The sequence below is a fragment of the Lacerta agilis genome, chromosome Z (assembly GCF_009819535.1).
Source record: "Lacerta agilis isolate rLacAgi1 chromosome Z, rLacAgi1.pri, whole genome shotgun sequence".
NCBI lineage: Eukaryota > Metazoa > Chordata > Lepidosauria > Squamata > Lacertidae > Lacerta > Lacerta agilis.
Window position 1 is genome coordinate 36,853,020 of NC_046331.1, and position 143,076 is coordinate 36,996,095.

General features: G+C 43.5%; 6 protein-coding genes across 10 annotated transcripts in view; 4 read left to right on the forward strand and 2 right to left on the reverse strand.

Annotated features, from left to right (window-relative positions):
• Positions 1-14,932: 14,932 nt before the first annotated feature.
• On the forward strand, positions 14,933-18,894 carry C1GALT1C1 (C1GALT1 specific chaperone 1). The gene is made up of 2 exons (XM_033137649.1): positions 14,933-14,995; positions 17,412-18,894. Exon 2 carries the CDS (start codon positions 17,428-17,430, stop codon positions 18,376-18,378), a length of 951 nt encoding a protein of 316 aa, XP_032993540.1. The 5' UTR covers positions 14,933-14,995; positions 17,412-17,427; the 3' UTR covers positions 18,379-18,894.
• Positions 18,895-20,323: 1,429 nt separating this feature from the next.
• MCTS1 (MCTS1 re-initiation and release factor) lies at positions 20,324-27,211 on the reverse strand. 2 transcript variants are annotated; one of them, XM_033137785.1, is made up of 6 exons: positions 27,108-27,211; positions 26,571-26,723; positions 26,225-26,322; positions 24,071-24,204; positions 23,389-23,456; positions 20,324-20,527 (listed from the first exon to the last, which is right to left on the reverse strand). In XM_033137785.1, exons 1-6 carry the CDS (start codon positions 27,116-27,118, stop codon positions 20,446-20,448), a joined length of 546 nt encoding a protein of 181 aa, XP_032993676.1. In that variant the 5' UTR covers positions 27,119-27,211; the 3' UTR covers positions 20,324-20,445. The 2 variants fall into 2 exon arrangements, with proteins under 2 accessions (XP_032993676.1, XP_032993677.1); XM_033137786.1 differs by having other exon boundaries at positions 20,512-20,527; positions 23,389-23,469.
• A 9,504-nt stretch (positions 27,212-36,715) lies between these two features.
• Positions 36,716-67,771, forward strand: CUL4B (cullin 4B). 2 transcript variants are annotated; one of them, XM_033137053.1, is made up of 20 exons: positions 36,717-37,570; positions 42,962-43,077; positions 48,742-48,845; positions 49,459-49,528; positions 50,393-50,466; positions 52,035-52,197; positions 52,434-52,523; positions 52,772-52,854; positions 53,412-53,479; positions 58,422-58,540; positions 59,017-59,209; positions 60,299-60,403; positions 60,929-61,039; positions 61,468-61,553; positions 62,161-62,268; positions 63,251-63,364; positions 64,206-64,311; positions 64,386-64,558; positions 66,109-66,261; positions 66,699-67,771. In XM_033137053.1, the coding sequence occupies exons 1-20, from the start codon at positions 36,916-36,918 to the stop codon at positions 66,792-66,794; spliced, it is 2,787 nt and encodes a 928-aa protein (XP_032992944.1). In that variant the 5' UTR covers positions 36,717-36,915; the 3' UTR covers positions 66,795-67,771. The 2 variants fall into 2 exon arrangements, with proteins under 2 accessions (XP_032992945.1, XP_032992944.1); XM_033137054.1 differs by lacking the exons at positions 60,299-60,403; positions 60,929-61,039 and having other exon boundaries at positions 36,716-37,570.
• A 7,611-nt stretch (positions 67,772-75,382) lies between these two features.
• On the forward strand, positions 75,383-91,459 carry LAMP2 (lysosomal associated membrane protein 2). Of its 2 annotated transcripts, none has more exons than XM_033137316.1 (9): positions 75,383-75,486; positions 75,988-76,106; positions 78,337-78,547; positions 79,822-79,983; positions 80,751-81,019; positions 81,767-81,880; positions 82,653-82,719; positions 83,338-83,505; positions 91,131-91,459. In XM_033137316.1, exons 1-9 carry the CDS (start codon positions 75,405-75,407, stop codon positions 91,271-91,273), a joined length of 1,335 nt encoding a protein of 444 aa, XP_032993207.1. In that variant the 5' UTR covers positions 75,383-75,404; the 3' UTR covers positions 91,274-91,459. The 2 variants fall into 2 exon arrangements, with proteins under 2 accessions (XP_032993207.1, XP_032993208.1); XM_033137317.1 differs by lacking the exon at positions 91,131-91,459 and adding an exon at positions 85,969-87,969.
• Positions 91,460-104,276: 12,817 nt separating this feature from the next.
• Positions 104,277-143,076, reverse strand: part of ATP1B4 (ATPase Na+/K+ transporting family member beta 4) — a 40,064-nt gene continuing 1,264 nt past the window's right edge. The window contains exons 2-9 of one of the 2 annotated variants that reach the window (XM_033137965.1): positions 122,249-122,304; positions 117,242-117,401; positions 111,644-111,772; positions 110,400-110,507; positions 108,747-108,943; positions 107,197-107,253; positions 106,999-107,091; positions 104,277-105,602 (exon numbers count right to left, since the gene is read on the reverse strand). In XM_033137965.1, the coding sequence (XP_032993856.1) occupies positions 105,441-105,602; positions 106,999-107,091; positions 107,197-107,253; positions 108,747-108,943; positions 110,400-110,507; positions 111,644-111,772; positions 117,242-117,401; positions 122,249-122,254 (912 nt within the window). In that variant the 5' untranslated portion in view covers positions 122,255-122,304 and the 3' untranslated portion in view covers positions 104,277-105,440. Of the gene's footprint in view, positions 105,603-106,998; positions 107,092-107,196; positions 107,254-108,746; positions 108,944-110,399; positions 110,508-111,643; positions 111,773-117,241; positions 117,402-122,248; positions 122,736-143,076 lie in introns of those variants that run through there. The other variant, XM_033137964.1, reaches the window with a different exon arrangement.
• TMEM255A (transmembrane protein 255A) overlaps positions 127,413-143,076 on the forward strand; it is a 29,987-nt gene continuing 14,323 nt past the window's right edge. The window contains exons 1-3 of the mRNA XM_033137966.1: positions 127,413-127,606; positions 136,481-136,623; positions 142,317-142,379. Coding sequence (XP_032993857.1) covers positions 127,549-127,606; positions 136,481-136,623; positions 142,317-142,379 — 264 coding nt within the window. The 5' untranslated portion in view covers positions 127,413-127,548. The remainder of the gene's footprint in view (positions 127,607-136,480; positions 136,624-142,316; positions 142,380-143,076) is intronic.

Here is a 143,076-nt window from a genome sequence, read left to right on the forward strand (position 1 = left end):
ATGAAGGCTGAAATTTCAGTTCAGAGAACACTTACTGTTCCCAACCCTAACCCTGTGGAAAGCCATCTAATTAGACTTTAATTTGATTTTGAGATTTTTTTTAGGAGGTAATTTAATTATTGCTTGATTTTATACCAATGTTATGTATCTGTTGTTAGCCACCCTGAGCCTGACTTTGGCCGGGGAGGGTGGGATATAAATAAAAGTTCATTATTATTATTATTATTATTATTATTACTTGTTATTATTCCTTTGTAAGAAAATATGAAATAACGTAAAACCATTTTTGCAGGGGGGGAATCAATGGGGGGGGGTTGACAAGAAATTTTCCACAATGGGTACCACCTGACCTTCCCATGCCGGGGGGGGGGGAACAAAAAAAAATTGCCCCCAGGTACCAATTTACCTTGCTACGCCCCTGCTTTAATGTTGCCAGCCTTCATGTTACGTTTGCAGACATTTTTTGTAACATAGAGTTGGTCTGCCAAAGGCCTGGTGCCTGAAGCCAGCTCCCCATAGAGCATGTCCTTGATGATACTTCCATCTTCCATTCTGTGGGCATGACCAAGCCAGCGTAGACATCACTGAAACAGGAGTGTGAACATGCTGGGAATGTGGGCTTGGGAGAGCATATATTTGTTTGAGACTCTGTTTTGCTGTGTGATGCCCAAAATCTTCTTGATGCAATGCATGTGGAAGGCTTTGAGGCGGCACTCCTGGTCAGTGTAAGTTGCCTATGGCTCATTTCCGTTAAGCAGCATGCTCAGCACACAAGCCTGGTAGACCTTCATTTTGGTATTGTTTGCAAGTGTTACATTTTCTGAAACCCTTTTGGAGAGGCAAGTCATTGCCAATTCACTTGTCCCACTCTGCATTGATGGAAAAGTTGCTGGTTTAGATGGAGTCCAAGCAGACAAAATTTTCTACCACTTCAAATGTGTGGTCACCAATGCTGATGCGTAGAGTGCTGTCGACGTCCTGACCCAGGATGTTGGCTTTTGTCAGGATGATGGCGAGTCCAACCTTCACGCAGGCTTGGGCAAAATGGTTGATGAGTCTCTGTAGACCTTTCTTGGAGTGCACAGTCAAGGGTGTGTCATCTAAAAACAACATCTCTTGGATAAGAAGCCCCTGCACTTTTATCTTGGTGTGGAGACGTGACAGGTTAAACAAACCCCCGTTGCTCCTTGAATGGAGTTTATGAAAATGTGTGCATTAGTGAAATTAGCATACAACAACAACAACAACAACAACAACAACAACAACAACAACAACAACACATTAAGTGATATTGTTTGCAAAAGTGTGTGTTTCAGGCAAAATTTCATCCAAAACTGTGCTTATTAGGAAAAAACAAGCATGTTTGCATTTTTGTGTGAATTGCTTCCTTGAAAAAAAAAATCACAAATTGTGTGGAAATGTGGAGAGCTGAAGTTGGAAAAATAAGAGAAATCAGAATTGGCAGATTCGTCCATCTCTGCCTCTCACTCTGTAAGTGTCATACCTAGCTCGTTCCTGTATCAAACAATATTGTCAGTCCAGTTACAGGCCTTAAAGAGCCACATCAGGTTAAGAGCTTTTCCTTGCTAATCTTCTTTCCAGTAAAAGGGGGACAGAAAGGTCAAAAATGTATTGGGGTGACACTTGAAATCTGCTGCTGCATTTGTCATGCTGTCAAGAGCATGGAGAGAACCTGCCTTAAACAGCAGCAGGAAAGCAATTTGTTGAAGCAGTAAGTTACAACTCATTGAAAAACATCCTCGGCATCCTGTTACATGATCAACAGCAGCTGAAGTAGGGCTTGATGATGCAGAACAGAAGATATATAATGCACACTTCAGAATGACCTCCAGTCTGCAGGATTTGATCACCACCATCTGCATCTCATGCTGGGAAATGGTCCAAAACACGGATTGCCCGGGCCGTGTGCGTTCAAAGCTATGACTTGAAAGTCAGTGCTCAGAATGCAAAAAGTGAATATACAAATGAAACCTATATCCTCAACTCCTAACCAGAGAGATCTTTTTCATGGTTTCAGACCACCAGCCAGACAGTGAGGTCCTCTCCAAGTATACTATAAATTGTAAGGTGTTCATCAGCTTTACTGGGGGAGGAGGGTTCTCCCCCAGCTGATACTCAATATTCTGTGGCTTCTGAGCATGTTAGGTCACCATTGGACTGGTGGTTCTCTCCCCTCTCCCTCTATTTTTTTATTATTATTATTGTGTGTGTGTGTTTGTTTGATTTGGATTCTGCAAACCTTGGGTTTTCTCTCTGGGCATGTCAATACCCGTTTGGGCTTGAATCCTGCTGGCACTCATTACCTGAATTCACCATTAAAAGGAGGGACAGCTCATCTAAGTTACCATTATTAAAATAATAACAAGTAATTGTCACACCGTACTCACTATGTCAATTCCTGGATAATCAGAACTCTAGGTTGAGCTGAACCCTTTACTCTCACAATTCTGGGCGCTCTTCCCATCATCGTTCCTGTCCGTTTGCATGTTTCACTTCCTTCTGTAAGTATACTGTAATGCTTGCTACATTCCCACAGCCTTTGTTTAAGCGTAAGTTCCCTGACTTCCAGAAGGTTCCCTTCTCAACTCCAGTAAGCTCCACTGGATGTTTCCTGGCCCTTCCCTCTAGACCAGAGCTTGTTCCAAACTGTGTGTAGCGACATGTTACTGTGTCAGCTGCAGTGTGCAGGTGGTCACACAAATGCGCCCTGCGCTCCTCCTGGGGTTGGAAAGGGGTTAGTTTAACCTCAGTAAAATGAACTACAGTACTGTGTCATGAAATGGTGCATGTCTAAAAAGTGTGTCACCAACATGAAAAGTTTGGAAAGCTCCTTACCAACTCCTCCTCCCTCTCTCCCTCTCTGCCGCTGCTTTCAGATTTCTGCTACAATTTCTCCCAGTCTACCCTTCAGAGTCAGTTTTCTGGGCTCCCCTATCCCCAAAGCTACCCACATTGCTTGCTTTCTCACTCTGGGTTTGGGGCTCTCACCTCAGGGGGGATGCTGTGGGTTGGGAAAGGTCCAGAAAAGGGCAAACAAAATGATCAAGGGGATGGAGCAACTATGAGAAAACTATGTGAGTTCAGCTACGAGGAACAGTTGCATCATTTGGGGTTTCTGGTTTGAAGAAAAGGAGGAAGACAGGAGACATGATAGATGTATATGGAATTATGTGTGGTGTGGAGAATGTGGGTAGAGAGAAGATCTATTGCTTGCAAAACAGGAATGCAAGAATGCCAGGGAAACCAACCAGACAAAAAATAAAGGTTTAAAGTTTTGTATGATGAGCAAATGTTACAGCAAGGATGTTCTCTCCCTCATGAAGAGTAAACCTTGAAATGGAGAATAGAAATTGTAGTAACTGATTTATCCTACCTAGGCAGACTAACCCTTAATCCATACACACAAAGCGTTGGGTATACTCTTTCTCACACATGACCCTAAGGATCCAGGCAAGAGATCCTGTTAACAAGCAAAAATAGGGGAACAGTTGAATGTTGCAGACACGTGCCTCATTGGATTTTGCTGTTTAAGTCTTCTCCGAATTATAATCCCCTTTTTACTTGTCTTCCTTCCTCCCAATTGATTCTTGGTCTTTTCAGTTACCTTAATTGGCTTTTCTGTACCAAACTGCCTTCTCCGTCTTGGCTTCTCCACCTATTGCCTTCTCCAAATTAGCACTGAGACAAAACTGTCCTTATATCCATATGGGATGGTGAAGCTCCGTGCTATCTCACAGGATCCAGAATGCCATTGAGCTGCTAAAGTAGCATAGGCAAAATCCAGGTTTGTTTCAATACGGTCCTCTTCACGTGCATGGGAACATCTCACATTTCGCATAGGCACAAAGCTCAAAGTAGCGAAAGTCCAGATTGTCTGCTTGCTCATCTGCTTTTTTGCTTCTTAGCCCTCTTTGTAAGCAAAATCCATTCCCATACAAATACACACACACACACACACACACACACACAAATGTCCAAGGCTAAATTGCTCTGCAAAATTAGTGGTCCATGTAACTGGGTTAAAAACACAACATAACTTGTAAAAGGATGTAATAGAACAGGCTTCCTCAAACTTGGCCCTCCAGATGTTTTTGGCCTACAACTCTCATGATCCCTAGCTAGCAGGACCAGTGGTCAGGGATGATGGGAATTGTAGTTTCAAAACATCTGGAGGGCCGAGTTTGAGGAAACCTGTAATAGAATAAAGAGGTTTAAAATTATATATGAATATATCATAAGCATAAATGTTTCTAACAGTAACTTATTATGTTGCCAAATACACAAGTCGGCCCTGGTGTGTCTGCCTATTTTTATTAAGCTTAACAATTCATTTTGCTTGTACTGTACTGTATCAAAGAAAGATTCAGTTCAGAAAATTCTGGGACGTTCTTTTCTTCGCCACAAGATGGCAAGCTTTTCCTTCTTATTTCTCTTTAATTCTTGTTCTCAAATTCTACAGGACCTTGCAAGGGAAGTCCCCGGCAAAGCTTGAATGACTTCAGTCTTGCAGGGTGGGCTAAATTTAGCTGAAGCCCCTTTCCCTACAGCCCACCAATGTGTTTTAAACAAATAAAGCAAGAGCACGAAGTCACTATAACTGCATAAAATTAATCTGCAATCTTACTGATCCCTGACTCTTTCCTGCTTATGAAGTTCCTGGAATGGATCAGAGGAACCAGGTGCCAGAACTCACCATGAACATCTCCCCTTGTTCTCTTCTAATGGCAATGGTGCCCACCTGAGAGGTGCTGGAACTGAGTTTTGGTGAGTCCCGGCTGGGGGGGGGGGAGCCCAGATTGAGATAAACGCTTCTGTTCTCTCTGAGGTCAGCAAGCTGCTTTCCTTCTGCCCATGGGAATAATTTCAGGATTTAATTTCACCCAAGGATCACTAGATTTCACCCCTGATTTCAGTACTAAAGTTCAGCTCTGGAATAAAGTCAAAGGCTTTATTAGTTAGCCAAGAGCCATCAACTGCACACACACATGAGAGAGAGAATCCTTAGGGTTTTTTCAGTAATATTTTCTGTTATGGAGTTTCGTTCTGGCTTCTTAGACAGGATGAGCTGCTCTTCTTGCCCGACCCTTGTTCAAAAATAGAAATGGGGATATAAAGTTTGGCATTTATATTTAGCCTCATTATTATTGTTGTTGTTGTAATTTGGAATGTCTTAATGTGGTTTGTATTGGATTATGTATTAAAGTGGAAATTTTAATAAATATTGTATTTTTTTAAAAAATAGAAATGTGATAATGAGAGAGCAATAGTCTTGTGACCCTCCAGCTGTTAGTGAATCATGACTCCCATTGCCCTTGACCATTGACCATGCCACTCCCTGGGCTTGATTAGTGTTGGGCCTTTTCGGTTGTGGCTCGACATCTGTAGAATTCTCTCCCCAGTGAGGGCCACCCAGGACCGTTGCTGACATCTTTTCAGGACTAGGTAGGCTTGCCTTTCCCCCCAGGCTTTTGCTGAACTGAGCTGATTTTGTTCTACTTAGCTCAGTTGGTAGAGCAGAAGACTCTCAGGGTTGTGGGTTCAAGCTTCATGCTGGGCAAAAAGATGCCTACAATATGGGGGGTTGGACTAGATAACACTTGGGGTCCCTTCCAACTCTACAGTTCTATGATTCTACAGTTAGTGTGCTACCAAGGCTTCCTGTGGCTTTTTATGGAGGGTGTGTATGTGCTGTCTATATAGATATGCATTTGTGGATAGATATGGACATGTGTATGCATATGTGGATGTATGTGTATTAATGAGTTATAGGCATATGAAAATATTGGCTTTTTTACAGGAACTTTTAAATGGTATGGTGCATTTATGTTTTTAAATTTAATTCACTTGGGGAATGTTTAGGCAATAAGCAATCAATTGGTCTCGCAGCAACAACAGTGGATGGGCATGGGCCATATATTCTCTGTTCCAAACTTTGACTTTCCTGAGCCATTATGGACTCCTTCGGGCCCTTAAACAAGTTCCTTTTTGCAGTTTTTGTAGGCCCTTTTCTGTCCACCTCATAAAAGGGAATTCGTTGTTCAGTCCTTCAGTCATGCCTGACTCTTCGTGACCCCATGGACCAGAGCACGTCAGGCATACGGGAGGTCAAATGCCAACCAGCAGTCACAGACATTTGCTGGAGAGAGATTTGCCTGGACTGCTGTGCCTGGACCGGTGTGTTGCCAAAGCCGTGAGCAATCCCTTCCTCTCACCACCACAAGGAGGCTTGAAAGAAAAAAGCGTTGAAAGCATTTTGCAGACTGAAAGGTTCTACCGAAAGGATTAACAAAGAGAAAGTTCCACAGAAATGATTACTGCTTGGAACATTCAGCGAATGCACCTTAACGCCATCTTGGTAGTCAAAATAACCCCAAACTAATTGGTAGTTGTTGTGAGAATGAGCTCATATATGTTTATATTCCCTTGTTTTGATCTATGCTGATTTTCTTGCTTTGATGCTGTGTTTATCTCGGGATGCTGGGCTCTAGGCCCTGCGACAGGAGAAGCTTTGGACAGTTGCTACCTCTGACCCCACTGGTCAGGTGTGATGGAAATTCCTGGCCAAAGTGATATATGTTGCTTTTTAAATGAAGGATGTATGCATGTTTGCTTGGGTGCAGGCAAGGAGTAAAGTTCTCTGTTCCATGTATGACTATGTACTTTATACCATGAGTATAAATAATTAAATGGTTATCGGCAGCCTAAAAGGAAAAAAAAAAAGCTCTCCTAAAAAAAGCTCAACTACTGGTCTTTCTTCCCCTCCCAAAATCTCAATAACAATTGAGCTCTTGGCCGACACTGTGTGTGTGTGTGTGTGTGTGTGTGTGTGTGTGTGTGTGTTGCGACGGCTGATCGTTGCAAGGGAGGTTTGGAAACTGAGTTCCCTTGCATGGTGAGTAGTTCCTTTGTGAGGGCTGAGGATCTTGGGAAACTGAGTTTTTCAGCCATTTGGGGCTTCCTGTTTGGGGGGGGGAGTTTTTCTGTTTTTTGAAGCTGTTTTTGTTTGCTGTTTACATAATGTGGTCAGTAATCTAAAAATGAACCGAACGCCTAAAAAACGGGGCATTCCTCACCCCCCAAAAAGGTCAACAACTTTGAGCTGAACCCCAAAAAATGGGGGTAGATCACTGCTGAAAGTAGATCACAGTCTCTTGGGAGTTGGCCACCCCTGGTATAAGACATGTAACTAGAATAAAAAATTTTTAAAAAATTCAAGCAAATAATTGTAATAACTACCATAATAAAGCACTGCTATAATTATATATAATTTTCCTAAAAATTTGGTTTCATTCACCTTTCCGTGCTGAAATGTCACAACCTGAACGACCATGGCTTGCCCCCCCCCCCAGTTTTGATCCTGGGTACGCCCCTGCTTTATACCCTTAGTCTTGTTCCCCTAGACATATCTTAGAATTGTCAGGTTGGAAGGGACCTTAAGGGTTGTCTAGTCCAACTCCCTGTTGATTTAGATGTATGCCTACTATTCCTCCAGCCACCATCCCACTTCTTGACTAAGATACAAAATTTTGTTCATGTAAACACAAATATGCCTATTTGTTATATGCTTAAAGGTAAAGATAAAGGGACCCCTGACCATTAGGTCCAGTCGCGGACGACTCTGGGGTTGCGGCGCTCATCTCGCTTTACTGGCTGAGGGAGCCGGAATACAGCTTCCGGGTCATGTGGCCAGCATGACTAAGCCACTTCTGGCAAACCAGGGCAGCGCACGGAAACACCATTTACCTTCCCGCCGGAGCGGTACCTATTTAGCTACTTGCACTTTTACGTGCTTTCGAACTACTAGGTTGGCAGGAGCTGGGACCGAGCAACGGGAGCTCACCCCATCACAGGGATTCGAACCGCCGACCTTCTGATCAGCAAGTCCTAGGCTCAGTGGTTTAGACTATGTAGCGCCACCTGCGTCCCTATGTTTATATGCTTAGATACACCCTAAAAAGAAAGAGCTAAGAACCACAAGAAACAAAAACCAGCACCCTCAACAGCTGAGCTATTCCGCCCATTTCTTTCTTACCCAAAGTCTGGCACAGCAAACTAACTTTGGTCTTTCCACACACCCGAAGGTCAGGAATGAGGTCCATAGATGAACTTGATATATCTTGGAGCTGTAACAAAAAGCCTTGAGTTTTCTCCTTGAGGGTGTTCTAACCTTCTGTTGTTGTTGTTATTATTATTATTATTTATTTAAATGCAGAGCCCTGTATCAAGGTTTTAACAATTGGTGGATCACAGGATCTGCCCTATACCAAGTCAGATTATTCTATTATAGTAAACACATTTCTATGGTGCTTTCAAGTGTTTAATGCATTTTGTGTGCATTATGCTCCTTGCAGCAGCCCTGAAAGGCAAATCCGGAATGTTATGTCCAAATATTACAGATGTGGGGGATGATCAAGGCAAGTAGTATCTCATCTGACTGGCAGCAGCTATCCAGCATCTCAAACAAAGGACTTTCCCGCCATCACGACCTGATCTTTCTAAACTTGACTGCGCTCAGTGCAATCTCTGAAGCCCCTTCAAAATCTCCTGCACCACTCCCTCCTTACTGTTGAAGGGTGTTAAGGTGTGGCACATAATAAGAAACACTATTTTGATATTCCTCAGACTTAATACCTGAATTCTAAACGCATTTCCATCCATCTCCTCAACACACTTAGAAACATACACCTATTTAATTTTTCTGCCTGGCAAAAGAAAGAAAGAAAAAGCTCCATATTACTGTTCATATTCAAAGATTTACAAAATTATATCCTGCTTTAGAACTAGAGCACATTATTGCCTTAGAAATGTAATAATTACTGTTATGGATGGTTTTCTCGAGCGGCAAGAAAGGAAAACAGAAGCTTTTCAAGTTAGATTTGGATGCTTTCACTGTTTAACATTTTACGCTTCTATGATTCTATGACTTCTCTGTAATTTACCAGATTAGATATGGCCCATGGCAGTAGCCAGTCATTCCTCTGTTGCTTCAAAGTTATCAGTGAACCTCCTCCTTCAGTTCTTCTGTGAACTGGGAGGGCATCATAGACTCCTAATGCTCTTCATCAGTTAGAAAGCTCACTCAGATGCACTCTTAAACAAATACCGGTAGACTGGAAAGAGAAGTTGCTGAATTTCAACTAATTACCAAATTACCAAATTGTTCAGACCTGGTCTGAACAAAGACATTGGATTCTTATCTCATTATACATGACAAAGCTATCTTTAGCCATCTCACCCCTTGCCTTTTCCTGTAAGACCAATTGCAGTTGTTAACAGTCATCAACAGGTTTTCCACACCCATCAGCCGATCACCCATTCCCACCACCCTTCTGAGTAATACCCCTCCCCACTCCCCCACTATATATAAGGGTCTGGTGACTTCTGTTTCAGTGTATCTGAAGAAGTGTGCATGCACACGAAAGCTCATACCAAGAACAAACTTAGTTGGTCTCTAAGGTGCTACGGCAAGGAATTTTTTTATTTTTTTATTTTGTCCTAAATAAATATTTAGCTTCAGCTGTTTCCTGTAATCTCCTCCACATTACATGAAAGAGAACTCCAGGAGAGTTGAGACTACAACAGTCTTCTGTTTTCTTGACTTTTGCCCAGATATAAAATGTTAGTGAAACCAGTATGGATAGAAGAGATGAAGATGAGCTTGAATGTTATATGTGTGCCTTCAGCTTCAGCCCTCCTGACGTTTCTAAACTACCTCTCCCAACATCCCTGGTCATTGGCTATGCTTGCTGAGGCTGATGGGCTTTGTGACTCAGCAACATCTGGAGAACCAAAAGTTCCCTACAGGTGTAGTCTGTGGAGCCATTTATGACATCTGTTTCCTTTGTTATATTTGCCATTGAGACACATTAAGGCAAATAGCTTAATTTGGGCAAGATACTGATATTTAAAGAAAGTCACAGTGGCACTTTGTCACACCCTTCCAACAAACTGGTGTCATTGGATGCCTGCTCCTTGGTGCCTAGATCACTCGGGCAGGGAGGGGAATGGCTATCCTTACCTTGGATTAAATGACAATGGACAATTGTCTCCCTCTGCTCCCTCAATGCACCATTCTGACACTCTCTCACACACACACATAAAGGTGATGAAGCCTGGAAGCCTGTTACACTAGCAGAGGTCTTTGTGTGGGCATCTGCTGGGACCACTTAGCTGAATCCAGCTCACAAGGCTTGCATGACTTGTGACCCACCAGGTACTTGGCAGCAGCCAGCAAAATTTAAGATCTATTCTTTGTCTAGTCCTGCTTGCTTCTAGTGACAGAAGTCAACCAATGTCTTCAGGAAGCCCACAAGCAGGGCATAAGCACAATAGTCTACCTCTGCTGTTGTTCCCAGGCAATTTGTATTCAGTGGCATATTGTGTCTGAAGCTGGAGGTCCCATATAGCCATCACGGTACGGTATTTTATATACAGTATTTGTATAATATTGCTGTAACACCACCTTGGTGTGTTTTATAGTGGGTGGTTGATGCATATGTTTATATATAAGTAACAGCACTAGGTGATCCAGCTGGAATTGGGCAGTGGCCCATCAATAGATCGGAATCTACCTGCAACCCCTAATATATGGGGCAGGGAATGGAGATGCCTGGGGCAGGTGACCACATTTGTATTAGGAGCATTATCATGGCCATCACCTGGCATTTCAAGCAGGCTGCTAGCCAGGCAGAGCAATATCTGAGAGAGGAGTTGACTTCTATGCTATCCATTGCAGGGAGGCAAACTGGCTAGCGGAGAATGAGGTACAGGGGCAACAGATTTCACAGTAGACTCAATCTCTGAGCAAGCAAAGGAACAGTTCCTTTTCAAAGGTATGCAGGCTTGGGTGAATTTCTACATGGCTGGTAGGGAACTCTTCACATGCTCAAAGATGCTCTGACTTAGGTGAATCTGTACTTGGTTGAACTGAACTCTGCACGTGCCCAGACATATGCAGCCCTGTGCGAGACAGTTTTATTTAAATGCAGCATGTTTATTTCCCCTCCCTTCTGTCGAGTCGATTTAAAGACGCCATGCCTGCCAGGATTATATACTGTTTCCGTGGCAACACCGGTGGTGGATGAGGGAGAGGCGGCTGAAGAGTCACAGCCTGGAAAAAAGAAGACGCATGCGCAAATGAACTGGCACGCAGGAAGGAAGACTCGCGGAGTTAGACCGTTCCCAAAGAGGTCATAGGTTTAATGCCACTGTAGCCACACTTCCGGTTTCCCACGGAATGTGCGCGCAAGCAGTGCAAATAAATAGAGGAGATAATACTGCTTCCCAGCCTGCAATTTAATAACACCCCGTGTGAAGCAGTGGAGAGTTTCTTAAGATTTGGACCTGGATTCATATTATCCCTCACTAGGCGACCCTGAATCAGCCACTTTCTCAGCCAAAACGCGGGAGGGGAAAGCTCTACCCATCTGGAAACTGGAATGAGAATGTCCAAGATGAAATAAGACTTATTTCATATTTTTATTAAATAATAATATTATTAGATTATTATTTTAATATTATTTTTAAAAAGCGCTCGAATGAATACCGGAAACGATAAGCGTGCACAGAGAGCTCTTTTCTTTCTACCTCTAAGAGGCTAGTTGCGTCATCCTTTCTCCTCCCAAGCCCTCCCTGCAGAAACGCGTCCGCGGAGGGGGCGCGGCCAAGGGAGAGCTGCGGGTTCCACCATAGAGTGAAAGCGGAAGCGGATCCGGTTTTTCTTCCTAGAGCGGGAGGGGGGGAAAGTGGAGGTCGGTGGTGGCTTCTCTTGGCCCGGCACCTGCTGTTGCCAACCTACCTTGGTGAGTCTTACGAGGTCAGTGGTGGGGGGGGGGCTCCCCTTCCCTGATGCAGGGACACTTTTAAGCGTTTGTTAATTATCATGGCATTCGCATCCCATCCTTCTCCCTCCCTCCCTCCCCTCTCTGTTTTATCTCCACAACAGCACTGCGAGGTAGGTTAGGTTAGGTTAGGTTGAGGGATATGGTTGGCAGGCCTAGTAGGCCTCGTGGCTGAATGGGTAGATCTTCATATTCTTTCTGTCCCTGCTTTCCTGCAAGGAGCTTGGGGGGGGGTGTAATATAGCCATTTCGTTCTCTTTCCCCCCAACCTCCATTTTATGCTCACAACCACCCTTTGAGGTAGGTTTAGGCTGAGAGAGACCATGGGTTTCATGACGTGAGTGGGAGATGGCTGGGGGTTTTTTTATTTAAAAAAAAACAAAACCAAAACCCTAAACTGCTTTTCATCCTGACAAATTGCAGAGGGCTGTATACAATAATTGGCAGGGTGGAGAATAGTAATAATACAGTAATAAGAATGCAATGTCACATCCTGTGAAAAAAACGAGAGACTACAAATTATTATAGAAGTATAAAGCAGGCAACAGTCAGTTTGAAATGCCTAAGCAAACAATAACCATGTGACCAGGTGGCAAACAGATTGTGGTGGTTATTCAAGTTGAACTTCCTTATAAAGGCAGGGCACCACCGCAAAAAAGTCTAAAACACAAGTATTCTGCCTCCCCGTCCCGTCCCGTCCCAGCCACCACCACCACCATTCCTCGTTTTGACTCTCTGTCTGCTGTACCACATTGGCTTTTCCTCACCCCAACCCTCATTTCAGTGGCCTCCTTGAATGCTTTGTGCATTTGTGCATCTGTTTAATGAGCTGAACAAAGGAAACCGTCTTATACAAAGTCACACCGTTGGTCCATCTGGGTAAGTATTGTCTACACTGGCAGGCAGCTTCTGTCCAGAGTTCAAGACAAGGAGTCTCCCAGCCCTACCTAGAGATGCTATTGGAGATTGAACTTGGGACCTTATGCATGCAAAGCAGATGCTCTCCCACTGAGTCACAGCCTTCCTAGGACTATACAACACACATTCAAACTTATTATTGAGGCACAGATGCTGCACTAAGACCAGATACCAGCACAGGGTTGGATGATGCAAACTGCCTAAGTAGGAGAGAGGGAGCAGGGAAGGGGGCGAATCGTCTCTATCTTTGTGGCCCTGATTTTACCAAAAAAGGAGTACCGGTATATTCACACACATCTGCTTTTGAAACTTTTAAGGCTGCCTTAGGACACTTACAACAAGGGAGTGGCCTGTGAAATGAATGCCAAAATCAGCCTCTAAAGCAGCCTTCCCCCAAACTGATGCAGTCCGGATATTGCTGGACTCCAGCTCCCATCAGTCCCAGGCGCCATGGACTGTGGTCAGGGAAAAATGAAGTTGTAGTTCAAAACATCTGGATGGCACCAGGCTGAGGAAGGCTGTTCTAAGGCATCAAACCTCCTATTTGTCTTGCTGCTGCGTACCATGTGTCATGTTTTCCAAGGGCTTCAGTCATCCTTACGACAACTGGGCAAGAGAGGTTAGTATAGGTATCCCCATATTACAGGGTGGCAAAGGGGGGAACCAAGAGAATAGTTGCTTGCCTAAGATCACCTTGTGAATCCACAGCAGTTCAACCAACCAAGATTTGAACCAGCTAAGGGCTTCCTACTCACTCTCTCATCCACTAGACTACAGTAGCCTTCTAATGCAGTGATAGGCACTGTGGACCTCTGGGTCTTGTTGGACTCCAATTCCCATCAGCTTCAGCTAGCATGGCCAGTGATCAATGATGATGTGAGTTGTAGTTCAGCAACATCTAGAAGACCACAGGTTCTACCCGCCTAACTGCAGTGTATTTAGATTTTAAATACAAGGGTGAATTAAAAAAAATTAAGTAAAAGGGGTGGGCTAAAAAAATGAATTATTAGTTACATATAACTAAATATGAAAGGGACACAGGTGGCACTGTGGTCTAAACCACTGAGCCTACGGCTTGCCGATCAGAAGGTCGGCAGTTCGAATCCCCGCAATGGGATGAGCTCCTGTTCTTCAGTCCCAGCTCCTGCCTGCCTAGCAGTTCAAAAGCACATCAAAGTGCAAGTAGATAAATAGGTACCACTCCGGCAGGAAGGTAAACAGCATTTCCGTGCGCTGCTCCGGTTCGTCATTCTGGCCACATGACACAGAAGCTCTCTGCAGACAAACGCTGGCTCCCTTGGCCTATAGAGCGAGATGTGCGCTGCAACCCCAGAGTCGTCCGCAACTGGACCTAACGGTCAGGGGTACCTTTACCTCTTTAGGTGATATTAAAACAAAAGGTGTGGGCATCTGCTATTGATCTGTTAGCTTCACAGCAGCTATGCTCTGCATTTTTTTTTGCCCCTCAGCATGTACAGTGCCAAGGTGAAAATTATTTAAAAGACTTTCATGACCAGATAAACCTAGAAATTATGTTGATTTATTTGGAGCTGGAGTATCTTGTCACATAGATCATTGAATTGTAGAGCTGGACGCAAAAATGCCTTTGTCTTGCAAGGTAGTAATACTGTTCAGAACATTATATAGTTCTGCCTATATATGTTGGCCAAAGAAAAGAATGTTGACCTCTGTTCCATGTTCAACTGTTTCTAGATTGGGCATGTTGGAACTACACCTTGGTTCCTGCTTTGCTTTTCTCCACTCTGCTGGTGGAATTTTCTGCTGGCGTGTCAATTAAGTTCTATCAGTGAATATGTCATATCAGCACTGTTGCTCCAGATCTACCAGATTCTGCCACTTCCTAAAGCCCCTCAGGCAGGGTAACTGCAGTATAGGGTTGTGCCCCTCGTTTGCTAACAGTTTTCTGTCACTATGTTTCTCTCCTGTAAACTCCTAAACAGTAGGTGAGAGAAATGTATCCAAGAGAATGATCATTGTCTTAAAACATTGACAAGTATAAATCTCAAATGAAAACAGAATATATGCTTTGGGCTGCCTGGCTTTTTTGTGGTGCGAGCTTTCAGATTTTTATATAGCACATAAAATTAACATGCCACACTTCTTCTTCTTTTAGTGCTATTGATTCCCCCCCCCCCTTTTGGAAGACCCACCTACTGACCAGAGCACTGTGTGACATCAGAACAAAGATACTTCAGGTTTGTGGAAATAAGTTTCAGTGGGTGTGGTCTGAGTATGATTGACATTGAATAACATCCCATACTTCCCACTTGCAGGGGCATACCTAGGGGTTAGCCAGGTGAGGCTCTGCCAAGGGGGGAGCCAAAATCATGCCTTTCAACTCTGGTTCTGAGTGGCTAAGAGGCTGCCCACCCATCTGTGCACTCCTTCACTGCTCTGGATAGCCAGGCAAGGCATGCTGCTCTGGGCACCGCCACAGAGGAACCTGGTTGCTGGTGTGGGCCACCACAGCGGGGGACCCTTCCCAGTCAGCCAGCTATTAGAAGTGTGAGTGGAGCGCCCAGCAGAGCTTGGGGAGGGGGAAGAAAGACAGGAAGAGCAGGCAAGAGTTGCAGGAGGTAGAAAAAGGAAGGAAGGAGGCAGAAGGGAAAGCTGTGTATGGAGAGAGACAGACAGGCAGATGGTCAGATGGAGGAGACACAGGAGGGGGAGCAGAGTAGGCCGAACCATGATGGCCACAGAGGAAGTCATTGGCAGAGAGTGAAAGACAACAAAAAGCAAAGGCACTGATACACCTCCTTCCCTAGGGTGCCAGGTGGTCGGCGATACAGCTGCTTGCCAAGGGCACAAAGGAGCCTAGGTATGCCTCTGCCCACTTGATACAAGTCCTCTTTCCCCACCACCACCAACATTGGTAGAGTCTGTGGAATTTGTTGGAGTGGTGGCTGCTTAGAAGCTTATAAGGGTTGCTCACTGAGAAGACTAGTAATGGAAAGCAGGCATTCCCTGAATGACACATTACCTACCATAATCAATATTTCCCCTGCTGCATAGCTGCAGGAGAGTGTTTGGTATGTTCAGTTCCATGCTTGCAGATGACAGGTCTGCAGGATCTACCTTGCATTTTACTAGAACTTTGGAAACCACTAACCAGAACCACACCCCACCCCCGGAGGCGTGTGGAGCCAGATCCAACATAGTGGCTCAGGAGGCAAGGCCAGTTATCTGCTGCACCCTATGTGCAGCACATATATATGGTGACCTAATCTCCCCAAGGTGAAGAAGGGTATTTAAATATAATCAAAGAACAGTTCAAGGATATAATTATGAGATAAAAGTTACTACAGCTGCAATAGTGCAGCTGGTTCTTATAGTAAGCCCCACTGAACTGTTTGAAACTTAATTCCAATTAAACATAGGATTGTAATGCAAGTAGCTGTTAGACTATTGCTGGTATAATGACCACTTTTCCAATTAAGAAGTTGTTATCTTTTATCACAGTTTAGCCGGTCCCAGAATGTCTTTGTCAACAAACCAGCATGACATGCTCTCTCTTTCCTCATCCTCCTTTTCACAGGGATGTTATGATTTTATGCAACTATGTCATTCTCAGAGTAAACCAATTTAAATCAATCAACTTGACTTATTTTAGTCCATTGATTTTGGTGGCTCTGCCCTGAACTTTAGTTGCATACAACCACTAGACTGCTGCATAGGAAATATCATCCTACTTTATGCTATGTTATGAGTGTTTGTTCCTTATCACCAGTGGGGAAAAAATATGCTAAACCTCCTCTTCATTTAAGCACTTGAAAGTAACAGCTGCCTTCCTAAGATATGACACTGAAGCTAGAACATTTACAAGATTCTATTAGATTCCCTCAAGTCTTTTTCAGGTAGACCAGGGGTATTCAACCTTTTTATACCTACCACCCACTAATGCATCTTTCTTGATGGTAAAATTTCCTTACCACCCACCAGTGCTCGATGGAAGGAGGATACAGCTTGTGCCATAGAACCCCCTACCACCCACCTAGAATCCTGAAACACCCACTAGTGAGCAGTAGGGACCAGGTTGGCAACCCCTGAGGTAGACAGTTTGCCTGTTGAGCCTAGTGTTGTCTCCTCTGACTGGCAACAGCTCTTCATCATCTCAGGAGGCCACTGTCCCACCACCTGCTACCTAACTGGAGATGCTTGCTAGTATCCAGTTTAACACTAAGTAACCATCCCATCAGCACAAGGATTTACACTTGCATAATGATACTTCAACACCCACCAATCCCCACATGCTCTGGGTGCGTTCTACTAACACTCCAGAATAGATTTGGGGAGGATGCAGGGGAGAAAAAGGGGGCGGAGTCCTGTTGCAAGTGTTAAATCCTTGCACTGATGGGGATAGTCACTTAATGCTGCATTGGATACAAGCCACTGGAACTTGAACTCAAGCCATTGTACACACATGGAAAGCATGTGCTGTGCTCATTGAGCTATGGGTTCCTTGGGAGAAAGTCCTGCCATACTCAATGCAATTTACTCCTTAGTGTGTTGAGGATTGCAGCCGTAGTTGGTTACAAATTCAGATAGGGTATTTGTTTGTATATTTGTTTGACAAAAACCATGTGTTTCTTCCCCACCTGCCCACCCACCCAGATCTCTCCTAGGAAACATGATTTCCGAAAGCGGCTCATTTGTGAAGGGCATGATGCTTGGAGGGATTTGCTGTGTCTTGGTCACTCTTCTAGGACACATTAAGATGGGCCACAGCACTACGTCTCACGAACACCGCCATCTCCAGGCTCCCAAAAAGGAGGACGTTTTAAACCTCTCTGAAGACGAGCGCCTGGAATTGAGCCAGAGCATCCGTGTCTATTGCATCATCCTTGTCAAACCAAAGGATCTTGGGCACTGGGCAGCTGTTAAAGATACATGGAGCAAACACTGTGACAAGGCAGAATTCTACAGTTCCGAGAAGGTCAAAGTCTTTGACTCCATCGTGCTAAACACAGATGACATGTGGTCAATGATGAGAAAAGCATACAAATTTGCATATGAAAACTACAAAGATGACTTTAACTGGTTCTTCCTTGCCCACCCTACCACATTCGCTGTTATTGAAAACCTAAAATATTTCTTGCTGAAACAAGACTCGTCCCAGCCGTTCTACACAGGCAGAACAGAGACATCTGGAGACTTGCAGTATGTGAACGGGGATGGGGGGATCGTCTTAAGCATAGAGTCACTAAGGCGGCTTTACAAAGTTTTTGAGGATCCAGACAAGTGTCCCGAACAAGGGGGCATGATTTGGAAGCTCTCTGAGGATAAGCAGCTAGCTGTCTGCTTGAAGTACACCGGGGTACATGCTGAGAATGCAGAAGACTCTGAAAAGAAGGACATCTTCAACACCAAGTCAGTTGGCTCTCTCATTAAAGAGGCCATGTCGATTCACCCAGACGAGGTGGTGGAAGGCTGCTGTTCAGATATGGCTATCACCTTCAGCGGATTAGCTCCTAATCACATGCACGTTATGATGTATGGAGTTTACAGGCTCAGAGCATATGGGCATAATTTTAACGATGCCTTGGTTTTCTTGCCTCCCCTGGGCTCTGATAATGATTAAGACTTGTTCCTCAGGAGATGGTATGTAAAGGGTGTAAAATGTGTAGTCTTAATGTATAGTATCCTTCAGCAAACAGCATGTACAAAAGCTGATCCAAATTTTGTATTTGAAGGTAATGATGTAACTACGTGTTTTGCACAACCTGGTTTTATAATCTTTACAAGTGGGGAAAGGGGTGGGGGCTTAAAAACAACAACACTCTTCTAGAAATTAGAGTTGTTGTCTTCTGAAAAATTGTTCGAGGTTTCCTTGTCAACAAAAATCTGTAGCGGGTATATAAATATTTAAAATGAAAAATCATCCTCAGTCTACTGTAAATTAAATCTATTTTTGCAGTTTTGGGGTTTGTGTGTGTTCCATCCTTTCATAGTGGCAGCTTTTCATGCTCAAAGGGGATGGAAAAATACAAATAATGCCTTTAAAACAGCCTTCAGTTATTTCCTTTTGACTTGGTGGGATGGGAGGTGGGCTCAACCTTATTGTTCGTTTTTAAATAAAACTTTTCTGTTCTTGTCATTCATGTAAAAATGTGGTTAAGTACGTACTCCATTTGGTACCCTGAGGCTACTACTCCCCATCCATATGCCAGTTCTTACTGCTAGACCCCCTTCAGAGTATATGTGGCAATGCAGATAGATGCACTGAGGGGGAAGCGGGTAATGAACACTTTCGGTTAGGAGTATGGGAAACCTCAAGTGTAGGAGTCAAATTTGGTCCTCTAGCCTAAAGACTCTTCCCTGGCCACAACTCACTTGATCCATCCTTTGAGTATTCTTCTGTGAATGGGACGCATCCTTGGAACTGTAACAACTTATTTGCCTGGAAGGAGGTGGACAGGGTCAACATCTCTGGCTTATGTGTGGCTGGAATGTAACCTACTAAATAGCCATGCTGATATAAGGAATGAAGCTCATGGGCTTTAAAAGTTTATCCACTGCAGTTTCATGTTTCCAAGGACTGCTGCATGCCTAGTAGACTATTCTTTTTCCTTTTAAGCAACAGCTCCAGTTCCACTAGTGCAAGAGACTTCTTGTGGATAGGAATTTCCCCCTCCTTTCCTCCCCACTGCAAGGCTGGGGAACCCTCTGGAGCAGATTTTTGGGGCACATAGGGAAAAGAGAGACAAAAGGCCCATTGCATGAACAGAGTTCTGCTCATGGAGCACTGGATGCAACTTGCAGTTACTATCATTGCTTCTGAAGCTTTTCAGTTTCCAAATAAATTAGACCTCTGGAGTAACTGCTGCCTCAGAAGTCACTCTGAAGTTGTAGATGTATGTTTTGTTGTGGTTCGCAGCTTGTTTGCTTTTTTTAAAATTTTATTTTCATTTTTTATAAGCTGCTTTAGCCCTAAATGGTCACAATAATAAATAAAAATACTGATTTGTGTTTTTAAAAGAACTAATAAGGCAAATTCAAGTTCAATAAGCAGGTGTAGTACAACTTAATTAGAATGCCTGCTGAAATAGAAAGGATTCTGGCAAGCAGCTGAAATTCAACAGGGAGGGAACCTGTCTGATCTCACGACAGGAGGGAGTTGGGCAGAATCAGAATCACACCGCTGAATGTATGGATCCTGGTGGATAAGCCACTAACAGAGGCCCCCTCAAATATCTGAATGACAGGGCAGGGGTATAAGGAATCAGCCAGTACTTCAGGTAACCAGGCTTTGTAAATTAATAGAAGAACCTTGAACTTGCCTCAACAAAATATGGGCAAGCAGGGCAAGCTTTTAAGCACCAGGGTTATATTCAGGCATTGTGGGCTGCACACTCCCATATCATTTTGTACATGCTCTGGTTATTTGCAGTAGTCATTTATTACACTAGCTATTACTGAAGCACATAAAAACTTGGTTTGACAATTTCATGGATGTAGGCACCACAGTTCATGAGAGTTAAAACGCCAAAGGACAGGTGTAAAGAAAACCATCTCACCTGATGTTATTTCAGCATTCACTTGATTTATTTAGCATCACCATTAAACAAAGTTTACATTTAGCCACATATTTGAAAAAGAAGAATTAAAAACAGGCCAAGCTGACAGGGAATGGATTCTTCCTGCTGCTTCACTTATACGTCTTCATATGCCAGAGACCATCATTTAAATAGTGGATATTCTCAATGCCAATTCCTTTGTTGACCTTCTCACTGCAGAGGAAAGGAGGGGGAAAGAACAGCAAACACTGATTTCCAGATCTCCAGGATAGGTATTTAGAATGTAGACCAACAGGACTAGCCTCCACACCAACTTGTTAAATTAAGACAAATACTTTTTCCATTGATCCTTAATAACCAACTCAAAACTATGAGCATTTTATTTTGGGGGGAAATGGATGCACTGAGAACTTTTTATAAACACATACACAACTTGGGTGTCTTTTACACTTTTAAAGCATCAGAACTTAATCGTCCTCCCTCCTTCCAGCATATTAATTCTGTCTCAGCAGAAATCTTGCTCTTTTTGTTGTTTATAATTTTGAGTGCATTTTTTCTTGTTCAAACATTCATAATAGTTTATAGGGAAGGATAGTTGATGAGAGGGAAACAGGGGAGTTAATTTGATCACCATCATACATCTGATTACATACTGTATGTAAATCTAATGCGCCATTGAATCTAATGCGCACCCTAATTTTTGTGGTGTGATTTGGCCAAAAAAGATGTGCATTACATTTGGGTAAATACAGTAAGTTAAAACTGTCCTATACTAAAACAGATTACTTGGTCCATCTTGCCCCATCTTGTCAACACTGTGTTATACCAAACTACATCATACTTGGGAGTAGACACTCCAAAATTTGTGGACATGACTAAACTAAGTTCAATAGGTATACTATAACTTAGCTAGCTAAAGCAGTGACTGACATGGCTCTTAGGCAAAGATTTTCTTCCAGCACTATTTCAGATCCTTTCAACAAGATCCTGGGCCCTTCTGCATAAGAAGCTTAACCACTAAGCTTCAGTCCCTCTGATTAAATAATATGGAGTACTGCCACCGCTTATTAACAGATGCAATTGGAAGACCACTTGGTGGAACATCTACTGCTGGTCTGGAAGGCTGGTTACTGCCAATATTAGGTCCTGGGAGGCCCAGGTTCAAAGCCCCACCAGCCATAAAGTACACCAGGTGACACTGCCATCTCTCAGCCCAACACACTTCATCAGGTTGCTGAGAGGGGTGGGGAATGGAGGGGTGGGGAAGGGAACTATGTACATCACCTTGAGTTCATTGGAGGGGATATGAATGACATAATCTCTTGGAATAATAAAAGATTCCCTGAACTCTATAGCCAGCCACAACAGATCTATCCATCATCATATTTGTTCAAGGGCTCAGAATGCTAGCAGTAAAAGTGCAATAGAATGTTATTAAGGCATATACTTTAAAATCCTGGCTGAGGAAATTTATAGCTGAGGAAATTTCATTTTTGTGGGAAATCTCAAAACTCATAGTTAAGCCTACATTCCATGTCTGGATCTTAGTTTTGAATATATGCATCTTTTAGGAAACAGATTGCAAATATACATTTGATCTAAGAACTTCATTTCGCTATTTAGTTGCCACTTAAAGAAAAAAAGGGGAGAGGAAGTACAGTTACAACTAATGAAATGTGAATACTGTAGTTTATGGGTTTTCCAAACTATTATGTAGATGGAGAAAAACCTAAAGTCTTCCTTTGGGAGGGGGGAAGCTTTCAACCTAGAGCAGAAAATTAATTTACAGTACTCTTATTACTGATATGCAGTTGAATTACACCCATAAGGAACTACTGCTGTTTTAGATGCAGCAATATATACTAAAAGGTTCCAATGAAACCTATTCTGCTAGACTTGGAAATCCATGCAATAACTGAATACAGGCAGGCCCCATTTGCATGAGGGTTACATTCTGTGGCACCACGCACATCAGTGAAATCACGTATAACAAACCCATTGAAAAAGCCAGCAAATTCCCTGTTCTGCCCTGCCCTTTTAATGATGTTTCAGTGACAGCTTTATGATGTTTCTGGGTCACTTCCAGGTTCAGCGTGATATGCGTAAAACAGTCGCGCATATAGAACACGCATAAACAGAGGGTTGCCTGTATGCTTCAGTTTTGGTTATGTTTGGTTTGGTTTTAAGTTGCTTTGTGTTGCCTTGGGCAAGATAATGTGACATCATCATCATCATCAGTTAGTAATTTTTCTTTAATAAAATCCAATATCCTATCAGATGAGACTTGTCTGAAATATGACACTAATGCATGCTTCTTTCCAATACTTTTGGAAATAGAAAAACAAATCTAAAATGAAACACTGGAGGTGGTGGGAAGAGCCTTGTCATTCAGTAATGGAACAGGACAATGCAAGTTTGTATTTAAGCACTCACCTGGTAGTCATATGTGACATGGAATTGCATGCAAGCAAGTAGGCTGGCAGAAAGAGAGAGAGTGAAAGAGAAAGCTTTCTAACACTCTTCTGCACCCAGAAGAGAGACCAAATAGGCTGCCCTTGGAGAGACATCTCTTCCTCTGCACCCAAATGCAGAAATGGGAGTGGGCATACAAGAACTCTTGGTGCCAGCTGTACCAAATTAGTGCAAAAGGTAACTTCACAGCTTAGCAACTTTTGTAGGCTTATTTACATGGCTGGGCCAACACCATCAAAGATCATCAGACAATATTAGATATTCAGAGATGTGAAAGACCTATTTGAAGGTAGATGCAAAGAAGCCCAAGCTGTGGATCACACAGCATCAGCTGCTCAAGGGATCATCAACAGCGTGAGAAAATTTCATTCTACATTTTGGACCATTTGCTTTAGTATTTGAGAACTATAAGCCATCTTGGGTATCTTGGCAGAAAGTATATTTATTGTATTACCTACTGCTACTCAGCTGAATGAGTTAGTGGGTCTGAGTTCAAATAAGTCTGAAGTTTTCGAGCCCTTCGTGTTGGCCTGAGCTACCCCACTCTAAAACAAGCAATGACAGTAAAAAGGTACATTATTTTTCTTAGAAAATTAACTCACATATCCTCTGCCGACATCTTCATGACTCCAACACACAGGGCATGTTGCTTTCCTTCGGCCATTATTGCCTATAATCATCAGCTAAGGAAAACATCTGATATGTAGTATTGAAAAAGACAACAAGAACAGCAGCAGAAAGACTAACAAGGGAAACACTATTTCAAAATGGTCACAAGAATAGCGTGCTGAAGCAACTAACCTTTCCCTGTAACTATGGAACATTTAGGTTTATAGTGTATCTAGAGGCACTGAAAAATACAAGACTCTCAATCCCTAAAACCTCAACACTTTCACATCCAAGAGACCAATTATGTCCACCCAGTTTACTTGTTTTATTTTTAATCACACTTTTCAAATATAAATATTGTCTCACAAAGCAGCTCACATCAAACTAAGTAGCCAGCTAACAAACTAAGAAGACAAAGCATGCAAGGGAAAGGAAGAAGAAGGAGATCACCCAATCCAGCCCATGGACCCTCTACAATCATCCAATGGTTTGCTGTCCCCCCAAGTTGTGTCAACATTTATGTGGAAAGATCACCACACTGAACTATAAAACCTAAACATTTAATGCAACTTTTAAAAAAAAACCTAACCCTTTATGTTCAGTACAGCTTGCCCTGGCAGATGCTACAGTGAAGAAAGAAATATTGAGCAACACAGGGCAGCTATCCAAGGATACCACGATTGTATCAGCAGCAGCAGGATAAAGTTTAGCTCCTGGAGACGTCAGACCAGGGCACATGATATTTGCTCCACTAAGTACAAATTTAATTGCTCCTTTATCAACTTGTTGATGTGGTAGAATGAATGGATCTGAGAAGGGGCAGGGGAAAATTAGAACAGATACAACACTGACTGTTATATGAACATTTAATACATTCATCATTTAGATTATACAAACAAATGTGTACTTTAAAGATACATGAAGTTGTATTGGAAGAAAAATGGTGTCACCAGCAAAATATTCCACTACTTCCATTTATTCTCTAACAAAGTGATCTTACACTGGGTAGGTTTTAGGTATCTATAATCTTAATACATATTGATGAAATTTAAATCCATTTATTCAAACATTTATTTCAATTAGTAACAATAATAATAATTTTTTATTTGTACCCAACCACTCTGGGCGGCTTCCAACAAATATTAAAATAGGTATTTTCAAAGCAGCTTGCATGATCGTTCATGTTAATTCTGTAAACAAATTACGAAATAAACTATGACACTGAGAAAAAGAAGCCGTGAAACTGAAAAAAGCAGTCATAAAAAACCTTCAGCAGAAAAGGAACAATTCATGCACAACTCTGCTGGCTACCAGTTAGTTTCTGTGCCCAATTCAAAGTGCTGGTTTTGACCTATAAAGCAACATCTCAGGACCACAATACTTCAAGGACTGCCTCCTTCCATATGAAGCAACCCAGACCCAGCAATCATAATCTGAGGACATCCACAAGATGTCAGGAGGGTGGTAACCTGAGAATGGGCCTTTTTGTAATGGCTCCCTGCTTGTGGAATGCTCTTCCCAGAGAGGATTGCCTGGTGCCTTTGTTACATAGCTTTAGGCTCCAGGCAACAACATTCCTCTTCAACCAGGCCTTTGGCTAATTAAACAACCTATGGCCTTTTAAACTGGGGGGGGGGGGTGTATTATATTTGTTTGTTACTAAGTTATGTATTTTTGTGTTTCTATATTGTAAACCACCTGGTGATCCTCAGATGACGGCTGGTATAGAAATGTAATCTATATATATAAAACGCAAGTGTCTCTGCGTCCAGTCCCTGTGTCTCTGGGTTTGCGCTAGTAGGCGGAGGGTAGGATCGGGGAGGAAACACATGCTAATTCTATTGGTTTACGAGAACGGAACGAAGGGAAAGTGTAGCGCTCTTCCGCAGCCGCTGCAAGACTCAACTTGGAAGCCCCATTCATTCGCGGCTTCGTTCACTTATACCCTGGACAATGCTGCTCTAGCAATCAGGTGGCACATGATGCCGAATAGTCTCCTCTGTGTGCCCCCCCCCCGCCTTGGCCACTTTCCGCGTGCTTGACCACACAAGAAGCTGCTTTATATATATATACAGGACCAGGTTGGTGGATTTTCTAAACCCCCCCCCCCAAAAAAAAGAAGAAATATTTTTTTAAAGTGAGTTTTTTAAAAAAATTCACCACATATGTTCTAGCGCCCGTTATTTTAACGGGCTGAAACCACTAGTAAATAATATAATAATAGTAAGTACTGCAGACCCACAAATGTCAGTGGAGTGAGCATAAGCCCTCTCCGCCCCCACCCTCTTTTCTGGACACTTCCTGGTTGTGGCAACTGCACACATACTGAACAGGTCATTGCCTGTAGTATTCCTCTTTTTATGCACCTCCATGTTCCTTTACACTCTCTAATTGTAGTAGCTAACCTTCTATTCCCCTCAACTTAGTGGATGCACTGGAGAAAGATAACTGAACCAAAAAGGCAATCCTCATAAACGGCAAAGTATAAGTTGGAGGCAAGCAAAAGGGAAGAATAAATATGGAATGGAATGGGCAGGCAGCTGTTGCACACTAAGAAAAATAAAGGACATAATCAGAAGAGCACATTTTCTTTAAAAGAAACATCATTGGTATATGAAAATACCCATAATGCACAATACAGCAACTGAAAACACTGGAGAATGTACAACTTAATACAGATACAAAGCAGTGAGCCAGTAGGCTTTTAACTTCACTTGCTGTTATGAAGCCACCTATTTACACATATCAGATTGCAGAAAATAATTGCATGTATTATGACAACCCCACTCTTTCAACTGCAACCCAACATGTCTTCTCCAACACACTTACATTTATGAAGTAATCTGAGTGTGGGATAAAATGGTCCTTCCCTTTGCCTGAAGAACAACAATTCTCCATTTACTGTGAGGATTTCTATATGTTCATGACTGGAAGATACAAAGTTTATGAGAAATTTCAGTTCTGAGCAATAAGGAAGTGAATATTTCAGACTGTGCACGCCTACAATATTTCATGTATTCCTCAAAACCAAATGGTTTAACTCTTTCAATATTTACATCCACTCATCTAAATAAAAACCATGACAGAGCAATATTCCAGGATTACTGGATATTATTACCAGCAAACATGAATAGACCAATATTACTCAGAAAACAGTATGAAAGGAAATACTGACCAACGTACTATCTTCACAGGGTCTTTCTTTGGCATAATTTGGTTTAGCCATGGTTCGATTCCAGGAAACTGGTCTATCAGCTGGTTCTTAATGCCTTTAATAACAGACGTTTTCAGTTGGATGCAGTTGGACACATTTTCCTTTTCATCAAATCTGCCAAAGGGGACAAGATTTTCAGAGGAGACTTCCCAATGCACACAGATATCACTCCAGGCAATTAAAAAACACAGTACATAAAACATTAAGTCACACCCGAAGGTGCGAATGCAGTCTCGGTGGTTTTAAGCAACTTGAGTCCATTTTATTCTGGCAGGTAGTACTCCTGAGTATGCCTTATTTAAGGTTATCAGCAGTAAAAATAAAAATAAAAAAGACATGAAATCCTAGGCACATTTTCTTTGAGGAGAACGGTGAGGGAGGCCGTCAATTCTGAACAAACATGCCCAGGATCCCACTGCCAACAACCAGAAAGCCCCAGGCTGTGAGGGCTTCGGGGATCAGAATCCTGCCCACGTTGCCTGCCCTCCCCTTACTCACTTTTTGAACATCTTGGCGGGGTTCCCGCGGGAGCACTAAGAACCGAGGGCCTGGAAGGTCAGCGACTGACAACAGCAGCAGCAGCAGCAGCAGCTCCCACGCAAGCCCTGCTCCCACACTCTCGAACCCACGCAAGCACGAGGCCTCTCGCGGCTCTTCCTTTATCTCCAGCGCCAGCCGCAAAGGAAACCCGCGCAGTTTTACGGCCCCCTCGCGTTGCGGATGACAGCTTTTTTCGAGAGAACGCAGCAGCAACCGGAAAGCAAAATAAAATGTAGAACTACAACTCCCAGAAGGCCATGCGGCAGCTTGCTTTTTTTGCCCTTCCGGACTTTGGCGCTGCCGTTGCTATGGAGACCAGTCACCTACAGTTTAGCGTGCCCTTTTGTTTTTGGTGGCTGGAGATGAAAGCTGCAGGTCTAACCCTACTTACCTGGGGAGTGCAGCCCCACTGAATTCAAGCAATGCCTTCTGAGTAGGCATTGTTCAGATTGCAACCTAAGCACCTCTCAAGCACACCTATGCAGATATATGTGTGTGTGTATACATTCATATATATAATTCACTGTATGTATAATTAAGTGCTTTTGAAAGGTCGTTTTTAAAATAATAATAATAATAATAATAGAATCACACCCTTGCCTCCTTGCTTCATGGTCATACCTTTATGGTCCTCCTGTGGCAGTGGCCCAAATTGATCAGAACTGTTGCTTCAACCAAATTATTATACATATGATAGTATTTTTGTCACTTGGTATTTCAAGTTACTTCGAAATGCTGATTTGCATTACCAAGCTGATGCAGGCTAGAGTTTCAAACTGAATTGCCACCAAAATCAAAAGGGCCTCCCATATGAATGCTTCTTATTCCGTGAACTGCCCTGAGACTCCAGGTACAGTATAGGGTTTTACCCGGTATTTCAATTCTGGACTTTTTGCAGTAAACAAACAAACTCCCGCTTTTTAAAGGCTACGTTTGCCAAATCAGATATGCGAAAGTATGGAGCATCCCAAAGCACATGTGCTGATAGGAAGGTTCATACCCTAGTAGTGTCTGAGATAAGAAACAACCATTACTTTATTTGAAGTTGTGGGCTGCTGACCCTTTTAAAAAGAAGGTTTGTGAACCTTTGGCGTTGTGAGGCCCATTCATACAACGGAATTAGAGAATTCAGTGTTTGGTGTACCTCCACAGTGTTTGGTATGTTGAGAAGTAATCTTGGGATAAAATCGCTCACCTGCTGCTCAGGCCATATGCCATGAAAGTGAAGGAAGCGTAGTTGGATTGTGTCAGTTAGTCACAAGGAAGTAAGTAGCCTACATGAGAACATTTCGCACCATGCTGAAGCCTACTGAAGTCATGTACTGCAGTGTTTTTCAACCACTGTTCCGCGGCACACTAGTGTGCCGCGAGATGTTGCCTGGTGTGCCGTGGGAAAAATAGAAAAATTCAAGAGAATTACTTTATATATAGTCAATATAGGCACAGAGTTAATTTTTTTAACATTTTCTAATGGTGGTGTGCCTCGTGATTTTTTTCATGAAACAAGTGTGCCTTTGCCCAAAAAAGGTTGAAAAACACTGATGTACTGTAGCCTGATTGTAGACATGGTAAACTCAGTCGCTCACTCGAAGGTAAGTGCGCAGTTCTATTTACTTAGTTGATTATATCCATGTGACATCCTAAGTTTTATTATACCTGTAAGTGCTCTTAGTAGGAAGTAATTTCCTTTTAAATTTGGTGTGGGTGTGAGTGTGTCAGGTGTGGACTCAAGTGCAAGAGCAGAAGAAATGCCAGAAACTGATTTGGCTGCTTGAATCTAAGAATCTCTTCTTCAGAAAGTGAGTAGTGAAGGAGTATGGCCAATACTTGAGACCACAAGCCCCAAGACTTGGTGACTTGTTATGGCTTGAAACCCAAAATCCACCGCCACTACCATAACTTCTCTGGTTCCGTCTTGAATTCCTGCCTTGCATCACTTTCTATCTAACCCTGTAAATGAGGCTTCCATCAACATGGCACCCTCCATGCTTCAAATCCCATCCATGGGAGACATAGTGTGCATGGCTAAGCTTACACATAAAGGCTGGATTTAGACACATAAAAAAGGTTTAAGGAAAACACGTTGTAAACCTCAAAGTGGGAAATCATGTTGGCAAAAGATGGAACACACAGTGCCATCTGGTGTCACAGTTTTCTGTACTAATGTAGCTCAGTCCAGTGACAAGAAGTGTAGGAAGACAGTGAGGTAATATCTTTATGGGGAAAATCATAGGCCTGTAGAGTTGGAAGGAATCCTGAGAGTCATCTAGTCCAACCCCTACAATACAGGAATCTCAGCTAAAATATCCATTGGTCGTTTTATAATGTACTAGAGCAATAAGGAATAAGATAACATAAACCCATTTTGAGTTACTTGCAATAATAATCTATTATACTTGATCTTAGCATGGACATTTTCTTCCTCGGTGTTCAGTTCTAGAGTGCCCCTTTCATTTTTTATTGTGGCATCTGTTGTTATACTTCGTTAGCGTTTTATTGAAAATAAATATATGGGGAGTGGGGGGCACCAAGTGATAGAATACAAGCCCCCGCTGCAGTTTTTTTGGGGGGGATTAAGCAGGGCCAATCTTCCTACTTGGTACACTAAAATGTGGTATAGCCCTGCTAGAAAAACTAAATGATAAGCTGCAAGTCCTCGGGGGCCAAAGGAAAAAGGACAGTTTCTTACCTGCTTGGTCTGATTTTATTTCACTTGTGAGGAGGAACATAGCTGAGCTCCCCCCCTCGGCCCAAATATGGCTGATGCAGTGACTCAGGGCATTTGAGTACTTTAATTCCTTACATTTGGTATAATGGGGTCCAAGTTTTGTGACCCTGTCTTGCTTAAGCATGGACTCGACTAGATTGGTAAAGAAAAAGCATCTTATGTATTGTATACCTGTACAGTACAGTATATGATATAATACTGTGGCACCAGATGGCGATGTGGAGTCCCATATTTCCCTACCAAATTTCCCTGTATGAGTTTACAACACGCTTAACAGATCCAGCCCATTATGTCTGTGCCGTAAAAGAAAACTGGGTAGTGCCAACATTCCCAAGGGAGGCTTGCCTGGCACCTTTATTACATATATTTAGGCACCAGGTGAAAATATTCCTTTTCAACCAGGCTTTGGGCTGATTAACATATTATACCTCTTTTTAATGTTTGTGTGAGGGAGTTTTTGTTTTGTTTTGTTTTTGTTTTAATTATGTATTTTGTATTTTTATCTTGTATTTTTATGTTGTGAACTGCTCTGCGATCTACGGGTGAAGGGTGGGATACAAAACAAACAAACAAACAAACAAACAAAAAATATTATTACAGTAGTATTGTACTGTTCCTACATGGAATTCAGGGTTCTATACATATGAGTGATGTGCCATGCACAGGGACTGATCAGATTCAGATCTGGGCTATGTACACATTACCAGCCTAAAATGCAGCAAAGTTGTTTTCTCAATTTGGATTGAAGCTGTTTTAGGGGAAAATGCATCAAAACACAGTTTATAATAATAAACGTCAGAATTGATTCAGGATAGGTTTCTGGAAAATAAATTGCTAGCAGGGTAGGAGTTTTGGTCCTCTAACCCGGGCATATTTCTTCCAATACCTGTGTTTGGGCCAATACAATGAATATTACCTTCTCCAGTGGAGCATATCTGTTATTATTAGGACAGGTGACAAAGGCAGGAGTCTTATGGCTCAAAAACTTCCTGCCCCTTCCTTTCAGGTTGCCTTTTCCAGACTGCAGTTCCCTTTCTCTAGAAAGTACAGGGAATGGATATCTAACTTTTCATCGGAGGGTGATTATTTTGACAACCTTCTAATTCAAATAAGAGCACTCTGTCAGCAAACATGTGTTAGAGACCAAAATTTATCTCATACATCAGGATCCTGAAAGCTTCATTTGATACTGCCTCTCTGGTTACAATTAGGCAGGCATTTATGATGTAAACAATTTCCTAAATCCAAGGAAGTCCCAAAATGGCTTGAATTCCTGCTTGAAGTTCATATTTTGTTTTCATTATTCTGCTGGATTTCTTCATTGGCCGATTATGAAGGACAATCTGTCTGAAGCCCTCTTCCTAGAAGAATCACCATTGGAATTTGGACTTTCCCTCTCATACCTTTCCAAGCATGTTTGTTAATCCATCGTTCACTGCCTTTTCCTTCCTTCCTGTAGGGCAGGAAATGTGGAGAGCTGACCTGAAACCTCTCAAATTCCATCAAAAGACACCAGATTGGGTCTTGAACAAATTAGATTAGGTAGAGGGCCAATATAATTTCTTTGGAAGGTAGCAATTAAATTGTCAGCATACTCATCCACCATCAGTAGCCTTGGATCTGAAGGGTTTAGATTAAGAATGTAAAAGAACTCATCTAAACCCATCTCTTGAACATTCATATTGGTGCAAAAGCAGGTTTCTGAATTCAAGTTCCAATCTTTATAGATGTCATTTAATTATTTAGTTACAGAATCTGAAAGGGACTTAGCGAAATCAGACCTATCCCCATCTTGATGTACCTTCAAACCATCACTAACTTCAGTTTCTTTGCTGATAGGTATTTTCTGCAGTGCTAGTCAGAATTCCTGTCTCCACTAACCTGACCAGTGTACCAATTATGGCACACAAAAGATTTCCCCCCACATTTGTTTAGACAATAAACATTGTTCACATAAAAGTTCCCATGGTGAGGGAATTTTCTGTTGTGGCTGAGCCTACTATGCAAAGATAGTTATTCTGCATTGTTAAGGTTTCATACTGTGAAGGAAGCTGAGGTTGCCTATGAACATATGTATCAGCTCCTAACAAGTCCAGATCAATTGACCAGTTTGCTAAGATTTCATTAGAAGAACATGTAGCTAAACCTCTTACTTGAGATAAGGCATATCCTGCTCAATTTCTTGCACACTTGCCATGTAAAGGACCAGGGCTATCTATATAAGACATATTAACTATATCTTGCTACAGTGTTGAAGCGATGATTCTTCAACATCAACTTCATTGGACTGGTCATGTTGTGCGGATTCCTGATTATTGTCTATTAGCAACTACTCTATTCCAAACTTTAAAATGGAAAGCGCATTGCTGGTGGTTAACAAAAGAGGTTTAAAGACTGTCTCAAGGCAAATCTTTAAAAATGTAGTATAAACACCAACAATTGGGAAACACTTGCCTGCAAGTGCTCCAGTTGGAGAACAGCCTTTACCAAAGGTGTCATGGGCTTTGAAGACACTCAAACTCAGGACTCAAGGGAGAAACGTGCCAAGAGGAAGGCACACTTGGCAAATCCACACTGTGATCCACTACCGCCAGGAAACCAATGTCCCCACTGTGGAAAGGACGTGTGGATCCAGAATTGGCTTCCACAGTCACCTACGGACTAATTATTAAAACCGTGTTTATGGAAGACAATCTTACTCGGCTATGAGTGATTGCAGAAGAAGAAGAAGAAGAAGAAGAAGAAGAAGAAGAAGAAGAAGAAGAAGATCTTGCTACAATTTACAATTGACAGTTATTTCTATCTCCCTTGCTCCTATTACTGGGTTACAATAGTCTAGCATAGATTTCTGGACTAAATTTGGCAGTGAAGTTCTGGGGGATTTGTATAAAGCACTGCGGGTCCGTGTTTATGCGGTAACCATGTTAAAACTACAGAGTATCCTTCGGGCAAGTTGGAGTGGCTAAGCATTCCTTATCAGCTAAATGCTGAGCCAAAGCAGCTGCACTCCCAGTGCTTGTCCTCCAATTAAAATATATGGCTTTCAAGCCAACGTAAAAGCAAAACAGATAATAAAGATATGCTGCTTGTCTGTATGTTGCAATTAACACTGCTGAGCTAACTGACTTTAAAACTATTCAAAATAAAAACAAACCAAAACTAGGACAGTGGAGTTCCTATATTCTATACTTGTGGAAAACAAGACAACTTTCCTGCCCTACCCTCCTTCTTCTGGAGATTTTGCCGAACTCCATTTCACATGATTTTAACATGTGTCTACAAGTGCCATATTCTAAAATGTTATATTTTTATAAGACAAGGTTGACAAACTTCTGAACTGCAAGAAGTCTTCTTCAAATAGAAGTTGCTAAAAGTCTGGCTACTATTGAGTTGTGTGTATATTTAGGATAGCCATACTGTGTTACTAAGGTCACATAGAGCTTGGAAGATCCCATGTTCAATCCTTGGCATCTTTAGATAAGTCATATTAGGAAAACCTAGAGAGCTGCTACCACTCAGGGTAGACCATGGGTGTTGGTGAACTACAACTTCCATAATTCTTGATCACTGAACATCATAGCTGTCAACCTTTCCCTTTTTTGCAGGAAATTCCCTTGGGAAACAGCAGGGAGGGTTGACAGCTATGCTGAACATGCTGGTTGGGGCTGATGGGAGTTGTAGTCCAAACATCATCTAGAGCATGAAACCTTTGTTCCTCCTGATGTTGTTGTACTACAACTCCTATCAGCTCAAGGGGCCAATGATTTAACTCAGTATAATATAGCTTCCAATGTACTCATGAAGAGGGCAAATGACATGATTTCCAGGTCCCAAAGTGAGATATATAGCAAAGAACTGCAGAGCAGAATGCCTTTGATTCAAGAGTTCCATTCAGACAATCATAACTTTTTCTAATACACTCTTACATTTCCTCCTCACACTTCCAAGTCAATCAATATTTCACCACCACAGAGCATGCTCAGACCTCATTTTACTATTCTGAAGTGCTCCTTCAGGATATTTCTTTTATATTTATGTAAACTCTATGGTTTTACTAAGCTTACTAATACCTCACATGTCTGGGAGCAGTGCCATTTTGTTGTGTGAAGGTCCACATTGTAGAATGCTGTTATTAATATACAACGTAGCATACTGTGAGTTCATTGTCCTCTACAGCAACCAACAGCCAGCTTTTCCGCCCTAGTAGAATCACAAAGTTGTAGCATTGGTTTACTCCAAGAGTCATCTAGTTGCCTTCTGTAGTAAACAAGAGTGAAATGCTAATCATGCTTCCTTTTTAAAAATTCCTCATTAACCCGTATAATGGGTTCCCTATCGGTAGGAGAAAATAACAGAGGCCAACCAGAGAATATTGAGAAGCAAAGCAGCTATTAAGCCTGATCTTTATTAAACTGTTACAACAGGGTCCTCACTCACCACAAGCAGGAAAGAGGAGGAACCCAGAACAAAGCTGTGCCAGCCCTTATGTAGACTTTTGAAATTGCCCACCCTCAAACTCAAGACTACCCCCAGAAACATCATACATACATCACAGAAGGGGTGTAGCCCAAGACTACCACCCCAATACATCATACATACATCACAAAAAGAGGTGGTCTCCAGCAAAATCCTGTCTGGCAAAAAACCTATCAATGGTCACTGATCGCATCACACAGGCAGCCTGGCCATTCTTTTGTAATGATAAATACTTAATTCCTGAGCCAGGTCACAGACTCACCCTATTCACACCTTAAATTTGCTCTTATGGCAGGATTTGTGAACACACACAAAATGGGGAGGTTTTTTTTCCTTTCCTCCCTCCTTGCAGAGAAACATTTGGTCAGTTTGGGAGAGTCAAAATAGTTTCAGGACTGTCTTCCTGTACTGTTTCAGACATGTGGTTTATATATTTATGTACGTGTTTGCCTTGTACATTTAATTTATATATTAAATTCTTGTAACAATGCACAGGTAGGATCCACTGTGAAATGATTTCTTCCTCCACAAACTAAACATAACATTAAATATATTTTACCTAAATGTCCCCACTGTGGGAATTAAGACTCTACAGAATTATGTGGAAAAGAGCCCTTTAACTAGTTCTATTTTTTTACTCCTATAAAAGCTACAGAAGACACTCCCTGTTTAAAGTTTAAATAACAAATAACTTTAGTGCACTTGCAGGTTAAAACATAAAATGCACATAGGTCTTAAGTTGCTAATACATCTTACATAGATTTGTATCCAAGATAAATACTGTTACAGACTAACTCTGAGGCAAACAGCAGTGCAACACTTCAGCTGCTCTCACACAAAAGGCTGCTCATAACTGTCATAACTGTATACACTGACATAACTGCCTCAGATGTATGACATCAGAGTTCTACTGCCCTTGTATTAACCCTTTGATTAGTATTTTGAATGCTTCCATCCCACTCCTCACCTCCCCTAATGCAAATACGATCTATACTTCAGGCTGATAATTATAAAAAACGCAAGCCACCAGCCAGCAAGGAGGACGAAACTATCTACCAAGGCCAACTACCCACTCCTCCTGCTCATGATGATGATATGTGCATTTATTATTTTATTATTTTATTTTTTAAATGTAGGTGAAAAGTGAAGGCGCACTTAACGTTGCTCATGAACTGCAATAAAAAAAAAACCTAAAGCATGGAGGCGTGGCGGGAACCGGGACCATCCCCTCAACCAATTTCTGTCCAGGAAATAAAGGGGGTGGGACACGCGCTTCCTCACCATTCCCCTGTAAAAAGGCAGAGAGAAGAGAGCAGTGAGAGGGAGAGGTTGTTTCTCAATGAGCTCCAGCTCCTCCGCTCGCGTGTGCGTGAGGCAACCCCGAAGCCAAGGAAGCCCGCAGGGATAGATAAATAAATAAATAAATAAACCCAGAGGGTGTGGGGCGCTGGGAAAGCGAGGCAAAAGAAGGGCTGCTGCAAGCAGCAAGACCAAGACCAGGAGGGATCAAGAGTTGCTGCTCGCAGCAAGACCAGGACCAGGGCAAGCGGCGTGGCTCGGGAGACCTGCCAGCACACTTCGCCGAGGAGATGCAGCACGCCGGAGGCGGCAACCCCGCCTCTTCCCGCGAAGAAACATCCCCAGAGGCTGGAGCGCGAGACTCCCCAAGGACCCGGATCCCCGCGGCTGGGCACGAGAAGGACTCGCGCCGCCGCCGCCGTCATCGCCGCCGCCGCCTCCACCAGCAGCAGCAGCCGCCCGGCAACATGATCACTTCCGGTAGGTCAGAGGGCAGAAGGAAAAGCGGGTGCCAGGTAGCGGGGGGGGGAACGTTGGGGCCCGGGGCCTGTTCGGGGGGCGAGTGGGCGAGCAGGTGAGTGAGAGAAATGGGCAGGGTGGGTAGGATTGACCCCCCGCGGGCTCCCCACACCCGAAGTGGGAGTTCCTCTTGCCGAAGAGCCCCTCAGCCGCCCCTTTCGGAGCTTCCGGGCGGGGTGGTCTCCCAGCATGCCCAGCGACCGGATGTGCCGCCATGTTTTGGGCTCCCTGCCTCTTGTGCCTGTAGTATTGACAATAACAAGCGGCGCGGCGGCCTCCCTTGTTCGTTTTCCTCTCTCCCGGCCGCGAAGGAAGTGGCGGGGAAACGAGAGAGAGAGGGAGCGGGAAAGGGAGCCCAGCTCCCCTCTCCGCCCCTCCTCGGAAGAGAGGTGATCTCGGGAAAAAGAGCGAGGCAGAGAGTGGAGGGGACCCTGGCCGCCTCCGGGAGCTGAGAAATCGAGGGGACGGGCAGAGACAGAGTCGCTGAGAGAGGTTCGCGGGAGTCCGGGGTAGGGTGGCCAGGCCGAGCTGCCCTTCCCCTCTCCGGGAGCCAGACGTCTTTTCTGAGAGCTCGATCCAAGCGAGAAGGCGTGAAGGGAAGGCCGGCAAGGGCTTCCCTTCCTCCTGAGAGGGAAGAGAAGAAAAGCGAACCGGCTGGCGAAGGAGGCACTTGTTCTGCCTGGACTGACGAGGCAGAGATCTTCCGCAACTTGCTCTGCCTACCTGTCACACCAGAAGGATTTGATGCCCTTCAGCCTGCTCACCTCTGTGGTGTTCATGTTTCCCACAGGTTTCACTTCCCCCAACCCCTCAGCAGCAGCGGCTCAGGAGGTCAGATCTACCACTGATGGTAGTAGCAGCAGCAGCAGCAGCAGCAGCAGCAGTGGTGGTGGCACCTCGTCTTCTTCCAAGAAGAGAAAGCTAAATAGTAATAGCAGCAGCACCGATAGAGAAGAGGTTGAATCCATCACCTCCTGCTCCTCCGTTCTTCCCAGAAATAACTCTTCCACATCCTCTATTGCTGCTGCTACTACTACTACCACCATCACCACCACCACCACCCCTGCCACCTCTGCCTCCTGTTCCTCCTCATCAGGAGTTGCCTCTTCCAACCATTACCTGCAGAAGAAGTTGCGCTTTGAGGACTCCTTGGATTTTTTGGGACTTGATGTGAAGATGGCTGAAGAGTCTTCCTCCTCTTCTTCATCGTCGTCACCTGCTGCCTCTTCTCAGCAGCACCAGCAGCAGCAGCAGTTCAAAAACAAAAGCCTCTTAATTTCCTCAGTAGCTGTGGGACACCACGCAAATGGCCTGACCAAAGCTGCCTCTTCCACCGTCTCCAGTTTTGCCAACAGTAAACCTGGGTCAGCCAAGAAGTTAGTGATCAAGAACTTTAAAGGTAACATGGTTCTTTCATTCCTTATCTCTGAAATGTGTATCTACATAAGGAGGGATGGCACGTACTGTGCAGAAATCTTTGGGGTGTGGGATCATATTCACCACTCTGCCATGGAATCCCTTGTTAGAGGAAACCAAAAAAAAAGTCAGGTGTTCATTCATATGGCTGGTTTGAAAAAGTTATGTTTTGACTAGTTAACTCTCTCTGTAATTGGTGATTGCAGAGGGGAGGGACAGGAATTTCTCATTCCTTCTCCAATGGCACTAAAAATCAAACCAGTCCCCCTCAACATATCCCCAGTTCTTCACTATACATCCATGCTCCAGTTTCCCCTTTCTTGCTGCAGTTCTAGAGTTAAATGGAATGTGAAGCTTTTAAAAATGTGACAAAAAGATATAATATTGAAGACAGACTATTTTTAAGTTGCAGCTTAGAAAAACTTAGATTGATGCATACGGTATGCTTCTGTTTCTTAAACATATTTGTGAAATTACAACTCTTTCCCATAAGCAAGTGTTTAGAGATTTTCGAACAAAGTTGTATGCTATTTCCTGTAGCTGCATGTGAGGATCCCTACTCTGAAGTACTAGTATGCAGTGCTGGTACAGAACAGGGCAGAGCATCCTTCACCTCTCCTAAAATCATACACTGGAAGTTTTCATTTGAATGAGGTAGCAGCTGTTTCGTTATTTCTCAGTCAGTTTGGGATAAAACTGTAGGAATACAATCATTTCCACAAATATAACGTGAATCTTGTACTGTTGTTTGCCAGAGACATTCATCTTGGATGGTAAGGAAGGAAATGAGAGGATCCTATCATTTCTGGAAATTTGTATTTCCCCGAGGCATGTGTGTGTCCATAGTCTGAGAACCTTTCAAATATTTCCTGTAATGTTTGGTTGAATCCCAAGTAAAAAGCTTAAAATTATTATTGTAATCAGCATACATATTACATGGAGGAGGCTAGATGGAGAATGAGAGGAAGCCAAAGAAGATTTTTGCCTGAACACTCAGATTTATTAAGCAAGATGTAATGGGAGTGTTAAATTGGGGTTGTAGCTCTCCTTAGATAGAATGAGCTCTGTTGGTTCTGGTTCTGAAAAGAAATTCCTAGGCTCAGAATGTGCTCAGAGGCACCCTGCTCTTTAATTCTAACTGCACCTCTTTTGCACTTGTCTCTGGTTGGTAAATTTTGGGCGTCTAGTAAAAAAAAAGTACTGGTAGATCTGAGAAGTGGGAAGGTTGCCCATTCCTAATCAAAAGTTTCAAAACTAGGTAGCGGTAACTTCAAATGGGGTAGTAATGTTAATTTGCTGCAGTAAAAAAACAAAAATGTCACGGGGGACCTCAGGGCACCAACCTTATTTCTGTTGTTAGTTTTTTTAAACTGTTTCTAATATTATGTTGCAACTGCTGCAATCCACCTTAGGATGAATGGTGGATATTAACATTCTCTTGTGAATTTTGATATCCGTATGCGTAATAATAATAATAATAATGGGTGGTTGCTGAACAACTCCAAGCACGCCTGGAAGATGCGGACCATTTGGATCCCTTCCAATCAAGATTCAGGCCTCATCATGGGACTGAAACTGCCTTGGTCGCGCTGGTTGATGATCTCCGGCGGGCTAGGGACAAAGGTGAGAGCTGTTTCCTGGTTCTGCTGGATCTCTCAGCGGCCTTTGACACCATCGACCATAACATCCTTCTGGACTGGCTAGAGGGGTTGGGAGCTGGGGGCACTGTTATACAGTGGTTCCGCTCTTTCCTCCTGGGCCATGTTCAGAAAGTGGTGGTGGGGGATGAGTGTTCAGACCCCTGGGCTCTCACTTGTGGGGTGCCTCAGGGTTCTGTCCTCTCCCCCATGCTTTTTAATATCTATATGAAGCCGCTGGGAGAGATCATCAGGGGGTTTGGGTTGGGTGTTCATCAATATGCAGATGACACCCAGCTCTACCTCTCTTTTAAATCAGAACCAGTGAAGGCGGTGAAGGTCCTGTGTGAGTGCCTGGAGGCTGTTGGAGGATGGATGGCGGCTAACAGATTGAGGTTGAATCCTGACAAGACAGAAGTACTGTTTTTGGGGGACAAGAGGCGGGCGGGTGTGGGGGACTCCCTGGTCCTGAATGGGGTAACTGTGCCCCTGAAGGACCAGGTGCGCAGCCTGGGAGTCATTTTGGACTCACAGCTGTCCATGGAAGCGCAGGTTAATTCTGTGTCCAGGGCGGCTGTCTACCAGCTCCATCTGGTACGCAGGCTGAGACCCTACCTGCCCGCAGACTGTCTTGCCAGAGTGGTGCATGCTCTGGTTATCTCCCGCTTGGACTACTGCAATGCGCTCTACGTGGGGCTACCTTTGAAGGTGACCCGGAAACTGCAATTAATCCAGAATGCGGCAGCTAGACTGGTGACTGGGAGTGGCCGCCGGGACCACATAACACCGGTCCTGAGAGATCTGCATTGGCTCCCAGTACGTTTTCAAGCACAATTCAAAGTGTTGGTGTTGACCTTTAAAGCCCTAAACGGCCTCAGTCCTGTATACCTGAAGGAGCGTCTCCACCCCCATCATTCAGCCCGGACAGTGAGATCCAGCGCCGAGGGCCTTCTGTCGGTTCCCTCACTGCGAGAAGCAAAACTACAGGGAACCAGGCAGAGGGCCTTCTCGGTAGTGGCGCCCGCCCTGTGGAACGCCCTCCCATCAGAAGTCAAGGGAATAAACAACTACCTGACATTCAGAAAACACCTAAAGGCAGCCCTGTTTAGGGAAGTTTTTAATTTGTGACTCTGTAATGTATTTTGGTATTTGTTGGAGGCCGCCCAGAATGGCTGAGGAGACCCGGCCAGATGGGCGGGGTATAAATAATAAATTATTATTATTATATTATTAGTAAGGGGGGAAGTTTATGGATATACACATACCAAAAGTGATAAAGCAGGCTTTGATCTACAGTGGTACCTCTGGATGCAAATGGGATCCGTTTCAGAGCCCCATTCGCATCATGAGCAGTCCGCATCCCGAGCGCCACGTCTGCGCATGCTCATGCGATTCGGCGGCTCCAGGGCATGTGCGTGACGTCATTTGACGCGTCTGCACATGTGCAAACCACCAAACCCGGAAGTAATCCGTTCTGGGTTCGGCAGGTTCGTAACCCGTGACAAACGCAACACACAGCGTTCGTAACACAAGGTGCGACTGTATTAATCTCTGGCTTTGAAGAGCTTTGTTATGTCTCTTTAGAAAAATATTTTGTTTTAAAATATCTGTCTCAAAACAGTTCTGCTTTTTAATCAAGTTAATTAACTGTTACTTATTTTTAAAGGAAGTATCTTACTTCAGGAAAGGATAGAGTATATTGGCTGTTTCTTACTTCTAAGTAACTTCCATCACTACAAAAGAAAAACAATACAGATGGTCCTTATTTTTGTATTTATAATTTTTTTTTTTGTAATTTTGACCTCACCAGCATACACACATTCCTGTTTGTCTACCCTTAACATGCAGGTCAAGCTGTCTTTTGTTAAACCGTGTTTGCCTTTCCCAGACACTTTCCACTCATTTCTTTTCTTCTGACTGGTAAATGTGAATCTTGCATTTCCATTTCCTGACTCGTATATAAACCCAGTTCGCACTAAGCATCCATTTGACTCTTTTTATGCTTCTTTTGGGCAAATGCCTCACTGACAAATTAATGGTACCAAAAATGAATTGTGAATTTGCATATTTAGTCTGTGCTTCTCTTCCTTTCCTTGCTGTAATACCCATAGCTGTCAACTTTTCCCTTTTTTTAAGGGAAATTCCCTTATTCCGAATAGGATTCCTCGCAAGAAAAGGGAAAAGTTGACAGCTATGCATATACCACTCTTGCCACAATTGGAAGAGTGTAGAAATGTCTGTGGATGAGGATAGGATACATCTTGGGCTGAAATGGTAACTCTAGAAAGGGAACATCATCTGCTAGCATATAAACTGTACTGGAAATCTGGTGTTCAGGCCACATGAGGAATGTGCACAGTGCCTCAAGAGCTGCTTATTGTGTATCATTGTGCAAATCATGGTGGAGATAGTATATCTAAATTTTAATTTTAAACTTCTGTTTTTAGCATCTACTTTATAAAAGCAATCAGTAGAGAATGATGCAAGATTTAAAATCTACTGCTATAGCCAGGGTTGCTTAGCCCTGGCTACTAATCAGTTTGATCTTACATTATGTTGGAATGATGCTTGGTTTTGAAACTCCACACAAATGGTATGCTTAAGGGGCATTTTAAAATTGATCCATGAAATTGTGGCAGGACACGAGGAATGAATCTTATCCACATCGTAAGTACCGGTAGGATATAATGTTTAAAACATGGTAAGCTAAAAGCCGAGGGGCGCGGGTGGCGCTGTGGTCTAAACCACTGAGCCTAGGGCTTGCCAATTGGAAGGTCGGCAGTTCAAATCGCCTCAACGGGGTGAGCTCCTGTTGCTTGGTCCCTGCTCCTGCCAACCTAGCAGTTCGAAAGCACATCAAAGTGCTAGTAGATAAATAGGTACCGCTCCGGTGGGAAGATAAGCGGCGTTACCGTGCACTGCTCTGCCAGAAGCAGCTTAGTCGTGCTGGCCACATGACCCGGAAGCTGTACGTCGGCTCCCTCGGCCAGTAAAGCAAGATGAGCGCCGCAACCCCAGAGTTGTCCGCGACTGGACCTAACTTAGGTCAGGGGTCCCTTTACCTTTACCTTTAAGCTAAAAGCTAGTACCTTGAATCCTGCCTTGAAGACTTGCATATTGGAATACTTGTGTAATGTGCTACTTGTGATATTTTCGTTTCATGAGGCAGACTGCTGCATTGTCTGTCTACTGAAGATTCTGAAAAATAATCAAGAAAGCTTTGTACACAATACATTACAGCAGTCGACTTTTTAAAGCATAAATGCTTTTTAGTTCTGAATGAGGGGGGCGGTAATTGGCAATCCAAGGCAACCTAGTTTTGTACTGGTCAATTATTACTTAGTAGAACTGTCAAGTTCAGTGGCTAAGTCCCCATGATCTGCAATCCATTTGGCTCATCCCTAATTCAACCATTTCACCATTCTGATGGGTCAGTTTAGCAGAGATCTGTATACAGAGACAATGTCTAGTTTTCATTTGTTTACTTGCAAGTCACTATTGTGACTTTGCTACTGATGGGGCAGAAACTGGTATGTTGAGCATCTCCTAGAGGGATTCTTTGTATGTAGGCATAAGTACAAATGCTTCCTTGATTATGAGTTTTGACATAGAAGTAAATCTTGCGGATCACTATTGAAAGATCACTAAATGGCCTTTGGTCTGCTCCAGAAAGGCTGTTCTTACGTTCTTAAATTATATATTTGCTGTAAAAGACACTAATTTTTAATACCTTGCAGATAAACCTAAACTGCCTGAAAATTACACAGATGAAACCTGGCAAAAACTGAAGGAAGCTGTAGAAGCTATTCAGAACAGTACTTCAATTAAGTACAACTTAGAAGAGCTCTATCAGGTAAGTGTCAAAACTTGTAGCGTTCAATAATGTAGGTGAAGCTGTACTAGACTGTAAACATCCATGAGGTTTTTAGCCCACTTTCTAGGGCCTCAAACTATCTTGGTTTGAAGTGTGGATAAGGACCCATAATCACTCAGTGAAGACCAGGTTGGACAGATGGCACTTCAGAAAACTAACAAGAGCTCCTTCACAAATTCATTAAGCCATATATACCTTTTCCATCAACACAGTAAAATATTCAGATGTTCATCTGAATGGCTTTTTTTCTGGTACATTCACTATGGTTCAGGCATGGATCTGCCACTCTAGAATTTGTAGTGGCACTTTAACAAAACAGTGAAGACTTGCCACAATTTTAGGTTTCTTGCTGTTCAGAAAGGGGCAAAGTACAGTTTGAAGTATATCTTCAGGGGTACTAGATAGGCTGATAAGCCTCACAGGGAAACATTATTGCTGGGACAACCACTTCCATCCCAGTTTTCTTGTTCCTAGTGTGCTGACACAGACCTATTGTGAGGCCGAAACATTGCAGGCAAGGAGCCTCTTTTAACATGAAATTCAAGTAGAACTTCCCCCAATTTTTTGATATTATTTATAAGTAATATATGTATATATTATATATTGCACACTTGTTTAAAGTATCAAGATGGTGTTCAGCAATGTATGCACATATAATAGAACATAAAAAATAACATAAAACATTAAGAGGAATTGTTGGTGCTTGCAGAAACATGAGGTCATCCACTGCTCTGCAGCACTCAAAATACTTTTGATGCTAGTGGGAATGTAAATTAGTGTACTACTATTAGTTTGTTCTTCAAATAGGTAAAGTTAACGTAATTTGAAAAAAGCTAGAAAGGCAAGTTGTCATAAGTAGATCCAAGTTACAGTATTGCTAAAAATGGGGAACTTAAGTTGCTTGCTGACTTTTTTATTGTGGTGTTTACCTACTTATAGAGAAGCAGGAAGCAATGCTGGAATGTTTCAAACTTCAGCCTCAAATACTTGAATAGCTGGGATTTTGCTTGTTTTTATAGGAAGCACACTTAAGAAATCAAAAGTCATAACTTCAGTAGTGCCTTTTACTACAAATGCTTGGTATAAGAATTTTATTCTTTTCTTTGTTGCCTTAAAAGTACTGTAACAGATTCCCTTACCTTAAAGAAGCATTATTTATATGCAGAGTTAAGCATTTGTATAATTTTCGTGTATACAGTATTTTATAGGATTACCTCATCTTCTTTATCACTTACCATCCCTTCTTCCCTATCTGTTCCTATCTTATTTTGAATGCATGTTTTTTCTCTCTCACTTTAGTTTTGCCAGTTAACTGTTGAGTTTTCTGTAGAAACACAGTATTTCACAGACCCACTAAGCCTTTGCTTAAGACTTTATAATCTGATTATGTGTGCTTCTATGGAATTACTTTGCATCTTCACTGATTTTGGAAAGATAACCTTTACTTTGGGTTTTGTGACTGTCAAAGGAAAGATTCTTACTCTGCATGCAGTTCCTATCCAGTTTGTTCAATACCCGTCCTTCAAAGGTCTTCTTAATGTAGATTATTCTGTAGCTATTCCGGTTAATAACTGTGTAGGATTTTGAATCTTTGAAACTGCTGTTTGGATATCACTTGTTAAGTGTACTTGTTACCTAATGGGGGGTTTGAACTATTTCTTAAATTATCACTATTATCACTATTAAGAAGTGAACATTACTCCATAGGATAGTATAAGCAAAAGACTGAACAAAAATAATGACCGAAACATGGGCTGTTTGATGTTGCCATTTTAAAATGGGGGTGGGAAGGATCTTGTTAGAGTGCTTCTTGTTGCATGGCTGTTCAGGTCAAAAGTTCCTAACATTTAAAATATAAAAACAACATTCAATTATTGTTAATATTTTTAATTACTTTTTACCCATAAAGGTCTCAAGATAAGATACAGCAGAACAATAAAAGCCAGAAAAGATTAAACAATGTATAGTGAAAAATACATAAAATGCTAATACAGTAACATAATAATAATAAGTCCTATTGCTTGTGATACAAATCTCATAGACACATACATCTGACATAACTTCCACATGGAGTAAAGTCCAAATTTTACAATTGCATAGTTGGAGTTGGAATGGCCTCGAGCAGGCATCCCTTGCTTCTAAGAGCTGTTGTTCTAATTGGCATGTGGGAATCTCTTGCCGCAGAAAACAAAACTAGATTTAATTGGCTTAAGTTTAAAGAAGGTAGATTTTGGTTGAACATTCGGAGAAACATCTTAATAGTTGGAGAAATTCAACAATAGAACCAGTTATAAGATAGGCTTTCCATTGTTGAAACTCTACAGGCACTGGCTGGGCAGGCCAGCATCTCTGGACAGGGCTGGGAGAGAATGTTGCCTGGGATGCTAGGAAGCTGCTGCCAGTCAGTGTAGATGCTACTGTGCTGGATGGGCCAGTGATCTCACTATATACAAGACTGGTTCCTATGTTCTTCTGGATTTTCTGCCTCAAGCAGGGAATGGGACTACATGGCCTACGAAAACTCTTGTCAACTCTTGAATTCAGATAGGGAGAATACTGTATTAGGTTGATTAACATGTAGCTCATATCCCAAGCTTTGCAGCTGATGGGAGAACCTTAAACATCTTTTCCTCTTGTTTCCTTGGGAGTCCCTTAAAAGAAAGAGTAACTAGAAATTGAACGGTAGGCATACCACGCAAATTGTCTTGTGGCTTATCACCATGTTTCTCTTACCTCACTTTGAGGAGGGTGTCTTGCTACGTTATTGATAATGTTAATGCATTGTGTTTTCTGGCACACAGCAATTACTGTGAATTAATTATCGAAGCATTCAATTGGCATTCTGCTTTATTATTTATTTATAGCATTTGTACCCTGTTCTTTAGCCAAAAAGGCCTTTAAAGCGACTTACATAAAATCAAAACAAGACACTCTATACCTACAGGTTTACAGCCTGAGAAAACAAACAAACAAACCCCACAACACACAAGGGGGAAAGGAAAAGGATGGAAGATGAAAATAAAAATAAAAACTCTGGCACCAATTTCTAGACTGTTTTTCCTATATTGACTTGTCGGCACAGTTCAAAGGCAGGTGGTGCCTGATGCTGGGCTTCCGGCAGAGCCAATGGACTGACCCTGCTTCCTTTCCCATTGAGGCATTCTGATGGAATGGCTTCCCCCAGAAGACAGTTGAGGGAGAGAAGGCTTGATGGGTCTAGTCAGTGTGTCACAGCAGAGCCTCTCAGCTTCTCAGCTGTACATTAGGGAATAATTGTTATTTAGCAGAGTAATTGACTTCCTCAGGAGGTAGCAGGTCTCCTTTTGCTGGAGTTTTTAAGGCAAGAGTTGGGTGGTCATCTGTTTGGGATGCAGGAGTTTCATCTTGCATTGTGGATCCTTCACTGAACAGAAGCTTGGACTAGATAACCACTCTTCCACATTTCATAGATGAGCCTTGTGGCATACCAGTAGGAACAACTTTCTGGAAGATACTTAAAAGCTCATTTAAGGGTTATTTGGGGATAAACTTTTCAACCAGTCCTTCTGACATCTTTGGGTAAGATATCCTAGTAAATTTTTATATGTATGTTCTGTGGAAATCTGTCAGGCTTCTAAGGTTAAGGCCTTAGGGGACCCCTCTCGAGTATGTGTTCAAAGTGATCTCAGCTAGCACCAGATATTTTTACAGCAAAGTAACTGTATTTTCTATTGACACTGTTCATTTGCATCTATTTTTAACATGTGTTAAAATAGTAATATATGTTGCTGGTTATGTGAATACTTGATAAAATTGTTCTGCTAAAGACCAGCTGCCTGGTAGATGTATCCAATTCCAAATGTGCATTTTAATGCACGATTATGTATGCCACAGCAACAAGATCTTTTTCTCCCACATTCCTCAAAAAGATTCTTACGAGTATTGTTTTGATCAGCAATAAACTTCTTAGTGCACTACTTCCCCTGCTGGCAAAAGCAACACTAGATTATTTAGGTCTCCCACTTCTTCAAGCCCCCTTAGTAGATCTTTGAGGTGAACTTATTCATACCAGTCCCCTTCTCTCAAATGTGCTGAATGTAGGATTAGTGAATAAATTTGGCTCTCCTTTTCCAAGCTGGTCTCATAGGGTTGTTTCAAGGTTTTTCTTAATTTAGTCCATAATAATTTATTTAAACTTCTTCATCAGTGGACCTGGTGCTTTCACAGAAGAAAGGAACAAGTGACGTGAACAAAAGAAAGATTTCTTTCCTGAAGTCCTTACAATCACTATACTTTAACATGGGGAGGGCGGGAGGTTAGAATTAATATGAGCAAATGCAACTAACATGTACATAGACTTTGTTTTAGTTGATGAGGGTACTTAGCATTTATAGACAATGTTCACATGGGTAGCTATATTACTGTTGTAGCAAAACAAAAGAATCTTGTAGACTCTTGAAGGCTTACAAATGTATTATGGCATAATATTTCTGGTCCACAAAAGATTATGCCACAATAAATTTGTTAGCCTTTAAGGTATTGGGGTTGAAGAGAAATATATGACCTTCCGTGTGTTGCTGGATTATCGGATCCATAATCCCTGATCATTGCCCATGCTGATGTGGCTGGAGTCCAACATCTGGCGGGTCACATGTTCTCCATGTTTCAAGGTGTTTCGAGGCTTCTTGTAGTATTTACATAGTGCAGTTGAAGTGTTCATAAGTGCTTTGTGTTCTTATTTGATGAGTACTGTGTCTATATACCAGCAAGCAACTGAAATGACATTTGAATAATTTTAAAATACAGCACCTAAAATAAAACACAAAAAATATATTCCTTGTGGTTTCAACAGCCAGTAAAACAGTAAATTCTGTTGCAGACAATGCAGTTTACTTACTAGTAGATGTTTTTAAAATTGCAGCCTTGGTTTTAGAGTAGTGTACAAATAATTTTTTGTTTGAACTATAATTGTGAATCTATGGTAAGCAAAATTAAGGCTACGCATTCTTCATCACTGGGTCCTGTTTGGGCTGCATGTCCTTTAAATGGCAGAGTTCTTTGTCTAAAATGTTGCTCATTTGATAGTCTTGTATTCCATTGTTTTATTCCATTTTCTTCTTCATGATGTTACTGTAGTTATATTAAATGAGCTCAGTCAGCTGAAAGGCACTCTGCCCAGGGGAGCATGAATGCAACTGCAGCGCATTGTGGAATGTATTTTTGTTCTGTGAACTAACAGCAAAATTGAGAGGCAGATCTTTGGGGTCCCATTTTAAATGAGTAGTGTTTGTGCAGAAAGTATCCAAAAGCTGCAAATGACTTGAGACCTGTGAGCAGGGTTCCATTCACATACTGGGGATTTCCCACGCCCATTGTAGCTCTTGGCATCTCCTGAAAAGCCACTCTTGTGGGTTAGTCATATTCATTTAATTGGGTCTAATCTGAGTGGGTCTAGTTTTGAATACCACCCTTAACTTTGATCTCTAATTGTCTAGTGATGCCCCCACATCAGATAGGCATGTTTTAAAAAACTCGCTGGGAAGAATCATTTTGACTTGTGTTTTTCTGAGAGCTGGCATGTACAGAAAAAGTTGTGAATTGTAGATGGAGTCCTGCAAATGTTGGTGGAGTTCTTTTCATGTGTCCTCCTTTTCCTTTTTTTAGGCTGTTGAAAATCTCTGCTCATATAAAATTTCTGCAAATTTATACAAGCAGTTAAGACAGATTTGTGAAGACCATATCAAAGCACAGATCCATCAGTTCAGAGAATATCCTTTTTGAGTAGTGTTTGTTCGTGGACTTCATTTTTATAATGCCTGAAATCCAGATACATACACACATCTGTGTTCTTCTGTTTTTCCCTCTGAGCATCTTCCCTGTCAAACTTCAGGGTGGATATTTACATCCTTGTAGTCTTAAAAATCAGTTTAGCATCTAGGATAGTCTTTTGAAACAGTAGGTACTGGGAAGTAGGTGAGGTTTGGTGCTCATATCCCCTGAGGCTGTGTGTATGCTTATGATATTACTAGATCACAGTGCTTTGAATTATTGGTATTATCAAATGTGGACACCTAACTTGAAAGACAAGGTAAGTTCTTTCATAACTTTAAAACTATTGAGTTCAATGGAATTGTGTCATCACAAGTGTTTGATTAACATAGTAGCCCGTTAGATTAGAATGGTGGTCTCTTGGCCTTTAGCTGATTTTACATGATCAACTTTTTCATGGTCACATCGTAGCCTAAAACAAAGGCTTTAAAATAGAGCTGGCAGTTTCTTTTGTTTCAAATGAATCTTGCAGCGATGACGCAAAAGAACAATATCATCAGGCATTGGTGTTGTCCCAGTTGTTGTGTTAAATATTCTTAACTCCTTCATCATGGATTCATTGGACAGTGTTCTTTTTCTCAAGAAAATAGACAAATGTTGGCAAGACCACTGCAGACAAATGGTAAGGCTTGTTTTCCTTCCAAATAATACTTTTGTGAACTTGGATCCCAGATGCCCCCCCCCCCCACCAACACCTGCAACTTCCTGAAAACTACATTGCGAGTTGGAACAGGAACCATCTTGAGTAGCTTTCCAGGGGTCACAGATAGATGTGGAGGCAGGGGAGATCATTAGCTGTGCAGAGAGAGAAATGCTTTCTGCTCACAGATATTTAGGCAAATACTATTTTTTGTTTTGTACCAATATTAGGAAATGATGCTAGCAATAATATATTTAGGACCTATTTTTGTTGTATTGCTTTTGTGTCCTGACATCTAGGCACTCAGTTCGCAACTCTTGGAGACAGTTTCTGTCACTTCAAATCTGGTACATTATGCTACATAATTTTTAGGGGTCCCTTAGGAAGATAACCCTTTTTGCAATGTGCCTCAGTAATTTTAAAAGGGCAGCACCATAAAACCTGCTTAAAGAAATATTTCATCAGGATATTATATGAAGAATTAGATTAAAATGTGCCAACACCTCAGTCTCTGGAAGGAATGAAGTTTCCCCAAGTGACGGGAAGTGCAGCAGCTTTTGCGTGTCTCTTAACCTGTCCTGGTTGTGGAAACCTGCACATTAATGGGGCAAGTAAGAGGATGTGCACCATTCATCTTAAGGAACATGGTAAAGCAAGAGGGAGGAGTCAGTCAATTCATATGTTTGATTTTTCTAAAGTTGCAGTCAATAAGTCATATTTGGAAGCAAGTCCTGTTAAAATTGGTGGTCTTTCCAACCAAGTAATATGTTTAGGATCAGTGCACAAAAATGATCTTGCTTATGTCAAAATGTTTATGGCTTCATTTTTCCCCCCTCCCCCTTACAGATAATGATTAGAAGTATCTTTTTGTTCCTGGATCGAACATACGTTCTTCAAAATTCAATGCTGCCATCAATTTGGTGAGAATGAAAAGAGAAGTATTGATTTTAGACTTCCAAATGCTTTGTCAAAAATGTAGATTCAGTTTTTCTTCCCTTCCATTGTGATTGAGTGTCACAGTGAACCGACAGTGAATAGAGAATCTTTGTAGCATGGCTGGTATATATGTTTTATTTGCTATTCCGACCAGCCAGAGGTGTGTGTGGCAGTTTAAAGCTAAAGTTAAGCTAAAGCAAGTTCATATTTGGAAAGTATCAATAATCTCCAGAATGGTGAACAAGGTCACTGTGCATATTGGTTGGATACCAAGAATGGCAGCAGTGCTACATGTTGGGAACAATTGAGCCATCAGGAACCAGCTTGGCAAAAGGGTCTCAATGAGTTCTGGCACCATGTTCAAACATCACAATAAGCCATACACAAGCCATTTATGCCTGCGTCTTGCCTCTCCACCAGCACTGTGGAGAAACAAAGAACAATTAGCATTGTTTCTTTTGTTCCTGGTTTTTAATCACTGTTTGCGTGAGCACAACAATGCCTGGTTCAGGTATAATGCTGAGCAGGTGTTATCATGGTTTGTTTCCTCTGCACGCTCACAGTGAGAAGCAAAACAATCCAGGTTGACGCATTCATGGTAAACCATTAATTATCCTTTACTATGAAACGGGCCAGTGGCAAAAGCAAATAGCAATTTAGTTTTGAAATTTTAAAACAGGTGATACAAAGTAGAATGCTGCTAGCCTGGAACAATTCACTGGTTGTTTTTGTTTTTAACCATGTAGTTAAGCATGCTTAACAAAATGAGGACCTTTGGGTTATGCCCTCCAGAACTCTACTCATTGTCTGTGTACTTATTTAAAATCTCCTCAGTGACTTTTACAGGAACAAAATGTGTCAGAGTTTGGTTTAGAGCCTTGTGTTCCCAGTGCAGTATCAGTGTTATAAGTGGTGCACATTGGGTTGGACCTCAATTTATCATACCGTTTATAGAAGGACTCCTTTCGTGAAAGGAACTATTAAGTTTTGTTCCAATCTATTTATTGCTTGTATTAAACTTACTACTAGTATTACATTTGGGAAGCACTCCTGTTGTTTTCTTCCCCAGCCAACTGCCTATTTTTAATCTTTTAAATCCCATTCTCAACTTAACTCTGGAAGAGTTCCCAGTATGTATATTTATCCAAATTTCAGGTCATATGAGTAGGTATATCCAGTTAATATGAATACATATATACATGCCTCTTAAATGCATTTACACACATTTTTGGGTTCTCGGAAAAATGTGCAGGTAAAATGGGCCCATTCCACCCTTGGGGCAAGAGCTTGCTATGGACATTTACACAGATCACTTAAGGCCTGGTCAGGCACTAGTTTCTGAACCCTTTATGAGAATCTGGCTTGCTGGGTTAGGTCATATACACATGAAAGAGCCAAGGACTCACTTTCTTTTGTGCTGTATTCAGAAAGTAATACCTGCTTAGGCCTGTAGATTACTTCTGGAGTTGAGCACTTAGACAAAATAAATGCAGAACAAAGCTGCCTCTTTGTGTTGGCCTCTGCTTCCTTATAATGATTTATTTGTTTCCAGGGATATGGGGCTAGAATTGTTTAGGACTCATATAATTAGTGATCAGAAGGTCCAAAACAAGACCATTGATGGCATCCTTCTATTGGTTGAACGAGAGAGGAGCGGCGAGGCTATTGACAGGAGCCTTCTTCGCAGCCTTCTCAGCATGCTTTCAGATCTTCAGGTAAGCAAGGGATGCCCCATCACATTGAACCTGTACGTGTTGTGCTGTGTTGCACTGTGTTGCGCTGCGCTGTGTTGTGTTGTGTTGTGTTGTGTTGTAAACCGCCCTGTGATCTTCTGATGATGGGTGGTATAGAAATTTAATTAATAAATAAATTGAATGAATGAATGAATGAATCATGTCAGAGTAAGCTGTGAGAGCATCCTAAGCAAATGACCCATTTCTGTTTCCCCCAGATTTATCAGGATTCTTTTGAACATAGATTCTTAGAAGAAACAAATCGCCTGTATGCAGCGGAAGGACAGAGGCTTATGCAAGAAAGAGAGGTATTTTATTACCTTATTGCTCATGGGCACCATCGGGACATTAACCTCCTGCTTAATGAGAGCAGAACAGTGTCTCCCAAGACTTGTTTTGCTGTGCTGACATGGGCTACAATTAAGTATTTCACCAATAATACGACGAGATATAATAAAGCCCCTCCAATTTGGTTCTCAGACATTTTTTTTTCCAATAAAGGACATGCCATTCTCACCTTATTTAACTTTTCACTATAATTTATTCAATCTGTCAGGTTCCAGAGTACCTCCATCATGTCAACAAACGCTTGGAAGAAGAAGCAGACAGGATTATCACTTACTTGGATCAAAGCACGCAGTAAGTGTGTGGACTCCCTCAACCTGGTGTGTTAAACATGTTAAATATGGCCTCCTGGTTTCAGCATTTCTTTTTGCCAAAGTGTGGTTTAATTTCCTAGACATAAAGAATAATGTCAAGCAAGGCCACACTCACATCAGTTGTCAGAAATTACATAGTTTCCAGGAGAAAAGACAAGAGTTGACACCATTAAAACCATGCAAAACTTAAACAAGTTCTGGGAATAAATTGTCAAAGATGATGAGAGTTGTAGCTCATCAACATCGGGAGGGCATTGCATTGGCTACCTCTGCTCTGGATGATTTATCTGCTTTTATATAAAACACAGGAGAGACCAAAAGCAGTTTTTTATGCACACACACAAACACACACACCCCAACTATCTGGACCATAAACACATTGTTAACAAGTAATTTGGAATGTTATTGTTTGAAGCATCTTGGTGTTCCAGTTGGGTTGAAAATAGTTACCATGGAGTCACAAAGAGTCAGACACGACTGAACGACTGAACAACAACAAAGCAAAAGGAATGTAATTCTAAACACTTTTTCCTATAGGAAACCACTAATTGCTACTGTAGAAAAACAGCTGCTAGGTGAACATTTAACAGCCATTCTACAGAAAGGTAACCTATCTTTCTTCATATAAATCTTTCTTCTTACTGCTTCTTCAGGGCTTTCAGTTCCCTATACTAAACAGAAATGACCCATTCAGGTTCTAAAATCCCCCTTGCCCACCCAGTTCATGAAATAGCACTGAATAGTATACACAAGGGGGACTTGCAAGCAGTGGCATAGCAAGGTCGGGGTACCCAGTGCGGGATTTTTTTTTGTCAACCCCCCCCCCCCCCACACACACATTGAAATTATTAAAAGAAAGAAAGACAGTTGCAAGTGTTATTTTCTGGTTTATTTACTTAACATTGTGAGCAGAAGCACTTAAAACTGTTTTTTCCTAACTTTGTTCTCTGCAAATTTTGAAATCACATCAACTTCCAGAGTTGGTGGAGCTAGAATAAAACCCAGCCACCCCTCCAGCTGGACTCCGTACATGGAACCTGTGTTCGTGTGTGCTGCCTTCTTCCATTTCAGGGGGGTATGTGGGCTAGATGACCCTTGGGGTCCCTTCAGTCCTGCAATTCTAGGATTCTCTGTCGCCACAGGCAGAAAAATGTCTCAGGCCAAACAAAAGGTGTGGGCACCAATCTGCATGGCTTCATAAGAAGATGAGGCACATTCATGGAGGGCATGATTACCTATGGCTACCATCCAGGATGGCTCTGCTCTGCCTCCATGGCAGTGATCCTTTTGAATGCCAGTTGCTGGGAACCACAGGAAGGGAAAGGGCTGCTCTTGTGCTCAGATCCCGCTTGCAGGTTTCCCAAAAGGGGCATCTGGTTGGTCACTGAGAACAGGATGCTGGACTAGATGGGCCACTGGCCTGATCCAGCAGCAGGCTCTTCTGAAGTTTGTATGGTATTTTAGTTGCCATTTTCTCCTAGAAAGGCCTTAGCAGGGAAGGTGATGATGGCCACAGAATACAAAACCCTGAACTGACCAGGTGTATTCTGGTGTGGAGAGGTAGCCAGATGAGAGAACAGCCCAGTGAACAGCAGAGAGAACAGCCCAGTGAACATGCAGATGCTCCTGGGTTCAATCCCCACAGTCAGTGTCAGGGTGTGTGTGCCAGGAGCATGTCAGTAATAACTCACATGGCTCCAGTAAAGTTAATTTATTCAAGGAAATAAGCAGCTCAGGAGTCCAAGCCTAGTGAGCACACCAACTCTTTCCAGTAGATCTGATTCTGGACTGCTCTGCCACAGACTCTCTCAGCTCACTAAGGCCTGTTACCTCTCCAGCTTCCAACATTTCCTCCTCCCCATCTGCTCCCTCTTATCCCTCTGACCATTCATCATCTGCTACCCTTCCCTGGGCTCTGAGCCTTCTTCCCTTGGGGGTTCGCCAGCTGGTGCCTCCCACCAGTCCTCTGAGTCCAGCCAGTCCATAACACCCACCAACATGTCTAGGTAGGGCTGAGAGAGAACCTAGAGAGACAATGTTGCCAGTCAGTGTAGACAGTACTGAGCTGGATGGACTCAGTAACAGGCAGCTTCCTACCTAAGAATCTGTAGAATATAGCCACAGAATTGTAGAGTTGGAAGCTACACCCAAGGGTCATCTAGTCTAACACCCTGCAATGCAGGAATCTCAATTCAAACATTTAAGACAGATGGCCCCCCAACCTCTGCTTAAAAGCCTCCAAGGAAGGAGAGTCCACCACCTCCTGAGGGAGACCATTCCTCTGTCAAACGGCTCTTAACTGCCAGAAAGTTCTTCCTGACATTTAGTCGGAGTCACCTTTCTTGTAACTTGAACCCCATGGTTTGGGTCAATCCAAAGAGGCTTCCCCTCCCCTGCCACCTCATACATTCAGCTGGAGGTGTCTGGCAAGACACAGGCTGCCCCATAAGCCCTGCCATGCTAGCAGTCACTATGTGCTCCATCAGCAGAAAACGTTAGTTGAGGTTACTGCCTTGCATAAAGTTTATTGTATCCCTGCAGCAGCCTTTGTTCAACTTTAACAAAGGTGCTTCCTACATTCAGCCCAGATCCAGTGCCAGCAACACCCAGTGTCTTGGGTCAGCTTCTGGAGCTCCCCTATTGTTTTTTAACCATTAATTTCCACAACTAACCACAAATAAAGAGTAAAAATAGTAAATTCCCCCCTCCCAGTCTCCATACAGCAATAACACTTCAAAACCTTATCTTTGAGGTTATTTAAACCTTGAGACTTCCCTCCATTCCCTCTTCTGGTTCCATATACACAAAATTCTTCTGCATATCCATAATTCATACTTCATCCATTGTTATTTTCTTAATTTTATCCAAATCTCTACTGATTGCAAGTGTATTGTCCAAGCTTGCTAATGTATCTATTTATTTACATTATTTTGCACATATATAACAAATATCTCCCATTCTTTTTCCTAGCTTTGGCACACTTATATTTCACTGGAAGGTGACTCATGTTTAAGATTGTGCTCGCCTTCCTCACAGGCTCCTCTTTGTCTCAGAGACTGTATTTTCAACCTCTTTTCAACCATCAAGTCTTCCTCAAGTGTTGCCTGCTTCCCACCCCTACCATCGGTATCTACCCTGCGTGTCTCCTGAGTTTTTTTCATATTAGTCTCATCCATTTCCCCTAATTTCCTCCCTTCCTTGCTTCAAGACATTCACTGCTTCTGTTATCAATGGTTCTATCTTAGTAGTCAATTCTGGCACCATTTCAATATTTTCATCAATTCGGGCTCGAATCTTGTCTGCTAAATTATCCCAAATTTCCTTCATCTCTTTAATCAATTCTTCTTTCCACACAGAGAAAAGTCCCCTCAATTCCAAGCAAACCTTGTCCCTTGACATGTTTTAAACGACTCCAAATACTCAGGACCGTGTGAAATTAACATAATTCACTCTGCCTTCCCTGGTTCTCAGAACAGTCAGTTTTACAGTACCGTAACACATTGTCAATGCCACTTTCCCAGGAAACACCACTTCCTGTACTTTCCCTCCAGCCCGGTTACCCATTACACATATACAGTTTAAAATAAAATCCAGATTTCCAATTAACATTCAAAATACACAAATATTTACATTAAAAAGAACACACACAAAACAACAGAATGTCCAGAAAGTATAAGCAATGACTTATTTTCCCAGGGAAGAGTAGATAGTTCTCACTCATCCAATTCTCTTGAAATGTCTATAAGGAGTTGCAGACAATTGAAGATCCTTATAGTTTCTCTTTTCAGCAAAATATAGACATATGTAGTCCTTTCAATGTTTCAGCCTCTCTGACCTGTTCTGATCTTTAAAGTTTCAGTTTATCTCTCCAAGCATTTTTATAAGCACACCTGGCTTCCAACTTTAAGAAGGCAGGGTAGGGGCTCTCAGATGCTCCCAGATTCTGCCTGGGTCCTGGCACCACCTTCCCAACAATCTTTGTAGAAATAGTTTCTCCTTTCAAAAAGACACAGGCGTATCTAGTCCTTATTGATATTTCAGCTTCTCTAGCCTGTTCCAAACTTAAAATTCCAATTTATCTATAAGAATACTTTGAAAACAAACTCAATCTTCTTTAAACCACTCCAGCCAAGGTGTATTCACAATCCAGTTATAAATCCAGTTGAAGGTAATAAATAATGGGTTTCAGTTAATTTTTAGCCTCAATGTCACACCAATAGGCAAATATACCATTGATGCCTGCCTTGAGGCCCCCCCCCCCGCGACGCTGGTGTCCCCAGAAGCGCAAAGCAAGGGCGCACAGGAGGAGGAGCAGGCAGTGGCACCCCCAGACAGGGCTCTGTGGCATCCCCGCTGCCTCCACTCCATTGCGGGGGCCCATCCCAGCACGTGCTCAGGCAGGGAGAGCAGGGCCTGGCCATGGAGGTGGGAAGGGGACATGATGCAACTCAACCCTGCTCGGTTCCTTGCCAAGCTTAGCGAGGGTGGGGCATGGGCAGGGAGAGCAGGGCCTGTCCTGGTCAACTGCACATGATGCAACTCAGTCTCAACCCCACTCGGTTCCTTGAGGTAATTTGTGTGCCCTTCTCCTCAAGTACAAATTCAGAGACAAGTTCAGCCGGCATTTTGTCACCCCCCTCCTGATTGCACCTGGGGCAGACTGCACTCAACACACACCCCTTGCTACACCCCTGCTTGCAAGTCCTGTCTTCATTCTAGCTAAGGAGCCACTGTAGTGCCTTCAGATGTGTTTCAGAATGAAAACATAATATTCCTAAGAACAGAAAAAGAAAAAGGATGGGTATAGGTTGTCCGATAAGACTTGTCAACCCTATATGGCATTAAGAGTTTCAAGGCAATATGGATGTCAACTTTCAGTGGAGGTGAGATAAACTATTTTTTTTTGCTTTCTGGCCTTTTAAAATCGTGATGTTTAAGACACCATGCTTTTCAAAGAGAGAATGAAATCTGCTTTTCCTGAAGGGCAGTTAACATAGGATTACTAGAGAGCCTGTAACCCATATTGGTAGGAGTTGGGTGCATGAGATACAGACAGAAGCATTATCCATGAGACTCTAGAGCAACATCTAGCAATGCTGTCATCATTGTTCCAAAGCTGGTGGAGAGAAAGGGGGTGTTTTTTAAATCACATTTTGCTTACTATTATAGGGTGTGTGAAAGAACTGAAATTGCTCCCTGTAGCTGTGCAGAATGGAAGTGTTTGTTTTGCTTTATCCCATTCTTTATCCTAGGAGTTTGTGAAGGTGTACATGGTTATTCTCCTCCCCATCCCCAACCTTGCCACCATTTTTTCAATGTTAACCCATTTTAAAGATTAAAAAAATCATTCTTCACTAGAAATGATGTGGCAGGAGCCTCAGCAATAGATTTAAGACACTCACTTCTGAAAACTGTCTCATCCAATGTGGTTTCTCAATTCATCTGTTGTCTCGCATTCAGTCTCCTCCTCACCTTTTAGACCTGTAGTTTCTTAAATATTCTCAGTTGCATTTGTTTCATTTGGAGTAACACATCTTTATCTTGCAGGTTTAAATCACCTTCTGGATGAAAATCGAATTCAGGATTTGTCTCTATTGTATCAGTTGTTCAGTAGGGTGAAAAATGGAGTGCAAGCTCTCTTGCAGCAATGGATTGAATATATAAAGGTATCAATATGGGACTTATTTTGAAAAGTTAACTTGGAGGACCAAGTGGGGAAAGATGACTGCAAAATCTTGGTTTATAAGCCATATGTGACAAATCATTTGGTTAAGCTGTCACCATAGTTTTCAAAAATACAGGTTGAACAAGTTTGCATTGTTGCAAGCACAGTGGGGAGCCATCATCTCTATTGGATCCATTGCATTCTCTTTCTTGACTTAACATTCCGAAAATCTTCATGAGTTAACATAAAGCTCCCTGGCTGACTTTGTACCAGCTTCATTGAGTTGTGGTGGTAATTAAATGGGGGTGTAGGAACCATGTGCACCACCTTGAGCTCCTTGAATAAAGGGCAGAGTGTAATGAAATAGGCAATAAATTGGTTGGTGCATACTGCTTTTGTGTAAAGCATGCAATGTGTGTGCTTACGCACGAGGTCTTGTTCGAAAAGTGTGTTATAAATAACTTTCCTCCTTTGCAGGCATTCGGCAGCACCATTGTAATCAATCCAGAAAAAGACAAAACCATGGTCCAAGAGCTACTAGACTTCAAGGATAAAGTTGATCATATAATTGACATATGCTTTTTGAAGAACGAGAAGTTTGTTAATGCCATGAAAGAAGCCTTCGAGACCTTCATCAACAAAAGACCAAATAAACCAGCTGAGCTTATAGGTACTACTTCTTGTTGTTGTTTTATTATTATTATTATTATTATTATTATTATTTATTACTTCAACTTATTAAGACTTCTACCAGTAAGTCTCAAGATGGTAGTGGAGAGCTCAGTGAAGATGCTGAACTATTTTGTGGCAGCTGTGAAAAAGATGAATTGCATGCTAGTAATCATTAGGCACCCAAAACAAAGCTGCTGCTAATACTATAGTGCTGTTACACAAATATATGGTGCAACCACACTTGGAATGCCCTGTACAACTCTGGTCCTCTTACCTCAAAAAGGATATTGTGAAACTGGAAAGGGTTCAGAAAAGGGTGACCAAGATGATCAACGGGATGAAGTAACTCCCCTTTGAGAAAAGATAACAACATTTGGGGCTCTTTAGTTTGGAGAAAAGGCAAGTGATAGAAGACAGGATAGAGGTGTAGAAAATTACACATTGTGTGTAGAAAGTGAATAGATAGAACCTTGCTCCCTTTCTCATGAGATCTGAACATCCAGTAAATCTGAATGTTGAAGATTCAGAACAGAAAAAAACGAAGAACTTTGCCTTCACATAGCACATACTTAAACTCTAAAATTCAGTCTCACAAGAAGTAGTGACAGCAACTCCAGCACTCCTGGAAACATTCATATAATCACAGCTGGCACAATTATAGTCTAGTTTAAAACATGGAAGTGAAATGCCTATTACAGCTAGCAGATATATTGTGCAACATTGTATTTCTGAGTTTGGTTCTAGTCAGTCTTGTTCCTCTGATGGAGCTTTGCAGCCCCTTGGCTGTAAGAGGGAATCCAATCAGACCTGATATTTAAGAATTGGTCATACTTAGGAGCAGCAAGGTAGGCTGGAGAAGATGGTGGTTTTGAATGCTCAGAGTTTTAAGTTCCCTTTTGCTTTCCACAGTGATGTCAAATTTGGTAGATGCTAAGGCTGTTGCCGGCATGACACTTCTTTTCTGTTAGAACTGACAATGAGCCAGTGGAGGTTATAGAACACTAGCCTAGTCAACAGTAAACTAAGACTTGGTTTAGGAGTCCCTGCTCAGATCCATCATTTCCTTTGTGGTTTTGTGTTTCTTCAGCTAAGTATGTGGATTCAAAGCTTCGTGCAGGCAACAAAGAGGCTACTGATGAGGAGCTCGAAAAGATGTTGGATAAAATTATGATTATATTTAGGTTTATATACGGTAAGACCTGGTCTTCTTTACATTAGGCACCCATGCATATCAGCAAAAAATATAGGCCCAATAATGCTGACTGAATAAGACTTAATCAAAAGTTTAACTGTTATTCTCCCAGCTTGTTTGGGGGGTTAGGTCTGCAGGAATTGGAGTTAAGTCTTAATTAAATGCGCAAGATTGCATAACTCAGGTTCATTGCCTTAACCCACAGGAACTACTTTACGCACATCAATTTTTAAAATGAATCTGTAAACTATTTGCGTTGTTAAATACTTGGTGGGTCGGAATGCATAGATAGCAACTGGTTCTAGCATAGAGCCACTCTGAGGAAATAAGAAGGTTGGGTCAAACCTTCCATTGAATCTCTCTGCCATCTCAAAATAATCTGCTATCAAGCCCCTACACCTGTTTGGAATGAGGGGAGCTTCAGGGTTCCCCTTTGGAGACCACGGGTTGCTAATCCTTAACGCAAGATGAAATGGTTGCAACATGTACTTGGAAAGAAGCTTTAAATCTACTTCTCTTCTACAGGAAAAGATGTTTTTGAGGCCTTTTACAAAAAAGATTTAGCAAAGCGGCTATTAGTTGGCAAAAGTGCATCAGTTGATGCTGAAAAATCTATGCTTTCCAAGCTCAAACATGGTAAGGTTTTTTTTGTTTTATACTCTGCTAAGTTTTTTTGTGTATACTTCTCATAGGAAACCCCCAAAGTATGTTTTTGTACAATTAGTCACTTGCGTATTCTTTAGCCGTTGTGATGTGCACACCTTTTTCCTGCACAGAGCATATTCCTGTATAGAAAAAAAGTCATGTGTGAAGGATTCCTGAAAGACAGTGTCACTGCTGCTTTACTAGGACAGAGTAGTGAGGGAACACCAGTGGAACCAATTTGCAGCAGTGGCCACCAAACCAGCCACTCCTGAGCAGCACTGCAATGCTGCCCTAATCTTCAACTTGAACTGAAACAGAAAATATATATCTGCTGTCTTGTTAATGATGCACTTTTAGTCACTTGTTGACAGTGACAAAATTCCTAACTGCAACTTCAATACACAACTGTCCTTTTCTAGAATGTGGAGCTGCTTTCACCAGTAAACTTGAAGGAATGTTTAAAGACATGGAGCTTTCTAAAGACATCATGATACAGTTTAAGCAGGTATTGGGTACAAAGTGGCCATCCTTATTTCATCATTATCCACTTGTGTTCAGTTACATCTGAAAAGACCATTGCAAGGACTCCCTCTTGCTTTGCTTTCTCACAACACGCATACCTGCCTCTCATAGAATTGTAGAGATGGAAGGGGCACAAGGGTCATCTAGTCCAACCCCCCTGTAATCCAGGAATCTTTTGCCCAATGTGGGACTCGAATGCACAATCCTGGGATTAAGAGTCTCATGCTCTACCAACTGAACTACTCATACTTTAGTTCCATCAACACATTTTGGCTTCTGCATGCCAAATTTGTAATGCTGTTAAGGATTTTTGTTTTTGTTTGGAGCTAGTATGATGTAGCCCTAGATAAGGAAATTCAGCTTGAAATATCTGGGTTTCAATTTCATGAAATTTACAGGGTGACCTATGCCCAGTTTCCATCTCTGTAAGTTTCAAGGTGATTGAGTGGGGAGGTGGGAGTTGATTTCTGCCACTCTGAGCTCCTTGGAGAAAGGATAGGATCTAAATATGGAGTGGGCGAATGACTAAAAATGCCTGTAGCTTGTGTGTAGTTCTGTATGGCAATTCTGTTCATTTGATTCTGTCGTAGTATATGCAAAATCAGAACGTACCTGGTAACATTGAACTCACCGTGAACATCTTGACTATGGGTTATTGGCCAACCTATGTGCCGATGGAGGTGCACTTGCCACCAGAGGTAAGATAGCTGAACAACACTTGCAAAATGAAAGAAATTTATTACCCTTCTTTGACGCTGATGACTATAAAATACTGATTAAAATTAAACATTAGTTACCTAATAATTAGGGATGCGGGTGACGCTGTGGTCTAAACCACTGACCCTAGGGCTTGTCGATCAGAAAGTTACCGGTTCGAATCGCCGTGACGGGGTGAGCTCCTGTTGTTCGGTCCCAGCTCCTGCCCACCTAGCAGTTCGAAAGCACATCAAAGTGCAAGTAGATAAATAGGTACCACTCTGGTGGGAAGGTAAACAGTGTTTCTGTGCGCTGCTCTGGTTTGCCAGAAGCGGCTTAGTCATGCTGACCACATGGCCCAGAAGCTGTCTGCAGACAAACGCCGGCTCCCTTAACCTATAGAGCGAGATAAGTGCTGCAACCCTAGAGTCGTCTGTGACTGGACCTAATGGTCAGGGGTACCTTTACATTTACCTAATAATTAGAAAAGTGGAAGGTGGCCAAGAAACGTCTGAGATTGCATCAAGCTTTAAATTGGATATTTTGAGGGGTGATTATTTAAATTAAATAGGTTAAGTAAGTAATTTGGGAACTTCTCCCTTTGTAACAGCAAAAATAAATATACAAAACTTCAAGAAGAGTTGAAGCTTCTTGCACTTTTTTTTTAAAGTACATTCAAAAAATGTTGGGGTAGAGGTGACTTTATTAAATAATTCTCTTAAGAAGCTGGGGCACAATAAATATTCACTTAGTTGAAACTAGCAGTCTTCAATTGAAGATTAGAAACTAATTCTAATCTTAAACCCTTTTGGTTGTAAAATGCTTGTATTAAAATGACTTAAGTATAAAGTTTCATGGTACAAATCTAATAGTGATAGAGCCTTTTCAAATAAGCAGTCAAAAAGTAGAGGGGGGACGGGGGCAGAAATAAGGAAATAGTAGTTGATCATTTCAACTTTAAGCTCATATTTCTCTTCTCTTCAGATGGTGAAACTGCAAGAGATATTCAAGACATTTTATCTAGGAAAGCACAGTGGCAGAAAACTTCAGTGGCAATCAACATTAGGACACTGTGTACTCAAAGCAGAATTTAAAGAGGTAATGTTTTCTTACCAGTATAGTGTTAATCACTCATTGAAGACATTTAGTAAATGTGGAATGTAACAGGTCTTTTTAAGTGATCAATCCCATTTTTAAAAAAATTGGTCTCTGGCTTTTGTTCCGCTTTATTGAACCATTTCTGTCTTATTTCATTTAATGTGATTTCGTTTCTTCATCAGTTCTGCCACCAACATCCTGTGCCATCACTTGGATGAAATGCCCATCTTTTGGTGAATACCCACAAGAACAAGGCTTTCCATGATCCATCAAAAGTATTCAATTAGGGTCATTCCCCCCCCCCCCAAATATAAATAAATATATTTGTGGGGGGGTTGAACCCTTGATGAGCATAGACTTGTGTTGGTTTCCAAGTTGTAAAAGGACTTTATAGGTTGAAACCAGCACTTTGAATTGGGCCTGGAAACACGGAAACATTAGGAAGATCTACAAACAGAATAGCTGGAGAATCGGGGAAACTGTCCTAACGAGGGTTTGCTCAGTATAGATTTTAGCATTGTTAATTCATTGTTAATTCATTGTTAATTCTGCAATTTCACAACCACATTCATAGCCAATCCTAAACTGGTCTAAGTGTTTCAGATACATAGTTAAGGAAGGCAAACCATAGTTACACATTATGTCTTCATAGGGCAGAAGTATTCTGCTATAAAGACAACACAGTTGTCATGTGGATAATATTTCCTTTTCTGCAGAATGGATGTTATTTCTGCAAGCTGTAGAACGTCCCTCTGCATGCATAAAGAACGATAATTAAATAAATTTCTTCAGTTTTCTAAGGAAATGCAGAAATGTTCTTATCATTCTTTTTTTCTGACAGGGAAAAAAAGAGCTGCAGGTCTCATTATTCCAGACTTTAGTGCTGCTTATGTTTAATGAAGGTGAAGAATTCAGTTTAGAGGAGATAAAACAAGCTACTGGAATAGGTTAGTATTGGATGTTCCTTGTGGTTTCTGAGTACTAGTGACTAAAAAACTAAACCCTCTCCTTTCTATTCTAGAGGATGGAGAGCTCCGACGAACCCTCCAGTCATTAGCCTGTGGCAAGGCCAGAGTGCTAACAAAAAGCCCCAAAGGCAAAGATGTGGAAGATGGTGACAAATTTACCTGCAATGATGACTTCAGGCATAAGCTATTCAGGATAAAAATCAATCAGATCCAGATGAAAGAAACGGTACCTGTTGTGTCCCAACCCCTCCAGATTACTGTCATGTTTTCTGGTCGCCTGATCAGTTGCCTAAACCACCCAGAAGCAGATCAGTGGTAGCTATGTTGACTCCAGTTTCCATTTATGTGGCTGGAGTCATCAGTAGCAATTTGATATGCCAGAGGGGGAGGGGTTACACAAACCTCTTTTCTGAGGTTGGGGCATCAAGACACTTGCTCTTGATTCACTACAAACGAAAGCTGTCTTTTACATTAAATTAGATTTTCATTTTCCTAGCGTTTGGCAAAACATCTATTTACATTGCATGCTAACTGGTTGAATTATTTATGGCCACCAGTTCCTTGCTGGGTTAGCTATGGCTTATTCTTATACAGTAGCACCCTGGCTTACGTTACCCTCGGGTAACATAAACTTCGGGTTGCAAAAGTGACAAACCCGTAAGTGTTTCGCTGCACGTGCATGTGCAGAAGCTTTCCCTCTGGTTGCGGAAACCTCAGGATCTGACTGGAGCTCTGGAACTGATCCCATCTGCAACTGGAGGTACCACTGTACTGGTTTATTTCCATTTCCTTCCTGCTGCCAAACACCCTCTAAAAGATGACCAGGAAGAGGGTGGAAATCATGTTTCGTTGCAAATGTTCAAATTAGAGCTTCCTCTGAGCCACCAGATCTCAGACCCCATGCAGTTTTTCAGTTGCTGTTGATGTTACAAGATGTGTATCCTTCTCATTGACACTGCCCGCCCCCCCCCAGCAAAAACACTTAATATTTATTTAATGCAAAAAATAATAATGCAGCTTTTCCATTTAAAAACAAAAACAAACAGGAAAGTGATTTTAAAAAGCTATAAAAGTCATAAAACACTAAAACTTCATTTGAATCAATGTAGTGGTAGTCAACAGTTTGGATGACTTTAAAGAAGGGTTAGACAAATTATTGGAGGAAAAAGTTATCAATGGCTACTAGTAATGATGGCCGTGTACCTGCTCCAGTATTATAGAGAGGATGCCACTGAACACCTGATGTTGGACTACGAATGGCCAAGGGCTGTTGTGCTCATGCCCTGCTATAAGCTTCTCGGTGGTGTCCAGTTCACCACTGCAAGAACAGATTGCTGGGTCAGCTAGACCTTTGGTCTGATCTAGCAGGACTCCAGTTTGTTCTTAGCCAGATATACAATAATCAGCCTTTAAATACTATTGCAAAGACCTGAACAAATAACAGCTTTTCAAACTGGTGCTTAAAATGCACGATTGTAGGCACATTCAGTTATGGGAAAGGTATTTCAAAGGCAGGATTCTCCTCCTTAGAGATCCTAATTATTAGTCATTGTAGAAGCAGGTGACTTAGAATACAAAGGTATATTTAGGATATTCAGGTTTAGGGGGCTGGCCTTTCTTATTGGAAGTACTACCTCATGGAACACCAATGTAATTTCATCCACCCATCCCAAATTAATGGCTGATTTAAATTAATCCATTCACTTTAGAGTTGACATAGTTAGAACTTTTTTCTTTTCTGATATGCTTTCTTTTCCAAATGTCCTCCTCCTGCAGGTAGAAGAACAAGCAAGCACTACAGAGAGGGTCTTTCAGGATCGTCAGTACCAAATTGATGCTGCAATTGTGAGAATCATGAAAATGCGCAAGACTCTGAGCCACAATCTCCTCGTGTCTGAAGTATACAACCAGCTTAAATTCCCAGTAAAGGTAGAGTATGAGTATTCTTGCTTAAACTATTGGCAGCAAAATTAGTCCTGCAAATTCTCCGCTTGTTACAGAACTTTCAAATGAAAAATAGTTTTGTTTTTGAGAATGTCCAGTGTAGCAAAACCAGATGATTTAGTCAGCAAATGATAAAGAATTCCAATATAGGATTAGCTAGGAAGGCTGTGAGCTTTCAGCACTCAAAACATATGCCTATATGATATGTGTTGTCAGAATAGGAAGATTTTGTAGATGCAGTAAAGTGCATGTCCAAAGTCCACCTGGGTTGTGAATCTTAATTTCTTTCTGTTTATAAACAGAATTGAGGAATTGAGTTGAACCAGTACACTAATATGTAAAAACTGAATGATCATTATATACATATTTTAATACTAACATGATTAAAAAATGGTTGCTCACTTCCTGAATTGCTTTCACAGCCCGCTGACCTTAAGAAGAGAATAGAGTCGTTGATTGACAGAGACTACATGGAAAGAGACAAGGAGAACCCGAACCAGTATAACTACATTGCATAAACACACAATGGGCCTTTCTTTCTTTCCTTTTCTGCACACTTGATGTTCTACTTGGTTGCTGATGGATAAGCAAACCTGTTGATCCCATTAAATTAACTTTTTCTACTACCAGTGGCTGAATGGAAGCAACGTAAGGGGTGGGGGTGGGGTATAGTAGAATGGGCATTTCAATTGATTTTCACATGCCCATTTTGGTATTTACATTTTCAGAAGAATGCTGTTGAACTCTTCGCGTGATATTCGGTATGGTGTGCAGAAAACTGTATGGAAGTATCTGGTCTTTGGTCTAAAGGGAAGCCCTTTTTAAGGGTTTAATAATAAACAGCAAAAGTATTGATTTCGCTATCACTCTGAATAACAAAGGCCAATCTCATGTTCACCCAAGTTTTTATTTCTGTTGGAAATAAAATTACACTCCTGTGAATGCATTTGTAAGGCTGATACTATTCGTTATTGTGGCACCCCATGCTTGGATTGTGCTACCGTGAAAGTGCAGAGGTTAAAACTACTGATGCTCCTTTTGCTCGTTGCCTTCAAACAAATAAAAAACATTATTAATGTATTTTAGTAATAGTAAAATACATTTTTTTTAGTATTGCAAAGAAGAAAATGTTAACACTGTATACTCAGAAATTAATAATACCACAGTTGTTGGTTTGGGATTCCCTCTTGTCTTTACACAAGCACTACAAGAACAAAAAGCAGGGGGTTTCACCCTTTGCAGAATCTTATGTCGCTTCCTATTGGGCCAGGAATCTAGATTGGTTTTTTGTAGATATGCATCTAATGTCAGCTGCATTGTGACTTGAATCAATCTGCCAGGCTTCCCAGGCTCTCCTTAACTGTATAGCTGCAAAGAATCTAGAAAGCTAGTCCTCTCCAAACATTGCACAACCCTCAGAAGATACGAGGAAGTTGGGAAAGGCAACAAGGGCATTGAAGCCTCTTGCTGACTTTGGAACAACCTTCACCCCCCCCCCCAAAAAAACCTTTTATACCCTCGAATGGGTCGTCATTAGCTTGGCTGCCGGGGGGGGGGGATAATCATATCCTCAACCTTGTATTGTGTGTTGTGTTGTTTTTTGAAGCTCAACTTTTCTGAATGTTGCTTTTAAATTAGTTTTTGTTCTCATGGTTTCTCTTCAGGCTTCTGTTGGAGTGCTCCTGTTTAACAAAAGCTGAGCAATTCTATACTGAGCGTGACACAGTATTGATAAGAGTTACAGCTCACTAGAGCTGACTTCCCCGAAGCTCCCCACAACTACTTAAGCCAGAAAATCTTTTGATGGCTTATCTTTAGACTTTGTCAGGAAATTCACATAGATATTTAGTCATCTATCTCCATTCTGCCCTGGTCAACTAGGGAAGGGCAGTGCTTGCAGCAAAACAGACCAATTTCAAGTACGAGAGCTTGCCATTTACAGAGTAATATTGCTAGATCAAGTGAGGTTGGGAAATCTTGGGGAGACGGTAACTAAGAATTCATCACAGCATGTACTTTTCAAGATTGTTCTGCATCAACTGCAGAATGCCTCTTCGGCTGTTGCCATCCTTGATCCACTTATATGTGATGTTTCTCAGAAGTGTCCCCCAGAATGAGCATTATTTATAGAAAATAAATAGAATAAATAGAAAATAAACTTAGGAGGAGTTCACAATGGGGATGAAAGCTGTTGTACAATTTTGTTTGCCTGATAAAAATAAATTTGTGATTTGAATGCCTTTTGGGGAAGGAAATAATTCCTTTTAAAAGCTGAATTTCAACTAGAGCAAACTCTTATCTGGGGTAAGTTCTTTGGAAACTGCACCTTAATTCTATTCTGAAATGTGCCCACAATTGTGATTGTGATCCATTCAATTGTCATATTTCTGCAAAAAACATTTCCCAGAAGCAGTGTGTTAAAATATGAACAAATAAGAAAACTAACAGAGTCTACTTGTGTTGGCACTGGTGGAAACAAACTATGACTTTTTCACATTCCCCCCCCCCCCAATGAGCATTACTAAATTACTAAATCACTTATCTTCCTGTGATTGATGTTGAGCTATGGCAAAAAACTACTTTCCAGCCATATACTCCAGCAACTTTTTTCTTTTTCTTGTTATTTGCTGGAATCATGTGCCTGCTATATTGAGCCATAAAGATACTTATAATAGATATATATAAATACATTTTCTTGCAGTGGGGTTAGACTGCAACCCAAACAGTATGTCTGGCCAGACATTTCAGATCTTCCTCTGTTGCGTGCAGTTCAAAGCAGTTGCATTTCTTTTAAAAACTGCAAATTTATTCTGACAAATGTTTTTGTTTGGGGGATTTGTTAAAAAAAAAAACCTTTATACCCAGCAAAATGATTTATTTTTTCTTTCTTTCTGATTTAAATACATTTTAAAGAAAACCGTGACCATTTTGTTTCAAAACTAATGGCAAATGTGTTGTAAAGATGGTTTTGTTCTCTAGCTTACAAAAAGGTGCCAAAGTATATATGGTAAACTTTTTTTAAAAAGTAGAATTTTAAAAAAACTTATGTTAGCTATGGTTTTACCTTCCTGATCTCTTTCAGATGCTTATTTTCTGTTTGTGTGTATATATGTGTGTCCTGGTCTTTTAACTTTTCCAAAGCAGAGCGAGCATCTGTCCTAACTTTCTTTTTAAGACAAAATGTTTTTGGTTTTGTGCATTCTTAAAGTATCACTTTCATTTTTAATGAACTCATATAGTTGAGCATTTCCTCCTTTTAAACACATTTTAAAGTTCTAAGAGTACAGCAGCATTCAAAAATGTAATATACTTTTTGTATAAAGAAGTTCTTCAGAAGAATACCTTTGCAGTTGGGTGGTGGGAGGAGGCAGACATTTGTGGGAGGGAGAAATAACCTGTTCAAAAAAAAAAAAGGTTCTACATACACAGGTCTGCAAATGGGGCATGCCAGCATTGCATTCTTCAGTGCAAAAAAGAGTGAAAATTTCAAAGTCAGTGGATAGGTACAGGGAGTCTTTCCTTTGGTAAATAATGTAAATATGTGTCCTTTAAAAAGAGTGAGTCTGTTATCTAGGTATTTTGTGTCATTTAATAAATAATAAACAGTTTTGTGTTGCTAAACTCTTCATTTTGTCATGTGGTATGGAATGTGTGCCATGTACATTTGGGAGTGTGAAGTGTGTTTTCTCTTGACCGCTTACAAATTCTTGGTTGGAGGGGTTTCTCTTTTCCAATTCCTGGCTATTAGATTCCTGGAGGCGTTGATTGCATACATGAACTGTGGTCTTATTTTGTTTTTAATATCAGATGTCATTATGCCTAAAAGAAATAGTTCTGGTTTCTTAGAGAACGTAGTTTTAAACATTTTCTTTAGTTTGTTGTAAACTGTATCCCAAAATTCCTTAATCCTGTCACTGCCTCTTGTGTGGTTGAACAGAGGATGCTTGCCACTTCACTGCCCCCCCCCCCCCACTTATGTGCAGGAGAAATTAACAGAAACCACCAGCAGCAGTCTTTTGTGACACTGGCTGGCTTGGAGTATTGAGGTCACAGAGCTGAACAAAGCCCAGCAGCTTGGTAATCATCCTGAAAGGCAGACCTTGCCTCCTAAGAGGATCAAGTCGATTGGAAAGCCGTTCTGAAAGACACTTCAACTTCTGATGAGTTTCAGTATAGCCATGAATCACAAATTCTAGAGGGAATAAAATGACCGCAGGCAACTAGCTACAACCCATTGGTGGTTCTAGTCCTTTTACATGGTTAATGGCCGTGGCACAGTACTGCATGCAATGAAGTCACAAAGTCTCACCTTGTCATTTTCCTATTTGCAGGGGATGAGCCTTGGTCCTTCCATTGCAAGGGAAATTGTTCAGTGATCAGAGTAAATGCCTTTCATGCTGGAAGCCCTGAGTTCAGTCTCCGGGTAGTGCTAGGAAAACTCCCTTAATGAAACCCTGGAGAACATTGCTAGATAAAATAATTAGTCTGCCTTGCCAGCTTCCTATGCTCCTAAGGGTTTGCTCCTGTGACATCTGCTTATATGTGTGTGTGTGTGTGTGTGTGTGTGTATTCCTATAGTATGTGAACTCAAACGTAGTTCACAATGGATGAAAAGGAGCCACAAAATCACCATGGTAGCAGTTTCAGTAAATCATAGTAGCCAAAAAAAAAAAAAAATAGAAGAGACTATATTTAAAAGTGTGATGAGATAAGATTGTATTGGACTGCAGTGTGGTGATGGAGCCAAGTGAAGGAGAAACTGCAACACTGGAGTGCCACAACAGAGAAGGCTCTGTTATCCATCATACCTTAGGCAGTAACTCTGATGGTATATAGCCTGCAGAGAGCCCACACAGGCCTGCAAGGTTGCATTTGGCCTGTGGGCCTGTGGTTCCCCACCCTGGTGTAGGAGTATAGGAAACTGCCAGCCCTTAAGATCCTCATGAGGAGTTATCTCTTTATTGTCAAAAGTACACTTACAAGTTAGGGAAAGGCAAGTCTATCAGTAGCATGTCTGTCAGTTACTTCTAGGTGTACACCCAGTGAGGCAGTTTCTACAACAGAGGCCCTGCCCCTGTTCTCAGCTTATGTATCTTTCCCCCCCCCATCCCGCCCCCAAAAGCTGCACGCAAGCTTCTGCTCCTCCCACTTCAATCCTCTTCTGGTCCTGGGAGAGAGTGGAGCAGGAGAGGTTAAGAAATTTGCTTCAGGATGAGAACAGAAATTGTGTGGCGGCAGCGGGAGGCCGCATTAGCTAAAGTGGTACCTCAGGTTAAGAACAGTTTCAGGTTAAGAACGGACCTCCAGAACGAATTAAGTACGTAACCAGAGGTACCATGTACATGGGCACTTGGGGTGTTAGGGGAGGGATAGTAGCTCTGGTTGGGGGGGGAACAGTGTGCTCCTTCCAGGGTAGCTTGTCCACCTTTGGTCACCACCCTGCACTCAGGTCCAGGGGCAGAGGAAGCCTCTTGGCTGCCTAGGGTGGCAAATGCCGCACGGAGCCACCCCCCTGGGGGCAGGGCATCCTGACACGTGCGTCGTGACGGACTGCGCATGTGCAGCCCATCCATGCCGGCGCTGCTGCTCCCACGGCGACCGAGCGAGCCGCCGAGTGAGCAGCGGCTCGTGGGGCTGCCCCAGCCATCCGTAAAGCAGCACAGACAGGGTGCCGGGCAGCGGGGCTCGGCTTGGGGAGTGGCGGGAGGGGCCGCCGAGTGTCACCCCCCCTCCCCTGGAACCTGGGGCGCCCTGCCCCCATCACCCCTCCCTTGCTACGCCACTGCTCAGGTCTCACCTATGGCTCCTAGAAACTGTCAGCATGCAACAGCAGCCATAGCTCAGGAATGTGTGCCAAGGAGCCAGATAAAAAGGCTTCAGGAAGGACCACAAACCAGCAAGCGTCTCTACCCCACCACACCTCTGCCTCTGATTACTTACTGTCTCCATGCCTACAGCCTCACATTCACGAAGCATGGTTAGACACTGACCACCAGTGGCGAAGAAGAGAATATCGGAGGCATATAATCCCATAGCCGCCTTTGACTGGACTTAACCATCCAGGGAGTCTTTTACCTTTTTACCCTTTTTACAGAGCTGATTCACTGTGGAGCAGCCAGTGTTAGGAGCATCCTATCTGGGGAAGTTAGAATTTCAGCTACAGTACAGTTCCACATGATTATTATATTATATTATATTATATTATATTATATTATATTATATTATATTATTATATAAATTTTATTACTATCCCTAGATGCTACCAATCAAGCCTGGTATGGATAATTCTTTATACTTCTGCAATGCATTTCTGAGCCTGCTGGCCCCCAAATAAGAATTCAATGGACTTTACAAATATGTGTGTTTAGGATTGCTGCTTTCATATGCTTGGTGTAAACTGCATGGATCTCAGCTGGACTTACTCAGTAAACATGCATAAAATTGGACTTTATCTTTTATGTAAGTACTGTATTATCACCACGAAGGTGGTTCCAACAAACTGGAAGTTTCCCTTTGTCTCTACCTTGGTCTTCCATCTGTGAAAGTAGGATCGTGATACTCCAACGAAGAGAAAATATAGATGAAAGATTTTGAACACTTTTAAGTACTGTATATAATGGTTGATTTATATGAGCATCTTCTCTTTTTTACTGTCATGGTGGCTGTTTACTCCCAAATGTAATAAATGTGTTTCATAATATCAGCCTGAATTCCTAGGTATCCAAATAAATGCCAGAGTGCATCCTAAAGCAAAAAATTGTTACTTAAAATGACAGCATATTTGTTACTGCGTAAAAGCACAAAAATAAAGGCCCATTGTCTGTCCACTTAGGAATTCAGGTTTCACATAAACTGCTTTTTTGTATATATCTCTCTCTCCTGATCTGCTAAGGGTGTGAAAGTGCCCAAGCCCATCAGCAGCGCTACCGACCTTTACATTTCAAATACTGTACTGTATACAAAACATACACTGCAAACATACACACACGTGCACACATACAAGAAGCACTTTCTCGAGATGTGTGTGGCAAACTCTGCATCCTGAAATCTTATTTTTGCTGTTGTTGATGCCTGATCTCTTGTTACCCCCACTCAACATCAGCCCCTTTATTTGCAATTATTACAAAAGCTGCATGTGACGGGACAGTGGGCGGTGGGATGTGTCTTAGCATTTTCTCTCCGTGGTTTGCTTGGTTTAATTGTTTGGTTGACTTTCTTTCAAAACACCGCTGCCGGTTCTTGTTATGACCGTGCTGTTTAGGCTTACCATGTTAGCCATACTCGGGAGAATCACTCAGATTATATAAATAGTGCGAATTACTCAGGTACCACAAATAGACCCATCCCTGTGTGAGCATACACATACATGCATTATGGCTCTGGGAATGTCATGGGATAGCCTTGGTGAAACTCCCAGAGCTAACAGCCTTCTGGCTCACATAGGGGGTGTGTTAGCAGTTCTGGGGATTCCTGACTTTGCCTCATTTTACCTTTGCATGCGGACCCCCTGGAACTGAACCCTCGTGTAAGTGGCAGGCCCTCTGTATGTGCATGCCTGTGTGGGTTGACAAAGCCTTGTGGCCTGTCATATAGATATGTACATATTGTGCATGTGTGTACACGCTTGCGGGCTTCTGGTAGGCATCTGGTTAGCCACTGAGAGAACAGAATGCTGGCCTAGATGGGCCTTTGGCCTGATCCAGCAGATTTCTTCAGACACATACACACACGGAAGTGAATGCAGGTATGAATAACTCTTGCCACCCACCCATCAAGGTTGTCCCTGAGTGAACCCTCATGCCCCCAGGGGAGGACTTTGGTAATATGACACCCTGAGTAAGGACAAAATCTGGCGCACGCCTGTTAATTATTATTTTCACAATAATTCATTTTGGCGCAGTTGCTTTTAAAATGGATATTCTCAATACTGTATTGTCATCATTTTGCATCCCTTCGGCTTGGTGCTCTGTGAGGGAGGCACCACCTTAAAACCGGTGCTGGATGCATCCTTAATAAACTTTTTAGTTTTTAATATGTCTGAAGACTGTTGTTTCTGTTGTAAGCACAGCTAACCCTCTGGAAATTCACAAAACAGCTCTGAATGACAGATGTCCTGGCCTTGGTAAGCCACAGATAGTGTGATTAAACACACACACAGAGAGAGAGAGAGAGAGAGAGCACATATACACACACCTCATCTCTTTAAGTCTACAACTCATATGTAGATGTTGATGCACTTTAATCTCCCGTTCTATTATTTTTTCAAAGATTAGAATTGCTTTTAACTGGGTTTTTTTGTGTGTATACTTTTTAGTATCTCTTGCAAACCACTTGGTTTTACTACAGTCAAGTGATATACAGATTTTGTTAAATAAATGAGGTTAGGTGTATTTACTATGCCTATAATATTTCTTTTGCCTAACCTAAGAGGAAAAGGTCCCTTCCCCGAGGCGCTTCCAATGTAAAATACAGGTAAGCGGTAACAACAACTAAGAGTTACAGGTGCCTGTTATTATTGCTTTATAATTTAAAACAAAACCGATCTCTGTGTATTACTATTTTTGTAGTGCTTCCCCTTCCCCCTTTATAAGCCCCTAAAAAAAAAAAAAACTTTTAACAACGTGGTGGAGGAGGATAGGGCGGGCTTGGTACAGGGCTTAATGAATGGGCTGGTTTTATTGTAATTATTTGTACATTTTAAACAGATTTTATATCCGTAAATACTGTCTTAATTCTATTAAGAACCATTCAGCGGTTTTTTTTTAATCAGCAAGCCGCCTCGTGTGCCGTCAGGCGGAGTTTAATAAACAAAGACACTGTAACAGCAACAGTGAGGAAGAGAAGAGGAGGAGAGCCTGTAAACAATCACGGGCAGTCCAACGTCACCCTCCCTTGCCGGTTGCCGGAGAAGCGGCTGAGGCTGTGAACCACAAAGACGGTGGCGGGGCGGGGCCGGCGCTGTGATTGGCTGCCGCCGCGAGGACACGCCCAGCGACTCCTCCTAGTCCTCCCTCCCCCGCTCCGTTCGCTCGTTCTACTCAGGTGACTGGCATCGAGGACGCCCTCGCCACCTGCGCCTTCCCGCTTGTTTCTTCTGGCTCCAAGGAAGTCGCTTTTCAACCGCTGGCATGGAGACTCTGAGGTCAGCCGCCGGTCGCCTCCCGGGCGCTCTCTTCTGCGCCCTCGTCCTCTTCTTGCTCGAAGGATCAGGTGAGCGCCGGCTCTGGGAGGAAAGCGGGGCTGAAACAGCTGCGGGGGGGGAGGGGGGGAGGGGAGGGGCAGTGGGATCGGATAGACAACCCGCCCCACACAAAAAAAAGAGCTGGAAGGGTAATCTAGTCCAAACCCCTTGCAATATGCAGGAATCCCGCCCACAGGCGCCCCTGGGTGGTTTTGAACCACCTGCCTTCTGGTGTTTACAGCCAGAGGCAGACATACTCTGTTTTCTCTAAAGAAGTGGCTCACACAAAATGCTCCCCCAAAAGCACTGAGGTCCCAAAGAGGGATTTTGGAGTTCCACCAGTAAGATCAGTGATAGTGTTCCTCTGAAAGACAGCTTGCTTACCACTGCTAATGTCCCTCTCTGATGTGCTGCTTCAGAGGGCCGTTTTATTGTGTAAAAATATAAGTCTGTCAAAGGAGCCTGAATGCAAAGCGTGAGTTTCTAGAGATGGTTATAACACATTGTCTAATGAGCAAACAATATTCCAGTTGTTTACCAGGCTTATGCTGTGGATGTAGAAGTGAAAGATGCATCCAATGAGACATGCCTATTTGGAAAATGGATTATGAACATCTCTATAACATATGAAACTGAACACAATGAATATGTAAGTATCTAACCTGTTATTGAAACTTTCAAAATCTAGTGTATGTGTGTGTAAACATATGTTCCCATATTAAGTATGTGCCATGAATAGTTCCTATTTGGGTATCTTAATGGGACACGGGTGGTGCTGTGGTCTAAACCACTGAACCTAGGGCTTGCCAATTGGAAGGTCGGCAGTTCAAATCCCTGCGATGGGGTGAGCTCTGGTTGCTCTGTCCCAGCTCCTGCCCACCTAGCAGTTTGAAAGCACGTCAAAGTGCAAGTAGATAAATAGGTACTGCTCCGGAGGGAAGGTAAACGGCGTTTCCGTGTGCTGCTCTGGTTTCGCCAGAAGCAGCTTAGTCATGCTGGCCACATCACTCAGAAAAACTGTCTGTGGACAAACGCCAGCTCCCTCGGCCAGTAAAGTGAGATGAGTGCCGCAACCCCAGAGTCGTTTGCGACTGAACCTAATGGTCAGGAGTCCTTTACCTTTACCTTTTTTAATGCTAAAATATATTAGCATTGCACTTTAATTCCTAATTAAGGTGCCATTTCAGCACAAGCAAGATATACCTACTAGTGTTAAAATATTTCTTGCTAAATTTAATATCCCACTCTTCTCTTAGGTAATGGTGACTGACCCAAAGTCATCTAGTGAGCTTCATAACTGGTCATAGGGTTTCAGCCTGGTTCTCCCCAGTCTCAGTACAGCAGACCTGAGTTCTACAATCCTGATGGTAGTGTTTGTTGAAGCTTTAGGGTTTGATTGGAGCTTGGCCAACTTTCAACGCCTCCCCCCCAAAATGCATGTACTTCTATCTCCCCCAGGCACATGCATCAAGCATTCAGACCCCACCCCCCTATACATACACTTTCTCATAGGCAAGCAAACAAAGGCATACATGTATGCACAACTGGTAATTTTTAGCCTTCCCCACTCCAAGAGACATCCCTGTTTAGACAAGATCTCTAAAGAGGCAGAGAGATTTTATCTCCTCATCTAGCACTAAGCACCACAGTGCCAAATTCCGAGATTAAGCCCCTCTACCTGCTCATGAAGTGAAAAAGGCAGCATTTCTACCTACCCCAGTGCTGGGGTGGGAAAAATGCTGCCATTTAGTCTCAGAAGAACAGGCAGAGAGCTTATAGAGACATGAGAGATTGCTTTAGTTGTTCCATGCTGATGCTGGGTAATTGGCAGATAGGTGTGGTTTCCCCCCAAAATGCCTCGTAGGCCAAATGCGAGGAATATGGTGAGCCTAGGTAGGTCCACTCACTGGCCAGAGGTTCCCCACAACTGCACAGCACCATTCTTGGCAACACCCTGGAAGAAAAATCCCTTTAAAATCAGCTTAAAACCAGTGCAGTCAGAGCCGTCTCATCCATAGAGGCCGGTGGCGCGGCGCGCCAGGGCGCAGGGCGCCCCCGCGAGCCCACCGGCATACCGGGCTCCCCCTCCCCAACCCGCCCCCGCCCCCACGGGCAGGCGGGCACTCGCGCGCCGGCGGGCGGGCTGTAAGCCGGCCGCCCTCGCCTCCCGGAGCCCCAGCTGGAGCGCTGAAGCGGCGCGGGGCTTTGCGCGACCTTCCAGCACTCCAGCTGGGGCTCTGGGAGGCGAGGGCGGCCGGCTTGCAGCCCGCCCTCCCGCCGGTGCGCAAGCGCCCGCCTGCCCTTCATCCTCCGCCCGCCCCTCATCCTCCGCCCGCCGGAGCGCGGGCGCCCGCTCCAACGCCACACCTCTCATCCCCGCTCGCCCACCCCCCCTCCCGAGGGGCGGCCAGCGCGGGAGGGAGGCGGGCGGAGAGGCGGCAGGCTGGGGGCGCCGAGGGATCGCTGCGCCAGGGCGGCCGATCCCTCTAAGACGGGCCTGAGTGCATTTAAATGGATGTACCAAATCTGACAAAAGGGATTGTCTTGGATATAGGTAGGAGAAGCACAGTACAGTCATACCTTGGAAGTCGAATGGAATCCGTTCCAGTTGTCCATTCGACTTCCCAAACATTTGGAAACCAAAGCATGACTTCTAATTGGCTGCAGGAGCAGCCAATCAGAAACCGCGGAAGCCCCGTACAATGTTCCGGGTTTGCCATGTTTGGGAGCCAAAACGTTTGGAAACCAAGTTGTTCGAAAACCAAGGTACAACTGTATATAGATGGCACTTTCTAGGAAAAAACTAAAACAAATGTCCTCCTGCTGATACTGGGAGTACTGGTCAGTGACTGCTGTCAGTTTTCTTCAAAATGTTTCAGAAAAACACAGTTCTTACGTTCCCTGAACATGTAACGTATGATGGAAGCAGTTGTGACAACGAAATATCTGGCCCTGTGCTAGCAATAGAGTTTGGAGAAGGTCATTCTTGGAATATCAGCTTCACGAAAACAAACGACACCTATCAAGGGATCATCTCCTTCACCTACAACACAAATGATACAGCACTGTTTCCAGATGCTAAAATGAAAGGTAAAGGTGGCATTCCAAGTTACCCTTGCAGCTCTTAACAGGGTGAACTCCTCACTTTAGAAAGAAATGCCTTTTTAAAATTCAGAGGCAGAATAATTGAAGTTTACAGCAAAACCGATTCATTACTTGAAAATTTTGCACAACTTTATATTTGTGAAAGTTCCGTGGATGAGGATATTACATAGTAAGTGTTATATTGCAAACCTTTGTAAAATTCCAAGCTATAATTGCTGCTCCTTTCCACCATGGAGCCCAGATGTCCCTGTGGTGGCATCTGGGCAAGGGCGGAGCTTTTCTATAATTAACAAAAGGTATCGAAAGTGGCACTCTGTTTCCATGATCATAGTACTAAGCCCACTGCTATTCTTGCTCCCCCCCAACAATTGCCACCTCCCTCCAACTCCAGCTAGGATGGTCTTGCTGCCTTGACCTCTCTGTTTTAAAGAGGTGTGGTGGTGGTGGTGGTGGTGACGATGATGATGATAATTTATTATTTATACCCTGCCCATCTCCCTGGGCCTCCCCAGCCACTCTGGGCGACTTCCAACAAAATATTAAAATACAATAGTCCGTCAAACATTAAAAGCTTCCCTAAACAGGGCTGCCTTCAGATGTCTTCTAAAAGTCTGGTAGTTGTTTTTCTCTCTGACATCTGGTGGGAGGGCGTTCCACAGGGCGGGTGCCACTACCGAGAAGGCCCTCTGCCTGGTTTCCTGTAACTTGGCTTCTTGCAGCGAGGGAACCATCATAAGGCCCTTGATGCTAGACCTCAGTGTCCTGACAGAACGATGGGGGTGGAGACGCTCCTTCAGGTATACTGGACCGAGGCCGTTTATAAGCCTTTTAAATGCCGTCTAGTAAGACAAATTTGGGATTTGGTACATAATAAAACATATTTTTGTAGTAAGGTAGTTCAGAAGAGCCTACTGGCTCTGGTCATCAGCCCATCCCGTTGGCCCATCTAGTCCATTTCTCACTGTAGCCAAACAGTTCCCTGTGGGAAACCAGCAAGCAGATTTTGAGCATAAGACCACTCTTCCCCTCCTGTGGTTTCCAGCAACTGGAAACTTGATAGTTCAAACTGTTATTGTCTTGAGCCGGGCTGTAGCCTACCATGGCTTATGCCATATTGGTTAGCCTTCAATTTAACCACAGAGCTTTTTGTAGCCAGAATTACAACTATGTACCTGAGATGCACAAAGACCTGCTTGCTTGGCTTTAATGTTCATAATATCTGTTGTCTTAAAAGCATCTGTTCTTTTTCTTTTTAATAGGACCAATTACTACCTCTACAAACTATCCTTTGCATCCAGTTGATCTAGACACAGTTTTCATTTGTCAAAATGGGGACTTCATTGAATCTGGCAGTGTTATACAGAACTTCCGGAATGTCATTCTTGAGGCCTTTCTTCCATCTGGCAACCTAAGTAACCAAAGTTAGTAGTTCATAGTCTTGTGCAAAAAATTTATTTCCTCTACCCTAGGGGTTGGGGAACCTGTGGCCCTCCAGATGTTGTTGCACCACCACTCCCATCAGCTTCAGCCTTCATGGCCAGTGGTTGCAATCATGGGAGTTGTAGTCCAACAATGTTTGAAAGGCTCCTATTCTAGCAGTTTTACAAAGCTTCTGGTGAACTTTGCCAGTTTATCTAGTCAGCATATGTATTTGATTAGCTTCAGGTGCGCTATCTGAGTTTAGAGATCTGATGTGGGGACTGCTAAGCTTTTTTGAGGCTTGTTGCTTTGTCTAGTAATGCATTTTTATTTTTATTTATTTTTTACTTCCAGAAAATAGGTTCTGTTGCTGTGGTTCCAGAGTGTTAATCTTTGGCAGTCCTCTAGTTTAAAAAGTTGTTAGTTGGCCTTTACTGGTTGTCTCCTGTTTCGTGCGCACAAGCTATAGGAACATAGGAAGCTGCCTTAAACAGAGGAAGACCATTGGGTCCATCAGCTCAGTATTGTCTACACTGGCAGGCAGCAGCTCTCCATAATTTCAGGCAGCGTTCTCTTCCAGCTGTACCAGGAGATGCTGGAGATTGAATCTGGGAACCTTCTGTGTGCAAGGCAGGTGTTCTGCCACTGAGTTCTGGCCCTTTGATAGTCTTCAGTATCTTCATAGTTGGAAAAAGGTGAACAGTTTGATGTTCTTCAGGGTCTGTGAATTCAGTTCTGTGTTGCTAGTGTATATATTTCTATTTTTCAGAGACCGTGTGTGATAAAGATGCTGTGGTCACCCCTGAGCCGCCTGCTCCTGATACCACCTCCACTAATACCACCTCCATCACCAATACCACCTCCATCACCAACACCACCTCCATCACCAACTACACCACAGTGGAGGCTAACGCAACAATGTTATCACGTTCCATCAGCCAACCAGAAGAGATACCTGCCACAGGAACCTACTCTGTTAAAAATGACACCGAGATCTGTCTTCTGGCAACCATGGGGCTACAGCTGAACATGGCAAAGGTCATTATTTTAGTCGGTGCTTTATCTATTGGGCACATAAGCTCTGGTTTCAGGGCATCTAACAAAGTTAAACATAAATTGCTAACAAATACATTTATTTTATTTTATTATTTAAAAAAAGATCCATTAGCAGCAGATAAAACAGCAAAAAAACAACAACACAGATTAAAGCCATAGAAAATGCAACAACCTGTAAGGTGTTGCATAAATCAGAAGGTGGATGATCCTCTCCCTGCCACCCCACACCTTTAACTCTGCAACTGTAGGCTTGTATAGTTGTATGCTTGGTGAAAGGAATGCAGTTTGTGGTGTGTGTTTAGCAGGTGAAAGTGCCTTGGAATAGGACCTCCCAAAACCTTTGAAGATGGCATTCTGTTCTACAAATTGTAAGTGCACAGCTCACCCACAGAGGGAGCCCAAGTGCATAAGGCTGAGCAGCTGGTGCTTGTTAAGGTACCCGTTTAGATCAGTTACTCTCCGTGGAACTGTAAGATGGAAGGGGAAATAAGCATCCTCTTTTATTCTTTTGGAATCTAGCAGTGCTGATCTGCTGGGATAGTCAGGCTAGTTCTACAACAGAGTATAGAAGCTATTCAGTGTCTATGAACAAGCATTTGACATTCTTTATGGGCATGGGGAAGATTGTGAAATAAGTGTTGGGAGCTGCTTAATTTTCGGTTTGCTCTGGGTTTTCATTTCTTTATTAAATTTCTTTATTGAATTTATATTGCACTGTTCTTCCCAAAGACTCTTATGAACATTAATCCAAACACAACTAAAGCTAGCGGGCATTGTGGCAATACATCTTCTATCCTCACCCTGACAGATACCAGCATCGTGGTTGACTTCACTTTTGCTCTCGTAAGTAACTCATTATTCTGTGTGCATTTATGTGGGAAATGAATTCAGCTTCATTGCAGGTTCTTGAAAACTTCTTTCTCCTTTCAGATTGCATCACCCTTTTACTGTTACGATGGAATTAGTCGCTCTCGCAAGAGCAGTGTAACAACTCTGCTATTGTATTGGGAGGGGGCGCATGAGTGTTAAGAGCCCTGTTTGTGCCTCTTATGAAAGTGCAGGGGGATAACCAGAAATCAAACTATTTTTTTAAAAAAAAACTTCTGCTGCTTGTTGACAAAGTTGCAGCAGTATTGCTAGGAATGGTTGACATGGGAAGCTGTCTTATACTGAGTTAGACCATTGCATCCATCTAGCTCAGCACCGTCTACACTGACTGGCAGCAGCTCTCCAGGGTTTCAAGCAGGGGCCTCTCCTAGCCCTACCTACAGGTACTGAGGATTGAACCTGGGGCATTTTGCATGCAAGGCAGATGTTCCACACCTGAGCTACAGCGCACCTTTACATTGCAATTAAGTTTTACTTGCTATGTCACATGCCCTCAACTCCTAGTTTTTAAGGAAGAAGTTCAGCAGCTTGGTGATAAGCTATTGAAGAAAATCTCTTTTTCAAGATGACTAAGGAGGGAAGGAGCTTCTCTAGTGTCAAAACAGATTTATTAATGCTAGTGGTGCCCCTAAAACTTCTTAAATTCTGTCTGATGCTTAACTAGAAAGTTTTTGCAAAGGCATTTTTGGGTTGTATATGTAACTTGATGAATTGCTTGCTTAAACAGAAGAACACAAGCATTGAAAGATTTTACCTGAAAGCGGTGGACGTCACTGTGACCAACCCTGTAAATGGTAAGATTCTATCTGTAAGCAGTCGTCAGATCTTTTTATTTGGTCTCAATATTTAAACAACTTTTTAGTGCGCCAACACCTTGGTTGTACTTAGCTGGCTATATGCATACTAGGGCTAATGCAAAATTAAGGCCACTCTGCTTTGAGTCAAAGGTGTCCTTGGGTCAGAAACTCAAAGGTAGATTTCACAGGCCATAAAATGCAGCAACTTGTTTGGGGTGGCTGTTTCCTTGCCACCCAAGGTGGCAGTGTCAACAGGAGATCACCTTGTGGCATCAAGGCACCATGAGAAAATACCTTACTGGCTAAAAAAAGCAAGTGGGTGCTCCCTCTGAAATTGTTCACAGAATTCAGACACCCACAAAATCAGCAAAGTTCTCGTTTTGCCGTGCACAAATGGAGTAGCAAATTTGAGCATGGCATTTTACTACAGCCCTGATTTGTAAACTGATTATCCTCTAATAAATTCAGCTCAGATCTCCTCATTTTCAAAGCAGGTAAATTTTCCCAGTTAATAGACCCCTTGAACAAATTGGCCTGCAGTAGTACTTTTAGAAATGGAAGCTTATAGACTGTTCCCCTGCAAGTCTTCACACAAAACGTCTTTTTCCTCCACAGGAACGCAGTTTGCTGGAAGTGACAATCTCACTTTCTGGGAGGCCTCCCTCGGAAACTCATACATGTGTCGAAAAAAGACGAATCTTATAGTGACTCCTTCATGTAGCCTGAATGTCTTCAACCTAAGGATCCAGCCATTTCAAGTACAGAATGGCCAGTTCTCCATAGGTAAGAATGAACCCCCCCCCCCCCCCAAAAAAAGCATCCTTTGGAAGCTTTTGAGTTTAAAGACCAAAGTTTTAGATAGGTATAAAACAAGCAAAGAAAACTCACTGTTTACTTGAGAAGTGATTTATTGAGCCCAACAAGTGGGCCAAGTTTAATTTTATTTGACTTGTACATTGCTTTATGCTAAGCTCTTAAAATTATTTACAATATATAGATAATACAATAAAATGCAATGAATAGTATCTTGGCTGGCTCTCAGGGAGCAATTGGATGCTGTGCAGTAGTTAAACTAACAGCTGTGCTAGAGTTAATGGAAATGCAGGTTTTGTCAAAAGTACTATTGGTATATCTTGACTAAATTGCTGCTATTGAATTTGGGACCTGTAAGAGCTGGGGCAAAGCCCTCTCCCAGCTACACCATTCCTATGGAGGGATATCCTGGCAGAGATCAACCTTGCAATTAAATTTTATTTCAGCCGGTAACTTTCAGTTCTGACATAACCTGGGCTTGTATTTGTGTACTGTTAGTGTGGTTCTAAGTTTACACTTATTTTTTGTTTTCTGAGAAGGGGGAATTATATAAAGGATGGGGTGGATCTTAAAGAGCAAACCTGATTCAGACAAGTGCATGTTGCGCTCCAAACACTGGCAGGTGACTCTCCAAAAGCAGAGGCTTCTGCTAGGTGGCATTTGTTCATTTATTCACTCATTTATTTGAATCTAGCTTGATGGTTAACTTTCAAAAAGCCTCTGAGCCCGGTAGTTACAGAATAATAAATTTTAGGCAGCAGACTTGCTTGTCACCTCCCCCCCCAAAAAACCCTATATTGCAAGAGCAATCGTGATTAAAGATATAAATGTAAATTTGCCCCCCCCCCCAAAAAAACCACTACAGTGGCACCCCATGTTACGCACGCAATCCTTCCCGGATCGAGCTATGTAACACGGGCGTGTGTAATGCAAATGCCCCCCAAACCCCGAAAACCCGGAAGTAGGGTGATTTGATCGCTTCTGCGCATCCCGGGGTCGCGCGCACTCCGGAAACACTTCTGGGTTGCGGGCATTCTTAACTCGCACGTCCGCAACCTGGGGTTCCACTGTATTTCAGGATTCAGATAACATTTCTTTAAGGCATAATGTATTCTACAATTAGGAATAAGCATCTTCTTTTTACCACAAAAATCGATCCACTGTAATATAGAAAAATAGATTTTTTCCTTTATAGCATTCATAGTTTTTATAGCCATAATCAGGGTTAATCTTGACATGCTACCTGTGAGCTCCCAAAAAATGAATTCTAAACTTGCTTCATTCTCCATACCCACAAAATCTTTTCTATAGCCGGAAGATTTTAATTTAATTAGATGAACCAGTGTCCCAGTACCTGAATTCAACTCTTGATCTAAACTAGTGCTAGGAAACAAGGCCCTTTGGTGCAATATTTTGGCATTTCCATCAGTCATCTAAGATGAAAATTGTTGGCTTTAAAAAAGAAGATTTGACAAGTTAATGGATAAGCCTGCCTGTGACTGCCAACCCTCCACTCCCAGAAGATGTATGCTTCTGAATACCAGTTGCTGGAAACAACAGGGTGTTATTGCACTCAGATACTTCCTGTGAGCTGCCCATGAGCATCTCCTGGTCACTGCAAGAACAGGATGCTGGACCGATCCATCAGGATTCTAATTATTATTATTATTATTAATAATAATAATAATTTGTACCCCATCCATCTGGCTGGGTTCCCCCAGCCACTCTGGGTGGCTTCCAACAGAGATTAGGATACATTAAAATGTCACAGATTAAAAACTTCCCTGAACAGGGCTGCCTTCGGGTGTCTTCTGAATGTAATAATAATAATAATAATAATAATTTATTATTTGTACCCCGCCCATCTGGCTGGGTAAGGTAGTTTTTCTCTTTGACATCTGGTGGAAGGCTGTTCCACAGGGCGGGTGCCACTACCGAGACGGCCCTCTGCCTGGTTCCCTGTAGCTTTGCTTCTCACAGCGAGGGAACTGCCAGAAGGCCCTCGGCGCTGGATCTCAGTGTCTGGGCTGAACGATGGGGGTGGAGACGCTCCTTCAGGTATACAGGACCGAGGCCATTTAGGGCTTTAAAGGTCAGCACCAACACTTTGAATTGTGCTCGGAAACGTACTGTTCTTATGACAAGCATTTGCTTTTTAATGTTCTTATGACAAGCATTTGATTTCTAACAAAATTTTCTTGTAAGCTTAGTAACTTAAGGCATATATCTGCAAATTTTGAATCATTTTAGTTATCTAATAAATCTTCTGTTTTCCAAATCTAGGGAGGGTTGGGATAACTTGGTTGTTTGTCAGACCAAAGGCCAGAATTCTAGCATGTAAGATTGTAATGCTGCTCACATAAAGGCAAAGGCATAGCTCATGGCAGACATCATATATATTTTTTCTTTTGTCACCACCTTTTTTGTCTACAGCACAAGAGTGTTTGCTGGATGATGACACCTATCTAATCCCAGTTATAGTTGGTGCTGGTCTTGTGGGCTTGATTATGATTACAGTGGTTGCTTACGCGCTTGGCAGAAGACAAAGCCAACCCGGATATCAAACCTTGTAAATTTTGTGTGACTTGTTCTTGGCTTTGGCTGTGATTTCTAAAGAAAAGTGCAAGCTCCCAAATCGAAACCAGCCACCAAAAAGGTCCGCAATTCTCTCCTCCTTAAAACTGTGGAGATGGCCCTCCAAAACAAAATATGATCAAGAACGTACCTCTTCTGAACATAATAAGGACATCATAAAAATGTATTGGGACTGACTAATGGCCATGGCAAAACCAGCCCAAGTAAAGTTAACCTTGCAAATACGTTTGTATGTGAACTTCATGTATGGAAATATACCTGAAAAGCGGGCAATGGTACAAAAAGGAATCACTTAGGGTGACCCACTTAGGGTATCAGAGCAGCATGGAAAAGCTGGTGTTTGTACTTAACTGCTTTGTATACTCCATCCTTTACAACTGAAACGTAACCTGGCTGACTTGGTGACTGTAGCCTAGGATACCAGCCAGGGAAGCTGTGCAGTGCTTAAGCAGCATTTTTCTAGCTCATGGCATTCAGCAATTTGAATCCCTTCATACCCACTTCAGCCCAAGCAAACCTGAATAATGCCAGCAAGGATGTAAAAGCTTTTCCTTTACTAGCACCGTGGCACTAGTAACTTCTGAAGCTTGTGAATCCTAATTACTGTCTGGTCCTACCTGGTCATTTGGAAAACCGCAGAGCTGGATCTGTGGAAGCTTAGTATTGCTATCTTGCTATTTGCAGGGATAGAGGAGGAACCCTTCATCTTAGCATTCTCATTCCTTTCTTTAAAATAAAGGAGAGAGAATCAGAGTTCAAAGTGCCCTTAACTTTTACAGCAAATCACTGGGCTTGCTGTTAAAAGTCTTTTGGTTCCATTGCAGCCATTGATACTGTCTTGAACTGTTAAAAGTCTGTTTATACTTCCTTTTGTGCTAAAATGAAAACTATGTTCTTGGTTATACAACCTTGGATATTAAAAAAAAAAAGATCCATGATTATCACTACATTTGGGGCAAGCTGCTACCTGAAGTATACTGCCATGGGCAGGGTGAGAAAACTTGTTCAAAAATAAATGCCTGCTCTGCATTTTGCAGCAAATGACTTTGGTGTACAAAACTACTCAGTTTCCAGTAAGAGATTTCGTTACATAAAAGACCACTGAAATATGTAGAGTTTCTGCAACAATTGATTCTCTAAATGTGTAGAGTTCCCTCCAAAAGTGAACCATCTGTTCTGAGAGTTTAAATTGTGCCTGTTCAGAACCACCTCGGTTTGGAATCCTCTAGCCTAGATGAGTAAGAGTGGGATTCCCCTTAAATCAAGGATTAATTCACTGTGACCCTTTAGCCCTTGTGGCTCATTATGTTAATTATGAAGAGAACAAGGTAGCAACCCCCACCCATGCTGCAATTTATCTGCTTGTGTTTCCTCCTCCAAACATAAATCGACTTGCCTAAATCACCCTTGTGAGCTGTCTGCTAGAAAAGTCTTTCCTTTCCTTGGCTTGGCAATTTGATGATTTTTGCATGTGTGTTTGTGTTAACACGTACCATCTTACTTAATTTGTCATAGCAATTTGTCATTGCACATATGCCATAACAGATTTAGACTAGATGCAGTGGGTCAGAAATGATGGCAAAATGTGTCCCGGAAAGCTAAGCAAAGTGCACACCTTCATCTCGAAGGTATAGAAATGCTTCTGCTAAGCACACGAGCTTTTCTACTTAAAATCTGTACAGCTTCAAAGTGACTGGTTTGTGTTAAAACACCTGAAACGTTAATGTCTGCTTTAATCTGTTGAAGCCACTGTCTTTCTTATATAATTGTATTTCTACGTAAGGACTTGATTGTCTGTGCACAAAATGCTTTAATAAAGAATCTTCTGTTCCTAAGGAAGCTTGGTCACATTGCTTGATTGAAAAGCTTTTCTGGAAAGTCTCCTCAAGCACCTTTGCCCTCTCCCTAAGGTTGGACAGTAGATTATGTGTTACTATACAGCTATGGTTTTCCAGATGACTCTTTCCAGGTAACTTACCTGCTGATTGAATTATTGGTGCATCTCTCACAGAAACCCTACAGAAGTCCTAGTATAACCAAAGATTGGGGTGAAGGGCTGCTGTCCACTCTCTTTCGACTGCACCCTATAATGCATCCTGTGTCTGCTTTGCACAGCGTAGAGGATGATCTGTAGTGGTGGGGAAACTGTCACTCAAGAATGTTTTGTCCCTTATCTCCATTTTTGAAACTCCGCGGTCGCCTCTTTCTCCATTTTCCTGGAACACAGTTTGAAAGCTGCTGCTGCAAGGGCTAAGCCAGACGACATCAACTCATCACATGCAGTTAAAAATAGCAAAAGCTTGTGAGGGCAGGGGGAAGCATCTGAGGATTGCAGAAGATGGGGAGGGGAGGTTAAAAACCTTTCCTCCCTGATGCAATCCTGACAAATGTAAGAACCCTAAAAAGTTGCTCCTGGTCTGGACAGAAAAGCCTCTGTTGGCACCAGTGCAGACTTCCCTGTGAGGGCTGATGCATCAGTTAAAAATAACAGAGTGGGGACATCAGGACCATGGCATGAGAAGAAAAGGTTAAACCTCCACTCCCCATGTTCTGTGGGCCTGGCAAATCCTTCCTTGCTATTTTTAACTAATATGATTGCAAGTCCAAAAGTTGGCTCCAAAAGCAGAGATGGCTAAAAGGTAGACTAAGTAGACCAGACAGAGTAAATAACACTTACATGCAGCTTTTTGCAATACTGCAGGGTTTAAATATGTAAGCTAAGCAAGACTGGATTGTGGTTAGGATTAGACTCCTGAGAATCATTCCAGTGCAGACTATAATATTGCCTAGATCCTGCCTCTCCATAAATCCTCTTTATACACTTAGATGTCTTTAATACCATATTTTTATCCTATCTGAAAAGAAACAGGAAGAGCTGGGAAAACCATGTTAATAGCTGAACTCTGCATGCTCAGATGTTCTGAAAGCACTCGCTTGGGCATAGAATTTGCAGCATCAGTAGCTGCACCCATATTACAGTGTCCAGGTAGGATATATCAAGACAGCTTGATTCACTCAATTAGGGTGTGCTTGCACTATTTAGCAGTTGCATTGTATAAAATGTTGGCTTGCAGCTAGCATGGCCAAGCTGCCTTATGCATGGAGGATTGGAATGTGGGGTCATGTCCTTCCTATCTTTGGCTTGGACTTGAAGGCATCAGGTGTGTAAACTAGCTGGTGTCCTTCAAAACTACCCTGAAACCCCCTTAGACTAGGTGGTATCCGGGAAGGTACACATGTATGACTTAACTGTCTGTATCTGGGCACTCATTTGGAGCTAAGATTTGGGCTGCTATTAGGACACTTTCAGGGCAGCCACATCCCTAGGAAGTAGCATTAGGACAATCATTAGCCTTGCCATAAGATGTGTATGGTCTAAATCAGGCATGGGCAACCTGTGCTCTTCTGTATGCTATTGGACTGCAGCTTCTGGAAGCCCCAGCCATTGCAGTTAATGGCCATGGAAGAGGGGAGTGGGAGCCCAGCAGCCTAACATCTGAAGGGTGATTGGTTCCCCATCTCCTGCCTAAATGGGCTTAAGGCTGAGCTGTCTTAACTTGTGCTTGAAGTCTTGCTGAAGTAGAGGCAAGGCTTTCAAATCAGCATGGCTGGGATCAGGCTGCAGATCCTGGAAATGTGCATAGTAGTAAAGAGAAGCTCCTTTCAGTTGTGTTAGGCTGGCTCTAGAAAATCACAGGCACTCTGAAAGTGAACTAGTGCTGTCCTATGCCTGTAATACATGTCCAGTATAAAAAGGGTGGTTTTTTTTAAATATACGTAGGCATTGCTTCTTGGGGCAGCAGAATTATCTGCTCATTTTTGCCAGTCTGCTCCTTTTTACAGTCACAATCCCAATAATGTCATAGCAGGGACAGGGAACTTTTGATACTCCAGCTGTTGGTGAAATCTAGCTCTCATGCTGATGGGAGGTGTCCAACATCTGTAGGGGCAATAGTCCGGCGCCCCAACAGTTGCTGGATAGCAAAAATATTGGATGGTTAGGGAAAGAGAATGTTTGCAAGACTATGTCGTCATATGCATTTGGAAGAAGGAAATTGTGCTTCCATGTTCCTACTGTTGGTGGTAAGGAGTGAATCTGTAAATAATATTTGTATTATCTGCAGCTAGAGACACACATTCTGTACTATAAAATGGGTAAACTATCAGTATTTCTGTGTTTGGTAGCATAGTATTTCCTGTAGGGGGTAAACTCTGTGACATCCTAATTCAGTAACTCCTGAGTAAAGTGGAGGAATTTTGCAGATTGCCTGAATTTGCACCTCATAAAATGGGCTCTCAGACCCTCCTTGTTTGGGTAGATTTGGGCCCAATTTCGTGGTCTGTAATGATACCCTAACATTCCACAAAATTCTGGGCGTTTTGTATGCAAGAAAGCAGCACACATTTCTAATGGCCCTAGAGATGTTTTGTGTTAGTAGTGGTGAGGTGAGGACCATGGAAGGCCAGGGTTAGCTCACTACTTATGGAAACAGGGTCCTGAGCAACAGAAAACAGTTTTTGTCCCAGTAAGGTTCTTTGTTTTGATATTCATGGTGGAAATGCATTGCAGAATAGTTTACTTTGATACCGAACCTTTTTGCGCCTGGGGCCCAGCAGTGGGACCACGTACACACAGTGGGGCAGGTGGGGAAAAAGAGAAGGTTTGGGTTTGGGTTATAACCTGCTGCTGATAGCTGCTCAGGGAGGAATGGGGTTTATGCTAGGAATATGGCTGCATACTGGGAATATACAATCCCTCCCTTCTCCCCATCACAGATGTGCCCCCCACCCCCAGCCACCAAAAGGCTATTTTTGGTGGGCTGGAGATAGTGCATCTGGAGGAGTGTCAACTGAGAGGGCAGCTTGGATGCCTCCATGCACACACTGAAGGCCTCTAGGTTTCCCACACATGCGGCAAATGGGAAGGGGGCAGAATTACTTTGTCATCCAAACGGGACCTCTCAACTGCTTAACATTCCTATTACCCTTTCTCCATCCAGCTGAAGATTGCATCCCAGAGGTGGACTACTTCTTTGTGCCCATTATGGTGGGAGCATCTCTGGCAGGATTAATTGCTCTCGTTCTTATGGCTTATTTTGTCGGTCGCAAAACTCGTCATAATGCTGGCTATGAGCAGTTCTAAAAGCAGAGTGCAGTTTGGGCTGAGCACTTCCACTTTCAACCCGCTGAGGAGTGATTTGCACCAGAAGAGTGTTCTGTTGTCACACACGTGTTGTTCAGAGAGACAAGCCTACTGCGTGCTCGTAAGAATAAGTGTGAAGCGACTTGTTTTGAATGTGGATAGGCCAGCTTAAGCCAAGTGTACTCCCCCCCCCCAAAAAACAAATCATTGCAGTGCCAAAATACCATGACAGTACAAGCCACCTCAGATGTCTTGTCCCCTCAGACCTGATGCAAAGTTAATACTGATTTCCGGCATGCCGTAGTTTGCAAACAGACACAAGGCTGGCTGTGCAGGAAACCAGACTTTACAACAGCTTAAAACAGGTCTCGAGCATATTTTAAAGCTCAGGTATGAATCTGATGAATGAAATGTTGGGGACTCATTACGGGGCTTCTTGAGTGATGTGTATTAAAAAGGCCTTAAGCCATTTACCTCCTGATTTTGTGAAGTAAATATTTTGCATTATTGGGTCCATCTGCCATTTATTGAGCATTTTGAGTTTTCTACTTTTCAGAAGTGTCTTATACCCTATTACTAAATATATATATATATAGTAATAGCCCAAACATCTGAAGCAGTCTTCACTCTGGTTGTGCCAGCCAGCATTGTATAAAATAGGGCACTGTAGCCTCATTCTAATGTTTGTGAACCACTAGTTGTCTTGCTGTGGGTTGTGTTAAATAACTGTGTTTATAGAGTCATTGTGTATGTAATACACTGCCTATCATTTTGGCAGAATTGGCTTTGCATCTTGTGCACTGTTTACTAAAATAGCTGCTTTGACGTCCCTTCCTGAGGCAGAAGAACAGAATATATGCTTTTAAATAAAAATGAAGATACCCTTTTAAACCCCTGTTAATGAAAGAAGCATTCAATTATGTAAAGCAGAGATGGGAAACCTGTGGCCCTCCAGATGCATGAGGCTGGACTACAATTGCCATCACCTCTGACCTTCGGCTATGATGGGAGTTGGAATCCAGGAATATCTGGAAGGCCACAGCTGCTGCTTCTTCCTGCTATAAGGCAAGATAGCCTTTGGGTCATCATAACTATGTTTCAGTACCGCACGTGGAAAGAAAGTAAGTCAGGATCCCTAACTTTGTGTAAAGACTTCCTGCAACAACAACAAAAATGTTTATGAGGATGTTGTAATATTCTGGAAGTTGAAAATGTTACAATAATAAATTGACTTGCCTTATTATTCAAGCAGCGTGGGAGCTGGGTGAAGCCTTATGATTATTATCTGGCTCTTCTTCCAGAGGCTTCCTGGAAAATCTTCCCCAAGGCTGCTTCTGAAATCCAAGCCTCTTGCTATATAAAGTGTTGGCATTCTGTTGCCTACACGCTGTTAAACTCTAGGTTAGATTACTGAAGCATGTTACATGTGGGGCTGCCTTTGAAGACTGCTTGGGAACCGCAGCTGGTGCAGAATTGTGCAGCAAGATTGTGCAGCCGTTTAAGGCAGTCCAAGCATAAGATGCCAATTCTGGAACAACTCTGCTGGCTGCCAGTTAGTTTCCAGGCTCAATCTAAAGTGCTGGCTTTAACCTATATACAGCCTTATGCAGCTCTTGACCCCCAATACCTTAGAGACTACCTCCCCTCCCCACATAAGCCACCACACAGCCTGCATTTTTCATCTGAGGCCCTTCTCCATGTGCAGAAAGTGGCAAAACAAGTACAGGCCTTTTCAGTGGTGGCGCCCTGTTTGTGGAATGCTTTCCCCATGAGGCATGCCTGATGCCATTACCTCTGGTTACGTACTTAATTCGTTTTGGAGGTCCATTCTTAACCTGAAACTGTTCTTCACCTGAAGCACCACTTTAGCTAATGGGACCTCCTGCTGCCGCTGCACCACCAGAGCACAATTTCTGTTCTTATCCTGAAGCAAAGTTCTTAACCTGAAGCGTTATTTCTGGGTTAGTGGAGTATGTAACCTGAAGCATATGTAACCCGAGGTACCACTGTATTATCCATTTTCAGGCATCAGGCATTCCTATTCATCTAAGCTTTTGGTCGTTAAATGTGGAGGGTATTGGGTATTTCTACGGTGGTCTCTTTTTGCTTGTCTTTTTATTGGGGGGGGTGTTGAGTTACTTATACCTTACATATTATATATATTGCAGATGTGCTGTTTCGGTTTTAGTTTTATTCTGGTTTTTATGTTTTGGTTTTAATTTTTGGGTCACTTGGTGTCACCTTCTCTGAAAAAAGGAAGTAATGCAATAAGTAATCATAATAATATTTTAGCCTTCCCATCAACTCATCAAAAGGAGAACAGGGCACAGAGCCTATCTCATGCTCTATCTTGTTCTGTCCTTGAGGCAAACATCACCATGACAGGCTGTAGTAGCCCTCCAGTTCATACACAGATGGAGTTTGAGATGCCATTTTTCTCCTGTCTTGTTTGTGTAGAGATAAGGGAACTTCCTGGCTCAGGCTAGAGGTCAGTTCGCAATTTCAAGGCACCAGCATCAGACTTTTTTGAGGCTGGGATGATGCTGGGATTTTGCAAATTAAGCAAGTTACAGAGTTTAGACCTTTGGGGGTGAGTCAATACAGCCTGGCCAATTTATTTTTTTTAATTAAATTAACTAACCCCAAACCAGACTAGCTATTTTGCTGCCATGTACCAGTACCTGTGTTAGTATATCTCTTGCATGGATTAATTACCGTATTTTTTGCTCCATAAGACGCACTTTTTCCCTCCTAAAAAGTAAGGGGAAATGCCTGTGCGTCTTTTGGAGCGAATGGTGGTCCCTGGAGCTGAATTGCCCAGGGGCCAAAAGAGGATCATGCTTTTTATTTTACAAAGAGAAATGGGAGTGTTGAAAGGACCCCGCTCAGCAGCTGATCAGCAAGAGATCGGGAGAGAGATAAGAGTCCTGGCTCCCTCTCAGCCCCGCCCTCCTTTGTTGAATGTGCTGCAGAGGGAGGTTGTTTGTTTCCCCAGGACATGTGACTGGCTGATTAGATTATCTGTCTGGAAACTGTAGAAATGGCTCCCTTTCCTTAAGATTTTTCAGAAATGTGAGTTAAACCTCATAAAAATGGGGCTTTTCCTCTTTGCTTTTCCCCCTTTGCAAAAGGAGCTTTGCTTTTCCCCCTTTGCAAAAAAGCTGCAAAACCTTTAGCTGATCCTCGGGAAAAAAAACCAGAGCTTTTCCCTTTGCAAAAAAAGCTGCAAAACTTTTAGCTGATCCTAAAAAAAGCCTTTTGCCTTTGCAAAAACAGCTGCAAAACTTTTAGCTGATCCTCAAAAAAGCCAGGGCTTTTCCCTTTGCAAAAAAGCTGCAAAACTTTTAGCTGATCCTCAAAAAAAAAAAAAAAAAAAACCACACATAAAAAAGGGCTTTTAGAGGAGGAAAACCAGAAAAATATTTTTTTTCCTTGTTTCCTCCTCTAAAAATGAGGTGCGCCCTATGGTCCGGTGCATTCTATGGAGCGAAAAATACGGTACTTAAAATGAAGTAACTTCCATTGAGATTTGCTACCTGGCCTCCTGGTGGAAACTTCGACCCATCATGGGCTAGTGGCTATTTGCAAGGTTGTTTCATCACAACTAGACAGGTATATTATTCCCTCCACCTTTTCCTGCACATCTGACTGCAGAGAACAGCAAAATAGGGACAGCTGCTGGGGTTGTGAGATTAGCTGGGACTTGATGAGAACTACTGAGCAAACCTCCCAAGGCACTGCATGATACAATATTCTGTTTCCCCATGCTAGGCTTGTTACTGCACTCTGCTTAAAAGCAAACAACGATGCCAAATTTGTACATAAAGCCCTGGACCAATGTTACATGAACATTGAATCTTGCATTACTGCTTTTAAAGTGTCGCCAATGCACCTGACCCCAGATGGAATTATATGGGGCAATATAGATAGGCTCCTGCTCCCAAGGAGTTTGCAATCTAAAAAATAAAATAAAAAGGTAATCCTTGCTGTAATTGGGAATTAGGATTAATGGTGTAGTCCCAACTGTATCTACCCAGTAAAATACGGTTTTCTCCCAGGTACATGAGGTTAGAATTGCAGCCTCTTCACCAAAGGCTATGCTTTTAAAAAATGGCCTTTCAGGAAGGATTGAAGACTCTGGGGCAGGTTTGGGGATGCTGATGTTGCTGAACTGCAACTCCCATCAGCCCCGGCAAGCATAGAGGGCCAAGGTTCCTCATATGAGTCCTGCAGTGCCCCCTCTATATGCCCCGCCCCATTTTCTACTCCATTCTGGTTAGAGAGATCCCCGCCTGCCCTTGGGCAGGTGGGCGGGGTTCTGAAATAAAGCTAGCCATGAATTTTCCGTTCAGTCTATTCCTATACAGATCAAAGGTAATATACCAAAAGAAAGGAAGGTACAAAAGGAGCCAGCTTGTTTTTCGATGGCACAGTAACCCAAACATTGCATTATGCTTAAAGTTATGCTGTCGGCTTGCTGACTCTTAGTAAACAATGTATGACCTTTTAAACTGTGTATGGGTTTATCGTTTTTGTTATTATGGTATGCATTTTTTTGTGTTTTTATATTGTAAACCGCCCTGCCATCTTCGGATGAAGAACAGTACAGAAATGTAAATGAAAATAATAATAAAGTAAATGCTGAGAAAATTTAATAGCTTGTTCCTCGTGCAGCCAACGATTGACCATTTTGTTCTCTTTGCCTCCTTACTGTCTGTTTTAAAATTCCTATTTGCCTAATACAGTACGGTATTTCCTGCTGTTTCTGCAGGTTGGTGCTAAAACTTCAGTTTACTGTATTGTAACTCACAGATAAATGTAGAGAGTTACTCTCCTTTCTGTAGCACAGACTTGTGTTTTCTCCTTGCCGTTGGCCAGATGGCACAGTGACCAGTTTACGGAAAATATTTGAGTCACATCTACACCGTATATCTAAAGCACATGGCTTCTCCTGATGAATCGTGGGAAATGTAGTCTGTTAAGGGTACTGGGAATTGTAGCTTTGTGGGGTAGGTAAGCTACAGTTACCAGTATTCTTTGGTGGAAGCCATGCTCTCTAAACGGTGTGGATGTCATTGATCTCATGCTGAAAGCAACACCACATCACCGAACATCTAACAGCAATTCACAATCCAATTCTAATTATGTTTACTCAACGAGTCCCACTGAGTTCAGGGGGATGTACTTCCTAGTAATGATGCGTAGGACTTCAACCTAAGTGATGCATGAACAGTTGGGGGAGATTTCCCTTTTAAAACATGCTAAGATCCTGAGCGGAGCTGAAACCCTCCGGTTCCTAACCAGGACCAGTCCAAGACAATATGCTGCCTGTGGCTAAAGAACAAAGTGACATCTCTTCCCTATTCTATGTACAAAAGCAGTTCAATCCTACCTACTGGCAGCAGAATGTACTCCATTGCAGCTGAGGTCAGCTGCCTGGCTGAGAGAGTGCTTGGCAGACATTGCCCTGCCCACTCCCTGCATTTATACGTAGAGGCAGCGGCCTCACTCTTGTCTTATAGGACGGCTAGCTCTGCTCCTAAACCCAGTCACAAGGAAATCTGCTCCTTCTCCTAGAGCGTGGAAGCCACTGCGAACAGAGTGAAGAAAATCTGGGCTAATTGCAAAAGCATTCAGAGCTGAGCTTTAATACTTCACTGATCACAATGCTAAAGTGACTTTCATGTATCAGTAGATAAGTACTCTGGAGTCTATTTATCAGGAGTGAGGCAATGGGGTGTCCTGGAGTGATTAGGAAAAGAGACTGAACTACATATTTAATCTAAATCTAGACTTCAGGTGTGGGGCTTTGCTTTTTGCTTTTCTTTAGCTGTGTGCTTTCCTATAAAACTGGCAAATATTTATATTTAGAGCCACTGTATTGTAGTGGTTAAGTGTGTTGTTCCAGGACTTTGGAGGCTAGAGTTCAAATCCCCACACAAGCCATGGAACTCCCTGGGTGGCCTTGGGCCTGTCGCCATATCTCAGCTTAACCTTTTCTCACTGGGAGGTTGTGAGGGTAAAATGGAGGGACGAAGGAGAAAGATGTGCGCCACCTTGAGATTCTTGGGTTAGAAATGCAACAAATAAATAAAACAGACAAATCTTAAGGTCATCTGTTGGCTTTCCTGACATCCCTATGAGTCTAGCCAGTGGGCACATCGGCGCAGGTTTCACTGGTTCCGTTTTACACACCAAGCACTGTAGATGCTCCAAAATTTCAAAGGTGGCTGGCCGGAGAAATGAATTCATAAACTTGAGTCCCACCTGCACTATAGATTTAAAGCAACAGCATACCATTTTAAACAGGCATGGCTTCCTCCCCTCCCCCCAAGAATCCTGGGAAGTGTAGTTTGTTAAAGGTGCTGAGAATTGTTAGGAGACCCCTAAACTGGGTTAAACCACAGAGCCTATTGCTTTCTGATCAGAAGGTTGGCGGTTCAAATCCCCACGACAGGTGAGCTCCCGTTGCTCGGTCCCTGCTCCTGCCCACCTAGCAGTTTGAAAGCACGTCAAAGTGCAAGTAGATAAATAGGTACCGCTCCGGCGGGAAGGTAAATGGCGTTTCTGTGCTCTGCTCTGGTTCGCCAGAAATGGCTTAGTCATGCTGGCCACATGACCCAGAAGCTGTCTGCGGACAAACACCGGCTCCCTGAGTGCCACAACCTCAGTTGCCCGCGACTGGACCTAATGGTCAGGGGTCCCTTTACCTTTACCTATTCCTCTCAGCCAGAATTTGCAGATTTCCCTCGTAGGAAGTCTTTTGACTGTTAAACTACTCTGCTTATTGTAGGCCTGTAAGGGGGAATAGTAAAGGTAAAGGGACCCCTGACCACGCTCACCTGGTGTTACTGGCCGAGGGAGCCGGTGTACAACTTCCGGCTCATGTGGCCAGCATGACAAAGCAGCAGCTGGCGAACCAGAGCAGCGCACGGAAACACCGTTTACCTTCCCGCCGGAGCGATACCTATTTATCTACCTGCACTTTGACATACTTTCGAACTGCTAGGAGGGCAGGAGGTGGGACCGAGCAACGGGTGCTCACCCATTCAAACCACCAACCTTCTGATCGGCAAGCCCTAGGCGCTGTGGTTTAACCCACAGCGCCACCCGCGTCCCCTGTTAGTGACATCCTAAAAAGACTCAACGCTCTTCAAAAACTATTGCTCCCAGAATTATTATTTTTTTGGGGGGGTGCCTCTATGGCTGTTTAAACTAACAGGATGCCGCTTTAAATGTGTAGTGTAGATGGGGGCCTAGGTTAGGAAACAAGAGTTGCAAATACGTCACTTGTGTTTTCCTAATTTGTGCTCAGATGCTTGCTCTCTTCACTAACTTCATGTCCCTCCCTCTGTCCTCCCTTTCCCTCCTCTCTTTTTAATCTTGTCTTCCTACAGCTGAAGAGTGTGCCAGTTCTGATTTCCTCTTTATCATCCCCATTGTGGTGGGTGTGGTCATCGGACTCCTTATCGTTTTTGTCTTTGTCTTTTATATGATCGGAAGGCGGAAAAGTGCCAGTGGCTACCAAGCTGTATAACCCTGTGATGTGCTTCTGCTTCTGCTGCACTTTTCTTTCTGTTCCCGCTCGCCCCGTACCCTTAATAGACTTTCGAGCTCATGGTTTTTTTACAGTAAAAGAAAAGAAGAAGGAAAACACACACAAGCAAGGTAAACATAATTTGTGCAAACAACAGGAGGTAGGAACTGCTGACTGAGGCTGCTGCCTACTTTGAGAATCTTTTTTTTTTTGGACTCCCCCTTCTTCACCACTTGAAAACAAGACTGATGGTTTTCTGAAGAAAGAAGTGTTGGAAACAAATCTCATCCCTCTTCAGCTTACGCTTCCGATTTGCATTTTCTGGACTCTAGTTATTGTGTGGGTATTGAAACAGATAGCAAGCTTTCAGGGGGTGTTTGCAGCTTTAGGGAGCAGCAGCAAATGCCATAGGAAGTTTCCTTATACCAAGTAAGACCATGGGTTTATCTAGCTCAGGGTGGTACAACTTTTCATGCCAAGTGGGCCGCAAGAGTTTTACGACATGGAACCCACGGGCTGCACACTGCCTTGCACAGGAAGGAGAGTGAGGCTAAAATTTGACACATGCACGCAGCCTTCATGCTGCCTTCCCAAAGCCAGATAAACAAGGGGCTGGGCTTTGGGCAGGTCCCAGAGTCCTCCCACCTTCTTCTCAAAGCTGTGAAAGTGCTAAATAGGCTTTGAGAAGGAGGATGAAGGACTCTAGGACCCTGTCAGAGCCCTCAAGCCTCCTTCCCTAAGCCCAGTGCCTCAGTTACCAAGCTTTGGGAAGGCAGCAGGAGGGCTGGGAATGAGGTTTCAAATGTTGCTGAGGGTCACCCAAAAAGCTCCCAAGGGCTACATGCAGCCCTCAGGCTATGCATTGAACCACCCTGATCTGGCCTTATACCAGTGCTTTTTTCCCTAAAAAATGTTTTGGGGTTCTCTCATTTTCCTACTCCTATTGAAATACTGCCCCTCAATGAGGCCAAACTTAGATTCACAAAATGTTTAGGGGTATGTGTACCCCTGCGTACCCCCAGAAAAAGCACTGCCTGATACTGTCTACACTGACCAGCAGCACCGGCTCTGGCTGTGATGTATAAATGATCTACCAGTGATGTAGAAATCGTGACACCCCCCAAAAAAAACAGCCGCTGGGCATCAGGGGCGCCCCAGGGTCTCGACGCCGCTGGTTAAAACTGGCCATACAGATTAACTGGTCCTTGAGACATAACCCTGCCCTGCAGAAAAACAGTAGCAGTTGAACTCCACACGCCGAGAGGCTGCGGGTGATAGCCGCCTAGGTGAGCATAAACCTCCGGGGGGGGGGGAATAAGATGCGGGGAGACCCCCTTCCTGGGACTCCACCCACAAAACTGAGCTGGGCGCAAGTGGCTCAGGAAGGGGGTCTCCCCGCATCTTGTCCCCCCTCCCCCCCGGAGGTTTCTGCTCACCTGGGCAGCTGCCACCCGCAGCCTCTCGGCGTGTGGAGTTCAACTGCATGGCCAGTTTTAACCAGAGACGTCGAGGCCCTGGGGTGCCCCTGATGCCCAGCGGCTGCTCTTGTGCGCGCAACCTTCCTTGCGCAAGGAGCAGAAGTTCGGCCGAGGACGCCCGTTGCAAGGAGGGAAGCGGAGACCCGAAGGCGCCAGCTCCGCCCCCACCTGCTCCCGGGGCTCCCATGTGCAAGGCCCAGCCAGCTCCTGCCAGAGGATCGGAGTGCAGGCACCCAGCCATGGGCAGACCGGGACTCTAGCATGGGGCGGTAGGGCACTTCCAACCTTTTAGCACCCCATGCCTGCAAAATTTACAGGGCGGGAGGGAGGGGGCAACAATAGCTTCCCTTTGCTTCCAGGAGCGTGCACTCCGAAGGAGCTGCACGTGCAGGGTTGCAACTGGTGTGTGCAAGCCTCCTTTGCACATTTCTGATGCACAACGTGAACCCTTTGCACTTTGCTGCAAAAGCAAGCATGCATCTCTGCTCTTTTGCTGCAAAACCCTTTGCAGCATGCAAGCTCCGTCTTGTGGAAGGGACAGCATTGCATTGCTACTTTTTCTCCTGGGCTGGGGAGAGCTCATCAACTCATTTCCCGCCCCTTAAAACCCTCTTAATTTTGCAGCCACCAAGCTTAATTCTGAGTAAGGTGGTGCTAAAAAGCCCACCATTTATTGCTTCAAATTTGGCAATGGGTGGTGGGCTTTTTAGCACCACTTTACTCAGAGGTAAGCTTGGCTGTGGTGTATAAATGATCTACCAGTGATGTAGAAATCGTGACACCCCCCCCCCAAGTGTCTGAACAATCCAGGAAAAAAGTATGTATTTGGAGTTGCAAATCCTTACCAGGCAGAACGGACCAGTGATATCCGTGAGCCGTACTCCTGAGAAGAAGGAGCTTGGATGGACCTGAGTCTTTCCAGATTCAAAGGACTAAGCTGGCTAGCATGACTCCTTTCCTGGGACTCCACCCGCAAAACTGAGCTGGGTGCGAGCGGCTCGGGAAGGGGGTCTCCCCACATCTTGTCCCCCCTCCCCTCCCCAGAGGTTTCTGCTCACCTGGGCGGCTATCACCCGCAGCCTCTCGGCGTGTGGGGTTCAACTGCTACTGTTTTTCTGCAGCAGGGAGGTTATGTCTCAAGGACCAGTTAATCTGAAAGTAAATCAGCTGCTTTATAGCAATGCTATTTGGTCATCTAGCAAAGTAGGAACATAGGAAGCTGCCTTATACTGAGACAGCTCAAAATTCTATCCTGTATTGTCTGACTGGCAACAGTTCTCCTGGGTTTCTCCCAGAACCTACCTCGAGATGCTGGTAGCTTCTGCAAGCAAAGCAGATGCTCTACCGCTGGGCTAAGTAAGGCTCTTCCCCATGTGTTCTCCAGGTACTGGGAACCTCCAGCTGCTATTGGGCCAACTGTTGGCCAGTGATTTGGGATGCTGGGAGTTGTAGTCCAGCAACATAAGGAAGGCCACAAGTTCCCAAGTCCTGATACAGTAGTTTGCACAAGGCCCAAATTGCCATGCACCCACAGGAGCTTTGGACTTGAATTTCTGGAGCAAGAGCTTCACCCCTTAACCACATCACCCCACACATCAAACTACTTCTGACACCAAAGCTGCGTGGAAGGAGACATGCCTGTTCAAAGAGAATGAAAAGGTCAAACAAGCTTACTGGACAGGTACTTACAGCACAGAAGCTTAGCTTTGGGTAGGTCCAAAATATTTCATTTACAGCTACCAGGGAACTACCCATTACAGTCAAAATGTGAACACCCATGGAAGTTTGCTGCTCATTCTGGAGATGCATAAGCAGGTAAGTCTTGTTGAGGCCAATGAGACTTACTTATAAGTAGGTTTGCATAAGACACATAAAACATAGGATAGTCACCAAACATGTATGCCTGAAGAATCTTGGTTGCATGGCTAAAGAGATCCCATCACAGATGGTTATTTTTGTAGGCATTTCACTATGCCATAGGGTGGGGGAAGAATCTGTAGCCCTGCTGGAATAAAACTCCCATCAACCCCCACCATTGGCCTTGTTTGGTGGGGATTGGAGTCAACCAGCATTCGGTCAGTCACACTGTCCTCATCCCAGGCTTAAGGTAATGTGAAGAGTCTCCTTCAAATGTAAATACAACTTGATTTATCATACTGGTATGTCATTTTTCATTCCCAAGGATACTCGCAGTTCACAATAATAAAATCAGGCGGAAGTGCAAGGTGCTGTGGGTGGTACCATATGACTGTCAGCTGCTCTCCTGTATCCCAAAAGAAGACCTGGAATGTATATGCCTGAAGCTGTCCTTGCAGGTGGATTTGCCGAGGGAGCTGATCCATTTGTTGTTGCCCTGGCTAGTTACCTAAGCCAGGAATGGGGAAATGCATCTGGCTGGCAGGCCAAATCTTTACCTCCTCCCACTACACTCCTTGGGCCAAATTTGACAAGTGGGTGTGAGTCAATCACCTGACATGTTTTCTTTTCCTTGCACAATTTGAAATAATACCACATGGACAAAGACACAGCACTTTGCAAGTGCCAGACATCATCTGATTGTGATGCAAGCACTCAACAGTCACAGCGGTGCTTGCAAACCCGACTTTACACAACATCAATTTTGGGTTACAGGTAGGTAGTCGTGTTGGTCTGCCATAGTCAAAACAAAATAAAAAAAATTAATAAATAAATACATTCAAAAATTCCTTCCAGTAACACCTTAGAGACCAACTAAGTGTGTTCTTGGTATGAGCTTTCGTGTGCATGCACACTTCTTCAGATACACTGAAACAAAAGTATAGTGAGAGAGTGGGGAGGGGTATTACTCAGAAGGGTGGTGGGAATGGGTGATTGGCTGATAGGTGTGGAAAACCTGTTGATGACTTAACGACTGCAATTGGTCTTACTGGAAAAAGCAAGGGGTGAGATGGCTAAAGATAGCTCACACGAAAGCTCATACCAAGAACAAACTTAGTTGGTCTCTAAGGTGCTACTGGAAGGATTTTTTTATTATTATTTTATTTTTTTTAATCAAGTTTGGGGTGTATGTGTGGCTTGAGCCAAAATTGTCTCACAGGCCATATGGGTTGGCCTGACAGACCAGATTAAGCTCATGGGCTGCAGGTTTCCCATTGCTGACAGAAGTGAATGGGTATGTACTTTCGCGTCCAGATGAATGTGAGGGATAGGAAGGAGAAGCAGGCTATGCAGTGACCTGAAAGGACACAGGCTCTTGCTATGCTGTGTTCATTCTTTCATTTACTGACTCACTACTTTACCCCCTTCTTCATGATGCCATTTCCATTGCACAGTTTTCTTTCTGGTGACTGGGGCTCTCACACAAGTGTTTTCAGTGAGGGATTTAGGGTGGTGTGGGTAGTTCCTCCATGCAGGGCACAGAGCTGAGGGGGTACAAAATAGAGAATACCCTTTTGGAGACGCCAGATTTTGGCCTTGCACAGGGCACCATATTATGAAAGATTACCAAAGTCTGCCCCTGCTGCTTCGCACAGCAGCCAACCCTAGCCCATTTTCTTCATGAGGAGGTACCCAAACTGGATTGTGCAGTGAGCGCACTCTGCTCAACTCAATTGAATTTCCCTATGACTTAACATGAAGGCATGGCATATCCCCTCAATGGTATTTTGAATTGTCAAAAGCTACTTTAGGTTTCTTCTGGTGTTAAAAACAAGCCAGTACTTTAAATATTGTCATGGTATGTATGACAAGTGATAACGAAGATGGACGTATGTCTGTGCCAAACAATAAAGTCAACCATGGTTGTCTAACCCGACTTTGTGTTAAATAATTCTTGGAGCACAAACGTGTAACTTTTAATGAGCTTTTCCAAGTTCAGGTTAAGTGTTGTGCTTGCATGTTAACACAGCCCATTCCCACACCAACCTTTGATGCCTGTTCTGATGGCAACTCTCCCCCACCCTTAGTCTCCCAGTCTGAAATGCTGCACAAAATAAAGAGACAAACGGGGTCAGTGCACATTATGAATATTTTTACTAATTCATTTTGATTTATAGTCCACCCTGTCCAAAGAGTGTGGGGTCCAAGTGAAAATACATTCATAACAAAAGTCCCGGTTACACTGATTAAACCCCACACCTGGCCCTGGCCCTTGCTGCTCACAGCCAAAATGGATTTTAAAAAATCAGGGTTACAGCACTAACAGAAAGCATGTTGTCTTGGGCTACAATGAGCTGTCAGAGGACGGGAACACCAGTGCCTAGGGGCAGACCCAGATAATTTATTTCTATGTACACTTTGTGTTTACAGTGCACATAGACAGTAAGCTAAAAGCATTCTCTCTATAGGCAAATGTAGGGGTGGAAATGGTCTCTTGGCTAGGGTGGGCCCAGGGCTGTTTAGAGGTCATTGCCACCACTTAGAACTGAACTTGAAAAGCAAAAGGCAACCAACATGCTGTATTTCCCTTGTTCTAGATCAGAGCCAGGAGGTCTCAGTATAGGCCAATAGTCATCAACATGACATTTATGCTTTCTAACTTCTAAATTGGTGTGTCTGCGAACTGCCTGCCTCAAACAGAGGAAATGTGGACATGGAATATTCCATTTGAGCAGCAAGTCTTGGAGCAGGTTCCTTTTTAATAATCTAACACACACACACAACTATCCAGAGAGGAGATTTCCGGGGTTTATATAATCTCCAGACTCCCTTGCTCAAGTTCAAGTGCACATACAACATATTAACCTTGGGGTGTTGTGTTAATTGATGAGCAGCTGATTTGCATCTGCCTGGGCCCAGTGAGGGTGGGGGTGAGTGACAATAGCAATGGTTCCTTTTATAGTCCAAATTGCCTGCTTGATACCAAATACCACACTTGTTGATGTGCCAGTGAAAAATCTAATATAAATACATTGTGTTTATGTTTTAATAAAAGTTTTCTAACATGACATGTGTTCATTTGCTCGTACGATGGATGTTTTAAAATATGTCATCTAGATTTAGATTTGAGTTATCCCTATTTCTTTTTGTTTGCTATGAAAGCCAAATAACCCCCCCAAATCAGGTTTGAATTTTCCTAGTGTGTGTGAATGGCTTATTTCTTCTTTTGCCCCCTCCTCCATGGTGAGAAAGATTTTCTTGCCATTGGAAGAGTGATAGCAAATGCTTCTCTGGTCTATGTTGTGATTTTCAGTAGGAAGATTACTCGCCCCAGAAACCGGTCATTGTTGAAGTGGTTGATGATGCCCTTGCCGTTCAGTTGGCACTGAACATTTATCTCTTTGTTCTTTGTCACGTCCGAAAAATGAATGCCCACCAATGGTTGTGTATAATTTACCTGGGGGGAAAATATAAGCAGGTAAGTGAAATAAGAATGTCCAGTGATGGCTCAGAATAGCTCAGTGGGGAATGATTGGACTAAAACGTAAACAGGGTGCAAGTCAGCTGAAGTGCTCTGTGGCTTGAATCCAATATATATGTCACCTGAGCCAGATGCCAGTACAGAAAAGTTGGTTTTCAAACAACTTAGTTCTCAAACATTTTTGCTCCCGAACACTGCAAACCCAGAAGTGACTGTTCCAGTTTGCAAACTATTTTTGGAAGCCGAATGTCCGACGGAGCTTCTGCGGCTTCCAATTGGCTGCAGGAACTTCCTGCAGCCAATCAGAAGCTGCGCTTTGGTTTCTGAACGTTTTGGAAGTCAAACGGACTTCCGGAACAGATTCCATTCGACTTCCAAGGTATACACAGAGTGGAATCTAATGCATTCAATCTACAGTACCAGTATTAGCACAAACGATTTACCCTTGTGCAATAGAATGAAGCAGATCTGGGGGTGGTGTGGGGTGTTTAGGGGGTGGGGAGAAGGAAGAAAGTTCCATTGTGTAAGTATACATCCTTGCACTAAAGGAATGAGTGCATTAGATACTTCATTGCATATACTGGCACGGCCTGTCCCAATGTTAGACACAGGGAGGCATATGAATCAGGTGACAGATGCTGGAAAATGGCAAAGAGCAGTGAGGTGCTGGAGGACAAAGGTGTAGGTGTCACCTGCCCTGCCCTACACCCTCCTTAAGATACCCAACTTTACAATAAGCCCACAACTTACATGGGGATTACGTTCTGGGAACTGCACCTAATGCAAAAATCGCATATTGGGTTCAAGGGTGTGTGTGATTACCAAAGCCAGTTTTTCCCAGAACGCTGACCCCTTTATAAGTTTTTTATATATATTTACCATGCACTCAAGTCACAGAGACATTGCCACATCCTCTCAACTACAATGTGTCACAATGGGGTCAGTTTACACATTCAGCTGCAGGGGATTAGGACCTTGTCTAGACTTACAGTAGAACACGTCTGTAAACTCTGCCATTTCAGAATACAGGTGGGTATGCCACTGTTGAATGTTTCCCCCACACACACATTAAATAAAGAATCCCTGTCCCCTGTCCCGCACCCCCCCCAAATGGTCTCTTGCACATCAGGAACAATCTGTGCTAGACTTCCATTAAGTGGAAACATCAAAAAAATGAGACCCATCACCCACTGCATTCTGAAGTGGTGCAGTCCATTCTGCTATCTCAGAACTCTAATTACCCACTGCCTACTTTGGACCTCTTTCTCCTCTTCTGTTTAAAAACTGCTCTTCTTCTTCTCTGCTACCCGGCAAACTGCTAAAGCCAGGCAAGTGAAAGGCACACTTGCCCAACAGCTGCATTTCTACTTACATGTGTGTGCTTGCCGTAGTAAGGGAAGTACATGGGATCAAATGTTGAAGATGGGTAGAAATTCACTGTCTTGATATCCGCCGCATCACCTTTCTGCATTAACAAAAATAGGGGCATGAGTAAGATACACACAGTATGGATTCATGGTGCTAATGCCAGCCCTGCAATAAGCAATACAATCAGGCGGAAAAGACTCACGTGTACATTGCAGCTCACAGTCACTGGAGTCCCATAACCAGGCTTATAACCTACAATCTATGACAAAAGAGAGTATTTTTAATTATCTTTGAATTAAAAACAAAAAGGTAGCCTATGATTAAGATGAAGTCCTATTTTGCTATATGGTTCCAGCAGGTCTGCAAAGCACAGGAGGATACACAGCTGTAATACATTGCCTTGGTTCACACATAAAGTATTTGATGGTTTGTTTCGCAAACCATGAGTTGTCTCCCAGACAATAAAACAAAGGATGGGCCTTTTCTCTAATGTATTGTATGTTTTCCGGTTGTTTTCACCTTGTAGTTTAGTGACCATCTGGAACCGTGTGGGCAAATAAATCATGGTTAAGGAAGGGTGCAGGGTTTACACAAAATGCCAAGCCATAGTTATAACAAACCAAGGTTTCTTAGCTATCAACAAACCATGGTATTAGATTGTGGTTTGTTAGAAAACAAACCATAGTTAAGCTGCTAGGTAGAGTTTATACGTAACACTTACTGGTAGTCATGGTTTAGCATTATATGCAAACCAAGAAGTATTTTTTGGCTACTGAGCAGTCAATACAACACACAGGAACCTGAGAATCCTAGTGTGCATTCAGTGAAGTAACAGCCCTAGTATAACACCCAGTATAACACATTTTAATCAGCTGGTGATTTGATTTAAAAAATCTGTTCATCAGAAACGTGCGACTAAAAATATTTCTTTCTTTTTAAATTCCCTGCAACAAATTGTGATGTAGATCCATGACTTGGGGTTTTCCCTCCAACCACACCGCCAGTTTTGAGAACAGCCTAATGCCCTCCCCCAAAGTGCATTTACTGGGAAGCAAATCCAATGATTTCAGTAAAATGTCCAGAACAGGCTAGCTTATGAAAGCAACATTAGTCACCACTATGTGTCAGGATCACACAGTGTACATTCATTTAAATCAATGTAATAAAACAGGAGCCCAGCAAAGAGTAATGTTCCTTCTCTTCACTTCTTACCAAAAATCAAAAGCATTTTAAATGAAATATGTTGCACCTCTCACACAAATTTACTGTGCTATGATTCAAAGCGAATAAGCAGATATGAGACAACAGTTGTTTTTAACCACTAAGAGGGGTGGGGGTAGAGAACCAATAGTGTCATTAGTTAACTCCAACTCCCATCAGTCCCAATCAGCATGGCCAATGGTCAAGAATGATGGAAGCTGTAGTCCAGAATCATCTAGATAGCCACAGGATCCCCATCCCCACACTAATAGGATAGTGCACTAACACAGCCATGAACTACGAGAGTTAAATGAAACCTGCATAGTCAGAAACATGCATATTCTAGGAGGCAGCTGTCATCTTGATCTGCAGACTTCCCAAGGGTGCACAAAAATTGGTCACCACTGCAAACAGCATGCCAGTTCAAAAGACTTATTTTTCTGACCAGCAAGGCAATTCTTGTGTTTCTTCATTAACCACATGTATGTGAGCATACACCTCTCCCATTCCAGGATACATAAAATGAAATATAAAGTAAGCCAGGGAACATACTCTATTCATCTTCAGCAAGATGCAAGGTTGTCCTGTTGAATACCCAAACGATGGATCATCTATCCCAGAACAAGCATTTAATTCGGATCGCTTGAATTGGCAAGCTTTTCTCAGGGCACTTTCTTCACCATCTTGGATGAAATAATTGCCTGCATTGCATTTAATGTTCTTGCGTTCCTGAACTTTGTCATCATAATCTAAAGGTAATAATACAGAGAACGTTAATATTCCGTATGTCTTTCACTGCAACATTTTCTCTTGCTACAGGAGGCGGAAAGGTCCAAAGGGCTCCACATTTCACTTGGTTATCCTTCCAAGTAGTTACGAACTTTGGGATTTCAAAATTCAGCAGCACCCTGTGCACTGCCAAAATTCAGCACCCCCTGCTTCTCGCCTTCCGTCCTACATTGCGTGGCAATGTCCCTCCCTCCCATGAAGAATAATGACACACGAGACATTGGTATCGAATTAAATGGGCGTAAAGGCCACAACTTTATTGGTTACGGATGTTGAGCGGTATTGGCTTAGGCATTGGACCCTAACCACTATATCTGACCCCAACCTGGAAGTCTGTGAAGGATTAACCACCAAGGAGAGCCCAACTGATGCTTACCAAGTGGAACTCCCCTTGTGATCACCGTTGGGGCATGCCTTAGGCCCTAACCTCCCTAGACTTCAGACAGGGCCACGCCCCCGGAATCCTTTACGGAATACCCTTCCAATGAGGGGCAGGTGATTGCGCTACCTCTCCTTCCCACCTCTATTTATGTTGTCCAATGCCTAACCGCCAAACCAAAGTTGTGACGAATTGCTACGAGGTAGGTGAAAAAACCCGATTTGGCTAGCCCAAATGGGAAAAAGTCCTACCAGGCCCCCCAGCCAACTGGGGTGACCAACCAAGGTCCATAGCAAGGTCAAGAACTAACCTAAAGGGTGGGTGGGTGGTAAAACCGGTGAAGCTGGGGGGCAGAGAAGGAGAGGGGGAAGGATTCCTGCCGTCTCCCATTTAAAGAGGCTGTCGGTCCCGCCCCTCCGCCGACCGGATTGGTCGGCCTGCGGGGTTGAGCGGCGGGTATCCGGCCGGCCGATCATGCAGGGGCTGTGTATCAGCCCCTGCACGCGTGCTCAGTGCGTGACGCCTGCAACGCCACCTCCTGCTCATGAGCGGAAGTGGCTTTGTTGTTGCAGCGTCCCCTGTGGGGCCCTATTGGCTTGCTATCCAGTGTGGGTGAACCAGTTGTGTTCCCCTAAATCTGCCTCTGCTTCAAGGTCCACATGCCAGTGGTAGGCAGGGCCAGTGGGTACATAAGATTCCTACACGTTGGCTGAGTCACATGACTTGAATGTCATTACTGATTCTTCTTCCCTCAGATTGGCTAATTTATCCTCTTCCTCCCCCTTTCCCCTCTTTTTCTATTTTCTCCTCTCTCTCTATCCCCACTTCTCTTTCCCCCTCAACCCCATATTGCCTGCAACAAAAATGTCTCAAACTGACTGTAATTGACCTGTATGAACAGAGACACTGAATGTACTTTTGTTACTTATGGAAAATCTTTTAATAAAAAACATTGAATATTTTTTTTTGGCTAATTTATATGTAGCTAAGGTGGGGCAGGGTGTAATATTAAAAAAAAAAAAAAACAGAAAGCCCACCTTGTAAGAATGCATTCAGGTCATCCACATATTCCTGCCACGATTTGGGGTCAGTGGATTTGAAACCAATGTTGACTGAGCTGCTAATGTGTGGTCTAATCATAACTCCTGCAACAGAAAAAGCCAGAAAATGGAAGTGTGAATCCACAACAGAGCTTTTTTTAATTGAACAGAGGTTGGCAAGAAGTTCCTTGATGGGCTTTCCCTGCCCTTTGGTGCCCATTCTCTATAGCACTGCTTCCTATAGTTGTGGTGGTTCCTCCCTCTTTCCTCCTCCCTTTGCTCTCTCAACTGAACCCACCATCCAGAGCGAGAGAGCAGGATGCTGCTCCTTCTTCCATAGCTGTTCATTGCTCAAGCACCAGAGGAAGCAAGGGGGTAACAATGGCAGCAAGGACCTGCGGCCACCCCCCTGCCTTGCCCATTTGGGCAGCAGGTTGCAGTGGGTGTGCTATAGCTCCTCATCTCAAAAGAACGCAAGAAGTGCCAAAGGCCCATCTGTGCCAGCATCCTGTTCTCACAGTGGCCACCAGATGTCCCTGGGAAACCCACAAGCCAGACCTGAGAGCACCACACTCTTCCCAACCATGTTCCCCAGGAACTGGTATTCAGAGGCACAACCCCATGCAGAACAGCAGTAGAGGGTCAGGGGACAAATGTGAAATGGCCCCACCCCCACCCCAGGAGGCAGGCCCTTAGAAACTATCCAAGGATGCTGATCTGTAACACTAGCCCAAAACCAGATGCTAGGCTTTCTGTTGGTACTGAGAGGGGAATAGGGCCTCCAAACAACTCTCAGTTGCAATCCCCAGCGGGGTTTAACAGTCAACCCTTCTTCCTAGAAACAGGGATTTGTCTCCTACATACTTCCAGAACAGTTAACACACTAAAATCCCCAGGATTCTTTGGGGGAAGCCATGACTGTCAAAGTGGTATGATACTGCTTTTAATGCAAAGTGGAGATGGGGCCTTCCTTTCTAACATGAACACCCCACACCTTTCTTCTGGTATAGAATCCAATGTGGTGGTCCCTAGGTAGTCACCCCCCCCCACATCCAGGCATTGGGCAGTCCCAGATCTGCCTGGCTTCAGCAAGGTGGTGGTCTCATGTGCCTGGGATATACATGGTGCATCACCACCACCAACAACAACATATGTAGGGTTGATACAAATCCCATGAGCCTAGCAAGCTGTGCTCAGAGGCAACTGAGCTACAGTGATCTGAGTTCAGGTATATCATTTACCTGGTGGAGCAACTCTGTCCCTGTGCTTCGGTGTATAGGGGCTCAGAGTCATTAACATCATATACATGCAAAATGCAAACATCCCAGCCAGGAACAAGTACAAAACGAGGTAAAATAAGAGTATCAGGCCTGCAAGACAAGAGAAGACAAAACGCTGTTGACTTCCCAGGGAGGTAAGAGGTATCCTGTATGAAGAAGAAGCAGTAATTATGCTGATCCCACAAACACAGAGTAGAGGGCAGTAAGGCTCTCTATCCAGGCATACAGAAAAGGATGCTGGACTTGATCGGCTGCCCATCTGGTACTTTGTAAAGGTGCTGTAGCTCAAAAGTCGAGCATCTGCTTTGCATGGAGAAGGTCCCAGGTTCAATAATCTCTAGACAGGGTTGGGAGAAATCTCTCTTTGAAACTCTGGAGAGCCACTGCCAGTCAGTGCAGGCCACAGGAGCCAACTCCAGGAGGCCGTGGGTGCTTGGGCACCCACAGTAATATAATTGTGGGGGCTGGGCACCCACAAAGTCAATGGGCAAAGCTGGAGAGACACAGCCAGCCAACCTCTGCGGCGTTGCCTCTGAGAGAGAAGCAGTGGAGAGAAGTTCCACCTGCCACAGCCAGCCAGCGAGTCACCCTTTGCAGAGGTGGGCTTGGACGTGGAGGCAGAGTCTGCCCCCCCCTGTGGAAAAGGGTGTCTCACTGGCTGTGGAGAGGAGGAGAAGAGGAGTCCCCCTTCTCTTCTAAGTGCAGGCGTGTGGCATCACATGCCCATGTTACGGCGGCAGGCACCCACAACCCTGAGAGTGAGATGGCACCCCTGGCACTGAGGTAGATGGACCAATGGTCTGAGGTACAAGGCAGCTCCCTCTGCCCCTATTTGCTCCTGGATTAAGATGCAGATAGTGTGGTTGAGGAGGGTGTTTATTTTATTGGGTGATAGGGGTGCCAACTTGAATAAAATGCAATATTGTTGCATGCCTTTAAGGAGATAAGATTGATAGACAGATCGATAGGTATATGTTTAAGGTAATGAGGGTGCTGCATTTCCTGTTTCCAGAGCTACTGTAGTGTGTAGTGGTTAGAGTATTGGACCAGGACCTTGGAGACCTAGGTTCAAATCCCCACTCAACCATAAAGCTCCCTAGGTGCCTGAAGCTGTTTCTACTTCTTTACCTAACCTCCCTCCCTCGCAGGGTTGTTGTGGGTGGGAGAAGGAGAAGCATAAAATGGAAAATATATAATACTGTATATAATAATGTTTCCCCACTAGGCATGGAAGTAGGTTGGTAACTGAGAGGTGATAATAATAATGATGGTAATTCTAAATTACCATTGCTATTAATATGGATCAGGTAGTACTCGAAGCACATTTGCTTAGCAAACCTAAGCCATGTGGAAGAAAATAATTTGGGGTGCATGGCATGAAATGCTTTTCCCTGATGTTACCAGGGGGTTTGCTAAGTACTTAAAGGATTATATGCACAATCCCATGCCACAAATTTGCATACAGGTGTAAAGTACCCAGTTCCTCTGGGCAAATTAAAATGGTAGTGACGGGGATCTTACTGCCCCTATGCCTTGCCGCATGTCAGCAAATTTCTTAAAAATAAGTTCTTTAAAATACAGGAAGGTGCCTTATACTCAATCAGACAATTGCATCCATTTAGCTTGTTGGCTAAGATCAGGTGTAGTGTGTGTAGCTCAGTACAGTGGCGTCGCTAGCCTCTGCGCTGCTGGGGGCGGCGGCAGCGCAGAGGCACCCCCCTGGGGGAGGGGCACGACGCGTGTGTCGTGACGTCATCATGACGTCACGACGCACGTGTATGCAGAAAGGGGGGATTTCCCCCTTTCCGAGGCTTTTTTTCGGCGGGGGGTGGTGACCAGCGAGGAGGGGGTGACAAGCGTGACACCCCACCTCGCTGGTCGGGGCCCCCCCCCCGCTGAAAAAAGCGGCGGAAAGGGGAAAAAGAAGCAGAGCGGCGCTTAAACGCGCCTGCTCTGCTTTTTTTCCAGGCTTTCCCCGCCCCCCCCCCCCCGGTTTTTTTCGGCGGGGGTAGTGACCAGCGAGGAGGGGGTGACAAGCGTGAGACCCCCCCTCGCTGGTCGACCCCCCCCCCCGCCGAAAAAAGCGGCGGAAGCACCCCATCCGTGTGCTGCTGCTCCCGGGTGACGGAGGGAGCAGCGGCGCATGGGAGTGGCGGGAGGGGCCGCCGCTTGTCACCCCCACCCGTCGCTGCTCACCCTGTCACTGGGGGCGTACCGCCCCCACCGCCCCTCCCCAGCGACGCCCCTGGCTCAGTACTGTCTGCACTGACTGGTTCCAATCAGGGTTTTCTCCTAGTCTTACCTGGAGTTGCTGGGTATTGAACCTGGGACCTTCTGCATGCAAAGCAGATGCTCCGCAACTGAGCTACAACCCTTCCTCAAAAGGAGAAAGGGTCAGGAGACCAGGGACCCAGCCTCAAAAACTCAAGTGTTCAGCCCCCCACTAAAAATAGATGTGTGGATACAGCACAGAAATGCCTGTTTGCCTTTGGGCTCTGTCCTGACCAGAGACCTAAGATGATGGACAGATTGTCTCAAGAGAATAAATCCCAGGGGCTTTAGAAATAATAATGATACTGAAGCAAGCTTCTAACCCAACCTATTTCTGTGTGTTTATTTCCCAGGAAAAGCCCAAGTCCAGTTTCAGGACAATCTTTGAGAATGCAGATGTGCCCTTTCACCTCCACGTTCCTGAGGCTTTTATGCTGAGAGGAACTTTTAGGTCTGAGAACAAACCGGGACGGGCAGGGAGGAGAGCAAACTTAATTTGGGCCTGCTAGTAGCTTTGGCGGTGAGGCCAGCAAGGGTGGGGAGGGCGAGAAACCCCATAGAAAAACATAAATGCAATAGGCAATAGGAACTGTGATTGTTCTTTCATTTATTTTAAATCATTTTAAATAATTCACGAGGACAAGCTAATTGGTGCTAATTCTGGCATTCCCTCGGATCAGGGACCTGCACCCAAATTCTATCTCTCCCCCCCCCTCCCCCTTCCCCTCTCTCATTCACCATTTTGCCTTGAAAGACAGTGTAGCATTCTGGATAGTGTCAGAATGAACCCTGGGAGTCCTGGTTTTTAATCACTTCACGAACATCACTGGGTGGCCATTGGATTATTCTCTACTGCTTGTTCTAATCTACCTCAGAGGATCGTGGGGTTTTTGGTTGTTGTTGTTGTTGTTTTGCAATGTTGGGGGGAATGTTCATTGCCCTGCATGCCTTGGGCTGGGGGAACAGAAAATAAATGTCATACAGATGTCATAAATTCCAACACCCACTACCAGCAGCGGTGGTGGATTGAGGGCAGTGCAACCAGTTCCACCGCAAAGGGCGGAGGAGCCAAAGGATTACCTTTCCGCCTCCTTCCCAAAGCCTAGTAGTTCATGGGCAGGCAAACTAAGGCCCGGGACGGTCTGGGAATCAGTGTGCTTTTACATGGGTAGAATGTGTCCTTTTATTTAAAATGCATCTCTGGGTTATTTGTGGGGCATAGGAATTCGTTCATTTCCCCCCCTTCAAAATAAAGTCCGGCCCCCCACAAGGTCTGAGGGACAGTGGATCACCCCCCCTGCTGAAAGTTTGCTGACCCCTCACCTAGTTAGTGCTTACCTAGCTTTTGGAAGGAGGCTTGAGGGCTCTAGGACCCTGCTAAAGCCTTGTGCCTCCTTCCCAAAGTCCGGTGCCTTGCTTAGCTGGCATTGGGAAGGCACCCCAAGGGTGTGGGTGTCAAATTTTAGCCTGGCAAATAAAATCATAGCATTGTAGAACTAGAATGGACCCTGAGGATCATCTAGTCCAGTGTTTCTCAAACTTGAGTCTCCAGCTGTTTTTGGACTACAGTTCCAATCAACCCTGACCACAGGTCCTGCTAGCTACAGATGATGGGAATTGTAGTTAAAAAAAACAGCTGGAGAGACTCAAGTTTGGGAAATGCTGATCTAGTCCATCCCCCTGCAATGCAGGAACATACAGCTGTCCCATATGGGGATTGAACTTGCAACTTTGGTGCTATCAGCACCACACTCTAGCCAATTGAGCTCTTCACTACCTGGGTACCATACTACCAAGTTCTGCCCCTTGCAGCAGCCTGGGAATCCACCCATGTGGGTACTAGAATCAGTAGAGGCTGGTTCATTAGGGCAAGTGCATGGCCTGGCCTCAGCTAGCCCAAACTTGCCTACCAGTCCAGGAAGCAGCATTGTCTGCTTGCTTCCTTCTTCCTTAGTCTTAGCATTAATCCTTGTAAAACTCAGCAGGGAAGAGGATGGGGACAAAATAAGAATGACTGGGCCCTGCCTGTCATTGGTTCTGGCTCCACCTTCTGTTGGCCTCCCTGTCTTCTGCTCCACTCAGTTCCAATGGGTACCAGCCATCGCTGATCACAATCTTCTATTCAACATGGTAATCATCACTAATATAATTCCTTTAAGAAGCAGGATCACTCCCGGTTTTGTCAAATAACTAGTGCTGGCCCAAAATTTATTGCCATCCAAAGCAAAGCACCAAATGGATGTCCACCTTGCCTCTTTCCAAACATAAAAGGATTTTCCCTGAGTTGATCTACATAGGACTGTGCAAAAAGTACTGGGGAAGACTGTGACAATATATATAAGAAGAGCCCGGTGTCTAACCAGATGCTCATTGGAAGTCTGCAAACAAAACTTGAAGGCAACAGCATTGTGCCCACCTGTGATTCCCAGCAACTGGTACCCAAAGGCATACTGCCTCTGTTAGTGGAAGTACAATGCCAGACCCTCCAAGTGTCCCTATTTTCCAGGGATATCTCTGATTTAGAGAAGCCATCCCAGTTTCTGATTTGATCCCAGAATGTCCCGCTTTTCCTTAAGACATCCCTATTTTCACTGGAGAAATGTTGGAGGGTATGGAGTTATCTGACCCACCCAAGCCATCTGAAGGCAATCCTGTATAGGAAAGTTTGTTTAATGTTTTCTTATGTTTTTAAATATGTTGGAAGCTGCCCAGAATGGCTGGGGAAACCCAGTCAGATAGGTGGAGTATAAATAGTAAAATTATCATTATGGAATGGGACATCCCTATTTTCATTGGATAAATGTTGGCTTCATTGGATAAATCGTGGCTCATAGATTTAGGTCCTTTTTGCCTTTGGGGGCAGAATAAATAAATGGCCACCCTAAAGTTTTCAGGGTCCCCATCCTTGCTATATAACTTCAAAGCCCTTCTCGTATCGCCCTTAAACCCCGACACATCCCTGCCGTGACCTTCACGGACTCAACTCCACATCAGCCTCAGATGTCGAAAGATCTCATGCTTCTTCACAAGATTCTGCTGTGCCTCTTTCACTGCCCATTATGGCTTGGAACAGCCTCCCAAAACAGCCTCTGCAATTCCATTTCCCTTCATACCACCTTCATTTCTTTACCTCCATCTTTGGCACCAGTCCATGATTCCCAACAGTAGCCAAGCCTAAGCAGGTGCAAATGATATCAACGCAAGGCTTTCCTGCATTTATTCCTCTATCCACATCCTGCTACGGTTGCCTCCCGTTTCGGATGGGGTGGGTTCAGATGTTGGACTTACCCCAGCTGTGAGCTGTTCTGCCCATGAACTGCCTTGTCTCAGGATTCCAAATGAAGGTTTTCATCCCCTTGGCCATATCGCCCCAGGTTTTCTTGTCCCCTTCTTTCTTTCCCTCCTCCTCATTGCCGTGTTGCTGAGCTGCTTCTTCATTCTTATTTCCCTGGAATGATGACAAAGCAAACCCCAGACACACACCATGTGAACAGTGTTTTTGTTGTCTTTCCTTCCACTCCCCCACTCTCCCCACTTCAGGAGGATATTCCATTAGCCGAAAATAAATGACAGTGAGTTCACTAGCTGGAGTTTTTTCCATTTTCTCATCATTGCTCCTTATGTTACAGAAAGGCCAGAGAAGTACCTAGGGGCTGGCGAAACCAGCCCTTGTCAGGGGTGCAAGCCCAGGGCAAGGTGTGCAAAAATCACCTATCAAATTATGGGGTATAGGACTTCTATGTGTGTGGTCCTGTGTCATTGCTGTTGCAGCAAGATCAAATGGGAGGGAAGCTTTCTGTCTTTCTCGCACCGTGGCACAAAGATATGCATTTTCCCCCGTCCTTCTACTCCACCTTGCCCTCCCTCTCGATGCTTTGAGGCTTTGAGCACTTGGGTCATGTAAAATGTAGTAATTGCTCATTTCTATTGCAGTAAAGTGTGGTTTTCAGGGGGCAGGGGCAATATAGCTCCTTGCCAAGGGCACGAGGGACTCTACGTATGCCTCTGAGAAAGGCACAGTTTATTTACTTCTCTCCCCCCCCCCCCGAGAGTATGGTTTGGAGTAAATGGTTTGTCCTTATTTTTGCTATCCTTTGGGGAAGGTCCATAGCTCAGATGGCACCAAGTAGGGATGGAGGAGAATTTTGATTCAGTACACATGTAAAGCTAAATCTATCGTTTACACATTATGTGAATCGAAACACAACCATCTTTTCACACTTAAGCTTTGCAATGTAGTGCTCCAAGTAAGCAATGTTTACAAAAACGCTAATTTAAGGAGAAAACAAGCATAAAATTAAATATATTGTTGAAAATAACATTTAAAAGTGCATTATATGGTGAGGTTGCTTGCAAAAATATGTCAAAACTGCATATAAAAATGTGCTTATAGAAAAAACTTTGCACTAAAATGCTGATGAATTTTCATGAGTGTATTTTTTTAATATGCAAATTGCTGCAAAATGTGGTGAACTGAATTTAAGGCTGGCAAAATAAGAAACTGAGAACAAAAATTGATGGTTCCTTCTATCCACATCTCCTGGTGGAGTTAGGAAAGACCCTTGTGTGGAACTATTATGGATAGCTGCAGTTGATCACTGTAGATCAGGCGGCCATGCTTGCTGGGGCTGGTAGGAGTTGTAGTCCAGCAGCATCTGGAGAACCAGAGGTTTCCCATACTTCTTGGAGAAAATACTGAGCTAGACAAACCAATGTTCCAGTTTTGTACAAGGCCGCTTCCTATATTTCTATTTGTTCCTTCTAGTTCCAATCTTCATGCTGTGAGTGCCATTCCTTATTTAGCCAAAGCAGCACAAAGCACGCAAAAGAGAAACAGCACAAGGCTCTGGGAAACCTCAAAAATCTGCAAGAATTGCAAACGTTTTTAGGTGAAAACATACAGGGAGAAACCGCAACCCCCAGTCCCTCCTACAAAGACCAGGCATGCTCAGTGGCCACAGAATGCTGACTCTCTTTTGACTGAATGATGATGTTGATGAAAACATGGAAAAAACAGTGCAGGGGCAAATGGGAAGGCTGGAATCCTGAGCAGCAGCAGCAGCATTTTGTTGCAGACAAAAACATTTTGTCTTGTTCTTACTTGGCATATTGTTCCTTGAGTGATATTTCCAGCAGCACCTCCTCAAGCTGAACCCCCCCACACACCTCATTTTTGTGTGTGTGGTGCTTCCTTTTTATTCCTAACCCCCGATCAGAAGAAGAAGCAAGAACTGCCATCAAGGTGTGCCTGAAGCAGTAGAAAGCTACAGCAGAGGTGATTAAAAAAAACTGATAATTTTAAATGCCATCAGAATCAAGTTTCTCCACCCCCTCTAACTGGATCTCCTGCTGCCTGGAGAACCTGGTGACATGATCAATGTTTGTCTTTTCAGATGTATTATAGCTCCATGTGTATGTGTGTCTGAAGGGCAATGCACTCCAGCTCTTGATATCCTTCATTCCTCAGGAGGTTGTACTAGATGCCCTTTAAGGCCCAGCTCTCTGATTGTATGACCAAAAAAGTTCCAAGCTGAAACTGCCAAGTCCATCTCATATTCAGCCCTCTTTTCATGAAGTCCACCGTTCAACAATACGCCCAGAGTTTTTACAGGTTACTTCTGAACACTGAACTTGCCATCAGTCAATCACTTCAGACCTGATGATGGAGCAGCTTGGCTAGGACAATTTGATCCATCTAGCCAAGGCTGACCCAGGGAAAAGCCTTTCCTGTCACTTACATAATGGGTTCACACAGGACAGCCTGTCCATCAATGGATCATCAGTGCATGAGTCACATAACATGAGAGAGAAAGCAAAAAATTAATGCAGGAAATTAAAAGCACAATCTGTCCCCCCTGAAAGCACTTCCATGAGTTTCAGTGGGAGAATTAAACACCAGATTAATAGTACGATCTTAGGCATGCCAATGGAGAAGTATCACTGAGCTAACTAATTAGGCTTATTGCCAAGGAACTGTGCATAAAATTGCTGCATTAATCTCTCTCATTTGAATCAATGGTTCTTAACTATGCTTTTGCAAGAGTTTCCTTCCCATATAAATGAAATCTGGCCTCATAAAAATGCCCAAAGACTGACTGTTGTCTTCTGTAGCTTTCCTTCTGGGCTATTGCTGACGAAGGATCAACTCAAAGCAAAATTACTCCACAGCTAAGGAATAGATTTTTGAAAACTGCTTAAAAGTTAAATCTGTTCCCCCTTGTGTGGGTGTGTGAGATCTTATTTCACAAGTATACAGTGCATCCGATTCAAAGAACCTTCAGACCGGTTCCCCACACGTATGTCCCTCTAGTGAAGAGTTCAATGTCTGAACGAGCTGCCATTGACAAAAAGCCCACGTTGCCTTGCATGAGCTCCAATGCATGAGCTCCAATGACCATGCTCAGCACTCCTGCAACTCATTGAAATGATGAGTCTTCAAGAGGTGAGTCATCAAGCATTTATAATACATGTGAGAACCAGCCTTTGGCACAGTGGTGGGGTAGATGTGCTCCCCCCAGGTGTTTCTGGACTACAGTTCCCATCATCTCCTATCATTGACCATGTTGGCTAAAGCTGATGGGAGTTGGGAGTCCAATAGAATCTGGAGGACAACACCTTCCCCACACCAGCTCTAGAACTATCAAGTATCCTGTACAAGAGCTATATTTCTGACCATCCGCCACTGATCAAGACAACCACTTGAGACAAGCAAAAGACAGGTGCCTATCCAAGTTCCTGATTGCTAGTGTGGAAGCAAGCCAAGTCAGAGCCTGCAGGGGAAAGCACAACAACCCTACAGTAACTAGCCAATATGACCTTGGGAAGAGGAATTCCCTTCCTTTCTAAATATGGTAATTGGCAAAAGCCATCTGCAAAGAGTCAGAGGCTGCCTTTTGGCATCAGAAGTTATTCTTTTGCCTGTTTGGGTGATCTCAGAGTTCCACATCACCACAACCATTCTAACTTCACAACCAGAGATATAGGAAGTTAGGCAGCATTAAGTCTCCCATCCCATAACATGTTCTCAAAATGGCTCTGAGCTAGTTTAGGTATCACCTCTGCTATGTCAACCCTGTCTCCAAAAAACACACCACTCCTTCCTTTAGTTGCATCCCAAGTGGAATGGATAACATATTTTAATGCTCCTAACCCAATGTGTTGTATCCATCACAGCATATACACACCAGAGCTGATGTACCCTGGATGAAAGAGTGCCACCATAAGTGGGGCAAGGTACTGTTGTACTGTTACTGCTAAGCTGCTCTCAGTCAAGTGCCCTGGAAACCATGTACCCAGGGCCAGCCCAAGACATTGTGATGCCTAAGATGATGGACAAGATGGTGCACCCTCCTAATTCCATGTACAGAAGCCAGTTGGCCTAGCATTTCATCTACCTGAAGGAGCATCTCCACCCCCATCGTTCAGCCCAGACACTGAGGTCCAGTGCTGAGGGCCTTCTGGTGGTTCCCTCGCTGCGAGAAGTGAAGTTACAGGGAACCAGGCAGACGGCCTTCTCAGTAGTGGCACCCGCCCTGTGGAACGCCCTCCCACCAGATGTCAAAGAGAAAAACAACTACCAGACTTTCAGAAGACATCTGAAGGCAGCCCTGTTTAGGGAGGCTTTTAATGTTTAACAGACTGTTGTATTTTAATATTTTGTTGGAAGCCACCCAGAGTGGCTGGAGAAACCCAGCCAGATGGGTGGGGTATAAATAATAATAATAATCATCATCATCATCATTATCATCTCACTTCAACACTGGCAACTGAACAGTGTCCTCCACCACCTCTGAGGGCAGCACAGCTCTGTTATCCAGCACCTCACCACCACTTTCTGTCCTCCAGTATGTGCTACCTGAGGCAACCGCCTGACTCTACCTAACTGTAGAGCTGGTCCTGAATGTACCATTCTGAGCTGATGTTTTGGTTCTAATAAAAGCACTCAGATGGAGCACTTTTTCATGAGCTTGGTTCTTTTTCATCTTCGACTGACAAGTTAATTATTTGCATCAAAGAGCCAATTCATGCACGCAGACCTTTTTCCTTATTATTATTTGACTAATTCTCAATTATCTGGATAGCCTTTTCCTCCTGACATCGGGGGTGGGGGTGGGAATCTAGCTTTGTTTGATGCATGGTCATACTTTCCCCCTTTCTTCCTCCAACACTTAGGAGGAGAGTGTGGACAAACCTTCTGCTCTGCTCATCAAAAGCAGAAAAAATGGGTTCAATTCTGCTCACAGATGGAACCTCTGAAAATCTATTCCTCATTGCTCTAAGGGGTTGCTTACTTACTGGCATTTGGTGATAGTTGAGTGGGTGGTCCTTGGCACCTCCAGAGGTGGCGTTCACTTCCATGGTTTTTGTAAAAAAAAAAAAAAAAAAAAAAGAGGGGAAAAGGGAAAAAAATATATGAGATGGTTAGTATGTCAGGAAGTCAACTCCTGGTCTAATGATGCAGGTCACGTCTCTTCACTGAACCGTCTCCCTGGAATTATCCAGCAATCCCATCACACAAGCCGATTCGATAGTTTAAAAAAGAAAAGAAAAATTGAGCAGGAGTGGGGGGCTCTGCTGCTACCACCAGGTGACGAGTGTTGCTTTCCAACACTGCAGAGAAGACGGAGCATGTAAGCAGGAGACCAGCAAGCCGATTGCTCTCATCAGGCAACTGAGATCATGCAGCAGGATTCCATACAAGAATTCAGGACCTCATCCACGAGAAGTCATTCACGTGTAAAAAGCAGCCTATCGCATGAAAAATCCCAGAGAGGGGGGAAAGTCGAAGAATCTTGCCCGGAAGGAAATCTTTCTGCCTTGGGAGGCTGAGGATCACCTGTTTATAGAGCGTTATAAAATAACCAGATCTTAACAGACAGAAATGTACGTGCCAATATGTCCCTGTCAGTCACGGGGAGGCCCCTTGTCTGAATGTTTCCAAAATTGCTCTCACGGCCCGACATCGCTATATTTATCACTTTGCCTTCAGACAGGCCAGAGGTGGGTTCATGCAGTGTCAGTTTCCCAACCATCCATAATTCCAGGAACCGTCTGAAGATCCCTGGAGAAGAGCCAGGAAGGACAGTGTGGATAGGGAATTTGGAGGGGCGCTATCAGGTTAGAAGTGGACATATCCCATTATCCACATGCCTGCCACAACAAGCAAAGGCACCACCATCATATGTGTTTGTTTGTCCGTCTGTCTGTTCAAAGAGACTTACAAGAATAAAACACTGAAAACAGGTGTAAAAGCAAGCATGAAAATAACCTAAAATGCTTATCTATATCTATTTTTTTTTATTAAAGATTTTCTTGATTTACAAAGGTAGTGTAATGTCTCATATTTTTTTCCATGTAACATTTTTACAAATCAATTTCGTTTGTTGAGGAAGAAAGGGGGGAAAGAGGTGAGCAGGACACATATATAATACACACACACACACACACACACACAAAGAGAGAGGGAGATCCAATTCAACCCTACCCCACTGAAAGACAACCAGAAATCTAAGGTCCAAAGTCCTAAGTGAATAAGCATGTTTCTTGCCTGGCATGTAAAAGCAGATAGTGATGGTGCCATGCATGCCTCCCAGGGGAGAGAATTACCCAAGAAGGGAGCCACTACTGAGAAGGTTGGTCTGCTGTTATTAATGACTTACCCTCCAAGTGTCCCAATTTTCCAGAGACAGTCCTGGAATTATGAAAGCCCCCCCCCCCGGCTTCTGATTTGATCCTGGAATGTTCCTATTTCCCCCGCGAGTGCTGCTGCCGCCACCAAGCTCGGGGGAAAGGATGAACCGGCACTTGTCCCGAGTGTCAATGGCTGCAGCAGCTGTGAGGGAGCATCCTGTTGCCTCTCCATGGTCTCTGCTGCTGGCCTCCTCCCTTGGGCAGGTGAGGAGGAGGAGGAGGAGAGGCTGCCGCTGCCGAGGACCAGCCCCAAGGGACACATTGGCTTCCCCCAAGGTGCAGAACTGGGGAAATAGGGACATTCCAGGATCAAATCAGAAGCTGGGGTGGCTTTTGTAATTCTGAGCCTGTCCCTGGAAAATAGGGACAGAGGTAGGAAAACAAATGGACTTATTCTGCTAACTTTCCAATGACACTAACTTCCCACTATGTTCTCCTCCCTTGCCCTTCCTAAAAATACCAAGTCACACACTTCTCACCGCCCCCTAGCCCCCCCCTTCCAGTAGTAGTAAAAACAAGAAAGTCCTTTCGAATAGGGACATTCTGTGACACACAATATCCTGTCGCAATTAAAGGCTCAGATGAATTACAGCCTCAATGAAGCATGTTTTCCTGCATTGCTCCAAGAAGCAGTACACACACACACCCCGTCTCTTCTGCAGTGCTTTCCAAAATGTTTTCTATTTTGGTTTGAGGCTGCCGTCCGCTGCGTCGTGTTACATTACTTGATGGCCCAGGTTTCATTTCAATATGTTGTTCGACTCCCTTCTGCCCCCTTCTGTCCTGAGGCACTGGATCTTCTGCGGCAATGTGCCACTGTATCTCTTTCAGTGACAGACACATCCAAACATGGGCACAACCCAAAAAAGGCAGGTTATTAAACTGGCAGCGGCTGTTTTCAATAGAGACATTTGTCACAAATAAACTTTGTCAGCATGTGGCAATCTTCTGCTTTCTGATATGATGGGGAACCTGTGGCCCTCCAGGTGTTGTTTGACTCCAAATCACATCAACCCAAGCCAGCATGTCCACTGTAACTCTGGGAGTCCCTCAGATTTGCCGCCTCTGTTGTCCCCTCCAGATTTTGCAGGACTACAGCATGGCAACAACCCTAGTCAGCATGTTCAGTAGCCAGGAATTATGGGATTTGTGGCTTAAGAGAATTTGGAGGTGGCCACATTGTCTACCCCTGGTTTAATCTTAATGTGGCTTCCCCACTATTTTTATTGCACTGTTGTTATTTTAACTTTTCTTTTTGTTGTTTATATTTTGTTGTTTGCCTTGCTTTTTTTGTTTTGTACTATCCTACTTAATAATAATAATAATTTTTTTAATGACTATAGACTTAAGCTACAGTTCTATATACACACTTAACTGAGAGTAACCCCCCCCCAAAAAAAACCCTCCAATGGGGCTTAGTTCCGAGTAGATGCATACACAACTGAGCAGCTAGGCTTGTCCCACAAATTGTGATGGTTTGACTCGGAGGTTCCAAATTTTGTTTCAGTTTTTCCTTCCCCAGTCTTAATTTAGACTTCTGTTGTATTATTGGCCTTTTTTTTTTTTACCCTTAGCCGCATATTCACGTTCTCAGGTAAGTGTGCATAGGTTTTCAATCTTCACTCTTCCTACAGAATTAACAGGAGAAAACTGCTTAAATTTGGAAGAAATAGATTTTACTTTAAGCAGGGTAGGCTGGCAATCTCAGTCTTAATGCAAAAATTAACCCAGTTATGGTTGCAATCCTAATCCTACATATTTCAGTGCAATGAATGAAACCCCAATGAATTCAATAGAATTTACTTCTGAGTAGACATAGTTAGCGTTGTGTGATATCACCACCTTGCCCCACTCAGTGTCCCTTGATCACAAGAACCAAGAATTTTTAAAGCTGCTGGCTGAACTCCAAAAAAAAATTACATTTTAGTAAATATGTGGGCTGGTTTTTGTTTTGGTATGAAAATAGATTTGCCTATCACTAAATGAGGCACAGCATTACATGCTGAATTCTTTTGAGCTGTGGATCAACAGTAGATCTGGTTGGGAATGCAAAGCAGTAATTATCAGAATGCCTCTGATCACGTGCCAAGTGCATTTTCCCTCCATTACAGAGTAACTGCAGCTAACATCCATACTTCTGGGATTAGAAAGTAGAATACCTAGGTGGGCATGAGCTTGCAAATGTTGCTCTTTTTAGAAATTAATCACCAAGAACAAAAATGGACATTGGCTATGCCTTGGTAATTAATTCACATTTAGTACACTTGTATGTTTGAAATCCAAAGCTAAACTTTAAAAAAAAAAAAAAGATGCCAAAGAATAATTTATTGCAAATCTGAAATTGTTTAAGATTCTTGGAATGCAAAAAGGTAAGTACTGCAACTAATTACCAGTACCCCATATAGAAACACTTGGGAGATTCACAATATTTTTAAAAATAATTGTGTTTTTCCTCAAAATGACCCCATAAATCCTGCAATAAACCCAGATGCCAATTTTGCTGCCACATACACCCGGACAACACCATTACTGGCACCAACAACATCAAACATACCATCTCAGGACTATTTAATTGCTCATCTTCTTCTAACATTGTGTATGCCATCAAATGCCAACAGTGCCCTTCAGCTCTCTATATTGGACAAACAGGCCAAACCCTACACCAAAGGATAAATGGACATAAATCTGATATCAGAAATCACAAGACAGAGAACCCAGTAGGAGAACACTTCAGTCTCCCAGGACATTCTATACAAGATCTCAAAGTAGCTGGCTTACTACAAAGGAATTTTAAAAGACTGGAAAGAGAAGTAGCTGAATTGCAACTAATTACCAAACTTAAAACCATGGAGAGACCTGGTCTGAACAAAGACATTGGATTCTTATCTCATTATACGTGACAAAGCTATCTTTAGCCATCTCACCCTTGCTTTTTCCAGTAAGACTAATTGCAGTTGTTAACAGTCATTAACAGGTTTTCCACACCTATCAGCCAATCACCCATTATCATCACCGCAAAGAAAAATAACAGTTTTGGGTGGTTGTTGGTTCATAATATTATTTAATTGGCTCAACTGATAGACAAATCAATCAACAATTTAGTAAATTAATCAAGGGGAAAAATTTTAATCATTAGGGCCAAGAGCTGAGAACACACTTGTGTTTTTCTAAGGTTATTTTGACCACGTTACTTTAACAGTAAACGAATAATATGAAAAGTGGTGTTTCCTTGTTGCAAAGGACTGGTAATTTTTGTGCATTAAGTTGTAAATTCTCTTTCACTTCCTTCAGTCCAAGGGCCATTCAGGAACCACGCTGCAATTTGTTTTGATGGTTTTTTAATGATTTTTAGTTTGCTGCAACTCTCCCTGGAACCTGGAGGGAGGGACGCAGACGGGCGGCAAAGGTTTTTAAGTCGCATGGATCCCGGAGAGACATCCGAGTCGATTTGTATAGGGTCAGGCTGCCAAGCGCGGCAAAAGTTCTTGAATCGGTTTAAAACACACACACATACTGCATGATTTCACGAGCTCTCTCCTATTGATTTCTGGATGTTTGTGCCTTTCTTTTCTTTTTTTAAAAGGAAAGGATCCACCCATCTTGGAATCTTGCGCATCGAATAACGCATGAAAAATACACGGGACGACAGGTAGCAAACCCGCCGCCTGGCTGCAACCCAATCGTGGCGAAACAGGAAGGTTCTCCTCTCCCCCCTGCCCGTACAGTATTTTATAGCGAGCTGGTCCGGTTGGTTTGTCTCTCCAGTTTGCGCAAGCGCCACAGACCGGCTCTGGTGGTTGGAGGGAGCCGCCGCTGTTGCCCGGAGCATGAACCTCGAGCAGCTCAGGAGGATGCGCCGCGGCCGGTAGCTGCCGCCGGACACCTTGCATTGAGGGCTCGCCACTATGCGCCAGGCCTTGACTCAGCCGCGCCCTAGCGCGATCCCCCTCTCCGATTCTGTAGGTGAGGCGCCTCTTCGCCGAGGGGAAAGGAAAGGAGGGTGTGGATTTGGGAAAGGGGCGCCCATAGCAAGTGGGCAGGAGCGCGCGCGTGAACGGGGTGTAACCTGGGTGTCGCCATTTGCGCAACACTCTCTGGGTCCTTTTTTCTTCTTCCCCAAAAACCAGAGTCGGGGGTGGGTGGGGTATTGGGTCGTTTGGGGAAGTCCTGATCGCCTGGACATGCAGCACGCGCTCCAGGCCCGCTCCTCTCCCTCAACCTGCAGCCCCAGCGCTCGCATTGCAGCTCAAGGCCAGAAATAAATTTTTTTTTTTTAAAGCTTGCAACGGGAGTGGAGGAGGCCCCGGGTGAAAGGCGAGCCTTGCTGTTTTCCACATGCCTGAGCAGAGAAGCTTGGGACCGTTTCTATTTAAAATCGCCACTGCTTGTTTGTTTTTAAAAGGGGAGGGGGGTTGTGGGGAGGTTGTGCCGTTTGGAGACCCTTGGTTTGTATCACTTGGCTTCCTTTGGTCTAGAAGCCACGGGGCTGTTCCCCCCCCCCCCCCACTGATTGAGTTGCCTTGCGTTATTAGAGGGTTTAATTTGCCCTATTGGTGTGAGTAGGCTGAATGTGTGGTCACCAGGCTGCTACTCCATTCATTCATTGGTGCAAGGCCTGCAACTCAGTGGGAGAGCATCTGCTTTGCATGCAGAAGGTCCCAGGGTCAACCCCAAGGCAGTGCTGCAAAACACTCCTCTCTGGAGGGCTGCTGCCAGCCAGTGTAGACCAGCCTTCCTCAGCCCCTGTTAGGTGGGCTTCATGTAAAATAAGGTGGAGGAGAGCCTTAACTCAGTAGAACATGTGCTTTCCAGGCAAAAGAGCCTCAATTCAGCCTGGCATTTCCTTGTAGGTCTGGGAAATACTCCTGCCTGGATAACGGCTGCAGGCGGTGTAGACCAGTCTTTCCCAACCTTTTCTGGTTGAGGCTGGTGGGAGCTGTAGTCCAACAGTCTAGAGGGGAGCAGGTTGGGAAAGGTAGTAGTGACCTACATGGAGCAGTGGTCTGAATCTCTCATTGGTAGCTTCCTATGTCCTTGTTATTTATTTCAAACGCCTATCGTCACCGACCATTGGCCCTGGTGGCTGGTGCTAAGAGGAGTTGGAGCCGAGGAACATCTTGAGGGCCACCATTTCCCCATCCCGGTTGCATAGGATTGTGTTAAGAGAGAATTTCTGCAACATTGATATAATAGGATGCAGAAATAATACGATATATCACAAGCTTTTGAATATAGAAGCCTCGTTGTTGGGCAGAATTTGAAAATTCCTTAAATCAGGGAGGCAGATTTCCTGGGGACAGATTGAGTGGGCCAACTGCCAGTGATAGACCTTGGGATCTCAGATTTCAGTGGTGCCCTGTGTGATGCCAAAATTCAGCACCAGATGCATGCCAAAATTCTTGCACTCTTAACTGTATTCTAAATCATAGCTGTGCCGCCCCCAAGGCTCTGCACCCAGTGTGACCAAACCAGTCACACTCCCCTAAATCAGCCTCTGCAACTGCCCTGCTTCTCTCCCCCCCCCACCGCCGGTTCATTTGCCCTCTCCCTCTGGACCCAGTCTGTATCTCTGGGCATAAAGAAATAGCAAGGCAAGCAAAGCCTTCTGTTAGAAACGTAGGGAGTTGTCTTATACTGAGTCAGACCATTGGGTCCACTTAGCTCAGTATGTCCATGCTGGCAGCAGCTCCCCAGGGAGCTGCAGCAGCAGCAAGGAGTTGGCTCAGGGTCAGGGAGGGGATTCAAGGGTCAGCAGCTGCCCCTCTGTTGTGGTGTGGCCTTAAGGCAGATGCCCTACCATGATGCCAACTTTTGATGCCAGTTGTGGGAACTGGACAGACATATTGCAGAAGAGAAGGGTTTTTTTAAGAAAGAAAGAAAGAAAGAAGTAATATTGGATTTTAACAAATCGAATCAGCTGTTAGTTCAGAGTTAACTTGCTGCTAATCTGGTTGTGTTCTTCCTCCTCTTCTCTCTTAACAAATTAACTGAATGAGGTTTTTCCTTGCCGTGGGTTTTCTTATTTGCCCACCCTATTGGAGAATGTGAGGAACTACTAGCTGTTTGCAAATGTGAATTCATGTCCCTTTTCTCAAAGATCAGCAAGAGCATTCCCCACATTTAACGTACTTAGCCTTGATAGCACAACTGGTGTGGTCCTGTCAGAAAGAAGTAAATTTTCGGACTTAGAGATGCCACAGGAGAGGGGGCGTGAAATGTGAAATACAAAGTCTTTTCACATGAGCTTGGAAGCCTGTGCCTGTACCTGTGTGTGCCGCCCACCTGAATGCTGGGCAGGCCCCCTTGAAGCAGGTTCAAGATGCAGAACTGGTTAGGACGCTGAGTGCATTCTTTGAGGGAGGCTATGCCTCATTATTTGGTGCTTTGCAATGTGATTTAGGTTTCTTAGCTGGGAGCATAAGAACATGAGAGACAGCTGGATCTGGCCAATAGCCCACCTACTCCAACATCCTGTTCTCATAGTGGCCAGCCAGATGTCTATGAGGAGCCAAATTGCAGGACCCGAGGACAAGAGCACTCTCCCCTCCTGCATTTTTCAGAGCTGAAGAAGCATTACTTCATTTGACCATGAAGGCAGAGCATACCTCTCATGGCTAGTAGCCATGGATAGACTTAGCCTCCAAGAATTTTTCTAATCCTCTTCTGTGAGGATTATGCGAGTAAGATGGGCCTTTATGAACTACGGGACCTCTGTGGTGTACATTTGGCCAGCCAGCCACTAATAAACTCAGGGGTCACTGGTTTGAGTCCCTCAATGGGCAAAGCATTGCTTCTCTCTGCTGCCTTGGAGGGAAAGTGCTATAGCTCAGTGGCAGAGCATTTGTTTTGCACACAGAAGAGCCCCAGGTTCAATCCTCAGCATCTCCAAGTAGGGCTGAGAACATCATATGCCTGAAATCCTGGTGAGCTGCTGCCAGTCAGTGCAGACTGTGTTGAGCTAGATGACTTGGTATAAGGCAGCTTCCTGTTCTCTTATGTAGAGGGTAGTGCTAGATCTAATGTTGTGCTAGGGTATATTTTAGTTGAGTGTTGGGTGAAACTTTTTGGTAGAGCAACTACGAAACTATCTAGACCAGGGATAGGGAACATCAGACCGATGACTGGCCCTCTGGTTTCTCCCAGGCCACATGCCCCTTACCAGCCCTGTTGCTTACCCTCCTGGAATACTTTAGCCTGGCTGGAATGTGTACTGGAACTCGAACCGTGTTTTTTGTTTGCCCAGATGAAGGATAGAATAGATTTAGAGCACTTGCCCTGTCCAGTTTTGCCTCTGGCCCTGCCCACCTCTGGACTGTGGCTCACACGGTTAGGGAATAGGGTCCCTCAGGCTGAGAAAGGTTCCCCACCTTTGGTCTAGAGGGCTGGTGGGCTGTGCTTCACAGGAGATTTTTCAAGAATGGACGGCCACCCATTGGGGGTCTGTTCTGGATTTCCTGCACTGAGTTGGGAAGTCGGGATTTTAGGAAGGTGACGCAAACCTGCACAATTTGTGACTCACCAACCTGAATACAATCTGCTGGTCACATATAGTCACCAGCTAAGTTCTTGACAATTCCCCTTATTTTTTGCCTCTCCTGGCACGCTTGTTTCTCAAGCCTTTGGTGGCGAGGTGGGTTGATTTGGGCCATTATTTAAATCACTGAGGGGAAAAGGCAGGTTTAAATGAAGTTTCAAAATGTCTACTTCAAAGTTATGTGAACGTTTAAAGATGATTACGACTGAATACAGCCTTTCGTTTGCCAAGGAGCATAATACCCCGCCTCATGTGATAGAGCCCACAAGGCTTTTGCACTTCAAAAGAAAAAAAATTAGGCAGGGGAGCAATAATAAAATTAAGGAGCTCTATTTCGGTTTGTTGTACATATATGCAAGGACACTAAGAAAGATCATTTCCTGGAAAACCAATGGCAAAGTCCTAAATATGTTTACGTACATACCAGTACTTAAATGTTATTTGTATGCTACCTTTCCACAATTCAAACCATGCTCAAGGTGGCTTACAACATTAAAGCAATATATAACTACAACATAATAAAAGCATTCATAAACAATAAATAAAACATTTAAAATACTGCAGTGCCTTATACGTAGGGCTGCCTCTGAAAATGGTATGGTAACTTGAGCTGGCGCCCAGTTCTGCAGCCAGGTTGCTCACTGGCGCAGGTCGGTTTGAGCATATTACACCGATTCTGGCCCAACAGCACTGTTTCTGGGTCCAATTCACAGCACTGTTTTTTTAACTATAAAGCCTTAAACGGCTCAGGACCGCCTTACTTCAAGGACGCCCTTTCCCCATATGAACCAGTTCTATCCCTGGAATCATCCCCCGAGGCCCTTCTTTGTGTTCCTCCTCCAGGAGCGGTCCAGAGTGTGCCAACACAAGAACTTTTCTGCAGTGGTTTCCCATTTGTGGAATGCTCTCCCCAGGGAAGTTTGGCTGGCGCCTTCATTATACCCCTTTAGGTGTCAGGCAAAAACGTTCCTATTCAAGCAAGCCTTTGGGCTGATTAACATCTTATATCCCTTTTTAAGGTGTTTGTGGACAGTGTGGGGGGAGGGAGGTTTCAGTTTCTTGTTACGTTTTTTATCATGCGTTTTGTGTTTTTATCTTGTATTTTTATGCTATGAATTGCCTTGAGTTCTACAGATGAAGGGCAGTATACAAAGTTAATAAAAAATAAAAGAAATGAAGATACACAAACAAACAGAACAATTTCCACATAAATCACAACAAGAATCTAAAATAAAGATATAAAAACCAGGAGCAACAATCCTCCAGCAAACACAACACAAGAGTCTGTTCAGCAGCCTCAGCTTTTGTAGCTGGAGTCAGTCAGGGCCCTGCCCTCCCAGGCCAGGTAGAAAAAGCCTGCGATGCAAGGGAGCAGGTCTTCTAGGACTCACAGCCAATATGTTTACTCTGAAGGAAGTCCCACTCACCTCAGTGGGCCTTACTGCCTAGTACGTTTATTTACATTTGCAGCATTTAATGCCGTGACCCCTAATCCTGGGACCTTGCAGTGTGCAATGGAGGCCTCTCTCAAGTTAAATTACCGTATCAGCACCCTACTTGGGGCACTCCCAGCCGGAGGATACAGCCCATTTGCAGACTTAGAGGATGAGTCCCTTGCTCCACTTCCCCAGCTTTGCAGAAGTCAAAGAAAGGAAAATAGCATGATAACATTTAAATAACCTAGGCAGCTGCTCTAGGGAGACGCCACATTAGCAACCTGCATAACCCTTCCTTTGAGAATAGCTTCCCGCCGGGACAACTCTTCAAGCTGCTTTTGAAGAAGGAAACATTACCTAACACTTGGAGCTAACCAAGGTCCTGTTTTTCTTCGCTATCTATGCAAAGAGTGCTTGCTTGTGGCTAGACTTTAGCTGCTTGATGTGATCTTGTCTGTTGTGATTTGACCTGCTTAACTGGACTGGGCTTGACTTCCTGCCCTGACTTGACTTCCCTAGATGCTAACCAACTCCCCTGTAAACATCAAAACACTCCCAGAACAGGATTCTTAAGCGCCCAGAATTTTATAGAGGCAAGAGTTGGTGATTACTGGACAACACCTACTCTCTGCAGGAAATGGGATGTAAATGGCCACGTTCTTTTGCTGACGGATTAAATATTCATAGTCTGCAAACAATCAATGCAATATACACGACTTATTGTGTCATATTTAGAGTCGTTTGACTTCAAACGCCCAGCGATGTGGGCTGGAACCCTTTCTGCTGCTGTATTTTTCCAAAGAGAGTTCTCAGAATCAAGTGCTTCATAAAATTAATAAGTAACATAATGGCTGTGGGCAGACAATCAGATCTCTGCTTAATAAGCCGAGACAGGAATGAGCCTCTTAGTTAATGGCTTGCAAACAATGGTGTTTGATCTGGAAGCTGCCATTACTGCAGAATGCTGCAGCTGGGTTACTGAGACCTTGTCAGCACATAACAAGAGATGGGTGCTGACGTTATACCATGGTTTCATATTCCTGCTCATTTGGAAGACCATAGTTTCCTGGTTTGGACATAATGGTTCCTTGCTTCCACAAAGGGAAGAGCAGAGCATCTGTGCATAGACACATGGAGCATGTTCATATCCTGGCTGAGATTTGACCATCTGAATGTTGCCAGTGAAAAATGCATTGCAGGTCAAATTGGGCAACTAGAGTAGATATACTACTTCTTGACAGATCTAAAATCAGAGTGGTTATTAACTTTTTAAGGTGACTTTCTCTAGAAAGAACACAAACCCTTTGGAATTCCCCATCCTGTTGCTTGTCAGACAGGTGCCATCTCTCTGGTCTTTTTGGCAGCTATTAAAGACCTTCCTTTTCCAACAAGACTTTTAACTAGGCACTTTTTATCCCAGTTGGCTCTGTGTTGGTTTTGATATTGTCTTTATATATGTAATTGTTCCCTCCCCCCCCCCACACGCACACTATTGGTGTTTTCATTTTTAAATCGCTTTGAGGTGTTTTATAGGAAGCAATTAATACATGGAATGAAATGAAATAAATAATATTCATACACACAGCTCTTCAGGCATTTTAAAAATCAGTATACCACTTCTCAGCAACTCATGATGAACAGGAAGTGTAAGGTTTTGGGTTGTCCTGTCTTAAAATGATTACAAATATCAGAATAAAAATAATTTCCAAGATAAGCATCAAATTGGTTTGAATATAACATTTAAACCACGCTGTGGTGGTACTTTATTGAATTCTTTTGCCTTATCAAATATTTCTGTTCAGCTTAGTTATGATTATTTCAATAACTTTATATATATATATATATATATATATATATATATATATACATACACACTGTATACAGCATGTAAGATTAACATAGCATCCTTAAAAAAAAATCAGTTTACTAAATGCTAAACTAAATTGCCTTGAGTTTAGAGCAGTGGGATTCTTCCAATTCAAAATGTTCTGCATGAACCACACCACTGCAAAAGTCAGCTTTTATTCTAGTTTTTGCCCGGTTCGTTCAACAGACTTTTAACTTTGTTTATTTCACAGACGGCCACGGATTCAGTTTTAAGAGACCTTAAGTGCAGACATTAACTTTTGTTGTTGTTAAATTCAGATTTTGTTTTTAAACCAGGGTATTTTAAAGAGATGCCTAACAGAATTTTCTTTTTTTAAAAAAATTGGGTTTATTTATTTATTAAAAAATAATGATTAACTTGCCCTGTCTGGTGGATTAATTAGTTCGGTGGGTTATAAACTATGCTGGCTTGCTGAAAACAGAGCACGTACCATTGCTCCTGGTATTCTGCAAAGTGTCCTTGAGAAGCTATTGATGTCAGGAAGGTGATTCAAGATTTGTTTGTTTTTATGCTGGAATCGGATTAGGGCCATAACTTGCGTCCTTAGTTCAACTCTTGGAACTGCCTTGGTGGGGATTTGCAAGAGTGCCAGCCTTTTATATATTTCTGTAGGGTTGAATCTTATCTGCACTGTTCCAAATCTGTTCTAGAGGGTTGGGAGAACCCAGGGCAGATATGGGGCTGGGGTGATGTGGGTGGAAGAGGAGGGACACACTGTTCCCTGAGCAAAAGTAATTCTGTTTGTGCAATGACTTAGGCTACAATCACAACAACATTTATGTTATGTACTAAGCTTGGGTCCTAGAACAATAGGAAGGTAGGATCCTGGAATGCAACAACCTGATTGGCCTGCAGCAGCAGCCCTATCAGGGAAACATAATCAACCAATCAGACAGTACTGTTTGTGTAAATAATGTATATAAAGCCTGAGGTTGGGTGGGGGGATTCAATCACTGTTCCTATGAGCTGAAATTACTACTCGACTGAGTATATTTCAATTTAAAACTCCATAGTATCACTTTTAGCCAGTAATAGCTTCCCACAAAGAATCCTGGGTACTGTAGTTTGTTAAAGGTGCTGAAGTTGTTAGGAGGCCCCTACTCCCCTCCCGGCACTATAATTCCAAGAGTGCTTTTAACAATCAATCCCTCTTCACAAGGAACTCTGGGAATTGGGACTGGGATGAATAACTCTCAGCACGCTTATCAAACTACAGCTCCCAAAATTCTTTGGGGGGAAAGTCATGACTGTTTAAAGTGGAATCATAGTGTTTTAAAAATATTATGCGAATGGCGGGTTCTCTTGTGGGAATTCAGAGCTTTCTGCTTCTCCTGTTGTTATATACTGGGAACAATATTTCCAATAAAACATTGCCCTCATGGACAACCTTCCAGGGGCCACAGACCAGTGCTGGGCAGGGCCAGAGGCAAAAAGGTGGGAGGGAGCAACAGATGTGGCTTTTAGCTTTGTATAGTCACAAAGAAGCCAGTGGTTTCTGTACCCACTCGTCTATCCATTCTCTATCCAGGCAAACACCTTCCAAGCAGGTGTGTAGCCAGTGAGATGTGTGGCCTAGGGAGAAGGCATGTGCTGGGAAGAGTCTTGAGGTCCAGATGGAGAAGCTTGGAAGGCTGCATTAGAATGTAGTTCAATCCTCCTTGGACAATATTTCCTCCCACCCACACAGGTCATCTTTGACTGGTGGGCAGGACCACTGGCCTGCCAATCACCCAACAACATTGTGGTGTCAGATGATTGACAGGTGGGCAAAACGTTTCCCCACACCTGGACTAGACAGGTGGACCAATAGCCTGGTCTGGTCTAAGGCAGCTTCCTATGTTCTTGATATGGTATCTCATGATACCACCAAGAGGACTGAAACTGAATATGATGCATATGGGGAGAGGGTATGCTTTGCTACTCAACGCTGATGGAACTAGCACATTTTTTGCATATGTATATGTGTGTGTGTGTTTTAGGGTCTTTCAATAGAAGAAAAAGAAATTCCCTCTACGTAACGGTGACTCTTCTCATTGTGTCTCTGTTAATTCTTACGGTTGGTCTTGCTGCCACGACAAGAACGCAAAATGTGACTGTTGGAGGTTATTACCCAGGGGTTATTGTAAGTATAGAACTCCTAGGTAGGTCAAGAAACCGGGTTGCTCCTGCCGAAGTCCCCACAAACCTTCCAAATTGATTAGAATGTCTTAAGTGTTAATCTCTGCTCATTTGCCTTCTGCCTTCATTGAATGTTTTGTTTCCTTGAGACTTTCCAGATTTTGTTGGAATGCAGCTTCCATCCTCACCATTGGCCATGCTGGATGGAGCTGGTGGCCTCAAAGTCCAACATCCTATGGAGGGTCACGAGTTCCTTACTTCTGCCTTAAAATATGGGGGTGGGCCTGGTCCACACATGCATGTTCGTCACTGGGTGACTGCAACACGATTACTTGCATGTGTGGGCATAACACCCTTGAGCCTATGGCTTCTATATGGCGTCACATTCAGTGGCAAATCATTTGGGACTGGTTCACACATGCGTATCTACCCCGATAGGAGGAGTGAAGGAGCTGTGGCCCTCCAGATGTTGTGGGGCTCCAGCTTCTATCATCCTTAGCCAACAAGGTCAGTGATAATTGACACTGGGAATTCAGTAACATCTGGAGGGTCTATCCTTGCTCCACAGATTGCTGTTCACTTGATGGCAGGTAGCTGAATGTCTGACCTGACTCCGCTGGGTAGTGTTGGGAGTGAAGTGATATGGATGTTCTGTTTGTGATGTTAGGCTTGTGGTGGCTCACTTATGCATGCAAAGGTCCCCTTGGTTATCCAGTGAGAAACATGTGCCCCTGAACAAGTCCATGGTCTGTCACTTAGTGCTTGATCCACCAAATGTGTTACCCACCCCTGTTGACAATGTGTTTCACTCAACTTCATATGAAAGTTGTCTCTGTGGCTGTTTAACTGAGGGCTCACACCTGCAGCCTATTACCACACCACACATGCACGTGTGAACTAGTGTTATGCTCATACCTGGAACTAATGGTGAGGACTGAGTATTTGTGCTAGTCTCCCAATGGCTTCCATTAGTAATGAGTAGATCGACACTAGTAGATCAAAAAGGGACCACCATGGAAAAAGCCTCTATGTGCCTGTGCTGTGGGATTCAGATGTGCAGTGAATGCATGCTCAACTCCCTCCAAAACTGCAACATCAATGCAGAGGAAAGATCATGCGCGACTACTGGAAGGGCCTAGTCTTCTGGATCAGGAAAATGCAGAAATGCCTCTAAACCTATGTCTGCAATCGCACCAAGGTGTGATTCACAATTAACTGCTGCAGGCTCATCTGCCATATTTATGCCCCCTGCCATATTTATGCCCCCACTCACTTAATGACTTACATAAAATAATGAAGGCTACACATATTATTCCAATCACTTGGAGGAAATGTAGCTGGAAGCTGCATTTGGCTGTAGCTAACTGGCAGGCCGGCACCCATTTGGAGGCCTGCAGCTCCCCTTCACATGCTACAAGTGCCCCACAAACAAGTCTTAAATCTGCTGCTTTTACGTGTGAGCTGTTCCTCTGATGTCACACTGAGGACACAAGACAGTGGCCTGGCACATCCATGCATGAACCAGCCTCCATTGCTCAGCCCTTAAGTACTATGACCTTGGTGTTTTACAGCTTAACGTGTGAACCAATCCCATGAAAACATGTTGAATTTGTGTGGTGTGGGGTGCTACAAAAATTTCTGGTTCTGGTGTTAAATCTCTATGCTGAACCGTTTGTCTGTGTTTGCCTTTGATGTTGCATGCCCTGCACCGTGCATGTCTCTATTAGCCAATAGGTGCTGAACTTATATCTGCTGAATTTGTAGCCCATCTCTGCCATCTTGATTTGTTTTTAGCAAGCTGGCTCAGAATGCAAAGTGTCCTGAGATAGCTTAGTACATTCTGAGAACTCAGAAAGCCAATATTGAATTTGCCCAGTGCATGCTTAAGATAGTTGGGTCTTTGCAATGTCCACTCTCTATAACTTTTCTGTATCTCTTCTGGTTGGGATACATATACCAACCCTTTTCAGAAAGGATCTTCATTCTATTATAATATTGAAACACTTTCTGCTCTCATTTTTCTCACAGAATGTTGGAAAGTGATCCCGTCAAAAGGGCAGAGTCAGAATATCTAATACTCTATCCCCTTAAATGTCAGTTCATGCAATCTTGGCCGCAGGATAATGTAGGTGCATTTCAGCTAGAATGATTCAAAATGTCAGTACACTGTACAAGACCGTGGACATTTTCACTCTGATCTCTAGGTTGCAGAAAGAAACCATCAAGCTAGCAAGTGTTTCGTAGCACACTTTGGGTTGGTTCACACGTGCATTGCCTTATTTCTCACAGTTGAATGTGTAATTGTTTCCAATAGCAGACCATTTGGGCTTTGTAATGTTAGATCCCTGGCATGTAAACCTCTAATGTCTTGTTCACACATGCAAGCCTGATGCTGCAATCCTAATGTGTATATGAATTGGCATTTCAGAGAGAGTGTAAGCTGATTTTGTAGCCTGGTAGTGACATCAGAACTTGAGGTTGGCACACGTAAAATGGGTTAAGGCTCTCTGTCAACCTAGCACAAGAAGCCCACTTAAAAACAGAGCATTTTTGTGGTTTGGAAAGTGATGAGGAAATGCATTTAAAAGTGTGAGATGAGCAAATGACTAGTGGAAAGGTGTGTAAACACCCCACAGGGAAGTCAGGATGAATGCTCATTGTCTTATAACTATAATTATAATTATAATTATTATAATTTGTCCCACAAACAAATTGGAATGGCTGCTCAGTAAAGACCAGATATAGGGACCTTCCAGACATTCTGTTTATTGAGCATTCATGATTATTTGTGCTCATGAAGTTGCTGGGGCAGTTACAAGTTATCCCATTTGTACCTGCAAAAGTTTCAGTTTCAACTGGTGCATGAACTGTGGCTTCCTGCTGAAGTCCTGTAATTTTTCATACCACAAATGCTCCTTTGTCCCGTTTCTGTTGCACTGTGGCGCAAGCGTGCCCCTCCAGATGGCAGTAATGTGGTCGTGTTGGGGAAGCATCAAAGAACTACCAAAGCATAATGATGTTTGGGAGGTCCAGTCAGAATCCATCACCAGTGCATGATTATTGACATGTTGCAAAATGCATCCATGGGTGACTGGGGGTGAAACACTGGTCTGGAGGAGCCCTTGCTCTAACCACCATGTAAGCATTCTGCATGCAAATAAGGATGAATGCTCAAAGAGGTTCTCAGGAGGGGCCATATCTGGGTATCTGTGCTTTTGCTACCTGCTTAGGTCTCGTTCCCATGCTAACCATGCATATGAACCAGCCCCTAATGTAATCAGTACTCTACTGAATAAACTGCTGCATTAAATCAAGGATGGGGACTCAGTGGCCTTTCAGATGTTGCTCCCCTCAACCCTAACCATGAGACATTCCAGCTGAGGCTTGGAGAGCTACAGATTCCTCACCCCTGTGTTAAACAGCTGTATTACACAACATCTTGTTTAATTCCTTTATAATATTATCTGTTAGTACTCTAAAGTCCACTGTTACTTCCTGCCAGTGTTTAATAAAATCATAGAAACATCTGGAAGTTATCCCACCCAGTCTTAAGGATCTTTCATGTGCTATAACACTTCCACGGCTTACAGATGGGAAGGGGAACCTGTGACTTCCCAGATGTTGCTGGACTCGCAACTCCCATCAGCCCTATTCAGCATGCCCAGTGCTTAGGGATGACAGGAGCTGTAGCACAGCAACATCTGGAGGACCACAGATTCTCCACTCCTGCCATACAGTGAGCCACCATTCTGTCACATTCTAGCATGATTGGGAAGCAAAATGGTGGAAGGAGTTGTGCGCAGATAAAAGTAACTTCATTCTCAGTTGATTGGCTCCCAACCCCTGCAGCTGGAATCACTAGGAGCAAACTTAATATCCACTCAGTGGCGTCAACAAGTCCATCTCATTTTCCTCCCTGCCACATCTTCTACTATTGGGGAAGTGAGGTGCCACATTTGAGAACATTTGCAACAGAGAATAAAACCACCCCTTGACACAGGGTTACCCTGCCCTTAATAACACTTTGTTCCTTCAATCATGTCCCACCTGTCATCCATCATGGGCTTTTTGCTAATTTATTGCATTAAGAACATTTTGGCACTTATAAGCTCTGGTGGATGGGCAGATTCCTAAGCAACCACTGTGACCTGCAAATGACCCAGGTTATGGGTAATTAGATGCACTGGAAGATGGAATCCATACTTTAGTGTTCTCTGACCAAGGATGATGTGCTAGTACAAGGGCAAGAATAATGGTTGCATAAAATGAAGTCCAGTGCAACAGTTGGACTAGCAGAAGCTTGTTATGCAGCAGGATGTATTGGGGGCAACAGCAGTCAATTCTGCGATCAGCCATGAGAACCACGCCAGCTTGCTGCACCATATCCTGTGTCAAATATTATGCGCACGTGCACCACTAAGGGACTTGAACTTAGTGCTACGTTGAATTCTTCTGCCCGCTCCCATCCATAATCACTAACTATATAGAGGAGGACAAGACAAGGCAGCCCATCACAATTGGGGTGAATAAGCGGCTTGCACTAAGTCACCTCATGCACTACACATTGAACGGAAGGTTGCACGTGTCTACAGGGATCTTGGCTACCCTGAAGTCTTAATTCTCAAGTTGCAGTGGTGTTTACTAATCAGCACATGGTCAGTGCCAACAGGTTGGTTTACACGTGCACATGCGTCATGTGTTCACGCTCATCGAGACACGTGTGAACTGTTTCAGCAAGGAAGCGTTTCTTCCTTGGCTGGTATGGAAACCCTATCTGTGACAATTAACTAGTGATTGAACATTTACAGTATGCATGCAAGTTAGAGGATAGAACGGGATAAACCATGTTATGATCATATTAGTTTCTGCAAAGAGGTCTGCAGAATCTTCCTCTTATTTACAACCTCATCCTTTCCTACTCTTGCACCCAGAGGTCAAAGTTGAGTATCAGAAGAGCTGTTTGAGGCACGCACCTGGCTCTGATCTGCTGTGTCCCGTCCCCCCCCCCCAATACCTGGCGTGCCTGTATTTCTGGGTTCCCGGTAAACAGCAGCTTGTGTAGCTGGGCTGATTAAAGCTGTTCTCATCTGGAAGCAGCATCACGGGTAGCAATAGCTGTTGCTTTGGTGCAGAAAAAAAGACCAAAAATGCTGCCAGGGGTAGGGTAGTCTTTATGCTAGTGCCAGATCCATGTGATGACTCTTGAGATTGGTAGTGCCTGCCAACTACATTTATTAAGCAGGTAGCGTAAGAGATGTATAAATAAGAAGTCCTTGACTCAATTGGAAGTCTGCCTCAGTTGGCTACTCCAGTTATGTCAAGCATTTGTAAGACCATTGCTGCATTATTGCCGTCAACCTGCATTAAAAATTATTTTTTGCATGCATTTTACCTAATTTCTAAAAGCTCCTCTTTATTACATGATTATTACATGATTTCAGGAACTTCCACTGGTAAAAATCAGGAATACTGTTGTAATATTTTGGCGATTCTGGTTTTTTGTTTTGTTTCTTTTTTTAAAAAAAAAAACCAACAACCTCAGATTTTTAATGCTTCTGATTGAATATGTGGTGTGTGCTCTCTCTCTCTCTCCCCCCCCCCCCAACCCTGGTTTCTAATTCTGCATCTGTACTAAATGGTTAAAATTGATGACTTCTAAAAGATCTAAAACATTTTTTTTAAAACCTTGCCTTTCAGCTTGGCTTTGGGTCATTTCTTGGAATTATTGGATCAAATTTGATAGAAAATAAAAGGCAAATGGTAAGTTTTATAACAGTTGTAAAGTTACTGTCATGTTAAGTTAACTGTCATATTGGCTCAATATTGCTCACACTGATTAGCAGCAGTTTGCCTGGTCTCTCAGGCCAGGGTCCTTCCCAGCCCTACCAGGTAGTAGCACTAACTGAACCCAGCACTCTCTGAGTGCAAAGGGTGTACTCTGTCACTGAGATACATGGAAGCTGCCATTGATCCCCATCTTTCTTGGTAATGTCTACTCTGACTAACAGCAGCTCTATAAGGTCTGAAGAGGTTTTGTTGTTGTTGTTCAGTCATTCAGTCGTGTCCAACTCTTCTTGATCCCATGGACCAGAGCACGCCAGGCACTCCTATCCTCCACTGCCTCCCACAGTTTGGCCAAACTCATGCTAGTCGCTTTGAGAACACTGTCCCCTTCTCCTTGTGCCCTCCATCTTTTGCAACATCAGGGTCTTTTCCAGGGAGTCTTCTCTTCTCATGAGGTGGCCAAAGTACTGGAGCCTCAACTTCAGGATCTGTCCTTCCAGATCTGAAGAGGTATAATCACCTATTAACCTGACCCTTTCAACTGGAGGTATTGAGAACTAGACCTAGCTATTCTCTTGCTTGCAAAGCATGTCCTAGACCAAAGTACTTATTTATTAAAAGGTTTACAGTATAGCCTCCCCTCAATTAATAAGCAAATCAGCATTAGAAATAC

Coding starts and splice junctions, on each gene's coding strand:
- CUL4B (XM_033137053.1), top strand. CDS start 36,916: ATGCCCTTCAGCCTGCTCACCTCTGTGGTGTTCATGTTTCCCACAGGT. Junction 52,524..52,771: donor GGCTTATGCAAGAAAGAGAG/GTATTTTATTAC, acceptor TCAATCTGTCAG/GTTCCAGAGTACCTCCATCA. Junction 61,040..61,467: donor GCTTTCCAAGCTCAAACATG/GTAAGGTTTTTT, acceptor GTCCTTTTCTAG/AATGTGGAGCTGCTTTCACC.
- LAMP2 (XM_033137316.1), top strand. CDS start 75,405: ATGGAGACTCTGAGGTCAGCCGCCGGTCGCCTCCCGGGCGCTCTCTTC. Junction 79,984..80,750: donor TGGCAACCTAAGTAACCAAA/GTTAGTAGTTCA, acceptor TCTATTTTTCAG/AGACCGTGTGTGATAAAGAT. Junction 81,881..82,652: donor TTGACTTCACTTTTGCTCTC/GTAAGTAACTCA, acceptor TTGCTTAAACAG/AAGAACACAAGCATTGAAAG.
- MCTS1 (XM_033137785.1), bottom strand. Junction 24,205..26,224: donor ACTCAGATTACTTCATAAAT/GTAAGTGTGTTG, acceptor GCCCCTTCTCAG/ATCCATTCATTCTACCACAT. Junction 20,528..23,388: donor AAGATGTCGGCAGAGGATAT/GTGAGTTAATTT, acceptor TTTCCTCTGCAG/TGAGAAGGTCAACAAAGGAA.
- C1GALT1C1 (XM_033137649.1), top strand. CDS start 17,428: ATGATTTCCGAAAGCGGCTCATTTGTGAAGGGCATGATGCTTGGAGGG.